General features: G+C 38.1%; 1 protein-coding gene across 9 annotated transcripts; it reads right to left on the minus strand.

Annotated features, from left to right (window-relative positions):
- Positions 1 to 273: 273 nt before the first annotated feature.
- On the minus strand, positions 274 to 117685 carry RPS6KA3 (ribosomal protein S6 kinase A3). 9 transcript variants are annotated; one of them, XM_030806623.1, is made up of 24 exons: positions 117257 to 117335; positions 91964 to 92057; positions 90943 to 90979; positions 85119 to 85175; positions 59708 to 59824; positions 54453 to 54534; positions 45494 to 45574; positions 44617 to 44696; positions 43914 to 44020; positions 38915 to 38952; positions 38253 to 38395; positions 36581 to 36651; positions 27273 to 27361; positions 26715 to 26779; positions 26532 to 26634; positions 25441 to 25565; positions 23027 to 23149; positions 19689 to 19778; positions 17865 to 18023; positions 15192 to 15353; positions 13286 to 13362; positions 12012 to 12129; positions 6466 to 6606; positions 4669 to 5877 (listed from the first exon to the last, which is right to left on the minus strand). In XM_030806623.1, the coding sequence occupies exons 4-24, from the start codon at positions 85158 to 85160 to the stop codon at positions 5755 to 5757; spliced, it is 2136 nt and encodes a 711-aa protein (XP_030662483.1). In that variant the 5' UTR covers positions 85161 to 85175; positions 90943 to 90979; positions 91964 to 92057; positions 117257 to 117335; the 3' UTR covers positions 4669 to 5754. The 9 variants fall into 9 exon arrangements, with proteins under 9 accessions (XP_030662486.1, XP_030662483.1, XP_030662479.1 ...); XM_030806619.1 differs by having other exon boundaries at positions 23027 to 23152; XM_030806618.1 differs by having other exon boundaries at positions 23027 to 23152; positions 90943 to 91043.
- Between the last annotated feature and the right edge of the window lie 26494 nt (positions 117686 to 144179).

A 144179-nucleotide genomic window follows, 5' to 3' on the forward strand; every position in this document is an offset into this window, starting at 1 on the left:
AAAAAAGAATATTTCATCGTGTCTGGTGATCGTCCCATATCCTTTGATTCATTAAAGTTTGGTATTGGGTAAGATCTATGATTTATGTGTTTGACTTGACAAACCCTTTGAATGAAACAAGATTATGCATGGAAAAATTATTTTGCACTTCTTAACTCAAATATTCCTGTTTTAAGTTCTATCAATCTAGTTTCAAAAATATACTTTGGATAGAATTTCACATTATAAAGGATTACATGATCAAAATAATCTGATAAAAGGGACAAACATGCATTGATTTGAAACTTTATTATATAAATTTTCATTTCTTTTAAAGATTACAAAACCTGTTCTATGACAGGAATACAAGCAATATTGTTCCAGGATTATTCATGGATACATCTGAAGAGCTTACACATTAATAGTATGATTTGAAAACTTCCCAGATTAGACTCTTAAGTAAAACAATTTAAAGTATTTACTGATATTTGATCCTTTACAAGCATTTTATAATTATGGCAGCAATGCCAAGCATCTGATGCGATTTAACCACCAACAAAAGGTACAATACGTAAGAATTCATGATATGGTATCTTGGGCTTCTGGCATGCCTTACTAGAGAGAAACTAGTATAAAGAAAGATCATATATAATAGTAGAAAAATATTTGTGATTTTTTTCTTTTTTAAAAACTATTTAAGTAGGCACCCACCCCATTCCCACCCATGACCAAAAATGCAAAATAAGTACATCCCTTAGGTGTATACCTTCCCTTTTGCTTAGGGCAACAGTTAAGATAAACTAATACATGTATATGATTTTAAGAGTTAAAAACTCATCACCCATAATCAGTAAGGATGCTAAGGAATGGCAATACCTTGAAGCTTTTTTTAAAATTAAAAAACAAAGCTTTAGATGGTAAACTACACTTACAGAAACACAAACCAAAATCTTTATGCCCTTGCTTTGTACGTGAAAGTTCTATTTTAAATACTTGTTTGAAAAACTCATTATACAGTTCATTCAGTACTATGGTGATAATAGGAGTAAAGATGTTCACTTCCATTAGACAATAAACTAATCTACTTAGAGAGGACTATTATAGCGACTCTCTTCTCATATACGTTTACATATACTCTACTTACGGCATGTGCTCTAAAGAGGTTTTATTGAGGTTTGTACCTCTGAACTTAAATCTCTATATTTGCCTTTCCACTAATCTCTATTCAAAATGTCATATACTTTGCTAGTTGCTCTGGGAGAAGTCATGGACATTTAAACAGCTTATCATGCAGTTCAAGATTATATGGCAAAATAATGAGAAAAGTGCCTTAAGAGGTAGGAAGTAGGCTCTCATCCCAACCCTCGGTATGCCCTGTTATGAACAGTTAAAAAACTAGAATCAAAGTGGTAAATGTGAGGCTGATAGTAATACCAGGCTTAAGAAAATTAAGTTGACTTAGTTACTAGAATTCTTTGAGAACACTCAGTCACATTGGAAGCAGTTGCAAATCACTTGATCACACAGAATACAGCAGTGTCAAAAACACATAAAGCACACTGTAGATACAAATTCTTCTTGGCCATCCATATTTGGGCATTATCATTCTGGAGATTCTTCATTGGAAAAAGTGGTTAAGTGTGGCTCTGTTGAATACCACAGTCCCAACAAAGTGAATTTCATTCCTTCATTAATTGGTCTCCACCAATGGTCACTTGGGGAGACCAGCAAAATGTAAGCAACCTGGGGTTGAAAAGAGGACTATTTTCATTAATTGAAATAAAAATACTGAGTTAAGTCAACTTATCTGTGAATTAAGTAAGGCTCAAAGTACATATCCAGTTTAAAGTTAGTTACATGGCATTGGGCCTTTCAGAGGGACACAACTCTAGGACTAGATTGAAACCTCCTGGTTTAAGCACCAAGGTCAGCCATGGAATCCATCATATTTGTTAATCTGAGAAAACAGACCTTTTCTGAACCTTTACATTCCTGAGCTATCTATCCTAATGCCTTCATGAGTCTCAATGCTCAATCAACCATAAGATAGAATTTTCTTTATAAAATATAGTAAAGCAAACTGAAAAATTATAGGTCATTTGTAAAGGCCAGGAAGTAGAGAATATCAAAGCCATGTTGAGATGGGTATTGCTGGCCTCCATGGTGATTAAGCGCATCCATAGCAAGGCCTGCAATCTTGAATGCTTTTCTGCTCTCATCCCAGGCTGGGCTTACCTGAGTCCCTTTTGTGCCGAATACATTCTGCCCTCTCTTGAAGCCTTTGCTCTGTTCAAATCTTTCCTGGGCTGAAGGTGCAGGGCACAGCTAACTGGACAGCCCCACCTCCCATGATGTCCCCTGGCCCCAATAGCAGTCACTTCTTAAAAAGAGATGGGAAATGGTTGACCCAAACCCGCTTTTCGGAGTACAGTGCATGTGAAATGTGGAAACTCTATAGCATACACACCACTGCTTCTCTCCAGACAATCATAATTGACTTTTCACACACACAAGCTTCATAGCATCTCAACTTTGGGCCTTGTCAAAATTATTACATTTTTGGACTTTTGGGGTTGTTTGTGAATAAATGCATCCATATCAAATCTGTTAAAGTTGGGGGTCTGTTGCATTAGAAATTACACACCTCTATAAACCAGAAAAAGCTGAAATGATTTATAAAAAACAAAAATTAAAAAAGGATTAAAAACTTACCTTCATTTAACATCATCACTTGAAAGGGAAGATACAAAACACATGGTAGTGTAATTCATACTTTCCAGTATGTGCTTGATAAGCTTAAACTCAATCTCTCATTTTGTAAAAGAGGCCTGATAGTTTAGTTTCTTCTTTCACAATGAAATATCTTTAAGACTGGACTGATACCTTCTGGGAGAAGCCTCAGTAACTGGCAGCACTAAGTGGTGAAAGGCGGAAGCCTTTAGGGGCCTCAATATCACAACTGTAGGGGCCTGAAGAATTGACATTGAGAAATTAATGGAAAAGTTAACCCAACACAAGCACTGTATTTAGAGCACATTGTTGGCCAAGTTTTTCCACTGTATGTCAAAAGCAATGGAAGAGAATAACAGGACCACAGATGAAATAAATTTAGGTAGAAAGCCTTCCATTTTGTGAACATATAACTTGCTTTTCTCCAATAAAATTGGCTGCTTGACTAGGCAAAGAAAGCAGTTATCTTCAAAAGAAATAAAAGTTGGCATCACATACCAGTAGAGGACTGCCCAAGAAATATGTAGTTTTTGAACGCAGCTACTGGTTGCTGATCATATGAAGGAAAGGCAGCATGGTGTTATGAGGGGGAAAAAAAACGAAATGGGGAGAAGTTAAGGATTCTAGACTTTGATATGTGTCTCAGGTTCTCTACATGCAATATGAGAAAGTTGGATCGGGTAATTTATAAGGATTTATGTGTTTACTTCTAGTTCTAAAAGACTATGATGGACAATACTCCTAAGCAATTATGGAGTAGCATCAGTGTAAAAAATCTGAAAATATATCTTTTTCTGCTCAGAATGACATTAACATTTTAAAAGTGACAATAATTTCAGATGACCATAGTTTGAAACACTGAATAGAGGAGGGAAAAAAGCTCTCTTTCCAGGCAATGGAAAGCAGCTTTTAATAGTTAGCATCCATATATTCAAGAATTTGAAAATACTTTCTCTGTCTAGACATTCTGACATCCCTCCTATACATTATTTCATTTAGAAGCTAAACTTACATTTGATTTCTATGCAATAGTCATTTTTGTGTCACTTGGGCAAAAGAAATGTTATAGATTTCCCCTTTCTCTTTAATTGCATAGAGGAGAAATTAAGGAATGACAAGTGGATTTCAGGACATTTAGATAAACCACACTCTCTTGGCTTTGTACTCTTAGGGGAAAATTTAAAGCTTCTGTGGCAGGAAAAAAGGTTTCTGACATAAATGGCTTATTACATGATGACTAACAAAAATCCGTATGAGTACATTCTTTTTTTTTTTTTTTCTTCTTGAGACAGTCTCTCACTCTGTCGCCCAGGCTGGAGTGCAATGGTGTGATCTTGGCTCACTGCAACCACCGCCTCCCAGGTTCAAGTGATTCTCCTGCCTCAGCCTCCTGAGTTGCTAGGATTACAGGCACGCGCCACCATGCCCAGCTAATTTTTGTATTTTTTAGTAGAGATGGGGTTTCACCATGTTGGCCAGGCTGGTCTCAAACTCCTGACCTCAGGTGATCCACCTGCCTTGGCCTCCCAAAATGCTGGGATTACAGGCGTGAGCCACTGCGCCCGGCCTGTATGGGTACATTCTTGATGAGGTAAGTTAAATCACTTTTTTCTTGCTCATATGTCTTTTACATTACATACTGATGTATGCTAGGCAGCTTGGCAAAGACACAGGTACTAATGGGCACTGAAGTTTCTTTCATCAAATACGATTGTGGAAACTACCAAATTAGATGCAGATAATGAATACTGCAATCTAAGCAGGCCCAGTGGCCATTATGAAAACTGATCATTCCTGAAGTCAAAGGAAGCAGTATGTGGCTATACATTATCATGAGGGATTCAGAAAATACTCAATGCTGTTCATTTAGCCTGCCCTACCTATAATTTTAGGTTAGAACAGATACTGTTTGATCAATAATGTTTTATTCCCTAAAATAAGAAAGTTTAAATCCAATTTCATACAGAGGCCTTTGGCCTTTATTTCATTTAAATTAGTGTTTAATATAGAATATCTATTTAAACATGAAATATCCAATAGGACTTCAATTACCTGTTGCTAAATTTTCCTTCACCAATCTCCTTACCATGACTCTTAAAGGGCTTTGACGTATATTGGCAAAATTCCAGATGATATGCCAAATTCTAAGTATGGATGCTATGTAAGATTAGAAGTGCAAGGACTACTTCCTTAATTAAGGAAAAAAGAACTCTAAGGAGTTGCAAAGTATATGGACTAACTTCATAGGTGTATTCTTGACTTCATGCCACACACAAATGATAACTTTCTCTACCATAACAGCTCTCTAGGTTAGTCTGACAGAGCACCTGACTTTAAGAAACAAATAAATGAACGAACCAGTGAAACAGACATGGGGAAAGATATGTACATTTTGGAAGTATTACATTCAACAGCTGTTCCACAATCTGGCCATTTTTAGGGCTGTCCAACAATACTGTTAATCCAGGTGAACTATTTAACCAGATTTAATAGTCAATTGATTAATAATAATAGATTCCAAGTTAAACAAGGCATGTATACATTAAAGAAAGCAGTACAGAAATGTACTGTATATGAACTGTTTACAAAAACATACAAAATGTTGGATGGCACAAGGGATACAGTGCTAATATAAACGGATTGTTTAAGCTAAGTGCTTAACATAAACTGTCCATCCCTATAACTAACAAAGAATATTTAAGGGACATGAAATATTTCCTATAAAAATAATGCTATATGGTGTACTTTATTCAGTGTATTTTTAGGTGGTATTCATATGTTCATTATTTTTCTCATTGATTCAGTGACTATATCTTCATCATGTTTCCATTTTCATTTCTTCTGAAGCTCCAGGAAAATCTAACTTGCTAACAATCATTTAAAGCGAGAAGAGACGAAAGCAGGAGCAGCAGCAGGAACAGCAGCATTATGGGTACCAGCTGGGACAGTGTGTGCTTGCAGGTGTCTCTCAGATATGTGCTACCTGTCGCCAGAACTTGTGCTATCAGCTTACACCATGGTACCAAATATCTCACTGAGGTCACTTCACAGGGCTGTTGAGGTGATTTTTTTAATACCTCTCCGCTGAGCAAGAGTAGAGCGGCCTACTGGTTCCAAAACTGGTGACTGATTACGGTTCAAAGCAGAGTATGTAGCTGCCATGGCACCCTGAACAAAGGAAATAAAGGTAATAACAAAAATGACAATGGATAGTCACATGTACACAAATACAAAATGAAGAGTTTTTTCATATGCAAATGTATATGGATTTTATTTGGTTCGTAATGAAAATAACCACACCGGTCAAATCCACTGACTTAACCAAAACTGTAGAGGCCAACATGGAGGTTAAAATTATGTACGAGAGAGAACAAAGATAGGCTCACAACAGGCAGTCCTCACTTCTCTCAGGACTATTCAACATTTTTTCCCTTTGCATTCCTTTAATGCATAAAGGCACTAAAGAGACAGGAAGGCATGCTCTTTAAGTTGGGAAACCCATAAGCTTAATCTGTCCTTATTGACAGTGAATACCTACTTATGTAGACTGAGAGGAATTCAAAAGTCGCTCTTAAACTAGTTTTATTACTAATATATTGATATGCCTTGAGCTTTTCTAAGTCATCCACTGTAAGAGAATCCCACAACAGAACCGGATGCAGGATGAAAGAGAAAGGTGCTGGGGGCATGGACAGGGCTTCTTGAAGTCTCTCCTGGAGGACATGTGGAAAACGGTGACTGTATGGGGCTGCTCACCTTTACTAGATGTGGTGCATCCTGTCTGTTTAGTTGGTATTGCGGCAGTTGGTCCCAGTGGACGATCCAAGGATGTCTGAGCACAAGAGCAGCAGTCAGTCTCTGATGAGGGTCTACATGAAGCATCTTTGACACCAGGTCCTGTAATGGGAATAATAAAACAAGCTTAAACCTTTTGTTTTGCTTCTTTTTCTATGGCTCTTGATACTAATAAACATTCTTCCTTAGCTTCTGTGATACTGCTTTTTCTGGTAGCAGCTCTTTGGTCAACATGGTAATTTGGGGGAAAAAAAATCAGTCTCCGTTTTTTCCCTGCTAAATAACAGTAATTTGGTGCATCACAAGGGGTCAATTTAGCACATTTTATATATCTTTAAGTACTCTGGCTCTTTTTTCCTTCAGATTTTCTGAGTTTCCTACATTTTTGCAGGTTTATTTATTTATTTATTTATTTATTGAAACAGGGTCTCATTCTGTCGCCCAGGCTGGAGTGCAGTGGCATGATCTTGGCTCATTGCAACCTCTGTCTCCTGGGCTCAAGTGATCCTCCCACCTCAGCCTCCCAAGGAGCTGGGACTACAGGCGTCCGCCACCATGCCTGGCTAACTTTTATGTTTTTAGTAGAGATGGGGTTTCATCATGTTGCCCAGGCTGGTCTCCAACTCCTGGATGCAAGTGTTACTCCCGCTTCAGCCTCTCAAGGTGCTAGGATTACAGATGCGAACCACCGTGCTCGGCCAGTTTATTTTTAAGTAATATTCAGTTACTTAAGATTTTTTTTTGTGCTGCTGGTAATACTGAAAAACAACATTAATGTCCAATCATAGGAATTTAATTGGAGGGCTCTAAATGCCCCCTGAAAAGATTATAGTATTTTTTTTTCCTACTTCAAAAGCAACTCATGGGCATTAGAGAATAATCTGAAACTACTGGAAAGTGAAAGCACGTGAGGAACAGTTCCATAATCCCACTCTTCCAGAGACAGTCACTGTTAGCACTGCATATTTATCTAAATGCCATTCCTATGCATGGAATGTAGATGCATATAATCGCTACGTGGTTTTACAGTCTTCAAAATAACACCACTGTCATTTATAAAAGCCACCATTTTTTAAATTTTTCATTCAAAATACATTTGTTAAGTATCCATTAAAGGCCAGGCATTCTGCTAGGCACTGGGTAGTTAGCAGTGAACAACACAGAAATGAAGTCTAGGCAACATAGTGAGGTCCTGTCTCTACAATTTTTTTTTTTTTTTAAAGCTGAGTGTGGTGGCATATGCCTGAGGTCCCAGCTATTTGGGAGGCTGAGGCGGAGGATCATTTGAGCCCAGGAGGTCAAGGCTGCAGTGAGCCGTGATTGAAACACTGTACTCCAGCCTGGGCAACAGAGCAAGACCTTGTCTCAAAAAAAAAAGACAAAATGAACTCTGACTTCATGAAGTTTTCAGTTTGGTGAAGGAGAGATAAAGAATCAATAATCACAAAGCAAGTAAGTTCTTTGACAGGTTGAACAAACACCAGGTGCAGCTAGAGGGACACAGAGATACCTGACTGTACTGGGCGAGGTGGCTTAAAAGGGACTTTTTAAGAGGAAGATAAGACCTGTAGGATAAGCAGGAGCTAGATTATAGAAAGGAAGGGGGAAACACTACCTCAGGTAGAGTAGAGAGAATGGAGAGTGAATTTGGAGGAACGCTCTCAGGTGGGAGAGAAGACGTCACAGTTAAGGAATTGGCAGCACTACAAAGCGGCTACAGCATAAATTTACTGTGAAGGTGAATGTGGCAGTGGATAAAGTGGGAGAGATGAGAAGGGGCCAGATCAGGAAAGTCCCTGTAAGCCATATTTGCAAATGTGGACTTATTTGATGGTAATAAAGTGTTTAAAGTTAGGGAGTGATGTGGTTAAGTAGAAAGATCACACTTACTGAGTGTGGAGGAAAATGGACTGGTGAAAGATGACAGCTTCAGGGAGGTGTATATAATGGAGAAAATTGGGCTGGGCGTGGTGGCTCATGCCTGTAATCCCAGCACTTTGGGTGGCCAAAGTGGGAGGATCACTTGAGCCCAGGAGTTCGAGACCAGCCTGGGCAACGTAGTGGGACTCCATCTCTACAAAAAATTTAAAAATTAGCTGGGAGTGGTGGTGCATGCCTGTATTCCCGGCTGTTCAGGAGGCTGAGGTGGGAGGATAGCTAGAGTCCAGAAGTTTGAGGTTGCAGTGAGCTGTGATTGCACCACTGCAACTCCAGCCTGGGCAACACAGTAAGACTCTGTCTCAAAAAAAAAACAAAAAACAAAAAGAGAAAAATGGAGGTATTTAGGATAAAGAACTGACAGAATCTGGTGGTTAACTAGATCTTGGGAATTGGGGTGATGTTGTCCCAGGTACTCCTCTGCTATGAGACACTTATGGTTTCTTACTTTTAGTTATTAACAGCTAAGAACAGGGATACGCAATTGAACAGAGCTGGAAATAAAAATAAAAAAAATTAGGAACCTCCCTTTTGCAATTCTGAAAGTAGGCAAAAGTGCTTAAAATTGCATAAAAGGTTGCAAAACTGTCCAGGAGTACAACAAAACTCAATTCTAATTTTAATCAAATCTATACGTTAATGAACTTTTGGCGAACTCACTTCAAACTACTTGTCTTACTACAGCCCCTTTAATGGCTACTCCTCCTAAGCTTTCTCTTTAAGCGGTGCTCTCCAGAATTCCTTCCTTGGCTCTCTTACCACTCTGCTCAGATAATCTCACTCATATTCATGGCTTTAGCTACTATGGATGATGACAACTCTTAAGTGTCACCCCAGACTTCTCTTTTAAGACCTATAACCATATAGACAGTTGCCTGATGGACATACATCTCTTAATTTATAATGTCCAAATCTGCAACCACCACTCCTCTCAAAACTACTTCTTTTGTATTCTACAAATCAGTGAAGGATACTACCCCTCATCCATCTGCCCAAGGTAGAAATGGGGACTACATACATTATAACTGCTTTTCTCTAATTTCTTATGTATAATAAACCATCAAGTCTATTTTGCCTCCTCAATTTCTCTTCCATTTGGCTCAAATTCCATCACAACTGCTCTAATATAGGTCCCTCATCATTCATGACCTGAAATACTGCAAAACCTTACAAGTACTGTCCCTAATATTAGGTCAGTGAGGACTGAATGAAACAACATAGGTAAAGGTGTTAGCATAGTCCTTGGCATATAAATGCTCAGTAAATGCCAACTGTAGTCTTCTTGCTCTCAAAGCCACATATGACCCACATGTCTGACAACATTCACATATGCAACTTGCTCTTGAGGGGATACACCCAGATTGATAGAGCCCTCCCTTCTATCTTGTGGCTAATCATGGAATTATATCATGCTTGTAATCACAAGTCTTAACTACATATTAGCAACAGTTACTAGTAATAACATGGAATCTATAAGATAGGCTGTGAGTTGGATGTAATTTTTTATGCTCGCTCTGTGTCTCCATTCTCACCTGCCCTTCCTCTCTCACCAAAAAAGCATACCCGGATATAAGTGAATGAAGAAAATCACAGTGATAACCTCCACTTGCTTTAACTTATTAAAAAATCAATGTGTAAGCCCTGATATTTTATTATTGGTAACATATACTTAATATACCTCACAACCTATCATGACAAAGTTTGTGATGGACTCCATAGCTAAGAATTACTGCTCCACAGAATGCACTTTAAAAAGGAAAATCGATAACTGCACTCCTTAATATGTGTTTTAACAGCTCCACAATACCCAGAGTTAAGCCCACAATCCTCGGCATGAGCCACAAAGCCTTTCACAATCTGGGTTCATCAGCTATCCTCTCCCATGCAACCCTGCACTAGTCACATGGAATGACCAGCCTGGAGGCATTCTACTATTCTCATGCTATCATCACCACCTATCTGCATGTGCTGATACCTCAGCTTAGGACTACATCTTTCTGCTCCCCAAATCTGCCTGGCAAACTCCTTCACTGCTTCTGGAAAGCTTTCCTTAAAATCCTTCTGACTAAGCATCGTCTGTGAACTTCTTTAGCACAGAAACTGTACCACTGTTACAGCACATGTGACACTGTACCGTATATTTTTGGCTGTCTCCCAACTAGACTGTGAGTAACCTGGGCTTGGGATTTCTATCTTTGTAACATCTTTTATCTCTAAGGCTTTCATTTATTAAGCACATTGTAGGCACTCAATAAGGGAACTACAAAGGAAACAAGTACCCAGAGAAATGAATTATCCGGTTTAAGACATTGTTAGAAAAAGGTAAAGGCTAACATTTCATTTTATTTATTTAGTTTTATTTATTTTTTTGAGACAGAGTCTTGCTCTGTCACCCAGGCTGGAGTGCAGGGTTGCACTCTTGGGTCACTGCAACCTCCGCCTCCCTAGTTCAAGCAATTTTCCTGCCTCAGCCTCCCGAGTAGCTGGGATTACAGGCACCTGCTACCACACCTGGCTAATTTTTTTTGTATTTTTAGTAGAGATGGGGTTTCACCATGTTGGCCAGGCTGGTTCTGAACTCCTGACCTCAAGTGATCCGCCCACCTCGGCCTCCCAAAGTGTTAGGATTACAGGCGTGAGCAACCGCGCCTGGCCAACATTTCATTTTAAATGCAGTTATAAAACCAAATATTATCTATACAGACATTAAATTGGTCAACTGAGGCTTCAGGCCCTATGCCAATAGAATCTATATACACTTTTGATGTGTTCTATTTACTTATACGATCACCTCAACTCAAGCTTTCACCCCTAAGAAAAAAGAATATGCACTTTTACCAATATGTAACCTCTTTATCTACTCTGTTTTTCTTATTTTGAAGTAAAAAACTTCATTTTTTTTTTAAAGAATTCTCTATGAAAAAAGTGAAAATAGAACAGAGTTGGAAAGCAAGTCAGTGCTATTCAGGGGATGGCAGATCTTCCAGTGAGAAGGACTCTTCAAATGATTTCATGCAGATGCTATGAAACTATACATCTGTTTATTGTGAAAAAACTGAAACCCCTTTCTTCATAATCTGAGTTAAAAATAGAACATGGTATAATTATTCTAGAGAATGAGGGCTGTGGAATCATATTTAGTTTGAAGCACCCATGTTTCCCTGGTATGTAACATGGACAAGTTCAAACTAACATTCTGGGCTCTGGTTTCCTTCTGTGAAATGGGGATACTGCCACCTATTTCACAGGGTGTTATGAGGATTACATGACATAATTTAGGTAAAGTGGCGTGTGAGGCACACAATAGACAAATCATGAAGACTACCACAGTTATTATTTATCATGTTCTTCAGTGAGAAATAGTTTTAAAAGTATAAATAATAAGGCCAAACCAATGTCAGCTGGGAAAGAAACAAAATAATGGGTCCATTTTTGAGTTCAAATTATTTGGTAACATCACTTTAACGTACTAATTTATAAACAAAGGTTTCTAACTGGTAGTATTTCTTCTCACTATGGATCATAAAAAGTTATTTTCTCAAAATCTTATAATAGGAAGCCATACTTACCTTTGCTGTGTCTGAAACAGAATTCCAGTAACCACCACTGAGTGAGAATTTTCCGCTACCTATTCGTGCCAATATTTCCTCTGGTGTATCATCAGGACCATTTGCAAATGGAGTGTAACTAATTTATAATGAAATTAAATATTAATGAATAAAATTTATTATTTGGTTGGTAATCTCAAAAGTACTCTAATTCAGTAATGTAATATTTTATTAAAATCTACCAAAGTGAAAAAAATCAACAAAATGAAGCTCCATAAGGCACCAGGTAAAGTATAGGTTATAAAATATTAATTATATTTAATATACAATAATATAAATATTTTAAGACCTGACACATTATAGAATAAAACATTAAGAAATAGTGTAGGCCAGGCACAGTGGCTCATGCCTGTAATCCCAGCACTTTGGGAGGTAAAGGTGGGCGGATCACGAGGTCAGGAGTTTGAGACCAGCCTGGCCAACATGATGAAACATTGTCTCAACTAAAAATACAAAAATTAGCCGGGCGTGATAGTGCGTGCCTGTAGTCCCAGCTACTCGGGAGGCTGAGGCAGGAGAATTGCTTGAACCTGGGAGGCGGAGGTTGCAGTGAGCCGAGATTGTGCTGCTGCACTCCAGCCTGGGTGATAGAGCAAGACTCCGTCTCAAAAAAAAAAAAAAGTCTATGTTTCTCACATGACAAGAGTACAAAAAAGTACGGAAAAAATCAATTTAGGACCTCGAGACATTAATAAATAGCACATTATAAAAAATCAGTAATGACATAGCCATAAATGTGGAATTGTTATAGAATTGTATATGTTAGATAACATGAGAAAACATGGAAAGATATGACAACATCTGAATTTAAAAAAAAAAACCCTACATAGGCCAGGTACAGTGGCTCATGCCTGTAATCCCAGCACTTTGAGAGGCCAAGACAGGAGGATCACTTGAGCCCAGGAGTTTGAAACCAGCCTGGGCAGCACAGCAAGACCCTGTTTCTACAAAAAAATAAAGAAATTAGGCAGGTGTGGTGGTGCACCCCTGTAGTCCTAGCTAGTCCTATTCGGGAGGCTGAGGTGAGAGGATTGCTTGAGCCCAGGAGTTTGGGGCTACAGTGAACTATGACTGTGTCACTGTACTCCAGCCTGGGCAACAGAGTGAGACCCTGTTTCTAAAGAAAAAGCAAACAAACAAAAAAAACCCCAAACAAAACAAAAACCTAGATAACTTAAGCAAAATATTGATGAACAAATGCTTAGGTGCTTAGAACATATGGTATATACACTCACCCGGTAAGCATTGTATAGAGTAGGACACCAAGACTCCATATATCACAAGCAGCATCATAGCCTTGTCGTTTTAAAACCTAGAAAAAGTGCAAAATTAGTATTACTATACCACCATTTTGTATATATATTTGTATAGGCTATGAGTTGAATTATATATTCCAAATCAACACCTATAAGGAAAATTTCAACAGAACATGGTACCAAATAAGGCAATACGTTAATCCTATTCTAGAACATTCTACTACTAATAATTCATATATAAATTTAATTTTGGCATTCAAATTAATATTTATTGAGTGTTTTAGGTACACAGGAATATAAAACAAACTGAAGATAACTTTCTTATTTTAATGAATTTATATTTTGTTTGGGGCTACAGAAATATTTACAAAAAACAATGCTTTTAAGAACACATACACACACATGCACACAAAGAACACACATAACCTAGCACAACTTTTATCAGGTATGAACTATGACAAATACAAAAAACCCCTGCTTTCCTCAAAAAAAGAAATCTGATGGGAAATAAACATATAAATAGTTAACAACTCAACCTGATAAATATTATAATAAACTCAAGTCTGGGTAGGGTATGGTGGCTCACGCCTGCAGTCCAGCACTTTGGGTGGCCAAGGTGGGAGGATCACTTGAAGCCAGGAGTTTGAGAGACCAACCTGGGCAACACAGCAAGACCTCTTTATTATTATCACTGAGACAGGGTCTCACTCTGTCGCCCAGACTGGAGTGCACTGGCGTGCTCTTGGCTCACTGCAGCCTCCACCTCCCGGGTTCAAGCAATTCTCCTGCCTCAGCCTCCTGAGCAGCTGGGATTACAGGCATGTGCCATCACGCTTGGCTTATTTTTGTATTTTTAGTAGAGACGGGGTTTCACCATGTTACCCAGGCTAATGTCAAACCCCTGAGTTCAAGCAATCCGCCTGCCTTGGCCTCCCAAAGTGCTGGGATTACAGGCTTCTGAAACATGGCATCTGGCCAAGATCTCATCTTTAAAAAATAAAAATAAAAAATAAGCCAGGCACAGTGGTGTTCTCCTGTGGTCCCAGCTACCTGGAAAGCTGAGGCAGGAGGATTGCTTGAGCTGAGGAGTTCAAGGCTGCAGTGAGCTATGATTGCACCACTGTACTCTGGCCTAGGCAACAGAGGGAGACCCTGTCCCTAAACAAACAAACAAAAACCCCAAATTATGTCTTAAATGTTATAAGTATGAAGATGAGGAAGCAATTTATTCCTGACATGGGGAGAGAAGGAAGGCTAGAGGGTGGCCTGCTTATATTGGACCTATAAGTAAGACAGCAGAGCAGGCTTAGTGATAGGTCAGAAGTTCAGTGTGTCTAGAACTTCAGGTAGGGAATACCAGAGAGACTGAAGGTCTTTTTTTTTTTTTTTTTGAGGGGGGTTCTTGCTTTGTGACCCAGGCTGGAGTGCGGTGGTGTGATCTTGGGTCACTGCAACCTCAAACTCCTGGGGTCAAGTGATCCTCCTACCTCAGCCTCCTGAGTAGCTGAGACTACAGGCACGCCACCATGCCCAGCTAATTTTAAAATTTTTTGTAGAGATGGGGTCTCACTATGTTGCCCAGGCTGGTCTCAAACTCCTGGCCTCAAACAGTCCTCCTGCCTTGGCCTCCCAAAGTGCTGGGATTACAGGCATGAGCCACCATGCCCTGCCTCAAGGGCTTTTATAGTATCTTAAGAAATTTAGATTCTTCTGTAGGCAATCAGATGTCAATGAAACATTAAACAGGGAAATGAAAGGCTGGCATTTTATCCTAATTATTTCTTCAGTAAGTCTTCAATTAAATTATTATTAATAATTCTGTATTAAACATAGTGAATGAGTTTTAAAACATACTAATACTGCAAGCAAACTCTCTTACAATTACCTCTGGTGCAACAAAATTTGCAGTATAACAAGGGGTCATGAGAAGACCATTTTCCGCTCTCAGCTGTTTTGCAAAGCCAAAATCACAAATTCGAATAGATTCCGGATTACCAGATTCATCCACATAAAGAATGTTGCTAGGTTTCAAGTCTCTATGAACCACCTAATTGAAATACAAATTAAAGAGTTATGTTAACAATATATTACTGAAAGTTCTTTATTCACAAACTGTCAGGCAATGCACTTAACAAGATGATGAGTGCTGACCTTTAAATTAGCCCAACATTATAAAATACTGATAATGTAAAGCATAACTCTCTAACATAGACCTGGGGCAAGGAGGAGGAGGAAGAAAGAATAGTACTTACCTCCCTCCGCTTTGTCCAATTGAGTAATTGGGTTAAGGAAAATTGCAAACAGCAATAATATATGTACCTCCAGGTTGATCACTCATTTAATACTGAGTGTCTATCATGTACCAGGGTATTATATAAGCTGCTATAGATACCGTGGTGAACAAGACCCATAAGATCCTGGCTTTTCCATGCTACGAGCTTACACAGTTCTGGGGGAAGCAGAGAATAGGTTGAGAGATGGGGCATAACTAGGGAGGTCACTTTAAATAGGGCAGTCAGGGAGAGTCTCTAGATGAGGTAACATCTGATCCAACAGCTGAAGAATAGAATGAATGAGCCATAAGAACAGTAAGGGAGAGTCATTCTAACTAGAAGGAACAGCATGTACAAGGTACATACACAACAAATATATTCTGATAGACTAAATGGAATAGACAGGGCATTGAGGAGTAAAAAGGAAAAAACCAAAACAAATCTGGACTCTATTTTTGGTATTGCCTATTGATATACAAGGTGTTACACATGCAAGAAGAAATCTCTTCTTTAGAGTTCTGTATTATTTTCCTCTTTTAATGATCTACCTGAGTACAGTAGTCCCCCCTTATCCATGGGGTGTATGTTTCAAGACCCCCAGTGGATTCCTGAAATTGAGATAATACCAAAGTCTCTTTTTTCCTAGATATATATACCTATGATATAGTTTAATTTATAAATTAGGCACAGTAAAAGATTAACAATGACTACTAATAAATTAGAACACTTGTAACGATATACTGTAATAAAAGTTATGTGAATGTGGTCTCTCAAAATACTGCAATATTTTTGACAATGGTTGACTGTGGATAACTGAAACCACAGAAAGCAAACTTGCAGATTAGTGGGGGGCTACTGTACTTTTTTATCATAAGCTTCTCTGACATTCCTTTTTAGACTTAAGTGTGCCTTCTGTCACCAAATTCTGAGTCTGTGTTCCAATCAATCAAATTAGATTTAGCTCCTCACATCCAGGATATCACTTCTCCAGACTATTTTAATAACGAATTACTGATGAGGCATTGTGAAAAGAACACAGAAGACTTTGATGACTGCAAGGTCCTAAGTTCCTCAGTGACTACTGAGTTCTACTAATTTCAAGTTACAATACTAAGCAAATCTTGTTAAGTTACAAGTCAGGAAGCTCTAGAATTAACACATTCTACTTGGCTTTCAGGGGCAAAGACAAAACAAGAAGAATGTATTGAAACTGAACTCCTTAAGAAGTAATCTTTTATATATGCATGTATCAAAACATCATGTTGCATACCATGAGCATATATAATTTGTCAACTAAAAAATTTTTAAAAAATTGTTTATTTTCCCCTTGCTTTCCATTCCTCTTCACTCGTCTGCTGTTCTCCTTTCCTTCCTCCCTTCCCTCCCCTCATTTTCTCCTTTCCTCCCAGACTTCCCTTCTTTTTTTTTTTTTTGAGATGGAGTCTCACTCTGTTGCCCAGGCTGGAGTGCAGTGGCACAATTTCAACTCACTGCAACCTCCGCCTCCCGGGATCAAGCAATTCTCCTGCCTCAGCCTTCCGAGTAGCTGGGATTACAGGCATGCGCCATGACGCCCGGCTAATTTTTGTGCTTTTAACAGAGACAGGGTTTCGCCATGTTGGCCGGGCTGATCTCAAACTCCTGACCTTAGGTGATCCACCCACCTTGGCCTCCCAAAGTGCTGGGATTACAGGCGTGAGTCACTGCACCCCGCCGCCTTGTTTTAAAAATAAGATTTTCTTGAACTCCTGACCTCAAGTGATCTGCCTGCCTCGGCCTCCCAAAGTGCTAGGATTACAGGCATAAGCCACTGTGCCCGGCCTAGAAATACAATTTTCTTTTGCTGTTTACTAAAAATCTGCATACAAGAAGAATGAAGAGCATATCCACCAGCCAGAAGCATGTGACTCCTTGGCCTCATTGTTTTAAGGATTTCCTTTTATACATGAATACAAACCAGGATTCCTTGGTTCTGCTTCTAACCTGAAGTGGGCCTGGTTTTCATGAGTACAGAGTGACCTAGCAGAAACAATGCTATGTTTTCCAGGTCAGAAGAGATCACTTACTTTTTCTTGGAAGCACAAGAGTTTAACATAAACAAGCTAGGATATCAAAGGTACACTTCAATCTCAATAATAAAAGTTTATATAGAGGAAGATCAGTAGGGTAATTCAGCTAATAGCAGTTATTTTCCATTTCATGCATAAAGTAACTTCTATCTAATTTTAGCTCAAACATAAAGGAAAAAAGTGTGTGTGTATATATATAGTGTTAAAAAGACTTACCCCTTGTGCGTGAAGATATTCAACGGTTTTGGTTATAGTGAACAGGACAGCACTGGCCTCTCGTTCAGAGAAAAATTTTTGTCTAAGAATTTTATCCAGCAATTCACCTCCTTTCATAAGTTCTGTTACTACATACACATATTTTCCATCATCATATACCTATAAATTTCAACATCAAAATGTGAATATTATTTGAAACTTTATATGTGCCCAAAACAAAGTTTAAAATATAAAAGAAAAATTAAACTCACTTCATATTCAATAAAAATTTTATTTATTTATTTATTTTGAGACAGACACTCGCTCTGTCGCCCAGGAGTGCACTGGCACAATCTTGGCTCACTGCAATATCCACTTCCTGGGCTCCAGTGATCCTCCCACTTCAGCCTCCCAAGTAGCTGGGACTACAGGCGCATGCCACCACACCTGGCTAATTTTTGCATTTTTTGTAGAGACGAGGTTTTGCTGTGTCTCCATGAGCAGTGATAATCTGAGGAAATTTGAGTTTTGACAACCCCCAGATAAGGCCTTTGGGCCTATGTGAACATCATTAGCAAGAGAAGACTTAACACTACCTGGGGAGTTCACACTGTTTGCCAACACTTTGTTATAATAAAAGTCAAGAGAGACATAGGCAACAGGGTTATCATGACAGTCCAGGGAAAGATACTCTACTTGTCCTGGGGGTGGCAATGGGCAGGGCAGGCTTCCTGGAAGGAGCAGTGCCTTAGCAAAATCTTATATGTGTGGTAGTTAGCCAGGTAAAGAAAATAGATGGTGTTAGCAACTGAGGGAACTATAAATTCAGACAGAGCAGCGTGGAAAATGAGGCATATGCAAGAAATTTACATACTAGAACACAGAGCATAAGGTGTATGAGAAAGGGTGTGTGAGAAGTCTGAAAACTACAGAGGAAGGCAGGGTCTTAAGGGGCTAGGGACTTTAGACTGTAGGCAGGGAAGTTAAATGGGTAGTTATGAGTGTTAGATCTCTTTTCTAGTAATGTGGAAGATACTTTGGGGTAGTCTGGAGAGTGAGACTAGTCAATATTGAATATGAACTAATAGTAATATTAACACTGAACATTTAGGTAAGTGTTCAAGTAAGTGCAGATATTAAAAGCAATAATATCGTAAGTACTTTTCTTCTTAAAGCAAAAGTAGAAAAAAATAACTGTACAAACATATCTTTATTGATAAATGAAATTATGCCATATACACATATACATTGTTTTCAAATCTACTTTTTAAACTTACCATGTTGAATTTGTTTTGTTTTGTTTTGTTTTTGTTTTTGAGACAGGGTCTTGCTCTGCTGCGCAGGCTGGAGTGCAGTGGTGTGATAACTGCTCACTGCGGTCTTGACCTGCTGGGCTGAAGCAATCCTCCCACCTCAGCCCCCAGAGTAGCTGTGACTATAGGCATGAGCCACTATGTCAGGCTAATTTTTAAATATACTTTAGAGACAGGGTCTCCCTATGTTGCCCAGGCTGGTCTTGAACTCCTGGGCTCAAGCAATCCTCCTGCCTCAGCCTCCCAAAGTACTGGGATTACAGGTGTGAGCCACTGTGCTCGGCCCGGCTAATTAAAAAAAAATTTTTTTGTAGAGATGGAGGTCTCACTGTGTTGACCTGGCTGGTCTTGAACTCCTGGCCTCAAGTGATCCTCCTATCTTGGCCTCCCAAACTGCTGGGATTATAGGCGTGGGCCACTGTGCCCAGCCTATGATGAGTTCTTTGTCTACCACATGATTTTTGAAAATACACTACTTCCAATGTGAGTTAGACAACTGATTCAAATGATCCATATTAAAGAATCTACTTACATCCTTTAGAGTGATAATGTTTGGATGCTGTCCATAACGAAGAAGAATTTCAATTTCTTCTGTTGGGTCTCTCTTGCTTTTATCAATAATCTAAAAGGCAAATATTTATCACAAAACCTCATGAACTATACAGTTATAAACATTAATTGTTTATAGCTACAGACCTTGGGTATTAACTCATGTAAATAGTGTATAAATAAGCCATTTATCAATCAGTTTTATTCAACTACCTGGCCAGATTGTTTAATCAGAAAGCCAGTCTTGATACAGATGGCAAGGCTGTAAATTCCAACTCATGAGTTGCATTCCCACCATGCCTCTCCAACATAAGTTTGTAGTAAGATTAGGACTTAACCAGACACTCAAAAAGCCTCGAGAAAAGGTACCAAGAACACAGTTAACATATCTTTTCTTCTATCCTTGAGGCCTTAAACATTTGGGAACTCAGTCAACTTCTAACCCCCCATCAATACAGATAATTAAGAGCTAGATATATCTATAACACCACCACTAGCATCTGCTTATTGAATAAAGTTTACTTCCTTTAATAAAATGCTTCAATTGAATATCCTGTTAGTTGTAAGCTACTTATAAAAGCTAAGAACAATCTTGTTTTTGAAGTTAGGCAAAAAGCTACATAGAAAATCACACCTAGAATTTTATTTGGTTAGAATTTGGTTTAATTATTATAATAAAGCCCTTTAAAATAGTAATGTAGCTTTCTAACCCTTTTATTTTGGCTGCTCCTTAAAAATATTTCTCTTAATGTTTTAATCTGCTAAACTAATATTATATAAAAAAGACAAATTTTGCTTTCTATTCATTCAAAGGGTAGTCTGAAACAAATTAGGTGGCCTTTGTATGTTCAATTTTAAACAGCTTAGTAATTAAGTATGCACTAAATACCCAGACACTCCAGCAACCTAGGAAACAGGTTACAATTTTCAGCATGGGTCCAATCTTCTATCTGAAATGCATTTATAGTTGACTCTTGAACAACACAGGTTTGAACTATGAGGGACCAATTACACGTGGATTTTCTTCTGCTTCTGCCATCCCTGAGACACCAAGATCAACTCCTTCTCTTCTTCCTCCCTCCTCAGCCTACTTAAGGTGAAAATGATGAGGAAAAAGACTTTTATTATGATCCACTTCCATTTAATGAATAGTAAATATATTTTCTCTTCCTTATATATTTTTTTCTTTTTTTGAGACAGGGTCTTGCTCTGTTGCCCAGGGTGGAGTGTAGTGGCGCAATCACGGCTCACTGCAACCTCGAACTCCTGGGCCTAAGTGATCCTCCCACCTCTACCTCCTGAGTAGCTGGGACCACAGGCACACACCACTACACTCAGATAATTTTAAAAATTATTTGTAGAGATGAGGTCTGGCTATGTTGCCAAGGCTAGAGTACAGTGGCACATAGCTCACTGCGGCCTGAACCTCCTGAGCTCAAGCAATCCTTCTGTCTCAGCCTCCTGAGTAGCTGGGACTACAGGCACATGTAGCCATGCCTGGCTAATTTTTAAACAATTTTTCTGTAGAGATAGGGTCTTGCTATGTTGCCCAGGCTTGTCTCAAACTCCTGGCCTCAAGCAATCCTCCCACCTCGGCCTCCCAAAGTGCTGGGATTACAAACGTGAGACACTATGCCTGGCATGACTTTCTTAATAACACTTCCTTTTCTCTAGCTTACTTTATTGTAAGAATACAGTATATAATACATATAACATACAAAATATGTGTTAATCGACTATATATGCTATCAGTAAGGCTTTCTGGTCAACAGTAGGCTATGAGTAGTTAAATTTTGGGGAGTCAAGTTATACGTGGATTTTCAACTGCTTGGGGATCAGCACTCCTAAGTCCTGTGTTATTCAAGGGTGGACTGTACTTGTAAAACAGTTCTGTATATGGAGAACAGGGAAGATAAACATATAGGTGCCCACTGTAATCAACTGCAAATGATAGTGTGGAATTAGGCAAATGGGTGATTAAGAGGAGAGGTATATGGAATAGACATGCTAATTTAAGAGATGATCTGGGACTAGTCTTTTGAAAACTAGAACACACTGGGAGGGGTTGTTTTTGGCATGGATCTGCTAATCTGAGCCCAGTTTGCATTAGATCTATACTTGTGCTTGTGGACCCCAAATGTGTGGTAATTTCAGTAGAATCCAGTTGTGTTGGGATTGGTTTTATGAATCACTTAAGTTACAAAAATCCACAAATAGCTTGGAGATATTTTTGAGGTTTTAGGCACAGTCCTCAAGGTTTCTGTAATTCAAAGGGGCCTCAGGACATTTCTGCTTTTTATGATGTATTTATGGAGGCAAGACACATCCTTAAACTGCCTACCAAATACATTATTAGTCTTTTCTCCTTTCATGTAAGCAATTTGAAAATTTCTATGTATCTTAGATTTCACTAAGAGCAATGAATAGGAAAATAGAAAATTAAATGTATTTCTTTTAAAAATTTCCTTCTTTAAAATTAGCTTTACTGTCCTCCCAATGAAGCAAATTAAATGTATTTTTATGCTTCATCCTTCTATCTGACAGAAAGCCCTATAGACACTGACAACTTTAAAGCAGTTACATCTAAGTTTAGAAGAGTGATAACAACTAATGTCACTATCTCTCTAAATATGAGCTATGCATATTTATAAACCAGTCCTAAGGTTCAAATAAGTTGAAAGCTTTAGACATCGTTTGAATTGCTTGAGATTGGAGAGCAGAGGTTACTATTCCAAGAAGTGAAAAGAGACTTGAACATAGTGCTTGTTCACTTACTACTAAAGGTTTGAAATTCAAACTTTATCGCAGAGCTAGGTTCCTTGGTTTCTGGCTTAGAAAATTCTGTCTTAGGATACTTGATGAAATTAAAACAGCCAATGATAATGAATTTTATGATAGTGGTTTTTATTCATTTATTAGTTCCCAGATCCTTTTAGATGCAAAGAAAGGTATGAACTTTTTGCCAGAGAAGATGTAAACACACAAAATTTTGCACACAATTTTGAGGAATTTGCTGACACCCTGAGCATAAAATGGGGACCTCTCAGAGTAAAAAGATACTTTAAAAATCACTTGAGGTAAAAAAAAAAAAAAAATCACTTGAGGTGTAAACTGGTACTGCTCTGGGCAAACTAGATATATAACCACCTGACCTTTAGCTCACAAGGTTCTAGATTAAGATCTCTGAAGATCACTAGCCAGATATTTAACTTTTTTAGAACAAAAGGCACTTTTAACAACAAGAGGAGTGTAATTTTTAACTGGTACTGACATGCATGAACAAGAACTGTACGATTTGCATTTTAAATTAAAAAAATTTACCTTCACTGCAAACTCCATGTTTGTAGCTTTATGTATACATCTCTTGCAAACAGAGTAGGAGCCAACTCCAATATCTTCTTTTACTTCATATCCATCAGTAAACTGAATACTGTTCCTGTGTAACTGCTACAAAAAATTATAAATTGGTGAAGAATCCCATAATGCCTTTAGTGCATTTTATAATAGGGAAGTATGTTACTCAGCATGCATTGTTGATGCCCTACATATAAATGAATAAGAATAAAAATACATCTTTATAGTACTTATTATTCTACAAACAAGTGATTTTGGAAGTGTTTACAATGAAATGTACAGCAAGAAATATGACTTAAAAAAGCTTATGTTACAAATAAAAATTGAATTTGCACGACAGAAAAAGCAGAGCTACTTGATATGGGGCCTATATCTTTGCCTGTGATTCAGCCTTATTCCAGTCCCCAATCGACTATGGGTTTTCAAGTACCTTTGCAAATGAGAAGTTTGAAACCTATGGTATAGAAGGAAAGGATTTAGGAGGATTCAGAATTAGAATATCTGAATTCTTGTCTCAGGTACACCACTTACAGGCTGTGTAACTTTGAGCCTGTATTTTCTCAGAGGGTAATGGTGAAGATTAAATAAAAATAATGTATTTGCAAGCAATACCTGTTATCGCCATTTTGGACTTTCAGTAGCCACACCCTCCTTTCTTCACCCTGAAGTCATAGCCTTACACAACTTATGCTAAAGAAGCTGGTCATGGGTTAGGGACTAATAACACACAGTAGATGATGAACAGCAACTTACTGATTCCATAAACAGGCTGAGGAAAGTTGTGCTGCCCTTAGCTATACTGGTATGAGACATCCATGCCTATGAGCTTTGTACATGTTAAAACTTGAATTTTGTAGGATATACAAGTTTGTGGTTTCTATGTTAGGTACAGAATTTATAATTTAAAAACTTGCCATACATTCATGTGCTTGCATAGTAAATGGCACAGACTATTTCAACATGAGCTCTGCTTAAAAAGCAGTGTTTTAATTGTTTTTCTACAAAATGGAAAACAGGATAACTGACTCATGAAAAAACTTTACAGCAAAAGCAACTTAATCATCAAGCAAATCCAAGTACAAATGATATCCTAAAAACAATCCAATGTTCCAAAAGATGTATCTAGTTCCCTTTGATTAGAAAGATGACTTAAGATTTGAGTTCATTTTTATTTCTTGTATCTTTCTAAGGCAAAGGTTGACAAACTATGGCCAGTGAGCCAAATCTGATTCATTGCCTGTGTGCATAAACAAAGTTTTATTGGCACACAGCCATGCCCACTTGTTTATGTATTGTCTGTGGTTGTTTTGTGCTACATAGCAGAGTTGAGTAGTTGTGACAGAGCCCATATAGCCCACAAAGCCTCAAGTATTATCTGACCCTTCACAGACAAAGTCTGCCAACTCCTGTTCTAAGGTATCAAAGAACCAGAAGACCTCAATTCATCACAGCTGACCTGAAGGAGGCAGAGGGTGAAACAAACTTGGCATGAAAAACATTTTGAGGCACAGGACAGGACATAGACAACATCGTCATGTTTATCTCAACTCTTTTAAAATTCTACTTTCTTTTCTTTTTTTTTTTTTTTCCGAGACAGAGTCTAGCTCTGTCGCCCAGGCTGGAGTACAGTGGCGGATCTCGGCTCACTGCAACCTCTGCCTCCTGGGTTCAAGTGATTCTCCCGCCTCGGCCTCCTAAGTAGCTGGGATTACAGGCATGCGCCACCACGCCCAGCTAATTTTTGTATTTTTAGTAGAGACGGGGTTTCTCTGTGTTGGACAGGCTGGTCTCGAACTCCTGACCTCGTGATCCGCCCGCCTCGGCCTCCCAAAGTGCTGGGATTACAAGCGTGAGCCACTGCGCCTGGCCTAAAACTCTACTTTCAAGTCACATAGGTATCTAGGATTTTGGTTCTTGCAACCTTTTCGATGACATATGAAAAAAATTTCTAAGAGTAAAGTTAATGATATAAAATGTATTTTATTTTTTGAGACAGAGTTTCAACTCTGTCACCCAGGCTTGAGTGTAGTGGTGCCATCTCCGCTCACTGCAACCTCTGCCTCAGAATCAAGTGATTCTTGTGCCTCGGCCTCCTGAGTACCTGGAATTACAGGCACGTGCCACCATGCCCAACTCATTTTTGTATTTTTAGTAGAGATAGAGGTTTCACTACGTTGGCCAGGCTGGTCTTGAACTTCTGACCTCAAGTGATCCACCTGCCTTGGCCTCCCAAAGTGCTGGGATTTCGAGTGTGAGCCACTGTGCCCAGTCTAAAATGTATTTTAAATTGCTTACTCGAAGTCAGTAGAAAAAAATCTATTCACAGAATGAACTATATCTTATAACATTCCAAATCTAAAATTATTTAGACATCCACTCACCTGAACAATTGAATGTACACCAACTGTCTGCATAGCTTGGCTTTCATCATCTGAGGTAATAGCAACAAAACTAAACCCCCGAAAAAGCTGATGTGCATTAGCACTAGGTGGAATGCCAGGTGAATCTGCAAAGAGTAAGAAGTGACAAAGAAGATTCATTTGAAAGGAAATTAAGGGAAAAACTGTTGACACTATGACCTTTTTCACTTATTCTGGAATTCTATTTCTCAGGTACACAGTATATACCTCTTGCTTTCTGGGATACCTGTGAGGCACTGTATCAGATCTGTTCTGATTGTGTATTGCCACTACAACACCAACATCCTAGACCCTCGGAGCCTAGAAAATAGCTAATTCGTTTGAAGAATATAATAAATAGATGAATTACAGGGTTAATGGTATTCAAAATTAATGCTGTCCCATGGAATTTCCTGAAATGATGGAAATTTTCTTTATCTTTACAGTCTAATATGATAGCCACTAGCTACATGCAGCTTTTCAACATTTGAAACATGCCTAGTGTGACTGAGAAACTACATCTTAAATTTTAATTAATTTAAATTTAATTAGCCACATGTGGCTACTGGCTACCATATTAGAAACTGCAGCCCTCAATAATAACCTAGTTGGGGTGGAACGGGGGAGATACAAGGTTGATCTACAGCAAATTTAGGAGATTTGAAGATAGCATAGAGAGTTATCCAGGAAAAGATTTTCTTTTTTTCTTTTTGAGACAGAGTGTCACTCTGTAACCCAGGCTGGAGTGCAGTGGTGCAATTTTGATGCACTGCAACCTCCACCTCCCAGGTTCAAGCGATTCTCGTGCCTCAGCTACCCAAGTAGCTGGGATTACAGGCACATGCCACCAAACCTGGCTAATTTTGGTATTTTTAGTAGAGACAGGGTTTCACTATGTTGGCCGGGCTGGTCTCGAACTCCTGGCCTCAAGCGATCTGCTCGCCTCAGCCTCCCAAAGTGCTGGGATTACAAGTGTGAGCCACCGCACCCTGAGTCTGGAAAAGATTTTCTGATGGAACAAGAAAAAAACATATTTGTTGTCTTATATTTGGGTTTTCACATTTTCTCCTTACCTTTGGGAGTTTTTGCAGTAAACTCAGGATCAAAATAGAATGTATCTTCAGGCCTGCCCGTTGCAGGTTTAAATGGTGGATGAATTTCTCTTCTATACAGTTTCTGGAGGGAAAAAAAAAAGAGACTTACACATGTTTTAATTATAAAGAAATATTTCAAGCAAGTTTTCATTCTATACTTACATTCCAGTCTATTGTTGAGAAAAATGAATGTCTTTTAATTTCTTCAACTCCATCTGGTCCTGCACCTATCAAAAATGGATTCATTGGTAATTTTATTTCAAGGAGAAATATACATATTGCTTGGCCTTTGTTTTCAATACTTGTCTAATTAATTAATTAATTAATTAATTTTGAGACAAGGGCTTGCTCTGTCACCCAGGCTGGAGCACAGTGGTGCGATCTCAGTTCACTGCAGCCTCAACCTCTCAGGCTCAAGTGATCCCCCTACCTCAACTTCCTGAGTAGCTGGGACTACAGGTGCGCACTACCATGCCTGGCTAATTTTTGTATTTTTTGTAAAGATGAGGTTTTGCCATTTTGCCCAGGCTGGTCTTGAACTCCTGGACTCAAGTAATTCTCCCGCCTTGGTCTCCCAAAGTGCTGGGATTACAGGTGTGAGCCACCAGGCCTAGTCTTGTCTAAATAGTTAATAATTCCACCACAAAACAAATACATACTCCCCCCTAAAAACAAACACCAACAAACATACAACATAAACAAATTAGTTAAAATTTTTACCTAATCTGTTTGCAGGATTTCGCTTGAAAAGCATTCGTAAAAGACTCTGGGCTTCAGGACTCAAAAACTGTGGCATTCCAAGTTTGGCTCTAAATAATAAATCCACATAATATTTTATTTTTTGGAGGCATCTTTTTTATTTTTAAAAATTCTTAAACTTTTTGAGGTACCTGTAGATTCACACTCAGTTGTAAGAAATAATACAGAGAGATCCCCTGTGCCCTTTACCCAGTTTCCCCCAATGGTAACATCTTACAAAACTACAGTACAATATCACATCCAGGATATTGACATGGAGACAATCCAATGATCTCATTCACATGGCACTGGTTTTATTTGCACTTATTTGTGTGTGTGTTTAGTTCTATGCCATTTTATTACATGTATGGCTTCTGTATGAATATGTCACAGTTTGTTTATCCATTATCTGTTGAGGGACATTTGGGTTGTGCCCAGTTTGGGGCTAATATGAATAAAGCTACAGTGAACATTTATGTACAGGTTTTCATGTGAACACATAACTGAATTTTAGTTCATAATCTAATGAGCTTTTTCATTTTTCAAAATTTTGCAAAGAGCACTGTGAAAGTAAGATCATTTGAATCCTAGTTCTGGCTCTGTTACTAAGAACTTTGGGACAGTGGGAAAGCCAATTATTCTGGGCCTGTTATCATTTCTTCATAAGCAAAGGGATTGGACTCTAGACCAATAGCTCCCAAAGTATAGCCTCAGAACTCCTCCTCAAAGGGAATTTAAGAAACTTAACATTTAAAGCTGCTAAGAGAACATGTGTTTCATATGCCACTTTTTCCTTTCTATTCCCTTTAACAGCCCCTGAAGGGAAAGGGAACTGTGGGAAAGAGGATTGTGAAATATTGAAGATACACAGTCTAAAAACTGCTGGCCTAGATGAACTTGAAGGTCTGTTTCAGCTCTAATTTTAATTCTTTTTCCAAACCTACAAATTAAAGAAACCAATGATCCTGTTAGTATGACAATAATAATAGAGCTGGGGAAAATTCCTATTTCAGAACAGATCTATTTATTATTCAGTGGGTTGTTATTGAGCTATTACATGCCAGACACTGTTTAGTGCTGAGGATACAGAGATAAAGAGAGCCCATGAAACTCATGGTCCATGGTGAAGATGGATACAGATAATGCTAGTACATTAAGAGACAAATGCAGAAGAACATATGCAAAGAGTGACAAGGGAACAGTAGGGGATATTTAATTTAACATGGGAGATTATGAAAGGTCTTGAATGCAATCTAAAGGCTAACAATTTATTCATTTGGCTAGTGTTTCCCCAAATTTTACTGAATAACATTAATCCCTCTAGATAGTTAGCAACAATAAAAAAATCATGACCCAATGAGCTTGTAGAATGCTATTATATCCCCCTATTAGAGACACAGAATTAAAATACACTGCATATAAAAAGGCTGAGAAATCTAGAGCAAACAAATCAGTTTTTTTTTTTTTTAAGACAGAGTATCCAGGCTGGAGTGCACTGGCACAATCTTGGCTCACTGCAATCTCTGCCTTCTGGGTTCAAGGGATTCTCGTGTCTCAGCCTCCCAAGTAGTTGGGATTACAGGTGTGTGCTACCACACCTGGCTTTTTTTTTTTTTTTGTAGAGATGGAGTTTTGTCATGTTGGCTAGGCTGCTCTCGAACACCTAGCCTCAAGTGATCTTCCCACTTCAGCCTCTCAAAGTGCTGGGATTATGGGCGAAATCAGTATTTTATAAGTATTTATTTCCAGCACCTCTTTTTCAAAGAATACCTATTAACATCTTGTAGAATTAATACTCTCTTGGACAAATTCGGGGAAACACTATTGTATTAGGTAACAGGGATGCAGCAGAGGTCCTGAAACTGGACTAACATGACTAGACTTATTTTCAAGAAGGTAACTCCAAGGGTAGTAGAGAACAATTTGGAGTGGGAAGAGGTCATAAGTGGTAGGCAATCAACTTAGGAATGTGGTCAGATAGTGTGGGTAAGAGGTCACTGTTTTCTGAATAAGCAGTTTAATTCAGAGGAAAGGCTCGAACAGTGAAATAATTCTGAGATCGAATTTGGAGAATACCTAATTATGCAAAAGAGAGAAGGAATAAAAAATGATTTCCAGGTTTCTGGCTTGGAAAAGAGGGTGCATGAAAATGCTGGTAACTGGGAGTATAAGAAAACAACAACAAATAAAGATACATTTAGTTCAAAGATGTGAAGTCATGCATGTAATATGTTTTGGGAGGGCCAGGTAGGTGAGTAAATAGAAACACAGGTCTAATGCCTGGTAAATTCATGTAAGAAAGAGTGATTTGAGGGTAATTAAAATGTGGAGGGTAGTTATAGGAAAGACTGAAGTCAGTCAGGAAAGAGTGCAGAGGGGGAAGAAAAGCATATCATAGATGGATCCTGGGGGATAAGACCATTTAAAAGGTAGTCAGAAAAAGAACAATTTGGGCATTAAAAATAATGAATGCAATTGGCTGAATCACATTGATTATTAAGTCCCATGAGTTTATTATAGTAAAATAAGAAAAAGCTAAGTCAAAACACAAAAACTCAACTCACTAGATACTACCCCCACTAGGAAGTGCTCTGACATTAGAAACAATTAAGAAAAGAATTAAGTATTCATTCTCTTTTTCTTGGATGAGCCATATTTCAAGTAATTAAATCATCATAGCTGATGAGAGAAAGTTTGTTGAGAAAATACCAGCTAATAAATGAGGAAGGAATAATAATAATAGAAAATCATGGCTGGTGCATAGTGGCTCATGCCTGTAATCCCAACACTTTGGGAGGCGGAGGTGGGAGGATCACTTGAGCCCAGGAGTTTGAGACCAGCCTAGCAACATGGCAAGATACCATCTGTACAAAAGATTAAAGAACTTGGCTGGGCATGGTGGTGCACCTGTAGTCCTAGCTACTCGAGAGTCTGAGGCAGGAGGATCATTTGAGCCCAGGAGTTTGATGTTGCAGTGAGCTGTGATCATGCCACTGCATTCAAGTTTGGACAACAGAGCAAGACCTCATCTCTAAAAAACCTTTTTTTTTTTTTTTTTTTTTTTTTAAAAAAAAGCAATTCATCACTTTTGAATTCCTTACATAATAACTGTTTCAAGTAATTATTATAACTGTTTCAATGATTATTAATGGATAGAACTATTAGTTAAAAGCATGACAGGGAACTTTACAACGGAGGAATCAGCTGCAACCACTGGAGCCCATCACTTAAAGTGGGGGCAACCAGGTATTGTAAGCCTCCTGATGTAATAGGCACCACACAGGGTTAGCTGTGAAATAATCTTGCTAAAACAGTTTAACCAAAAACAGGATAGAGGATCAAGTTAATAACACTGAGGGAATAAAAAAAATTTCCATACTCCTAGGAAAAGACTAATTGTTATATAACCATGGTAACAAGAGAACCACCAGAACTGGTGTTAAATCCTTTCAGTTGGTTTAAAATCCATTGAATTGATCAATGACAACTTGCCTGGTGAACACCTGCAAAGATGAGTAACTGCTCTTTGTCTCTGAAAACTAGCCAAACAGGAATGGACTCACTCCAATAAACACGCCTGAGTGCCCACTGGTCAACAACAGTCCCACCTAAATAATCACATTCTTACAGATAATGTCACTTATAGACATGAAAATCTGCCAGTTCTTGAGCTCCACCCTTCCTCAAAACCCTATATAAGATTAGTGGTCTACTATGTTTGGGGAGAGTCTAGCCTTACCATAGCAAAGAATAAAATAAGCTTTATGCTTTTTGTTTCAGATATTGAGAGGGGGTCTCATTCTTTGACAAGATAAATCCAGAAAGCAGGGTTCTATAAAACAACTGACTAGGTTTCTATGAATAAACAGCAGGGGAAAAACAGGGATAGAGTAACAGAAGTTTAAGAAGTACAACCAAATGGAATGTGCAGACTTGATTTGGATCCAACTGTAAAGACACAGTTTTGAAGAAAATCTGAAAAACTTAGTTAAGGACTGATGATACCTAAGCATTATTGCTAGTTTTATGTGGATGTGTAAGCAAACATCCATATTTTTAGCAAGGCAAAGTGAATTAAGTAGATATGTCTGGAATGCTTATAATACTTCAGTAAAGAAAAGAAAAAAAGAATAGATAAAGCGAAATGGCCAAATCTTGATAAATGTCGAATCTGGGTAACAGGTATATGTGTTCACTGAATTATTCTATTTTTGATAATTCATATTTGAAAATTTTTAAATTAAAAAAGGAAAAACAGGAAGAAAAGAAATCATGTAAGAGAGACCAAAAGGGAAATGGTTAGAGAGGTGGGAGAAGCAGATCAAAGTAGGAAAAACTATGGAGGGAGGGAGTGGCCATCAGTGTCAAACACTCAGAGATGCCTTTCTTGAGTGTCCCATCTAATATGGCTCCTGCTTTCTGCTCCTTCCCTCACACAGTAAGGAGTCACTACCATGAGTACAGAATTCTGATTTATTATCCTTATATCTCCTATTACTATCTGAAATTGTTTAGATATTAATTCCTTGTCTCTCCCACTAAAATACAAGTTCTGAAGACCACCAAAGACCTTTTCAGTCTTGTTAATACTACATCTCAAGTATGAGTAGCAAGAACTGAAACATCTGTTAAATGAATTGTGTGAATGAATGGTACAGAGTCATCCTTTTGACAACCTGCCACTGGTTTTAGCAACCAGAAGACCACTGATAGCCACAGTGAGAGCAATTTCAGTAGAGTGGTGGGGATGAATGACAAATAGGCTGTGGAATAAAAGAAGCCAAAAAAGTAGTAACAGAAAGCATAGACTACTTTTTAAAGAGGCTTTGTGTTGAAAGGATGCAGGAAGATGGTACAGTAACTTGAAAGGAAGGCCAAGTCAAAGAAGGATTTAGTTTCTTCAACACGAGAGTGTTTGTTCGCTGAAAGGGAGGGATCAAAGCAGATGAAATGATAAAGGTTCAGTGATGAAAGTTCAGTGAACATTCATTTATGTAGCATATCTTTTTAGACCTTTTATATTGTGTAGAATAATATAAAATGCCCCCAAAAACCCCGAACAAAAACACCCAAAGTACACAGCTCAATTATTTACCACAAACTGAATAGTCATCTGGCCAAGACACATAACATTGCTAGAACCCCTCATCCAGTGTAACCACTTCCCTTATTTTGCCTCAGGCTTTTAACCATCTAAATATGAACCCCAAAAACTATGCTTTAGTTTTGCCTGCTTTGTAAACTTTACAAATAGAATCATATAGTACTTTTTCTTCTGTGTCTGAAATTCCTTAGCTCCACATTCTTGTGAGATTTATCTAAGTTGTTGCATGTAACTGTGGCTTGTTCATTTTCTTTGTTGTACGGCATACTACACCCATGGGCCAAAGCTTCAGCCTGTTTTTGAATGGCTCTCAAGAATTGTTTTATATTTTTACAGGGTTGGAAAAAAAATACAAAGAATATGTGACAGAGACTGTGTGTGGCCCACAGAGCCTAAAATACATATAGTAAATACAACAACTTCTATTGTATTCGACTGTACGAATATACCATCATTTATTAATTGATCTTCTGTTAATAATCAGGTTTCCACTTTTTGGCTACTACAAATAATGTTGCTATAAACGGCTTTGTACTTGTTTTTTGATGTGTGAGTAACTAGATTCTTTTAACATGGGTGCATGTCTAGGAGTGGGGATTACTGGATGAGGGTATACATATATTTGTCTTTAGAAGACAAGGACAAAAACTGCTTTCCAAAGTGGTTATACGAGTATTGATATTCCTTCCAGCTATGTATAAAAGTTGCCACTGCTTCACATCCCACCATTTTGTACTGTCAGTCTTTTTCTTTTTATTTATTTTTATTTTTTAAAATTTTTGTATAGGGCAGCAGTCTAGGCCAAAAATGGTTCAGAATGCTCCTGTCAATCTTTTAAATTTTAGCCATTCTGGTGAGTATGCAGTGATATTTCCTTGTGATTTTAATTTGCATTTTCTGATTAACGAGGTTGAGTATCTTTTCATAAGTTTTTTGGCCATTGAATATCCTCTTCTGTCAGATCCCTAAGCCTCTTGCCCATGTTTTTATTGGGTTGTCTTTTTCTTATTGATTGGGGTTCTAGATAGATTGGTAATGATTTTTATGTATGGTGGAAGGTAGGAATTTAAAAAAAATTTTTAATTCTTTTAAAGCAAATTTTTTTTGAGACATGCTCTTGCTCTATTACCCAGGCTGGAGTGCAGTGGCATGATCATGGCTCACTGCATCCTTGACCTCTGGGCTCAAGCGATTCTCCCACCTCAGCCTCCCAAGTAGCTAGGACTACAGGTGTGCACTACCACACCTGGATAATTTTTATATTCTTGAACTCATGGCCTCAAGTGATCCTCCCACCTCAGCCTCCCAAAGTGTTTGGATTACAGGTGTGAGCCACCACTCCCTGCCTATTTTTTATATGAATATTTAACTTTTCCAGCATGATTTATTAAGAAAAGGCTATTCTTTCCCTACTGCTCTGAAATTCCCAATGGTCGCAAATTAAGTGTCCACATATATAGATCTGTTTCTGGGCTCTTTATTCTATTGCATAGATCTACTTTCCACACTTGTTTCAATGCCGTATTATCTTAGTTACTGTTATAATAAGACTTAATATGGTAAAGCAAGTCTTCCTATTTTGGTCTTCAAGAGTATTTCAGCTATTCTTGGTCCTTTGTATTAACATATTAGAATCAGTTTATCAAGATTCACATTAAAAAGTTGTTAGGATTTTAATTTTATTTGCATTGAAACTATAGTTTTGTCATCCATTATAGTAGCCACTAGCCACATATGGCTACTGAGCACCTGAAATGTGCCAATCCACATTGTAAGTGTAAAATACACACTGAATTTCAAATGAGAATGAAAAAAATTAGTTTACAACAAATACCTCAATCATTTTTTAACATTGGCTACATGCTGAAATAACATCTTGGGTACACTGGGTTAAATAAAATATTACAATTAACTTTCCTTTTACTTTTTAACTTTTTTTATTTTTTGAGATAAGTTTCATTCATCACCCAGGCTGCAGTGCAGTGGCATGATCTTAGCTCACTGCAAACTCCGCCTCCCGGGTTCAAGTGATTCTTCTGCCTCAGCCTCCCAAGTAGCTGGGATTACAGGTGTGTGCCACCACGCCCAGCTAATTTTTGTATTTTTAGTAGAGACAGGGTTTTGTCATGTTGGCCAGGCTGGTCTCGAACTCCTGACCTCAGGTGATCCACCCGCTATGGCCTCCCAAAGTGCTGGGATAAAAGGCGTGAGCCACCACGCCCTGCCTCTTTTTACTTTTTTAAATGTAGGTACTAGAAAACTTAAAATTACGTATGTGGTTCGCATTATATTTCTCTTCTTTTTTTCTTTTTTCTTTTTTTTGAGACAGGGTCTCACTCTTCACTCTGTTGCTCAGGTTGGAGTGTACTGGTGTGATCAGGGCTCACTGTAGTCTTGACCTCCCAGGCTCAAGTGATCCTTTCATCTCAGCCTCCCAAGTGGCTGGGACTACTGTCACGTGCCACCACATCTGGCTAATTTTGTTATTTTTTATTTTTGTAGAGATGGGGTTTTGCCATGTTGCCCAAGCTGGTCTCAAACTCCTTGGCTCAAGCAATCTGCCCACCTCGGCCTCCCAAAGTGCTGGGATTATAGGCATGAGCCACCATGCCTGGCTGGTTCACATTGTATTTCTAGTGGATAACACTGATCTATAGAACTGTTATCTTTACAACACTAGGTCTGTCATAACATGAACATGGTATATCCTTTCAAGTTATTTTGGTCTTTTAAAATTTCTTTAAATAAAATTTTCTGGTTTTTTTGCACAGAGGTCTTACACAACTTCTGCTAGATTTATCATTAGGTATCTGAGAATTTTTACATTGTTGTAAACACTATTCTCTTTGAAAATTCCGTTTTTTTCTTGAGATGGAATTTCACTCTTATTGCCCAGGCTGGAGTGCAGTGGCATGATCTTGGCTCACTGCAACCTCTGCCTCCCGGGTTCAAGTGATTCTCCTGCCTCAGCCTCCCGAGTAGTTGGGATTACAGGCACCTGCCACCATGCCCCGCTGATTTTTTCTGTTTTTAGTAGAGACAGGGTTTCGCCATGTTGGCCAGGCTGGTCTTGAACTCCAGACCTCAGGTGATCTGCCTGCCTCAGCCTGCCAAAGTGCTGGGATTACAGGCGTGAGCCACTGTGCCCGGATAAAAATTCCATTTTCTATTGCTAGTACAGAGACGTAGAATGGATTTTTGTTTATTGACCTTGTATCCAGTAACTTTGCTAAACTTATTAATTCTAAGAATTTATATGATCACTGTATTTTCTTTTCTTTTCTGAGACAGGGTTTTGCTCTGTTACCCAGGCTGGGGTGCAGTAGAACCATCTCAGCTCACTGTAGCCTCAAGCTCCTGGGCTCAAATGATTCTCCTGTCTTAGCCCCCATCCACCACCCCGCAAAGTAGCTGGGACTACAGGTGCTTACCACCATGCCTGGCTAATTTTTGCATTTTTTTGTGGAGATGGGATTTTGCTATGTTGTGCAGGCTGATGACTGGATCGTCTACGGATACAGTCATGTTATCTCAATAATGATAATTTTATTTCTTCTTTTTAAACCTTATACTTTACTTTTTTGCTTGACTTACCATATTGGCTAGGACTTCCAGGACAATGTAGACAGAAGTGAAATAATGGGCTTCCCTGCCATATTACAAATCCCAAAAGTAAAGCTTTCAGTATTTCACTATTAACATGAAGATAATATGAGTACTCTAAATCTATGCAGTCTGTTCATATTCAAACCACGTAATATTGATGAATTTTTAGTTATTTCTTATACTACAGCCAACACTCTAAAATCTCATTTTTTAGTGTGAAACATTTATTTTATTTTACTTTCTTGAGATAGAGTCTCGCTCTGTTGCCCAGGATGGAGTGCAATGGTGCGATATCAGCTCACTGCAACCTCCACCTCCTGGGTTCAAGGGATTCTCCTGCCTCAGCCTCCTGAGTAGCTGAGACTACAGGTGTGCACCACCATGCCCGGCTAAGTTTTGTATTTTTAGTAGAGATGGGGTTTCACCATGTTGGCCAGGCTGGTCTCGAACTCCTGATCTCAAGTGATCCATCTGCCTTGCCCTTCCAAAGTGCTGGGATTACAGGCATGAGCCACAGCGCCCAGCCTGAAGCACTTATTTTAAAATCTCATCAAAACATCTATATTAAGGGAGTACTTACTTAAGAATCATAGTCATTGTTTCTTTTCGATCTTTTCCTTGGAAAGGTAGTGTACCAGTAAGCATTTCAAACTACAGAAAGGCAAAATAATCAGAAGTATTAGTCAATAAATATAAAATCTCAAGGCCAGAAGGTAAAAAAAAAAGCATCATTTTAATTATAACCAAATATTCTAAAATTGCTACATAACAAGTGTTTTCTATTTCTACCATATTTGTTACTGAAGTTCTTGATAATTCCTAAAACGACTGAGCTATACAGTTTTTTTTTTTTTTTTTTGTAGAAATCAATCACATTTTATTTTTTTTTGAGACAGGGCCTGGCTCTGTTGCCCAGGCTGGAGCGCAGTGGCACAATCTCGGCTCACTGAAGCTTCCATCTCCTGGGCTCAAGCAATTCTCCCACCTCAGCTTCCCGAGTAGCTGGGACTACAGGCCTGTGCCACCACGACTGGCTAATTTTGTCCATATTTTTTTTTTGTAGAAACGAGGTCTCAGTACATTGCCCAGGTTGGTCTTGAACTCCTGGACTCAAGGGATTCTCCCACCTCAGCCTCTCAAAGTGCTGGGATTAGAGGCATGGGCCACCATGCTCAGCTTCATCAATCACATTTCAAATGGCAATTTTAAAGTGTAGATATGTGAACAATTTGATAGATATGCCAATTTCATATGAACTTATTTTATTTATTTATTTTTTGAGACGGAGTCTTACTCTGTCACCCAGGCTGGAGTGCAGCTGGCACGATCTTCGCTCACTGCAATCTCCGTCTCCTGGGTTCAAGTGGTTCTCCTGCCTTAGCCTCCCAAGTAGCTGGGATTACAGGTGTGTGCCACCATGCCTGGCTAATTTTTTGTAGTTGTAGTAGAGACAGGGTTTCACCATGTTGTCCAGGCTGGTCTTACAGGCATAAGCCACCACGCCCAGCCTAATTTTTGTATTTTTAGTAGAAACGGGGTTTCACCATGTTGGCCAGGCTGGTTTCGAACTCCTGACTTTAAGAGATCCACCTGCCTCGGCCTCCCAAAGTGCAGGGATTACAGGCATGAGCCACCGTGCCCGGCAGAACTTATTATATATTTTTTGAAACAGAGTCTCGCTCTGTTGCCCAGGCTGGAGTGCAGTGGCGTGATCTTGGCTCACTGCAACCTCTGCCTCCCAGGTTCTAGTGATTCTCCAGCCTCAGCCTCCTGAGGTGTGTGCCATCCTGCTCGGCTAATTTTTGTATTTTTAGTGGAGATGGGGTTTTGCCATGTTGGCCATGCTCGTCTTGAACTCCTGACGTCAGGTGATCTAACCGCCTCAGCCTCCCAAAGTGCTACGATTACAGGTGTGAGCCACTGCCCTCGGCCAAACGAACTTATTTTAAGGGTCACTTACTAACAGATTTCTGGACCAGTTTCTCCAAAAGACTAAACACCATTAATGCTTTAGATTGTTACTATTAGCAGGAAATCTATGGTAATATATTTTTTTTGCCTTTTCACATTAGGATGAGATAGACGCAGCTAACAGATTTCATAGTCCTTCTATACTGCATGCAATAATGTTTCTTGGTTATTTATTACATATGGCATAAAGACAATAAAAACACCACTTTCTTTAACATTCACTGCTGATCCTCACTTAACAACCTCCTTCCCCGCCAAAAAACCCCAAATTCAAACCTTACCATTAACACACCAAAAGACCACCAGTCAGCACTCTGAGTATGACCTCGACGATTAACTACTTCTGGAGCCATATACTCCACAGTTCCACAAAAAGAATATGCCTTCTTTTCATGGTCAATAGACTCTTTACTTAGGCCGAAATCTGCCAAAACAAATATCATAAATATCCTACATAAATTTGCACATGTAAATTTTAAACTTTGAGTTCTGACATTAATCATTTAAAATTTCTAATACAAGTTTTTTTTTTTTTTTGAGACGGAGTCTCGCTCTGTCTCCCAGGCTGGAGTACAGTGACGCCATCTTGGCTCACTGTAACCTCTGCCTCCCGGGTTCAAGTGATTCTCCTGCCTCAGCCTCCCAAGTAACTGGGATTACAGGCGTGCACCACCATGCCCAGCTCAGTTTTTTGTATTTTTAGTAGAAACAGGGTTTCACCATGTTAGCCAGGCTAGTCTTGAATTCCCGACCTCAAGTGATCCACCTGCCTCGGCCTCCCAGAATGCTGGGATTACAGGGGTGAGCCACCACGCCTGGCCCTAATACAAGTTTTTAATTTTAATACAGTGTATTACTCAATATTTGTACCACAATCAACCTTAAAGGAAAGTATATATTGTAGGAGAAAATATTTTAATAAAACGAGGATTTTTTTTTTTACCTGTTAACTTGATGTGACCTTCTTCATCAAGAAGTATGCTGAAAAAAACAAAGAAAATCTTTTAAGAACACTAAATAGAGATTTATAGAAGCTAAGACTGAAATTACATCCTTGAGCATCAGATCACCACATTTACTCTAAAATATTGCTTTAGACTGTGAATAAGATGGCAAAGGCAAAGGAGGAACAAATTATTTTTTGGACACACATTTATAACAAATCCCAAAGGCAATGCCATCAACTTGTATTAATATGCTAGGGGCACTTGAAAATTATTAGGAAAAGAATCAAATCACCTGTACTCTTCCCAGCTGCTCTTTCTAATGCCTTTCTGCAGATGTAGTTTGACTAAACCCCCTAGTGCCTGCATTAATAGACAGAGGGTCCACACATTTAATGCAAAAACATCAGACATGTCATTCTCTTGGTTATTTTATTTTGCCTTTTTTTCCTTTTTGTGGAGAATAGGGTCTCACTATGTTGCCCAGGCAGGTCTTGAACTGCTGGGCTCAAGCTATCCTCTTGCTTCTGCCTCCCTAAGTGCTGGGATTATTCCCTAAGGTGTGAGCCACTGCGTGCCCAGCTCTCTTGATCATTTTAAAGGTATCTGACTCAATCACTGTTTCCTCATTTTTTTTTTTTCCTGACACGACCTACACAATCCTCTTCTCCTTCCCCATACTCCTTGTTTTTCATTGACCCCTCCCTTCACTATACATATTCTCCAGGTTTTTCTCTCTTCCCCAATAAACTATGAGCTCCTAGAAGGGTTGACCTTATTCATCTTTATAGCTCAGTGTCTGGCAGTGTACAGTACAAATAAGAAATGTTGAATGAATAAGGCCTGTTTGCAAAGGGCCTACAGGGCATTCCAAATAGTTTGGGCTTCTTGTCAAGGACAAGGGAGACCATAATAGGTGTACATTCATGGAGGGTAGAGAAATTTACAGAGAAAATAAAGGGCATTTAGTGAGCTCACTGGGTCATGACAAAGAACAACTGGAGAATGACACTCAGGTTTCTGGCTTGAGCAGATACTTGAGTGGAGTGTAATGCTATTAATCAAGGAGCTACAGAAAGGAGAGAATACTAAGCTGTAAGCCAATAATTGTGTTAAGCTGGTGCAGAAGTAATTAAAAGTAATGGTAAAAACCGCAATTGCTTTTGCACCAACCTAATATTTCTGGATAGGTATGGGGTCAAGCAATAAACTGTTTCACTTATATTTAAAGCTATCCCACAATATAGGCATTTCCTTACTTTTATTTTAACTAAAAATGTGCAAGTCAAATTTTGTTATAAAATTTTACTATAACAAAAATATTACCAATCTTTCTATTTCATAAATGCAAACATAATTACAACAAAGTTTACCACTGAAGGTAATTCAGTAGGGACTTATTTTTCAAGTTTCTTTTATCACAAGCACTTGTTATGAAAAATATTAATATTGATTATGCTTGATTATGAAGAGATCAACACATTTAGAGAGTATAAAGGGCATTATTAGGTACTGTAGAAATCATCCTCCCTTCTAATGAATACACGAAAAACAGTTCTAAAAACAAAACTTCAAGTAATTCTCGGTAATTCTGAAAGAAAAAAGGATAATATGGCTGAAAGGGCATTAGTTTTGCCTTCTGTAGCAAATGCATTCTTTTAAGATAACCATGCTTATACTATATCTTTGAAAGAAAAAGTCAACTGTATCACTCTCAATAAACAACATTCCTTTTCAATGGTTACTAATTATTTTTAGTCATATTTATTATAACAGAGTTCTAGTTTAAAAGAATCTGAAAAACCCTTAACAGTTCATAAAATATTTGGCCTAAAAATTTAAATTTCTCCCAAGTTCTGTATGATGGTATTTACTTGTAAAATTTACCAAGTAAGTGTTATTTCAAATTAATGGCATCATCTAGACATGTATGTTTAAGATCTTAATATAAGCAATCTTATCTACATCTGATCTTATTAAAGCCTTGAGACAGGGCTCATATTTTAATATAACTTTATGACCAATGCCAATACAATGGTCTATGGTAAATATATTCAATTAAATAGTATAAAACACACATTTTTATGAATGTTTAATCTTCTGTTTATAGTAATTTTTCTAAGGACTATATGCTTGACTATTCATTCTCACCAATAATATTTTGTGTCACAATAGTTAAAAGTTGGGAAAATAATCAGGAAAACTCAGCAGTTATTTGGGGAATAAAAACAAAACCATATGAAACTTACCCCAAAACAATAAAAAACATACGTAAAATATAAAAGTACAACAATTTCTAAACGATCACTTAGAAGAGTTCCAGATGAGCATTTCCTCTCTTCCTGTGTTAATACGGAATTTAAATTTTGTACTAACATTTTTTTTTATTATGCTTTAGGTTCTAGGATACATGTGCAGAACGTGCAGGTTTGTTACATAGGTATACACATGCCGTGGTGGTTTGCTGCACCCATTAACCTGTCATTTACATTAGGCATTTCTCCTAATGCTATCCCTCTCCTAGCCCCCCAGCTCCTGACAGGCTTCAGTGTGTGATGTTCCCCTCCCTGTGTCCATGTGTTCTCATTGTTCAACTCCCACTTATGAGTGAGAACATGCAGTGTTTGATTTTTCTATTCCTGTGTTAGTTCGCTGAGAATGATGGTTTCCAGCTTCATCCATGTCCCTGCAAAGGACATGAACTCAGCCTTTTTTTATGGCTGCATAGTATTCCATGGTGTACATGTGCCACATTTTCTTTATCCAGTCTATCATTGATGGGCATTTGGGTTGGTTCCAAGTCTTTGCTATTGTGAATAGTGCTGCAATAAACATACATATGCAAGTGTCTTTATAGTAGAATGATTTATATTCCTTTGGGTATATACCCAGTAATGGGATTGCTGGGTCAAACGGTATTTCTGGTTCTAGATCCTTGAGGAATCACCACACTGTCTTCCACAATGGTTGAACTAATTAACACTCCCACCAACAGTGTAAAAGCGGTACTATTTCTCCACATCCTCTCCAGCATCTGTTGTTTCCTGACTTTTTAATGATCGCCATTCTAATTGGTGTGAGATGGTATCTCACTCTGGTTTTGATTTGCATTTCTCTAATGACCAGGGATGATGAGCTTTTTTTAATATGCTTGTTGGCCACATAAATGTCTTCTTTTGAGAAGTGTCTGTTCATATCTGTGAGTAATATTCAAAATTCTTAACATGATGGTTGTACAACTCTGTGCATATACTAAAAATCAATGAATTATACACTTTTTTTTTTTTTTTTGAGACTGAGTTTCGCTCTTGTCACCCAGGCTGGAGTGCAATGGCGCAATCTCGGCTCACTGCAACCTCCACCTCCCGGATTCAAGTGATTCTCCTGCCTCAATCTCCCAAGTAGCTGGGATTACAGGTGTGCACCTCTACGCCTGGCTAATTTTTGTATTTTTAGTAGAGACGGGGTTTCACCATGTTGGCCAGGCTGGTCTCAAACTCCTGACCTCAAGTGATCTGCCTGCCTTGGCCTCCCGAAGTGCTGGGATTATAGGTGTGATCCACTGCACCCAGGCAATGACTTGTATAATACACGAATTACAACCCAATAAAGCTGTTTAAAAATATTCCTGGTAAAGCAACGCTCGTGCTTATATGCTCATAAAAGGAAAAAAAAACTTTCTTACTCAGTGGTAGATAAACATCAACAAATTAAAACAGAAGTGTGTACAATTTAAATAATATCCGCTTCTTGATGACTGTTACTATCAAACCTGTGGGAAATTTGCTCAACTCACACTTAAAATTTGAAATTACATGGAGAAGAAAATTTTCAATAAATGGTATTTGGGGGAAAGAAAGGGTTAGCTTTATACCATCCCTCTTGCCAAAAAATTTCTAAACAATGGAGCTAAAAGAAAAAAAAAAGATACTATAAAATTAGAAGGAAAATATCTGATCATAGAACTGGGGAAAGCCTAAAAATGAGAGTCAGAATAAATCACAAAAGAAGATTGGTAGATCTGCCTGAATAAAAAAACGTGCATAAATCAAACAACATAAAATTAAAATTGAAAGACTGGAAAAAATGTAAATTTTCTTTCCTTTCCTTTTCTTTTTTTTTTTTTTGAGACAGAGTCTCACTCTGTTGCCCAGGCTGGAGATGCAATGGAGCGATCTTGGCTCATTGCAGCCTTGATGCCCCAGGCTCAAGCAATCCTCCTGCCTCAGCCTCCTGAGTAGTCGGGACTACAGGCATGTGCCACCACGCCCAGCTAATTTTTTGTAGAGATGGGGTTTTGCCATGTTGCCCACACTGGTCTACAACTCCTGGACTAATGCAATTCAGCCTCCCAAAGTGCTCGGGTTACAGGTGTGAGCCACCATGCCAGGCCAAAAATAACATTCTAAAAATAAAATGAACAAAGGCCATGAGCAGAAAATTCACACAAAAATACAAATTGCCAACAAATGCAGATTTCAACCTCATAAAAAAATCAAAGAATGGGATGGCTGTGGTGGCTCATGCCTGTAATCCCAATACTTTGGGAGGCTGAGGCAGGTGGATCACCTGACGTCAGGAGTTCGAGACCAGCCTGGCCAACATGGTGAAACCCTGTTTCTACTAAAAATACAAAAATTAGCTGGGTGTGTTGGCAGGCACCTGTAATCCCAGGTACTCGGAAGGCTAAGGCAGGAGAATTGCTTGAATCTGGGAGGTGGAGATTGCAGTGAGCTGAGATTGCGCCACTGCACTCCAGCCTGGGCAACAAGAGCAAAACTCCATCTTTAAAAAAAAAAAAAATCAAAGAATGCACACAAAAACAGTATTTTTTGATTAACTGAGATTTTTAAAGTATGAAACTACAGTGTTAGCAGAGATGTGAAGCGCAGACACGCTAGTGCAATACTGTGGGAGTTTCACGAAGCCACTTGATTTTTTATAATCTCCTAAACAATCATATTACATTGTATTCAACTTAGTAGCATGATTCCTTACTTTTCTGGTTTTAAGTCTCTATAAATTATTCCCAGGCTATGTAGATGGTCTAAAGCAAGTGCAAGTTCAGCCAAGTAGAATTTGACATCTTCTTCTGTGAACATCACCTAAAATAAAACAATAATTTTTCTAAATTTATTTTCTTTTTGTGTCTGTAATTTTTAAAGTTCCACTCTAGAGTTTAAATATCCTAAAAATTTTATAAATATGATAATTATACATAGCTTTGTTTACAATTTACTTATGAAAGGAATTTGTAAAATTATCTAATCAGTCAACCAATCACTTACTAAATATTAACTATGCACTATGGGAGAAATAATTTTACATTTTGTTGTTAAGTATATTCAGGGTGTGCCACTGTTGTCCCATGACAGTAACATTTTAGAAATGAAAAGTGATCTTTAAAATGCATGCTTAATTTCTAGTACTAATTGTTTAAGGATATCTTGTTGATACACTATTGCTTCTGGAAAAAACTATAAAAGAAGCAGGGTTAAGACAAAGACTGTTTATTTGTCAATTTAAAGTCCTGCTTTCAGAACAAATTCAAAAGGTAGGAAAAGAACTCTTTTTGGGTCTGATTCTTCAAGAATCTTGTGCCACTAGAGAAAATACAGTAAGCATAATACTGAAATATAACAAAGCTTTAGTTCAAACAGGATGCATGTAAATAGATTAAAAATAGAGATTAATTATATACCTCTTTGGATAAGCGTGTAAACAAATCTCCTCCCCTGAGAAAATCCAAAATAAGATACAACTTCCCTTCAGTTTGAAAAGCTGAATGAAGAAATGAAAATTTTCATTTAGTCCACCATAATTTTTTTAGGTTTACATTAGGTCATTCATAAATGAATATTTTAACAAATTAATTATATCAAATGTCCAAACTTACTTTTACTTAGAAGAAAACCACTGATTTATCTTAGTTTCCATGTGGAAATGTTAAATACAGTGTTTCTTCTTATGGAATCACTAGATTTTCAACAGGCAAGTCACTCAGGAATACAATAGTTGTAAACCCATGATACATAAGAAAAACTCCTAACAAAAAAAGACTTACTTAACTACGAAATAACATACAAAAACCATGCCACTAGCTACAGAAAAAAATATGGGTTGGTTAGGTTTAATTACACATAGTAAGAATCACCACACCTTTACCCAATGAGAAAAAGCATACGGCTTTGGGGAAAAGAACAGCAGTGACAATGGTTTTAGGATGTTGACATTAGGGATCTCTTTGGCCTTTAGGGTTGGCTAACACATATAGGCTATAAAAGGCTAGTATATTATTATTCATTATTATTATAATAAAAAAGCAATAATTATCATTACCTGTTCCTATGGCTACCACTCAGAAACTAACTTTATAATATTTTAAAAAAATATAAGCTAAACAATAAAAGCTTCTAAAGTTTGTCTAAGAAATAATGGTTTAATTTTCATGACTTTTTACTATATAGATCTGCTAACCACATACAAATATATATTTATTTATAGTCGTTTATCTGAATGTCCTCAGGGATTTTGAGGCATGAGGTCAAGGGATGATGTGGGAGACGGTTCATACTTACCATAATGCAACTTGACAATAAAAGGATGATTAACCTCTACTAAGATATCACGTTCCATTTTTGTCCGAACTCGGTCTCGAACTGTAAAAGATTGTATGTATGCTACGTTGTAATATCTTTCAAAGATAATCTTCAAAACAAATTCTTTTTGGTGCCCATGTTAAACAAAATTTTGCTTATGTGTACTAAAATGTGAATGTTTTACCATTCTTGAATTTACAAAATCAATAATGATATCTTTTACTACATTACATAACCAAAGGAAGTTGTGTATGTTTATAAAATCCATGCTTTTAAGTTGGAAAAAATACAGAGAAAATATCAGGTATTGGCTTTAACATCAAATGCACAAGTATTTTAATCACAGCTGTGGAAAATGGCAAAAAAGCATGCAACTTTTAAAAAACAAGGCATCCTAATGAAATAGTAAAACATAAAAAACGAATAGGTTTCAACATTCCATCAGTCCTATCAATTAAACTCAACAAACATTCATTAAGCATACCTAAAATGAGGCAGACATGGGGTAAAGGACAGTTATATCCAAAGAGGTCTATTTTGAGGGAAGAAGAAAGGAAGCAAGAGGGAGAGAGAGAACATACTGTGGTACAGCTGAAAGAGCAAATGTTTTTTGGAGTTTAGACAGAAAGATATGAATTCAGATCTGTGTAATCTTTTTTTTTGACAAAAACTTAAGCATCACAAGATCTGTACAATCACGAGCAAGATACTTATTTAAATTCTTTGAAACTCAGTTACCTTTCGGCTATACAATGGGGATAACACTACTGTAGCTTTGAGGAGCATATGACCATTTGAGATGAGGTATGTACCTAGAGCCTGGTATGTATGAGATATTCAATTAAATGGTAGCTATTGTTATTATATCCAAAGTAGCACCATGAATATGATTAAGGGATAAAACAATTTACTACCAGCAATGAGTACTGCAGGATTCAGAGAAGGGCAAGATCAGTCTTACTTCCATAGGAAGGCTAGAAGAAAGATGTAGGGTCAGGGCGCAAGCTTTAAGAGTTTTGGAGTGGAATTTAGATGGGTAGGAAGGATAGGCCCTAGAAAACAAGAGTCCAAGCATGGAGTACCCAGTGCAAGCAAAGATGTGAAGGCATGAATGACGAACAGGAAGGAACTAAATGAGATTTACTACTGAGCCAAGGTGAAATGGGGAGGATCCAGATTCTTGAGAAGTTGGAATGCCAAGATGAATTTATATTTGACCCTGTGAGCAAAGCTCTTTCTCAGCAACCAAATATTTCCTGAGCAAAGTGTATGTGCAATGCACTAGGGATATACATACAAATAAGATGATCTTCAAGAAGCTCAAGATCCAGTGGGAAGGACGGACAGGTAAATAAATGATTATAATACATTCTAAGTACTCTGAATGGTTATATGAAACATGAAAATGGAAAGAATAGGATAATCTTTGGAGGAGGGAGAAAGTTGAGTCGGTTTTATTTTCAGTTTAGGGTGACTGCAGATATTTAAAATATAGAAATAAGACCTCTGGGGAAAATAAACAAAGCAGCTAAAAAACGCCCTATTTTTTCCATTCTACCAGTTTGCTATCCCCAACTGGGAGATTTTCATACCTGACTGAAAATGGGCAAATCAGAAATAGGAATCAATTGCTCTTGATGTTTACACAGCTCTTTTAACTGACCTGTCCAGTTAGTATATCAAATTCAATAGCAATCTCTGATTTCATTACCTTGCCCGATCGCTACAACTCTGGTATCTTCCTTGTTATATCTGATATGCCCCCCTTTTTTTGAGATAGGGTATCGCTGTCGCCCTGGCTGGAGTGCAGTGGTGCGACCTCGGCTCACTGCAACCTCCCCCTCCTGGGTTCAAGTGATTCTTCTGCCTCAGCCTCCTGAGGAGCTGGGATTACAAGCTTGTGCTACCATACCTGGCTAATTTTTGTATTTGTAGTAGAGACGGGGTTTCGCCATGTTGGCCAGGCTGGTCTCAAACTTCTGACCTCAGGTGATCCGCCCGCCTCGGCCTCCCCAAGTGCTGGGATTACAGGCATGGGCCACCACGCCCAGCCTGATATGCCCTTTGTACTTTTTATGTGAGTGAAGTTCATCACCAATACCTTCTGATATTTCTGTTCTAGTCTAGCCTAAATCTGTCCTTTTCTCATTATTACCGTACAATTTTGGATTAGTTCCTATCACCTATCACCTTAAAGGTGGATTCCAAAGTCCTACCTCTTTCAATAAGTATACAAGGCTTATCACTTAAAAATACCTCCTCTGCTCAGTAAGCAGCAAAAATATCCACCAATAAATGAACTGTATATCCCTCTTCTCTTATTTTACCACAATGAAAAGAACAATTATTTGGGAGTCAAGAACTACAGTTTAGTGGCTATACTAATAACTAGATGAACTCATAACTACCTTGGTCAAATCATTTCATTGCTCAGGGATTTCCTGTTTCCTCCTCTATAAAATGAAGGATTAGAACCAAGATGATTTTCTTGTGAGATAGTTTTCTCTTCAACATTTCCTTATATGTAACATTGATGAGACCTTGTTTAACTGAAAATGAGCAGTGAGAGTCCTTCACTAAAGAATTCCTTCATTTTGTCTGAGGTAGGCCTGTGTCATAATTCTAATCTCGCTTCTTTTGCTTATGTAAAGACCTAGTGACAGTTCTAAATCATCCTATCATGAGGAATTTTGATTAGTATATACTAATTCAGAAGAAGGCATGTTTTATATAGGCCAACTTGTAATCCCAACATAGAACTGGTTAATAATGACTCATGCTGGCAAAGCAACTGGATTCCTCTGAAATATTTTTTCTTCTAGAGTAGTTATTAGATTTAAGCCCTTCTTGACTGACCATGAGAATGAAGAAGAAGAAATGTTGTTTATGTTCCTAGGACTATGCATTAAGAAACCTTTTTAAGCAGTTTACAGAACCTGTTAAACAAACAGACCACTTTAATAGGACAGAAGTCCCCATTAACTTTATCTAATGTTATTGACTTCTATTTGACCCCATTTATCGTATTAATAGGAACTTTAAAATGGGAAGAGACTTCTGGTTAAACATGGATATTTTACTCTCTACATTCTTCCAAAACCCCATGGAAATGACAATAATGGAAAAACTGCATAAACTCACAAGGACAGGAAGCAATAGTAGAAGATGGGCAAGTGGTAACTAACAAAGCAGACCAGAGAAAGCTAAAAATCTAAGCCTAAGGAAAGGAAGCCAATGAAAAATAAGCAAATTCTTGTCATTAAAATCTTTCCAATCAGCTTTCTAGCACCTGACTCTTAAGGAAAAGATAGCAAAAGATCCCCAGGCATTTGGAGAAAGGCTCTAAACATGAAAAACATCAAAATAAACAGAAAAATGGAATAAAAGGAAACAGAGACAATGTGAGGAACAGAACATAACTTAAACACAACACAACACAACTCAATCTTGTAATTTATGTCCACTGAGGGAGCAAAGATAATATGGCACCTCACCCTTTTTAAAGCTTCTTGTTCTTGTTTAAAAAGGGTGGTGGGGTGGAGGAAGGAACAAGTATCCTCAACAAATAAACTACAAGGAAAAGATAAGAAATGGAGAAAGAGTTCATAGATGAAAAGACTTAAAAACATTATCAACCAATTGCAAAATTGAGACCTTCTATGTATGAATCCTAATTTAAACAGACTGCATAAAGAAACATAAATTTTAATAGTAGGGACAACTAGCAATTCGAACAAAGACTGGATATCTTTATGCTCATTTTTAAGGTATGATAATGCAGTTGAATTATCTCTTTTAGGAGTCTATCTTTTTTTTGAGATGGAGTCTTGCCCTGTCGCCCAGGCTGGAGTGCATTGGTGTAATCTCAACTCACTGCAACCTCCGCCTCCTGGGTTCAAACGATTCTCCTGTCTCAGCCTCCCGAGTAGCTGGGATTATAGGTGCCCGCCACCACGCCCAGCTAATTTTTGTATTTTTAGTAGAGACGGGGTTTCACCATGTTGGCCAGGCTGGTCTCAAACTCCTGACCTCATGATCCACCCGCCTCGGCCTCCCAAAGTGCTGAGATTACAGGCATGAGCCACTGTACCCAGCCAGGAGTCTACCTTTTAGAGATATATACTAAAATATTTATGAAAGACATTCTACAGTGTCTGGGATTTCATTCAAAATATCAAGAGGAGAAGAAGGAGAACACTGATGAAAAGAGGCTGGCCATGAGTTGATAAATGTTGAAGCAGGGAGAAGGGTATGGGGGTTCACTATATTCTTCTGTCTCTTTCTTAAATGTTTGACACTTTACGTAATTAAAAAATGTTTTAATGAAATAATCAGAGAACAAGAAAATCTAGGAAATGAAAAGCGATGGCAGAAACAAAAAGGTCAATAGAAGAGTTGGAAGATGGTTAAAGAAATTTCACAGAAAATAGAAAAAATGGAAGATAGAAGGTGGAAAAATAAAGAAAATTAAGGAGCAATTCAGGAGGTTTAACTAACATATTCCAAAGAGTAGCACTTACAAATGTAGAATAAATGACAAAAACTTTCCCAAGACTGAAGAAAGCAGTTTTTAGGTTGAAAGAGACCACACCTCATATATGATATGATATAGTTTTAGAAACCCACACTCAAGAATACCACTATATAAATTTCAGAACACCAGGAATAAAGAGTAGATTCTAAAGACTTCCAAAGAGGAAAAGCAGCTTACACACAAAGGACTGGGAGTGAGACCAGCAATTAACTTCACCACTGTAACACAGGAAACTAGAAGACAATGGAAGCAATACCTTCAAATATCTGGTGGAAAATTCTTTCTGATCTAGAATTTTATACTCAGCCAAATTATAAACTAAGTGAGAGGTGGTAGAATAAAGCCATTTCCAGACACGGAGGGTCACAAAAAATTTAGTATCCATTTACTCATTCTGAGGTAGCTATGAGAAGATGAGTTCCATCAAAACTAAAAAGTAAACTGAGAAAAACGTAGGTACAGAATTTATGAAAAGAGACTGAATACAGAAAAGAAGTGAAGGAAATGTGACTCTAGTATACTATTTCGTTCAGCTAGGAACAAGTCTTATAAAGCTGTAACAATGAAAACATTATTGGGAAGATGTGAAAAGGGAAACTGTGAGTGGGTGGCAGCATGAGAGAACTGAATCTTAGTCTTCCATGTCAGAAAGGCAATAGATTATGTCTCCAAATGAAAACAAAGAATTGCAATATAACAGTGTTGAATATAAATGTAAATGGCAGCAGCTAAAGAGATGAAAGTCATTGTCTCTGGGGTTCAAGAATTAGGATAGGCAGGAGGGTGGGCAAAGCATAGCTACGTTATAAGACTCTACAGATAATTCTTTTGATAAATATAAAAATTTAAGAACACACTCAGAATTATTCAGCAGTTTAAAATTCCAATAAGTCAAATATTTTCACTTTTCTATGATCTTTTATAGCTATTATCTATACAATTTTACATACTTGTAGCTCAATTTGTTCTAATTTTCACTACATTCATTTTTGTAATTACATTTAAGATACTTTATTTTAATAATATCCTATTAAGTGGTAAACCATAATTTTATAACATTCCTCTATTTTTCCTTATTAAAAAAATTTTTTTTTAGGGACAGGATCTCCCTCTACCCAGGGTGGAGTACAGTGGTGTAATCAAAGCTCACTGTAACCTTGAAGATTCAAGCGATCCTCCTGCTTCAGCCCCCGCAGTCAGCTGGGACTAGAGGCACATGCCACCAAGCCTGGCTAATTGTTCTATTTTTTGTAGAGATGAGGTCTCACTATGCTGCCCAGGCTGGTCTTGAACTCCTGGGCTCAGGCAATCCTCCCACCTCAGCCTCCCAAAGTGCTGAAATTATAGGAATGAGCCACTATGCCTGGTCACAATTCCTCTAGTTTTCCAGTGTGTATGTGATTTCTAACTTCTTGCTATTGTAAATAATGTTGCAACAAGAATTTTCAAGCCTATGAATCCTTTTTTTGAAGCTATTTCCTCAGGTTAATGTAGCAGCAATAGTGGCTTTCCAATTTATGCTGCCATCATATGAAATAACATGCATTCATCTCACTCTGTCACCCAGGCTGGAGTACAGTGGTGTGATCACAGCTCACTGCAACCTCAAACTCCTGGGCTCAAGAGATCCTCTTGCCTCAGCCTCCAGAGTAGCTAGAATCACAGGCTTGCACCACTACAATCACCTGATTTTATTTTTATTTTTTGTAGAGACAGGGTCTTGCTATATTGCCCTAGCTAGTCTTGAATTCCTGGCCTTAAGCCATCCTCCCGCCTCAGCCTCCCAAAGTGCTAGGATTACAAGTGTGAGCCACTGAGCCCAGCAAACTTTATTATTTTAATATGCATCTTTGACTTTCACCAAAACTGAACATTTCCCCAAAGATTATTTACCTCCTTGTGTAAACTTTATTCAAAATCCTCCAGATGGAGGATATAATGGTATTTCTTATCAATTCCTAACTCCTTCATTCTTTTTACGTTTATTAGTTGGAATTATATTGCAAGAAAGAGTTTTCCCTTTTCCCCCATTAATTAGTTTATAAATTAACCTATGGCTTACTTTATTCAACTGGGTTGTAATCTATCACTAACATTTATTATTGCAATGTTTAAGTTGCCCCAGATTTGGCCAGTAGAAGCCCCTTAGCCAACTCCTTATATTAATATATATATTTATACTATTTTTCATTGTATGAAATGTTAACAATTTTTGTATTACTAATTTGTTTGTAATTTGCTCAGTATTTCCTCACAAGTTTCCTAGATGTGTTAAGTTGTAAAATTCAGTTAGGGTGGAGTTTGTTATGGTGTTATTTTCCAGGTTGCTCAGGGGTATTTCTTTTTTCTTTCTTTTTTTTTTGAGACGGAGTTTTGCTCTTGTTGCCTAGGCTGGTGTACAGTAGTGCGATCCCGGCTCACTGCAACCTCCGCCTCCTGGGTTCAAGCGATTTTCCTGCCTCAGCCTCATGAGTAGCTGGGATTACAGACACCCACCACCATGCCCAGCTAATTTTTTTTTGTATTTTTAGTAGAGACGGGGTTTTGCCACGTTGGGCAGGCTGGTCTGGAACTCCTGACCTCAGGTGATCTGCCTGCCTCGGCCTCCCAAAGTGCTGGGATTACAGGTGTGAGCCACCATGCCCGGCTGGGCTCAGGGGTATTTCAAACAAAATTTATGAAATCATTACTTAATTTCCCACTGTTCTGTATGCCTGTTTTGTCATACAGCATGGCAGGTACTCAATATTTTTGTAACAAATACACTAAAATTTGATATATATATTTTGTACTATTTTGTTCCACTGATTCTATGCCTGTATTACTCCCCCCAATAACACACTAAGTTAGTGCTACTTGAAGCATTAGGATCTGAGAGAGCTTGTTCCCTTATTATTCTTCTTTTCCAAAATATTCTGGATTTGGAAATAAAATTCTGAATTATTTTGTTAAGTTTTAAGGAAAATGCAGCTGGAATCTTAATGATATTGAGGTAACTGAATGGCTAGAGGAGTAGTGAGATTCTTAACAGTTAGCCTTCTCTAATAGGGATTGGGCATTTATTTCTTTTCCTGGTATCTTTTAGGTTTCTCAGAGTTTTGTAGTTTCCTTTACATACACTATGCACAATACAAATCCTGTTAAATATATAAAATCAAACTACTTTTGTTGCTTTTGTGAATGAACTCTCTGAGTTTCTCTATGCAGCTTTGTAACATGGGATTCATGAGTATAAAGTCACAAATGCAGTGACAGAAAGGCAGGGGATTGAGGATATAATTTAATTCCCTGGTCCTAGCAGGAATCAAGTAAGTGGTAATGCCATGGGGTAGGACTGAATAGGAAAGAAAATATGTTCAGGAAGGGAGTAACAGAATGGAAGCAAACGACAGTGTTTATAGAGAGAAGTGAAATTTCTTGGGATGTCCATGGTGGGTGACTAATTGGGAATAACAGAAATCATAAATGATCATTGCAAATATTAGAGAATATTTTCAAAGCCTTATAAATTACATGTAAATTGAAGAGGAAAAAATGGACCTTTAGTAATCAATACACAAAACATCTAGAGGTCATGAGGTTAAAATAAGTGATACCACTAAATTAAAGGAAGAATTGAGTATTTTTAAATCTATATTTCTTCTTAACACTTTTTTTTTTTTGAGACGGAGTTTCACACTTGTTGCCCAGGCTGGAGTGCAATGGCACGATCTTGGCTCACCGCAACCTCCGCCTCCCGGGTTCAAGCGATTCTCTTGCCTCAGCCTCCGAGTAGCTGGAATTACAGGCATGTGCCACCATGCCCAGCTAATTTTTTGTATTTTTAGTAGAGATGGGGTTTCCCCATGTTGGTCAGGCTGATCTCGAACTCCTAACCTCAGGTGATCCGCCTGCCTTGGCCTCCCAAAGTGCTGGGATTACAGGTGTGAGCCACCACGCCCGGCCTCTTCTTAACTACTTTTTACCTAGGAGAGCCAAATCCTGCATTAGGGTTTTCAAATCACAGGCTCAGAATAAAAACTTATTTGGAGACCAGAAGTCATAAAGTCCTTTAGAATAAAAGCTATTTTGCATCCAGTAAATCAGTACATTTTTAAAAACATTAAAATAAATATATAAATTTGAAAATGAATCAAACCCAGTTTTAATTTTCTAAATGTTTACTTGTATAAAACCCAATATGAATTTATAATACTTCTTTTATAACGTGGCAACTCTGGTTCTCACTAGTTATATGATTCCTAGCCTAGCAGGAAAAATTCACTAAAAGTCAGCCTAAATTTAAAGCTGGTAACAGGAACCTATTCAGAATGTAAATAACATGCCAAGGAGTCCCATGAGCTCTATTGAGACCTTTCAGTTTGTTTAGACTACATGAACATTACAAATAGCAGCAGCACTTACCTTTCAGTGTGGCCTTCTTCAATACCTTCATGGCATAAAGCTGCCTAGCATCAGAGCCTGAGATTTTTTTAACTAAGAAAACCTGCATTTAAATGAGAAAATAAATATTACAAAGTAGTATAAACTATATCTTTGTTAAAATAAGACCCTGCTATAATACAGTTTATTATTATAATATAGATTCAGATATACTATAGATTATTTCCCCTAAAATGTATCAATTATAAATACTAGTTATAAACATTGGTTATAACTTGGGGTGTCAACATAAGTGAATACATTTTTTTCATTTTGTTGTTTGCCAGTTCCCAAAGAGCATGTAACACACTAAGACAGAAAAAAAAAATCTTTAAACTACATATGTATGAATTAGATGGAAAAAATCCCAAAATGTTTAAAGTATAACACAGGTGGTATGATGGCCCTGCTTTTAACAAAACAGAAATTCTACTGAGCCCATCAAAATTGTTATACGGGGGTTCTTCTTGACCACAATTTCCTGTTGATACAAGTATTCACTGACGGAGGGTCTTTTCTGTATACAAAAGCTGCATATAAATCTCACTGCTCAGTGGAACAATTTAAAACACTTACATTGGGCTGGGAGCCGTGGTGCACCCCTATAATCCCAGCACTTTGGGAGGCCAAGGCAGGTGGATCACCTGAGGTCAGGAGTTCGAGACCAGCCTGACCAACATGGTGAAACCCCATGTCTACTAAAAATATAAAATGAGCCAGATGTGATAGCTGGTACCTGTAATCCCAGCTACTTGGGAGGCTGAGGCAGGAGAATCACTTGAACCTGGGAGGTGGAGGGTGCAATGAGCTGAGATCGCACCATTGCACTCCAGCCTGGGCAACAAGAGCCAGACTCCGTCTCAAAACAACAACAAAATGAAAAGCAAAAACAAAAACAAACAAAAAAAACTTACATTGAAGAATCCTGTGCACAAATATTTAATGTGACTTAAGTTAGAACCCACCTCCCCACCTTTTTATGGTCAAATTATCACATACACCTAAATATGAAGAACACAATTCTCAGGTATGTTATTGGGCATCCTGGCTTTCCAAATATTTGTGCAAAATGAATAAAGCCTGTTCTAAGTAACTCATGGTCATTCTATAACATGGCTAATACAAGACTACCAATACATCTCTTCTACTCATTTTGACCATTAGGTTCATGATCATTTCCATTGAACCTTTAAATAGATATGCCAAATAGATTTGAATTTCAACTCCTCTTCCCTATCCATTCTTTTGTAGCAGTGGTCTTATGCTTTCACAGGTGGGAAGAAGAGAAGCAATCACACTCAAGAATTAAGTTTAGGATCAGCTTTCATTCATCTGAATTAGCACATCAGGCTATTAGCACAAAATTAAAAAAGGATTCATTCAACTGATTCTAGGACAAGGCAGAGTTTCTCACTTTGAGAAATTGTGCCAAGTCAATGGGCAATGACCCCAAATTAAGTGAAGAGCACCACAACTTGCGGAGAAACCCTGATACAGGGTGTGTTGCTCTCCAATAATCACCACCCCCTTCACCATGCACCACGCTTTAGCTCCTTTCAGCCAGTTAGTGGGGAGCCAACCTAGGGAGAGAAAAGCATCCTTAATCAGGGTGGATCTCAGCTCTGGAATGATGGTTAAGTATTAAAGGTAATCAGAGATTATTAGTATTTTTGATGGAAATAAAATCTGATGAGGTAGAGATAATTAGGATTTATTTGATATTTAATCTTCCTTAAGAGTCCCTAACCATTCTGTAAGAAAAATTCTCCTGGTGAATTCCAAACTTTCGACTGTTCTTTGAATGCATCTTCTTAACACTCCAGCACTTCTTAGTTTGCAAAGTACTTTCACAGCCATTTGTAATAAATCATCGTGTCAATTTTGGGAGGCAGACCTACTAGGCAATGCCTATTTTATAGCTGTCCAAACTAGGGCTTAGGGGGTTAAGTAATTTGCCCAGTGTCACAGTGGAGGTACTGGGACAGAGTCCGTGTCAGTCACCCAGTATTCTGCTTCTGCTCAGGGTGCTGTTTATCTGTTCCCTTTGGCCAGTAACCAGGCAAGCCCAGCAGGAGCAGCAGCGGTCCCAGCTGCCATCTCTTCCTCCACCAGAGCATTTCTGACCTTTCCTCACTCCCCCATGAAGCTATTCTAGTCTCTGACAGGTCATCCCTGTTTCCTTGGCTTACTGTGGCCTTTCAGAATGAGTAAGAAAGGAGACAACCTATTTTGAATGTTTGGTATTTATAGTATGATATTTAAATTACTTTTAAAGACGTAAAGGGAGAAGCACGTTAATTCCAAGAACTTAAATATTGTGTTCCCTGAAAATCTAATTTATAAAAATTACCCATCTATTTGGGTTTGAGTGGTGTGATAATTTAATACCAGATATTATGTGCTTGGCCTTTTATCATTTAATTCTCACTACTCTCCTATGGGGTCAGAACTATTACACACCCACTAATTCTTTCCAGAATTATATGCCAGGCACTGTGCTACTGGTTCAATGCTGAGACTTGATAAAAGGCATGACCCTTCACTCATGGAACATTTAGTCTAGTGGGGGAGACAGCCACTAAACAAATAATTAAACAACTGAAAAACTGCAATTGTGGCAAGTGCCATGAAGATGAGGTATGTAACATTCTGAGAGGGTATAACCAGGCAACATAACCTGGGAAGGATGCAGGGAAAGCTTCCTTGAGATCACAGGTGCAAGAGGAGCTAACCAGCTGAGGAAGAGGCAAGGGTAGAGCAGAGTGTTTCAGGCAGAAGGAATAAAATATGGAAAGGCTTTCCAGCAGGATGGAACTTAAGGACTTGGTCGAACTTAAGGACCAACAAAGGCAGCCAATGTGACCAGAACACAGAGCGTGAAAAGTATGTAAACTGATGCTGGAGAGGTAGCCAGAGACCAGACTGAGGGGCTCCTCAGCCATCTTAAGAATTCGTCTTTATTGTAAAAGCAAAGAGAGGCCACTGAAAGGTTATGGGGGGCGGGTAGAGTAAAAGATTAGTTCATGCTGGCTATCATGTAAATAATGGATCAAGGCAAGAATACATTTGGAAAGACCCAGTTAGGAGACTCCTTCAATAGACCAGGAAGAAAGGTGGTCGCATATTCTCGAGGGGTGGCAGGCAGGCTTTGAGAAATCTTTACTGAATCTACAGTACTTGGTGACAGATAAGATTGGCCAGGTCAGAGTGGGACAGGGGAGGTAGGGACTAGAAATATACATCAAGAATGCTTCCCAAGTTTCTAAATTGCTTAATGAGAGAAAAATGAAATAGAACAGTTTGAGGCTTAGGGAAAGATCATGAGTTTGGTCTCAGACATGTTGACTTTAAAGTGCTTTTAAGACAGAAAAAGAGTAAGCAGCTGTGCATAAGAATTCAGAGCTTGGAGGAGCAATCTAGATTGGAGATATAAATCTGTTATGTCAGCTGTATGTGAGTTACAATTAAGATAGCGGGCACAGAGAAAATCAATTAGTAGAGTATTAGTAACAGAGAAGAAGGCAGCCTAGAATCGAACCTTGAAGAACTTCAAAATTTAATGACTGGCTAGAGGAAGGAAATGGGGATCCAAGAGGTTAAGTAACTTTCTCAAGCACACACAGTGAATAAATAGAAGAAAAAAATTGAATCGAAGTCTGGCTGACCTAGAGCCCAAACTTACAACCATTACGCTCTGCTGGCTACTTACTCTATATTTGGATTAAAAGCATCCTTTTGGGTTCGAAAGAGGTTAACAACTGTAACAAATTACCTGTGTTAGCCAAGAATTGCTAAATACCCCTACTAAAATACACAAGAGAGCTAAACTGGTGCTGTTCTGAAACTTGCAAAGCATGATATATTCAAATATTTCCTTACAGAGAAGTGGTAAGGAATCACTGCATTGTGAAAGTTGAATACAATCTCCAAATTTTCCTCTTGCCAAGAAACAACCTAGACCAGTGATCCCCAACCTTTTTTAGCACCAGGGACTGGTTTCATGGAAGAGAGTTTTTTCACAGACTGGTGCGGTGGGAGGGGGAGACGATTTTGGGATGAAACTGTTCCACCTCAGATCATCAGGCATTAGATTCTCATAAGGAGTGCACAACCTAGATCCCTCCCATGTGCAGTTCACATCAGGGTTCGTGCTCCTATGAGAATCGAATGCTGCCACTGATCTGACAGGAGGTGGTGCTCAAACGGCAATGCTTACCCTGGGGGTTGGGGACCCCTGGTCTAAACAGATCAAGCAGTAGTAATTATGATGCTGTACTTCTCTAAATGGAGTACAGAAGTGCCCCTGAGGTGTGCAGTGTGTATGTATGTGGTGGGAGATGAGCACTACATGAAAAACACTGATAAAGATGTTGCATCTTCGACCGGGCGTGGTTGCTCACGCATGTAATCCCAGCATTTTGGGAGGCCGAGGCAAGTGGATCGCTTTGAGCTCAAGAGTTTGAGACCAGCCTGAGCAACATGGCGAAACCCCATCTCTACAAAAAAACATAAAAATTAGCCGGGCGTGGTGGTGTGTGCCTTGGTCCCAGCTACTCAGGAGGCTGAGGCTGGAGAATTGCTTGAACCTGGGAGGCAGAGGTTGTAGTGAGCTGAGATCACGCCACTGTACTCCAGCCTGGGTGACAGAGGCAGACCCTGCCTTCTGGGGGAATTTTACTTGGTGGCTTTGGGAAACATTTTTTGATATTAAAAACAAACACGATGTTACTAGATAAAATGCAAACTTTGCATTCATTTTAAAGACAAGCCAGGAGTCAAGAAAACTTCAAAATTGTAGCGGTAGCCCCCAACCCTACTTCTTTGGGAGCATCACTCACTTTATGTATTAGAGTACACTGGAAGAGAGGCTGAGATGCGCTGTTATACTGTATTGTAAGATCACCTTCCAACCCTACCCAAGGACTCAAAAAGAGGCCAGTGTATCAAAGGAATATCTTGTGATTTTTAACCATTCAAGAATCACAACTGGAGAGGTCATGTGGTCTTGAAGATAAAATAGGAAGCAAATACTACCAATTTATTAAAGTCTCCAATGTACTTTTGAACAACTTTATTCACTTTCCCACACTTACTGATAGTGAGAAACGTAAAAAAACAGAAAACATTGCTGGTAGGAAGACTGGTAGCATTTCATAAAACATTTGTTTCCTCATGTGTATGAAATACATATGAATTGAAAAGACAACTTTTAAAAAAAGTACACACTCATGACTTACCTTTCCAAATGATCCCTGCCCCAATACTTTTAAAAGTTCAAACTGGGAAGGATCTGCCTTTTCATGTCCTTCCTTTACATGATGTGTGATTGCAATTTCTTTGATACTGACTTCTTCCTGTTGAGATAAACATAAGAGGAGCAAACAGGGTTAGCCAGAGCTATTTTCTCCCGCTAAAAATCAAACAATATTAATTTAATCACAAATCAATCTAATTTCTAAGCATATTAGAAATCCTCAAATTAACATACAAAAACCACCTTTTACCAGCCCATCAAGTGAATATGCCACACACATATACTTTCAGGTTAAATGTCAGAGATAGTTGTACCAGCCTACTACATATGTAGGCCAATTTAACCTCTACATGACATTTAGTACTAAGTATTTCCAAGTCTTCATTCTCTCTACTGGAGATAATTAGAATAGTTTTATTGGGTGGGGGCAGAGGGTGTAAAGAAGTCTGAAAATAACAGATTGGAATAATCTGCTGTGCTCTGGTGTGTGGTTATGCTACGCAGAACTAATGCTATTTAAAAAAAGTGTTTATTGAGGAGAGGGGTTGAAAAATATTCCAGGGTAAACATGGAAATTTCTAACCTCAATGTGGCTGTTTAAGTACACTGAAGTTTTATCCCTTTGAAATGTCTAAGTTACTTTCTGTTTCTAGAATAATCTGGGATCTGAGAGGGGAGAAAGGAGTAACTCTAAAACACAAAAGGAGAAAAGATTTAACATTTGGATGGATAATCAGACATGGAAAAAAATGACTATTCAGCATGATGGAACAGTGAGAGGTATCTGGGTTTAAGAGAGGGATTTTAAAAGACAGTGAACATTTTAATATATTTGAGGAAAAGTGTCAGAACAAAGAGAAAATGTATGAAATACACACAGGATTTCAATTACTTATGTGAGATCAGCAGATTAGGTTATCTTATTTAATCAAGACACATACTGTATGTTATAGTCAAAAATTACAACAAAACCAAACCTGACAAAATTAGAAACATAAGCCTGTCAAATAAAGACTAGCATTTCTATTTTGTTGACTATGATGTTATTTTTTTCTAGGTGCATAAGTACTGTTAGTAGAATCTCAATGTGTTATGTAAACATAAATAATCCATTGTTTTTGTTATTATCATATCCCATACAAACATTTGCATTCAATTAACGTTTTCTGAGATGTCCTTAGAATGCTGGCAATATAAGGAATTACAAAGATTTCTCAAAAGGACATACCAGAATATCGTAACGTGGTAGCTTTTGAAAATGAGTAGTAAAAGGAAAAAAGCTCCCAGAAGAGGAGAAAAAGGAATCCAGGCCCACTACTTTATTTTGAAGACAGAGGCTGTAATTTGTAGGTTATCCTACTATTTAGGCAGTTCAATCATATTGGACTCTCCTGGGACTTCGGAAACAATAATCAAAATCATTTCCTAACATCAGTTTAGCTCTTTATTTCACAATTTCCCGTGCGTTATCTCCTTTAATTCTCATAACGATCCTGTGCAGTAGGTATTAGCGTAGAACTACGTATTAGCTGACTCTTAAAACGCTACCTCTTTCCTCTAAATAAGACCAAGGTACAAGGGTTTCAGACACCCTTTTCTCCAAATGAGACCAAGGGCTTCAGAGTGATAGCTGTTAGTAGCCATTAGTACAACACGGAAGGCCGGAAGCAAATTACCAATTTAAAAAAAAAAAAAAAAAAAAAAACCTTTCAAAGAACAAAGTATATGTGGGATTAAGATTTAGACAGAAATCCAGCAAATACTATTATTGAGCACCTACTACATATCAACTCTGTGTTAGGTGTTTTTTCATGTTTTATATTCATGCTTCACAACAAATCTCTGACCACATATTAATGTTAGAGAGGACTGGTACAACATAAACGAGTAAACCTTAAAACAAGCATAAACGTTTCAGAGTTTTCTATGTACTCTCCCATTTACCACTAGAAATTTGACACATCCTCTAAAAACAAACTGGTTTGAATATTCTATAGTCTGAAATTTAAACAGATTAATTGAAGGCTTAAGATCACAAGCCAGTAAGTGGTAGACTTAGGGCTCAATTCTAGGTCTCCTGACTTTGAAAACAAGGCCCTTACCATTACACCACACTGAGATCAATGACAGGAAACCTATAGGCTTATGACCCTGGTCTTTGTCACCGGTCTGTTAGCTCCGTTGATTAGGGCAGTGTTCTTTGAACTTTTTGGTAGCACATCCTTAGCAGGAAAAAAAACAACAACAAAAAAACAAAACAACAAACAAAACAAAACAAAACCTACATACACAATATTTGTATCCTTAAAATTATATACACGTAAAGAAGTTCTCTTCTTTTCTTTTTCTATACCCCAAAGTGCTGTCACATCACACTCTGAAGACTAACCAAGTTAATGGGCTGGATTCCAGCATGTGTCAGTTAGCCTCGTATTAAAAAACAAAACAAAAAAAACAAAACAACAACAACAAAAACAAAAAACAAAAAAACTATCTGTTCAAGAGCCTAATTGGAATCTGGCGGCCATTTATGCCTTTAAACCATGAGGTCATGAAGAACTCTATTTTGTAATGTTATATATTTTTTACGTTTTTCTTTTTTAGGTAAGTGGGATGTGATTTATCAGGTTACAGTATTTCTTCACCTTATATTTCATAGCAAATCCTACAAAAGCTGTTGGTCACAAATAAAGACGCAACACAAGCAGGGAAGAACAATCACTGAATTATAAACACATTCCATTTTGTAGCAGGCATACAGGATCAACCCTTACCCTTAAATAGTGTGAGCTACAATCAGGCCATGAATTTCAAAATAAACAATTACTACTCTCATCTTTGATGACTACCCTTCCTTTCATCTCATGTCAAATAAGTTACTAAAAAATGCAGAGTCTGGCTGGACACAGTGGCTCATGCCTGTAATGCCAGCACTTTGGGAGGCTGAGGTGGGTGGATCACTTGAGGTCAGGAGTTCGAGACCAGCCTGGCCAACAGGGTGAGATGCTGTCTCTAGTAAAAATACCAAAATTAGCCGGGCATGGTGGTGGGCGCCTGTAATCCCAGCTACTTGGGAGGTTGAGGCAGGAGAATCACTTGAATCCAGGAGGCAGAGGTTGCAGTGAGCCAAGATCGCGCCACTGCACTCCAGCCTTCTGGGTGATGAGAGTGAGACACCGTCTTAAAACAACAACAACAACAAAAAGTAGAGTCTAGCCTGGGCAATGTAGTGAGACTTTGTCTCTACCAAAAAATTTTACAAAATTAGCCAGGTGTGGTGTTTGGTGCGAGCCTGTAGTCCCAGCTACTCAGGAAGCTGAGATGTGAGGATCGCTTGAGCCCAGGAGGTCGAGGCTACAGTGAGCCATGATCATGCCACTGTACTCCAGCCTGGGCAACAGAGCAAAACCCTGTCTCAAAAGAAAAAGGAAGTAGTGTCTCGCTTTGGTCCCTTCAGTATAACAACCATATAGTGAAACACTTACTATATATCAAGCACGGTGTTGAGAACACTTTTCATTCTTTCTTTTTCTATTTCCAGTGGTATCATCAAGGTATAAGCCTTTATTACCTTTCAGCTAGAAAACTGAAACTAGATTGGTTACTCATAATATCCCTTTCTGCCTGCGTCCACTCCAGTTCATCTTTTTGACAAGTTCATTTTCTGAAATTATACAGCTCCAGTCACATGACCAGGCTGTTCAAAAACTCCTCCAAGTTTTCTCAAATTAAATGCACTGCTTCACCTTGGCATTCGAGGTCCTCTACAATATGGCCTCAGCCTACTTTTGTGATATTATCTCCCAACATTCTCTTACACATAGCCTTTTGTCAACCCAGGTTATTTCTTATTCCTTAAACTTTTTGTTTTTAAAATCAAAGTAATACATGCACATTGGTAATAAACAGTGGCAGAATAGCTTATGGTGAAAAGCAAGTCTCTTCCCACCCTCATGCCTAGACTTGAAAAAAAATTAGTTCTGCATCTACTTTGATAATTTCTTAATTTATTAACCTGAAGACAATGTCTACTGACTTAAGAAAGGTGAGGGACTTACTTATATTATGCCCCTTCACTTCATCATCTTCCTCTCTACTGTTTGGTAATTATATTACCTTTACATACACTTTTTATCTTTTCTCTGCTTTGGACAGAATCCTAACTTTTCCCTTTGAAAAAGGAGACTAATAGTACCCATATATTCTTCCTCTTAAACTTCTTCCCATTTGCTGCTAGCTGTATGTAATTTTATTAATATTAAGGCTATTAATTTTAAGAAAATTAACATTTCCTGAGTTAATGGGTGCAGCACACCAACATGGCACATGTATACATATGTAACAAACCTGCACCTTGTGCACATGTACCCGAAAACTTAAAGTATAATAATAATAAAATTAAAAAAAAAAGAAAATTAACATATCCTCCTGCAACCACAACCAAATCCTTCATGCTCTCTCTATAGCCTGATTCTAAAGTTGAAAGCCTAAAGACAACAGCATCCATATTATCATGACAATATATGGTTCAAATGAAGGCTAGGTAATATATTAAATTTCCTTTTATATGGGCCCATAACAACGACTCCCAGGCCAATGTAAGGGGACTTAAAAAAAAAAACTTCATTAAATGTTTAAATTCATGATAAATTTTACTTTGATTCCCATTTGGATCATGAATTTATCATGCACTTTTCTATTTTTTTCCTATTTTTAACAGCCTTCCACCATTCTTGGGGAAAGGGAAAAGTAATTTGACCACTATTCTTAATGTTTTCTTAGCCCTTAGCAATATTTTCCTTTCTTCTGAGAGCTCCTTTCTATCCTGGAGACCTCTCTTAACCTCCTATCGGGATTGGTGGTTCTGTAGGCCCACTGCACAGCTATCATCTTGGGATAGCTCTTCAGTGATTTTCTGGTTGAATTCACTGTTCTCAGTTTCCTATGTCTCTTTCTTAGATTACCCCCTTGTAACTTCCAAAGAAAGGTGATGTGGAAGAAAACTTTCTGAACCTCACACATCTGTAAATGTTGTTATTTTGTCTTCCCATTTGTATAGTTTGGCTTAGTGCCAAATTCCAGAAGAAAAATAATCTTGCCTCAGAACTTTGACACCATAGATCCATTGCCTTCTAGCATCCAGTTCTGCTGATGAGATGGGTGATGCTAGTCTAGTAACACTTTTTGGTAGGTCTGGTTTTTCTTTCTGGAAGCTTTACAGATTTTCTCTGTCCTTGTGTCCTTCTCTGAAATTCCCCGACAGTGAGATAAATAGGGTCTTCTTTCCTTCAGAATGCTAGATGCTTGGTGAACCTTTATAATCTAAAGACCTGAATTCTTTAACTTTGTGGGGAATTCTAACATTTCTTTGATAATTTCCTTCCACCCATTTTTCAGGGCTTCTCTTTTTGCGACTCTTCTACTAGTTGAATATTGTACGTCTGAAATGGAATCCTTTATGTCATTTTTTTCTCCTGTTTTCTGTTTCCACTTTTTTTTTTTTTTGAGACAGTGTCTCACTCTGTCACCCAGGCTGGAGTGCAATGGTGCGATCTCAGCTCACTGCAGCCTCAACCTCCTGGGCTCCAGTGATCCTCCCACCTCAGCCTCCCCAGTAGCTGGAACTACAGGCATGTGCCACAACACCTGGCTAATTTTTTGATTTGTTTGTAGAGACAGGGTCTCAACATGTTGCCCAGGCTGGTCTGAAACTCCTGAGCTCAAGCAATCCGCCTGCCCTGGCCTCCCAAAGTGCTGGGATTACAGGAATGAGCCATCATGTCCAGCACTGTTTCTACTTTCTAAGAGACTTTCTTGACTTTATCTTCCCACTTTCATACTAAATTTTTTATCCTAGCAAATCTTAAATTTTCAAGTGTTCCTTTTCTTAGTGTGTATGTGCGTGCGTGTGTGTGTGTGTGTGTGTGTGTGTGTGTGTGTTTTAAAAAGCATCTTCCTCCACTCCCTACTACTCTCTTCTCCCCAAAACAGATGCAATCATTTCAAACCTCTTTAGGGATACAAACAGGGATTTATAAAATATTTTTCTAAATCAGGGCTCAGAGAGTATGGAAAATACTCTTGAGGGTGGAGAGAAAAGATCAATTCCTGTGGCAAGTTTGACATTGGCTCAAGTTTCAAAAACCTGCCACTGTTTTATCCTGAACACGCTTTTCTGTTCCTTCTAAGTTTAAATTTCGTAAGACTTAAATTTTTACTAATCACACCAGCAAACTATTTTCTATCTACTTTACATATATATGCAAAATTACAGTAGTATAATAGGCAAAATATCCTGGGTTGAGATCTCAATGCCCAGATTGTACTTAATGTCACCAGGTCATGGGACCATGACTATTTTAGAAATGAATCTAAGGTTCAACCAGGACATAATACTAATGCTTGGGCCATCTTGGACAACAGGTAGGAAAGAAACAATGTACTTTTCTAGCTCATACTTGGAATCTAATGAGATGGATGCAGAAAGGAGTATCAGATTTCCAAGGGCAGTGATAAGCCAAGAACAGACTGACATGTGCATGTGACAAACATATCTTATGGCACTAAATCACCTGTTACTGAAATAAAACTGTCACATGAAAACATAAAATTATAGTTTGACTTGACATTTTGTAAAACTGTATTTTTGCCTATAAGTACATGGTAAAGCAGCTATATTAATAGTTTTATGGAAAAAAATTATGTTAATAAACTGGAACATAGATATAAATTATATACATTCTAATTATTCTGTGAGGCTCACATATTTTTACATTCTCTGGCACAACTGTTTTTTAAATGATAAATGGATATCTGTCCATTCATTACCACAAAAAACTTACTTTGTGCATTTAAAAACAGTAATAATAAATTCCACGCTATTATTTTTACAAAGACTGTTGATTTGATAAGCAAAAGTCTGACTGTAGGCAAAATTTTGAGGATGGCAGCAGATCCACATCACGCCCTGTTTCATTCTTCCTACATTTCCACCCCTTTCAGACATTTGTCACCTCCCTCAGCCTAGGTGTTCAATACCCTTAAGCTATGTATGGGAATTCACTAATTCATTCATCCATCCATTTAAACATTTATTTTTGAGTACCTGATACATGCTAGGTACTCTTCTAGGCGCTGGGATATACAATAAGTCAAATGGACCAAAAACTTTGCCGTTTTGACAACAGACCAAATACTAATAATAGGTAAATAAAGGTTAGAACATGATAAATACTATGAAGAAAAGATATTGAGTTGAGTAAAGAGATGAGAATAGCAGATATGGAAAGGGGGGATTGTAATTTTCAATAAAGAAGTCAGGGCAGGCTTTATTAAGAAGATGCTATTTGAGAAAGACCTGAGGGAGGTGAGAAAGTCAGTCAAGCACCTGGGGGAAAAGCATTCCTGGGAGAGGGACAAGCCAGTACAAAGGCCAGAGCGGGAGCATACCTGGACACTAGAGTTTAAATCAGAGAGTATGAAAGAGAGGTAGAGAAGAATGATGTCAGAGAGAGAACTAAAACTCAGGTGGCTCTCCTGCTTTTGCTTTTTCCTGAATGCCTGGTCCCAGTGAAAATGTTTCTGATCTATGACATACTCTGTTAGGACCATTCCTTTTTGTTGGAAGGCCATTCAAATTATGGGCCAGGTATTGTACTAGGTGTTAGAGATACTAAGACAATTTACCTGGATCTCAAAGATTTATTATTAGATAAATATCTGTTGAGATATGACCCCTGATGGATAAAACAAAGTCAGTTCAGTTCAAACATATACTTTTAGAAATTCTGCAAAGAGTGTTATTTTGGACATCATGGAAAAATGAGAAAATTTATGGGCAGGTGGATCTTTTGGTGTACCTCAGTCACACAAAAAGCCAACCAGTTTGTTTCCCAGGACCAACAAAAGGTCCTTAGGTTTATACCTCAATGGTCTTTAATGTCCACTCTTTAGTGGGGAAAAAAATAATCTAATGTTTCCTTTTCAACTTGTGAGAGAAAAGTATCATTTTGATCTTAAAATGTAAAAAGGATTAAAGAAAAGAAACTGAAATTAATGCTGTCTATTTGAATTATCGAAAACCTAATATTGTAACATGCTAACTAAGAAAACAAACTGAGAGATATTAACTGATTTCAAAGAATGATTCAACATTTGGCATTATGCCCTGCCTTGTATACATAATTTCCTTTTTCCTCCCCTCCCTTGAGTCAGGAAGTGTGTTCTTGAGGCATTTGTATTTTCTAAATTGTTTTGAATGCCAGAAAATATTACTGAAGCTTGAAGTAAAATATTTAAATGTTCCTTGGTAAACGTCAGTAAGTATTTTCTAACTATGGATGTGTAACCATTTTTTGTTGTACCATAAAAAAGACCTTACAAATGAAAAATGCATACTTTATTTGCCCCTTAAATGTCATTCTAAATTAAACTATCACCCTTTATATAGATACCTATAGTTCTATAACGTAGTTTTATTTTAAAAAGATATGTTAACCTCTTTGTAGATGATCAAGATACATAAAAATTATTTTGCTGTGACACAGAATTAGGTTGGTTATTCAAGCCATGGCGTGAAACTATGTATTAATATATTCTAGATTACAATCTGACTGAATTCAATTTACTTCATTTGCTAATGGAATGATAAATAAGCTCAACATTTTTCATTTAACCAAATTCTTTAAGAGAGCTTTAAGCTCTTATAAGTCAGCTCCTTTTATCTATGTTTGAGAAAACAGCAAGCTGGTTCTCCAGATTAACATTTCTAATCACCGCCACAAAGAGCAGAGTTTTCTCCCAATCTGGAATCCCGATCAGCAAATTTAATTCTCTTTAAAGAGCTGCTAGATAGCACAATTCTCATGGCAAAATATCAAGTTGATTTTGGCAGGATTGTAGATTAAATATATTGCAAATTAACATCCACTAAGCCCATTTTAACAGAATAATTCTTTGAAAATTGTTCCTACTCTAAGTCAGATAAAATTACTTGCTTAAAGTTACTTACATATGGAGTTGCTTAAAAACTTCCAAGTTTTTACAGGAACCAATTTCCACCAAAATGTGATTTTAAGTTATTGACTGCTTAAAATAACATACTCTCCTACCCACTAAAGTTGTTCTCATTATAGTAATCTCCTAAATATTAGCAATTTTGCAATTCTGTTTATGCCTGGTTTAATTTTGAGAGTTACAGTCATTTGTTTTACTATACAAAATTACAAACACTAGCAAGATAAAAATTACTCTAGCACTAAAAAAAAAAAAAAAACCAATGTAAAAGTCAGTTGACAAAATGTACAGAGTTGAAATGTATAATACACATAACTGGCTTTTAGTAAACAGAGATATTATCCTTTAAAAGTTCTATCAAAACTGGTTTTGAATTTTGAAAAGCTGCTTTAAAGAACATATAAAACGAAATAACTAATTACTATAATTATAGTTAGCTCCAACTAAAACATTTTATTCTTTAAAAGAAGCTGAACAGAGCTTACCTGTATAGAGCGAACACGAAAAGACAAAAATTTAAACATGGCTACGAAACCATGATGGTGATAAAATAATTTCTGACGGTAAAACTTAAGTTAGAAAGGGAAGGCCAAGCCCCTGCAAAGTTTTCTCCTACCAGCTGTTCCGGCAATTAGAAAATTTCCTGTCAGGCGGGTCCTGAAAATGCTAGAAAAGGAGGCCGGACAATTTTCCTGTGGTAAAAGAAAGAAGAAACCTGCCGGCAGGGGCACTAATGTAGCTGGATAGGTAGGGAGGCCAGAACAGGAAACCAAAACAGATTTGCTGATAGCCAAATCCTGTTGAAATGTTCTTTTCTCCTAGTTCCCAGCAATCCAGACAATTTTCACAACCAGTGAAACAAATGTTATTATTTTAGAACCCTGAGAAATGCCAGAATTTCTTAACTATATGACCCTTTAAAACAACTGAAACTAGTTGCCACTACTAAAAGTTGCTAAACTGATGCACAAGTGGAATTTGACCCTTTGCAGTGTGTTTATACACACACTCAAGCCGTGGTCTCAAGATAATTTTAAGGTTATACACAGGCATGTCATGGGTGTTCCCTGTCAATGAGGAAGAGTTTCATAACTATAGGTAGAAAGTGAAGACCACAGGCAAGAAACTTTTAAAACTGTGATGTAAGGACAAATGCTACCTGTCTTAAATGAAAGTAAATTACTTTTGAATTTATGTTAGTCATAAGCATTAATTATCAACCAGGTTAAAGACTTAAAGGCCCATAGTTAAAAACTCACATTCCTAGTTGATAAAATCTAAGTAAAAAAAAAAGAAGCCTAATCCTTGGGTTATTAGCAAAATGAACACTTAAGAAGCCATCTTGGAAAAGAAGGAGGGGTCAAGCTACCATAGAATCCCTTAGTCCATTTCATTTCATCCTCTAATACGTTATAGAAGTTTTTCTAAGGTATTTTTGCTTTGGAAAATGACAAGTATGCCAATATTCAGAACATAATCACTGTAATAGTGGCATTTAAAACAACCAAAGGACAACAGCTTCAAGAGTTGTGGGATAATGCTCTACTTAATGAACATTTAATCTATGTGGAACAAACAAAAACCTCAAGTGTTAATCTACACAGCCTGTAAGAATTTAATAAAAGCATGGAATTTCCAAAATCTAAAGACACTCTAGAAAATACCAAGAATAATCGGCTCACTTTCTGGATGAAGAAACTGTGGTCAAGGTAGGCCCATATTTGGTGATAGAGCTATCTATAATGGGAGTTCAGTTTAGTACCCATTTATTGAGCAAACATTAGAGAGACCATTATGTGCTACAGATCCTACATGAAAAGCCAGGGCTCTACCTCCTCTATCAAATTTTTATGAAAATGTTCTATAAATGACCTAATGGAAGTTGAAGAGTAACTAAAAAAAAACCTTGCTCAATTTAAAAAATTATCTTATATAATCAAATACATTAGCAGCAACAGGGATCCAAATAAATATCTAAGATAGAACTTTGAATTCCGCCTGGAAAACTGCACTCCTCTTGTTTAAAAACGCATGCTTCAGTTTTTCAGCAAGGCAGGCACTTAGGAACTCTCCCATCTCCCAAAAGGAATTACTTAAGACTCCTTACAATGGAGCTCCAAAAGGGCAGCAAGGCTAGGATAACCACCTAACACAGAATGGCAGTCTGAACATGAGGTGGCTCTTGAGACTATGTCAGGAAAAAGCATCATGTTTACCGCACAACTCATGAAGTAGGATATTTCTGCAAGTAGCAGTCATTGACTTTATTCAAGTAATATTTTTAAACACGAGCAACCTAATACCCTTTTTTAAACTTAAAGGGTAGTGAAAATTGGCTTTAATTACTACTAGTGCTCAGGTTAATAATTCACATTTTGCGTGTGTTATGGTTTTTAATAATTAGCACTAAGAAATGAAGCAATATTTCAGACACCAAAATCTGAAATAAGTCTCCAAGTTGAAATGATACCTTAATTAAAACAGTGTGGTACTGCTGTAAAACACAAATAGAGTGACAGAAAACAATGTGGCACTGTACATCAGAGGGAGATGTTAGGATATATGGCTACCTGTTTGGAGAATGCAGACACCATAAGGGAAAGTATTAATACAGATTTGATTATAAAATTTTAAAAGGTCTTTACATCAAAAAGTTAAAAGACTAGCTCATGTGATTGGAATTCCTTATAATCACATTACAACTCATCAATGAGCAATTGCTTTATTCAGGTGTTATCTATCTCCTAACCAGAATGTGAGCTCTTGAAGTCCTTTGGTACATCTCTTATGGTATTTATTAGTGTTTAAGCACATCCCATTGCCCAGATTAATCTTGAGATTAATACCAAATATCACACATAAGACCTCAAATAAATGGCTGCATTAATAAATATCATATGCTGAAATCTGAAATGGATGCTACTTGTGTGGTTGTGCACATGAAACTAGATACTGTTCTTTTTTTCCATCTCTAACTTTAAAATTTCTTAAAATTTATCTTACTAAAGTTTTGTTTTAAACATTTTATTGATTTAATCATTTACCTTATTATTTAAAAAGTAACTACTATTATAAAAATAATGGATGCCCATTATAGAAAACTTAGATAATAAACAAAAAGGGAAAAATTTAAAAAAAATCACTATTTTGGTGATTTTCTTTCCAGTCTTTTCTATGCACATATATGGACCATACTACACATAGTACCACTTTTTCTGTAAAGGGACAGATAGTAAATATTTTCAGCTTTGCAGGACATACGGTTTCTGTCAACTCTGCCAGTGCAGTGAGAAAACGAATGGGTAAGGCTGTGTTCCAATAAAAAATCTTTTACAGAAACAGGTGACAGGCCCATGAGTGTAGTTTGCTGACCCCTGTTCTCTATTCTTCAATGCATTATTAATAGCTGTTGAAAATTCGACTATACAAATCTCCTATTGTTGGGTCTTTGCTCTACACCATGGTCTGTCCCATCCTTTGTACACATTCACATTTAGAAAAAATTTCTAGAAGTAGAACTGTATCTTCAAGAGTATGAAGCATTAAGGTTTTTGATCCTAACTTATTTGGTACGTTGTCCTCCAGGAAGAATCTGAATAATAAGGAGGGAACCACATCAAGACCTTGGGCAAGGGCAAACTACAGCCAGGCCTGGCCAGCCTAAGGGTCAAATCTGCCCATGTCCATCTCTGTTTAAATATTATCTTCAACTGTGTTTGTCCTACAATGGCTACCGCTGAGTTGAGTATTTGCAAGAGAGATCATATGGCCTACAAAGTCTAAGATATTTATTTACTATCTGGCCCGTTATACACAAAGTTTGCTGACTCATGGGGTAGAGTCCTCAAACAGAATGAACAGCAAATGCCAAAGCACAGAGATAGGAATTAGCTTAATGAATTCAAGACACAAAGGAAAGGCCACAGTGGCCAAAATGCGATGAACATCAAGGAAAGAGGAAGGAAATGAAGAGGTAGCTTAGGGCCATATTAAGTGAGGCCTTAGACCCAACAAATTTGGGTTTGGATTTTATTTCAAGTGTAATGGGAAACTAATCTTGCTCATTTTAGGCAATGATATTATTACCTATCTCAAAAACCTATGAATCCTTTTTGGTCTTTCCTTTCTTATCTAATTTCCTTCCTTTCATATTTAACCCCTCAATAAATTCTACTCATTTTATCTCAAAAATAAACCTCAAATCTGTCTATTTCTATTTCCTCTGCCATTCCCAGTACAAACTATCATCTATTGCCATAAAACTGGTTTCTCTGCTTCTAAAATTTCCCTGTGCAATCCTTTATCTTCACAGCAGCCAGAATAATCTTTTTTTTGGTCAGAAATTTTTATTTATTTAAAGAAATAACATTGGTTATTGATTAGACATGTATCATTATGGTTTAGGGTATGAGATATAGTGTCCAATGCCGTATCGTTAGTTTAATAACAGCAGCCAGAATAATCTTAAAACAGAAATCAGACTAATTTATGCCCCTACCTCAAATTCTTCAATGGCTTCCCATCACAGAACAAACTCCAAACTTCCCATAGTCTACAGAGCTTAAAGTAAGCAGTAGTAAATGCTACCTTGATCCTGACTTGGAGATATACTCATTAATTCATTCAGACATAATGTGAATATTTGGTTTTAGATATATAATGTTAAAGTCTATTTCCTCTTTACTAAAAGAGGAATGAGTGCTAAGTTTTGTGTAATGTCTTTTTATCTATTAATATTGTCACTTAATTTTTCCTCCTTTGATCTACTGATAACTTAGACAAATAAATTTCTTAATATTGACCTATGCTTGTATTTCCGGGAAAAATCCATTGTTTTAGTATAATTCTATACTTAATTTGTAAATATTTTATTTAGGATTTTTGCATTTAAATTCATAAATTAAACTGGCACATGGTTTCCTTTTCTATGCTAACCCATTTTTGGGGCTATGCTAATTCTATAAAACAAACTAGAAGGCAAGGCAGATTTTTTCCTATGTTTTGGGACAACTTAAAGACCACAGAGTGATCTATTTCTTGAAAGTTTAGAAGATTTTTCTCTTAAGAAATCACTGAACTTGGCATTATAATGGTGGACGGAAAGTGTGGTAGTGCTAATTTTTTAAGATTTCAACTTCTCCCAAGGCTACTGGTATACTGTTTCTCCCTTCCCAAATTTAGATTTTCCTAAAAAAGCATACATTTCACCAACTTTCATATTGGTATACTGTTACACTTAGTATTCTATTAAGTTTTTGAAATTAAACCTAAGGAAAATTTCAACCATATGCAAAAGTAGACAGAATAGTATAACCTTCATGTGCTCATCACCTAAGTTTAATAATCTTCAACTCACAGCCAATCTTGTTTCATATGCTCACTTCCCCAACTCCTGCAGTTAATTATTTTGAAGCAAATCTCAGACATTATATCATTTTATCTGTAAATATTTGGGTTGTTATGGCGTTTTAATCTCCTTCCTATCTGTGCTTATATCCTGTTTTGCTTTCCTAATGTTGTAGATTTGCTTTTGTGTGTTTTCCCTTGTTTTCTAATTCGCTGATTTTTGAAATTATATTTAATTCCTTCCTCTTGCTTTTTATAGGTTTACTTTGTAGTTCTTTTTTTCTAGTTTCCTTCACTGAGTCCTTAGCTGCTTTGAGTTCTCTTATTTATTAATAAAGTTTTCTTTCAAGTATAACAATAACATTTAAGATATTACTATATTCTAGGCACTGTGCTTTACATGAAATTATCTCAGCTGATTCTCACCAATGAGGTAGGAACTATTATCCACACTGGATGAACAGACTAAGGCTTAAAGAGAAGTTAAATAATCTGCTGCCCAAGTTCTTACAGTTTGGATGAGGAAATGGTCATGATGTTGGTGGACGCATAACCAGGTAATTTGGTTTGGGGAAGGAGAGTGCACATGAATGGTTGGTGACTGACTTAGGTAAAAAAACAGGACGTGCTGAACCTTTTCATCAGACCCCGAAGGAAGAGGGCTGAGTATGGGGACCGTGACAGAGTTCCTGAAAACTTTTCTACACCATACATAACACCTGTCTGGCAAAACCCCAGCCATGATTAAACCCAATTATTAACCATCCTCATGACCCCATGATGACTGAACCCTGTTGAAAAAAAAATCGACCCATATGACAAAAACTTAAAATTAACATATTCTTAATTGATTCCACTGGATACTTTTTTGTGTGGATCATTCCTTTTTTCAGACACTAAAAGATTTAATTTATAAGGATTTCCATCTAAGCGCAGGACAGTTAATTTTTTTAAGCACACATCCATCAATAGACAGTGTTATAAAGTGGTAAAAGCCTAAGGTTTTAAACCAGAAATGGGAAATAAGTTTCATGAAGATGATCAACTTGAAACAAATGGTAGTGACTTCCTAGAGCACTTTCAAAGTCATGTCTAAATGGAAAGCATGCTATGTTTCACTCACAGAATCTCCCGTGGGCATGAAGAGAGGGTGAGAGGCAGCAGCACCATAGCCCCAGGGCTGAATTCTGCAGTAAGTCACAATATACCCTAGGGGTGGTATCACTTCTCTCCCTGTCCACACATTTTTTTTCTTGCTTAGCCTGAAGTTCTTTTTACTTAGTCATGCTTGTCTAAAATAGTTAAATTAAAATACTCATTTAGGTAAAGGGGTTACAACTTTCCATATGCCAGTATTTCAGGTTGACTCAACCAACCAACCATTCATACTTGAACATAATTAAGTCACTTTGCTTTCTTTCAAAATATGGATGAGATCACTGAAACTGAAGGAATGGGTATTGTGATGAATATACTAGAACAGAAGAGAAGCAATTTTGGGTCAGAGGCACCATATGAGGGAGGCAAGCCATGATAAAAAGGGGAGGTTTTTTTTTTTTTTTTTTTTTTAAGCTCTTAGGGGTGGAGGAACAGGACACTAGGAAGTGAAAAAATAGCCCTGAAAGACAGCCAAAAATGTAGCAAAGGGAAACCTTTGCTTGTGCTTGGAAATTTTCCTGGTATATACACTCTATTTAATTCCACCATGCAGTACTAATTATACTATTTATCTCAGAAATATTTTCCTAAGTGGTATATACTTAAATCTACTAGGGTATTTTCCCCCAAGCTCTGAGTGCTCAAATACACTCTCAACCAATGAGAGTTAGAACAGCAGACAATACACAATCAGTCAGTAAGTGTTATTAATATACCATGGTACAAATTTTCCCTGCCAATGAGCACTCTATTGTATTTTCCTGTGTTGAGTGAGTAATTCACTGCCTATTGTCTACTCTGCTAGGGCTTCTCTTTCCACAGTTTGGGTTTGAACCACGATGGCTGTAATACATGTGCAATGGTGTGCTGTTAACATGGCTGTTAAGGATCATTTTGGATGCTGAAATGCAAGTTTTAAGGCAGCTTTGTGTGAAGTAAAAGTTTTTACTTCAGTTAAGACAGGAAAGAGCTGAACCTTTAGAAAGCCAGAAGAAAGGATAACAGCATTAAAATGCCAGAAGATGGAAAAGAAGTGGGGCCGAGTATGGTGGCTCATGCTTGTAATCCCAGCACTTTGGGAGGCTGAGGCAGGTGGATCACTTGAGGTCAGGAGTTCGAGACCAGCCTGACCAACACAGTAAAACCCCACCTCTAAAATACAAAAATTAGCTGAGTGTGATGGCATGTGCCTGTGATCCCAGCTACTCGGGAGGCTGAGGCAGGAGAACTGCTTGAACCTGGGAGGCGGAGGTTGCAGTAAGCCACTGCACTCCAGCCTGGGTGACAGAGTGAGACCCTGTTTCCAAAATAAATAAATAAATATATAAATAAGAAGTAGATCTAAGATATGGGAGACAGGCAGATAGCAGGGCAAAGAACAAAGGGCAAGAGAAGAGATTAAGTGTGTGAAGAACAGAAAAATCCAGCCGGAACAGAATGGCTCTATCACAAATAGAAACCTAGGGGATATGTTCAAGAGACATCACAGGATTAACTCCATACACTAAGTAGGTCTGAGTGACGGTATTTAATGTTCAGGAGAAACTGGGCTCTCCTTTATGACTATCCTTTTAGTTAAACTGATTTAGCTATCTCCAGCACATCTCACTTTTCCTCCCTTTGACTTTTGTTTACACCATTTTCCCATAAAAGTGCATTTACCCAAATGTTGACATTTACTTCTCAAAAATCCTGTACCTATTTTTTTAAGAATCAGGTTAAATTTCATGCCTTCTGTGAATTTTTGCCTGATCACACCAGTTACAACTACTTTTTAAATTCACTTAAATTTTTATTAAAGGCTTTATAAAGGGTCAAAAAGCATTTCAAGGCTTGTAATGAGAAAGCAGCAGTACTCTATGCTCTTGGTACCCTTTCAGTTCTTTTCATTGTTCCCTCTGGTATTTGCCTTTATATGATAAATAATAACCTTATAATACTTTCTCTTGATTCGTCAATTTCAGATATTACCTTTAGACATCCTATTACAGATGACTTGGCACTCATATCACAGATTTTGGTTAAATCAATATTTAGTCTTTACAATTATTATGACTATGTAAACACTGCTCACTGCCGAGGTAAAGAGTACACTTTAGTTACATCTCTTGTGTACAATTTTTGTTTTTCCTTAAGTTTACAGTTGCTTTGTTTTTTAATTTGCTTTTACTTTCTTTGTACCTATTTCAAATTCTTCCTACTCTGCAACAGCCTCTCAAGTGAATTTTCAATACTCAAGCCTATTTAGATTCATCACTTCTATTCCCCCACCTCTTCCCCCAATCCTATTCCTGGAGGCAGCATTCTTGAAATTATCTGTCTACTTCAATCTGGACTGAGTACTCCCTAAGCTTACTGAATGAACTAGTCTTCTGAAGCTTCCTTTAATCATCATAATGGGAAAAAACTTTGCTTGTAGTACTGGATCTTTTGTTGCCGAATCCCATGTCTCTCTTACTTAGTTAATAACCCTCTAGTGTTGGCAGAGCCCATTTTCCAGCAACTTCCTAAAATAGGTCCATATCTGAAAATATCTTGGCTGAAAATCATTTTCACTAAGCATTTTAAAGGCGTTGCTCCTTGTTTTCTAACTTCCAATGCTGAAAAGTCTAATATTCTTCTATCCAATCTTTTATATAGGATTAAAAATATCTCTAAAAGCTTTTAGGGTCTTCCCTTTATCCCTAGTGTTTTGATATTTCAGAAATGAGCCTTCTTGTGAGTAGGGCTTTTTAAAATTTCTCTCATTAATAGGCTTTCAGAGGGATGTTGTAATCTGGAGCCTCATGGTCCTCATTTTGGAAAATTTTTTTTTTAATTTGTTATTTTAGTATTCCACTTAATCTAAACGCATGATTATCACTATACCATTATGAAAGAAAAGATGCTGTCAATTAATATATGTCATACTATAGATTATAACAACCATTCTGATTTCAGAGATATTACAATGTAAAAAAAATGTGTCTTATGGTATTTCTTTCCTGCTTTCTTCCCCTTCATTTCCTCTATTGTCTCTTTCTGGAATTCCTACTAGTTAGATGTTAGATTGCTCTTCTTTCTTTTTCCCTCCTACTTTCTACATCTTATTGTTCTACTTTCTGAGAGCTTTCCTCAATTTTAGTTTGTAAATGTTCTACTAAAATACAAAACATTCCTATTATATTTTTAACTTCTAAGAGTTTCTTCTTTTATGATTTCTTTTTTATGGCAAGTTACTTTTTCTTAGGGAATCAATTTTGTCTCAACACTCAGAGGACACTAATTAAACTTGCTTTTTCCCTGCATTGTTTGTTCCTCCAAGATCTCATTTTTTCATACTGGAAGACTTCCTCAAATAACTGGTGATATTTGGCTTTCCATAAATATTTGAGAGTGAGGCACTAAGAAGTGGCCTGGAAGTTATGTGGCTTGTCAACTGGGAGGCTTTCTTATAGGTTAACTGGCCAACTAGGCAGCCTTTACACTAAAGGTCTCCCAAAGGACAGTATCTGACATTTCTTCAGTCACAACGCCCATCCTCCTTCCTGGAGGATATGGTCCTAGTGGTTGGAATGGGACCAGGTCACCATTCAGTAAAAGGTTTTCACTTGACCTCCCTGTTTCCAGCCCAGGGCCTTACCCTACTTCTTCCTGTGTCCAAGGTGCCCAAGTATATAGCTTCTCTGGTTTTCTCTGTGAAATACCATCCGTCTCCAGAGGAGACAGGATCTAGAAATTCTTTATATCGATATTCAACCAATCTCTGTTTTCAGCCCCATGCCATATTTCCATGTTCCACAGTACCTGGCGACCCCATTTTTGAGCTCTTCTGAGGCTCTGGGGGCCTTGAATAAGACTTGCTCACCATTAGGATATTCCTCTAAAATCACTTATGTTCTGTTAATTTCATCTTGTTACCACTCTTCTATCTGCTTTTCATATTTATATCTTGTGGTTCAAGTTACAGATATCTTCTGATTTCAAAGACCAAAGTTCTGATTTCTTATTCTCCTTGTTGTTTTGGGTGGTCATTTCCCAGAGAGGAAGAGGACAAAAACAACTTTATTTTGTCATTTTTAAAGCTGCAAGTTTCCCTTATATGCTTCTGTAACAACGAATGTAGCAGAGTACTTGGCACCTAACAGACATTCATTAACTAGTTAATGAATGACTAGATTTAGTTAGCATATGGACTAAGCTACTATAAGAAAAAGATCCCCAAATGCGACAACTCAAACAAAGTAGGTGCCATTTTTTTTTCCCTCACAGAGCAGTCCATAGGTTAAGAGCATACTTTTGGGTGAAGAGGTGTCACTAGACCATTAGGTCATTAAGGGACCCAGATTTCTTATTATCCATCTTCTCTACTGTCTTGTCCTAGTCAAAAGTGGCTTATCATTACATTCTGCATTCTAGAACTTGGAAAATGGGCCAATGAACCTGCAAGAAAGCCTACCAGCTGATGACCTCCATACATAAATTTATTATCTCACAGTTTTGGTGGACCAGGAATCTGGGTCAGCAACCATGTGAGCTTAGAAGCAGATCCTTCCCTAGTCAAGTTTCAGATGAAACTCTACCCCTGGTCCACACCTTAATTTCAAGTCTGAGAGAGCCTCTGAACCAAAAGATGCGGCTAAGCTCTGCCCAAATTGCTGGTCCACAGAAACTGGGCGATAATAAATGTGTGTAGTTCTAAGCCACTAAGTTTGGAGTAATTTGTAACACATCAAATAGATAATACAACATCTCAACGTTCCCTATGTAAATTATTAGTAGTTGACAAAAGGAAAACTTTTAATTATATATAAAAGGCAAATACAATTTTAAATTGTAAGGTTAATAAATATTTTGACAATCTTTTGTATTTAATATCATTAAATAAATATTAAATACCAGGCTTTTATCTGACACTTAAGCCTTATTTGTATAATCTGGAATGATCTGCTCAATAGTCTCATCTGCATTGCTGGTAGTATCTTAGTCCTGCATCTTTCTGACCTGTCTCTAGAATGCAGGTTCTTGCAGATGTAAATGCTACTAAAGCCATGAGTAGGAGAAAGTACAAACCATTTAACATCACAATGGAAAATGCTTTTAGACTACAGAGAATAAAAAATTTGGAGGTTTTCCTTCTGATTGTTTTTATATTAGCTTACATGTAAATATATATACTATAGACTAATGAAGTAAACTGCCTCAAAGGGTTTTGGAGAGGGTAGGAATCTGAAGGTAGCTCAGGGCACTAGGCCCCATGCCTGGGTCCCTACGCTAGCTAAAACTTAATCCATTCATTCATTTAATTAACAAATACTTATTGAACACCAACTGGGTACTGGGCACAGACATAAAACAAGGAATAAGTCAAACTTGGTCACTGCCTCATTCAACTCACAGTTTAGTAGGGAATATAGACCAAGTAAATAAGCAATGGAATCTGGCATGGTGTTGCCATTTAAGGTATGCATAGGCTCCTGTGGCAGCAAAAAGGAAAAACACTTAACTCAAGGTGAAAGTGGAAGTGGTAGTTGTATTGGGAAGACATCTCAGTTGAAATGACATCTAAACAGATCTGAAAGATGACCAGGAATTAAGTAGTGGGGATGGCGGTAAGGGAAAAGAATTCTGGGAGAAGGAACATTGCCTTTGAAAGCCCGTAAGCAAAAGAGAAGCTGATACATTTGAGTGACTGGACTTTCAGTAGAGGGTAGAGGTGTGTGGCTAGAGAGGATGTGGAGAGAAGTATGCAAAGCCTTATTATGCAGGGCCTGGTAGGTCATGTTATGGAGGTTGGGTTTTTATTTAAAGGAACCATAAAACTATGGAGGTGTTTTAAGCAGAAGGTTAAACTGATCTTATTCTTCCACAACTGACATAATGTTCATGACAATTTGTTTGATTTCTGAAAAGTTAACACTCCTAAGATGCTAAAAAACATATAGAAACACCTAACATTTTAAATATATATATGCAATAACCAGATGGAAAACATAGCAGAAAAAAAATCCCACTTACGACATAACAAAGACTATAAAACTATAAAATACCCATAACTTATCTTAACAAATGCACAAGAACTGTATGTAAAAAACTATAACTTTTTTTTTTCAGACAGGGTCTCACTCTGTTGCCCAGGCTGGAGTGCAGTGGCATGATCATAGCTCACGGCAGCCTCAAACTTCTGGGTTCAAGTGATTCTCTGCCTCAGCCTCCCAAGTAGCTGGGACCACAGCATATACCACCATGCTTGGCTTATTTTTAAATCTGTAGTAGAGACAGGGACTTACTATGCTGCCCAGGGTGGTCTTGAACTCCTGGGTTCAAGTGAACCTCTTGCCTCAGCCTCCCAAAGTGCTGGGATTACAGGCATAAGCCACCACGCCCAGCCAAGAAACCATAAAATTTTGATAAAGTAAAAGAAAATCAGAAAAAATGAATGTTCCTGAATGTGAAGACTCAATATTGTTAAAATAATTTTTCATGTTAATCTGTAAATTTAAGGCAATTCTCATAAAAATCCCAATAAATTTTTCAGAAGTACTTGATGAACTGATTGTAAAGTTTATCTGGAAGATTAAATGTGTCGGACTACATTTATAAGACTACATATAAGACTTTTTACAAGAGTAAAAAGGTGGGAAGGCTTGCTTTACCACACTAAAAAAACATATAATAAAATGACAGTAATTGAAAAAGTATGTAAAGTCAAAATATTCAGGGGGATTGTGGGTTGAATTGTGCCCTCCAAAAAGGTATGTTCAAGCAATCTCCAGTAACGGTGAATGTGACCTTATTTGAAACCAGTGTCTTTGCAGATGTAATTAAGATGAAGTCACATTGGAGTGGGATGGTCCCAATCCAATGACTAGTGCTCTCATGAGAAGAGGGAAATTTGGACACAGACACAAACAGAGAGATCATCTGACGCCTGAGGCAGAGAGTGGATGATGTATCTACAAGCCATGGAATGCCAAGGATTGCTGGCAAACACCAGAAGCTGGAATAGGCAACGAAGGAACCTCCCCGAGAGCCATCTGTTGTTTTAAACCACCCAGTTTGTGGTAATTTGTTATGGCAAAGCAGGAAACTGATACAAGGGGTACAAGGCAATTTTATACATGATAAAAGAGGTATCTCAAATGTGTAGGGAAATAATAGATTTTATTTATTCAATAAATAGAGGTTAGGATAACAGGCTATCTATTTAGAAAGAAAAGTTAGATTTCTACCTCATACCAGGTACTAAATTCCAAGTGGATCACAGATCTAAATGTAAAACAAAACAAAAAACACCAAAAAACTATAAAAGATCAAAATGTAAAAGTATTATTTTTATAACCTTAGTGTAGGGAAGGATTTTCTAACCAAAGCATGAAACCCGGAAGCCAGATGTGACCATTTAAAAATGAAAACTTCTGGCCGGGCGTGGTGGCTCACGCCTGTAATCCCAGCACTTTGGGAGGCCGAGGCGAACAGATCACGAGATCAGGAGTTTGAGACCAGCCTGACTGATATGGTGAAACCCCATCTCTACCACAAATACAAAAATTAGCCAGGCGTGGTGGCGCGTGCCTGTAATCCCAGCTACTCAGGAGGCTGAGGCAGGAGAATCGCTTGAACCCGGGAGGCAGAGGCTGCAGTGAGCCGAGGTAGTGCCACTGTACTCCAGCCTGGATGACAGAGCAAGACTCCATCTCAAAAAACAAACAAACAAGCAAACAAAACAAAAAACAAAAACAAAAAAACTTCCCTACATACTACAATGAAAGGCACATAATCAATGTTTAAAAAAACATATTACAAGATATATAATAGACATGGAGTTAATATCCAGAATATATACAGAGATTGTACAGACCAGTAAGGAGACAACAAGTAACCCCAAAGAAAACTGAGCAAAACATAAAATAACAAATGCCAATAATGATGGATACTCAACCTCACTAGTAATCAAATGAGATGCAAATTAAAATGGGAAAGTCAGCCAGGTATGGTGGCTCACGCCTGTAATCCCAGCACTTTGGGAGGCCAAGATGGGTGGATCACTTGAGGTCAGGAGTTCGAGGTCAGCTTGGCCAACATCGTGCAACCCCATCTCTACTAAAATTGCAAAAATCAGTCAGGCGTGGTGACGGTTGCCTGTAATCCCAGCTACTCGGGAGGCTGAGGCAGGAGAATGGCTTGAACCTGGGAGTCGGAAGTTGCAGTGAGCTGAGATCACGCCACTGCACTCCAGCCTGAGCAGCAGAGCAAGACTCTGTCTCAAAAAAGAAAAAAAGAAGAAGAAAAAAAGGGAAAGTATTATTTATCCAGAGTCATTCAAATTAAAAATATTTTCTGATAATACCTAGTGTTGAGTAGGCAATACTCAAACAGGTATTCTCATATACTGAAATTCTGATGGAAAATTTGATAAATGTCTATTGATTTAAATGTTTATACCCATGGTTTCAGTACATCCTTTTCTAAGGCTATATCCTACTGAAACACAAATTCATAAAAATAAATGGGAAAATTACATTAAATATAGGATATTCATAAAATAGAATACTGTAACTGTGTAACCACTTTAAAAAGAGGTAGATCTGGCTGGGCATGGCGGCTAACACCTGTAATCCCAATGCTTTGGGAGGCTGAGGCAGGAGGACTGCCTGAGGCCAGGAGTTCAAGACCAGCCTGGGCAACATAGCAAGACCCCATCTGTACAAAAAACACAAACATTAAAAAAAAATTAGCTGGGTGTCATGGCATGTGCCTGTAGTCCTAGCTACTAAGAAGGCTGAGGTGGGAAGGTTGCTTGAGCCCAGGAGTTTGAGGTTAGTGAGTCATGACTCTACCACTGCACTCTAGCCTGGGTGACAGGGAGAGAGACCTTGTCTCAAAAACCCCCCGAAACAAAAAAACAAAACAAAGAAGAGGTAGTTCTATATGTACTGTCATACAAAGATGTTCAAGACATGTTAAGTAAAAAGAACAAGTTGCAGAATATGTATTTTGTAAACGTAAATAATAATTACTTTATGTACAAAATATCAAGACGACTATAACTTAGCTGCTGACAATGGTTATTCTGTGTGTGGTGGTAGGGAACAATTTATTAATTCATTTATGTAATATTTAATGAGTGTCCATTATGTGCCAGGCACATTGGTTTAGTTACTGGGGATTCAGGAGTGAACAACAACAAAAAAAATAGATGAGGAAATGGTGAATGTCCACTTTCTATGTTAAACATATCTGTAAAGTATAACCTTTATATTTTTGTCTTTAACAAATTTACGTTCAATTTGGTTATTTAAAAACATAAGCTTAAGGCCAGGCGCGGTGGCTCACGCCTGTAATCACAGCACTTTGGGAGGCTGAGGTGGGCAGATCACCTGAGGTCAGGAGTTCAAGACCAGCCTGGCCAACTTGGTGAAACCCCATCTCTACTAAAATTACAAAAATTCAAAAATTAGCCAGGTGTGGTGGTGAGCGCCTGTAATCCCAGCTACTCAGGAGGCTGAGGCAGGAGAATCCTGTGAACCCAGGAGGCTGAGGTTGCAGGGAGCCAAGATCGCGCCATTGCACTCCAGCCTGGGCGACGAGAACAAAACTCCATCTCAAAAAAATCCCCAAGAAACAAAAAAAAAACATAAGCTTTAGGCACTGATGAAAAACTTTCAACAATATAAAGCAATTTGTTTTATCATTCTCTTAAAATCACTCTTGATTATCAAACAGTTTTTAGAAAGGTCCCTGGCATACTCAATAATGTAGTCTGGTAAAGTTAATGTGAAAGGATCGACAAGTTTCTAATACCGTAAAATGATTTCTCTGCTCAGTTGAAAAATAAGAATAATTTTACAGTATTTCATTTATCTATACCCTTTGTGATAAAATATTTTACTTACAGTTTGTGGGTTAATCTCCTCCTCTCCCATAGGTTCATCCATAATTTGCTGTCCATTCTGTGAAAAGCACAGCAAGCAGAAAGTTACCAAAACAGACCTCACATCAGTTAAAGTTAAATGAAGGCAGGCAAAAAAAAAAAAAAAATTGAGGAAGATTTTCACCCCTAAAGGGCTCCAATGAAGTAGAACCACCATATGAGTATGCAGTTGCTAAATTTGCAACAGGATGTGCTTCAAAAGTTAATTATTTGAAACTATAAAAACATTTTTTCATGGAAAAATATAATAAATGATTATTACCTTTCCACGTGAGCTCTTGAGTTTAATAGTTAAATGCATTACAAATGGTCTAATTTAAGCCTCACCGAACATCATTTACAGCAGTGTATGGCAAAACACATTCTAAATTCCAACTCCATTCATAATTAATCAAGGGAATTGATTAATTATTTCAGAGAAAATTAAGCCCAATCTCTACATCAAAATAAATTCCAGATGGATTAAACATTTAGATGTGAAAAAATAAAATTATACAAGTATTAGAATATAGGTGAACAATACTCATTGGGTAACAAGCGTTGAAATCATAAAGAAAAAAATGACATTTGAATCTATAAGAGTTTAAAACTTCTGCCAGACACAAAAAAAGATAAAAGACAAACTGATTACAAAAAAAAGGCAACATATAACAAAGGGTTGGTATCCTCAATACATAAAGAGCTTTGTTTTACAAACCTGTAAGAAAAAACGATGAACCTCAACAGAAATGAGCAATAAGGGAAAAAAGAGTTCAGCCTTAGTACTCATCAAAGAAATGCATTTAACCCAAAGACACCTTTTGCCTTTCAAATTGGTAATGATTTACAAAACAAAAACAAAAACAAAAACAAAAAACCATTCAGTGTTAACAAGGGTATGGGGAGAGAGCACTCTGAACATACTGCTGGAGAAAGTGTGAATCAGCACAAACTTTCAGGACGGCAATCTGAGTCTGTATTTTAAAAAAACCAAAATACCACACATAAAATTTTGAAATGTCTCATTGATTCTACTTCTTTTTTAAAAAAAGTAGACAAGTGTACAAAGATGTACATACAAGAATGCTCACCATAACTTTTATTCCAAAAAGAACTTCAAATTGGAAACCTAAATTCCTAACAATAGAGAACTAGTTAAATATATTATGGTACATCCTTATAATGGAATACTATGCAGTCATTAAAATGATGATAAAGATGTAAATTCATTGACATAGAAAGACAGTCACATGTAAGAAGTGAAAAAGCAGTTTACAAAACAATATGGATTGTAATGATCCCATTCTAAATAAATATATACATGTTTCAATGTATATATTTTTATGGGAAAAACTCTGGAAGGATATACACCAAAATGTTAACAGTGGTTATCTCTGGGTGGTAGAATTTTAGACAATTTAAATTGTTTATTTTTGATTATTTGAATATTCTAATGTGTCTACAATGTCTACAATGAATATGTATTATTTGTGTAATTTTTAAAAACCACAAAAACGGAAGTCAGGAACACATAGTTTCTTCTCTCATTCCCTTACTGGAAAAAGGAGTAGTCCCGACTATTAATTCAACAAGTATACAAGGATCTAAGCTAACCATCTTTGGAGCATTATCACCTGCGAAATAAAAGGCAGCACACCTATCACCTCATACTTCACATGAGGCAGCTGCTCTAAATATGAACTCCCCTCTTTGTTCTTCTCATCCCTATTTACCATCCATTCATTCATTCATTTCATTTCATTCAAGCTATGTTCTAGGCACTGAGCTGGAGATAAAAGTTAATAAAACATAGCCCCTATCTTAGAAGGTCTACTGACCTTATACAAAGGGCACCTTTCATTTTCACCACTCATAGAAGATGTTCCTAGATTAGGGAATGCCTATATAATACTATGAAGCACAGAAACAGTGCCAAAATTCAGGAAAAGGTAGGGAGGCAAGTATAAAATCTTTATTTTCCTAAGGTACGTTCAAAGGCTATAACACTGCCCATTTCTTTGGTATAAAGATACTCATGTTATCTCCAGAATATTTCTTTTTCCTCAAAGTGACAACCATTTATTCAACTGATTGACTACTGGTTGTTCTTAACCAAATGTCCCAAAGAACTAGCTCCTAACAACCGTGGCTCTGTTGCCAGACATAGAGATTCAAATTCCTATTCTTACTCTATTAATTATGAAGCCCTGGACAGGTTCTTTCAACAATCTAAGCTTTTCAGTTTCTTCATATGGAAAATGAAGATTGAAAAGTCTTATCTTCAGAGGGTTGTAGCAAAGACTAAATGAGTTAAATGATATAAAACCCTAACCATAGTGTCTGGCACTTAGTAAACAATCAATGTCAGTTAGTTTTCTTATGTCCAAAATTCAATTACCTCACCTCTGGCCCACCAATCTGCTCCCTCTCCTATATTTGTCATCTTAATGAATGGCACCATCATTCATCTAGCAGCCCAAACCAGATTTTTTCATTAATTGTAAACAGTTATCTTTCTGTAACACAGACTTGCCCCCATGACTCCCCATTGTTTGGCGTTTAGAACCCTCAGTCTAACTTGAGCTACACGTATGTTTTTCATAGGAATAAAATTTAAGAACCATCTGTTCCTTGCAATTTTTAATGTATGCAAAGCAAGTGTCACAACTTATAACTTACTTTTAAAGAAAACTGGTACAGGAGAAACAGCACTAAACTTGGAATTCGCAGACCAAGGATAGAGCCCTAGGCTGCTGCTTATAAGCTTTATGATTTGAGGCAATTCAGACTTTCTCTTAGCCTATTACTTTACCTGTTCAAAATAAGGATACTTGTCCTATCTATCCAAAGGATTATTACCAGGCTCAAAAACGAGATAATTCAGAAGAAAGAACTTTATAAATGTTAAAGAGCTGTACCAATGCACATTATTACTAAGGTGAGGTAGCTTCATGAGGATAAACTACTCTGTAAAGTCCTTTTGATCTTGGAATTTAAAAAATCTTTGAATTGATAAGGCATCTCAAAAGTCTTCTGTTCCTACTACACATAATATGTTTCAATTCTTTCTATTCCATTCTTACTTATGCTTAAATACTACCAGGACAAGAATGTACTACCTCACTAGGCACTATAATATCTCTGAAAAAGTACTGCCTGCTACATGAAATTTTTCATTATATACCAACTTTCCTCAGCTGTGAATTCTCTTTAAGAGGATTACTAATAAATGACGACTAACTTGCCTGTACTCTATCTGCAAAGTCACAGGAAGTAAATCTACATCTATGACTCTAATCCACCCTGAGTCTTGTCTTTTCTAGATAACTTAAGTTCCTTCAAACATTTCTTTAAGACAGATAAGACTCATCACCATCTTCTTCTCTGAACACACTCCAAATCATCTTAAAGGGTGGTATATGGAATTGCATGTAATTACCATTTCAACCCTCAAACGACCAATGCAGAGTAAAGGTCATATTACCTCCCTTGTCCTAGAAAATAAACTTATGCTAATGCAGTTCACATATGCATTATTTTTGGAATGCCCTCAACACAATGCTGACATATCAAGTTTTCTGATTAAATCCTTGTCTTCTTGCACTGCAACCACACCCTGCATCCTCTATCCATACCTGTTGTTACTCTTAGTTCCATGAATAAAACTTTATTTAAAATTTTTGATTCATCTTTTTCCAGCTCTCATCCATTGCTACAGTCTCTATACATCAGATTCAAAATCTGTCAATCAGCCTCTTCACTATTTTCAGCTTCACGTCATCTCAAATTTTACAATAAACTTTCTTTTGTCAAATACTCACCCAGCTAATAGTATAGTATATACTAACAAAGCAACCTAAGAAAAAAATTGAGTGAAACATAATCTGAAGGGTATTTTGTGCTCTACTTTTTGTAAAAATATCTACCCCCTGAGTTTGGCAAAAATTTAAAATGTTGAACAATTTAATTTTTAAAGCAGCGAGCCAACGTTATCCTACATACCAGTGAAGCTTTACAAAGCTTTTTCTACCAAAAAAAGCACCTTTATTTAAATGAAACTTTTCTATCACTTCATCAAAACAAGGATTCAAATGTTATCTATTAGAAATGAGCATAGAGTTACTTCTGCAGTTAAGTTTCCCATTTGGAAAATGACCGTTGGTTTTATTAGAGATTAGGTTACATGGATTATGAGTCTTACTCAGTATTTTACTTTCTATTGTTTCCTAAGTTTAAGGAATAGTAGTTGTTAAACAAGAAAATATATTTCTCTAATTTTAAAAAAACAAGTGGGAAAAAATGTGCTCTAAAGCTGGTCAGTATCACGTTTAAACCCCAACTCTGTCACTTACTGGTGTAGTTACCTGAACTTGGGTAAGTTATTTAACATTTTGAACCTCAGTTTCTTCACTCACAAAATGCACATAATATCTACCTCACAGGGATGTTGTAATTAAAAAGATCCACCAAGAGACAGAGACAGTGTATGTTCAGTAAATGTTACTTCTTTTCCTCTCTTTTGCCTCAATTGACTGTGTAACATTACATTTCTACAGGTAACTTCTAAAGATGTAATGCAATGAAGAAGTACAGGAGAGTGTTGAAACACCTGTTCCATCATTCACTACAGTCAATTTTCCACTAAGCAGGGTGGAAGAGATCATTTATGTATGTGCTATATTTTTATACAATGCAGCTAGAGAATGAGTATGGACAAAAAATAGTTTAAAAGTGAGGCAAATGTATTTATCCTCTCTCATCCCACCATAATGCCTTCCAGCCAAAAAATTTCAGAGCCTGGCAGATTGTATATATGCAAATATGATGTGAAATACTGGAAAAGGTTAGGAAATGCTAATCATGCTTTACTTTGTTAGCCTGAAATGTGTATAAAGTCACACATTAGATAACCTACAATATGGGTCTCATCAGAATAAATCAGATAAAGGAAACTGTTCCCTTGACTTTCAGCAGGAATTGTTTTCAATGTTGTAAAAAATTATCACCTAAGATCATCTTCCAGGCTTAAAGAGGAAGAACAATTCCAATCAGTATTTCTGAATCAAGGTTTCAGGAACTCTAGAGTATTCCTAAATATTTTATGGAAAAATCTGAGGTTAAAAATATTTTATTAATTTAAAAACTTTCATTTTAAGCAACTTTATTAAGCAGATTGCTTTGTTGTAATGGCATGATACAACAATGTACTTTTCCAGGCTGCCGTTTGATACCTCTGAAAATATATAATTAGTTAAAAAATACTTTGATTTCAGCAGGAGATCATCATGTGTAAGTATGCTAGGACCAAAAGATGATCTGGGACTGATAAAATGCTACCTTGAACTCAGCAGGGTATATCATCTACTGACATTCTCCTATCTAGAAATGAAATGGACGTACGGACATTAAGAGAAGAATCTTCAGAGAGAGTAACAGTCTGAAATAACAGGAAGGGAAGAGGAAAAGAAAAGATCCAGAGCCCTAGTATATTAATATGGAGACCCAGGTTGCAGGAATGAGCAAGGACCATAATTTTTTTTTTTTTTTTTTTTTACCACCCTCAGGTTTCCACAAGTATATCTACCTTCCAACTCCCTGTTATCAGCAGTGGTTTTCCTGTCCAAAAGCTTACACAGTAGGAATTCCATCATGAAGGTGCTGAGCATGAGGCACTAGAAACCTCTCTCAAACTTTGGTTAAGATACCATCAAATTGTTCAGAATCCAAAGAATCTTCTATGCAATCACATTGAAACAATAAGAAACAAGCACTTTATATTCTTAATAAGGAATGTATATAATCCTTACCAATGTGACAGGATTAAGAATCAGCTCCTCATTTATCCTAAGGAAATATCAGAGATGTGCATAAAGACTTATGTACAGTGATATTCATCATACTCATTATACTGAAAAATAGAAAACAATCTAAATGACCAACAAGGGACTGGTTAAATAAATCATAATACATCTATTCATATGTAGGAATACTATGCAATGGTTAAAATCAGGGCCTCAAAGAAAATTTAATGATGCAAAAAATATGCTTGCAATATATTAAATTAAAAAGGATACAAAACTATATAGTATGACCCAATTTTTTTTTTGCATCCCCTCCTCCCAACATGTGTGCATGTAACTGGCAAAACATATATAAAATCTTATCAGTCGTTACCTGGGTCATAGGATTTTCTTCTTTGTAATGTATTTTCAAAGTTATATGCACTTATTATGTATTAATTTTATAAAGAGAAAAACAATACATGTAATTAGAAAAATCAGTTTATTTCTAGTTAAGGTGCCCTTATGCCTGCTTTACTATTCCTCTAGCTACTTAAGGTCTGTTAGTACCCAACACTGTTCTATTTTCTAGATGAGGGTAGGAATGACCTCTGGTTATATTTACATTTTTATGTTTAAGAGGACCCTTTCAGAAACTTTTTTTTTTCCTGGTCCTGTGGTTGTGGCCAAGTTTCAGGCCGGGATCCACCTCATGTTTTTTGAAGTGTTACCGTCTAAGGGGGAATCTGCTTATGAAACAAGAGTACGTTGAGATAAGAATAAAGAAATGAAAACATAGTAGCCAAAATTAAATCTGCATTGTGAATAGTAAGTATTAGAATTGACACTACAGAAAACGGAATCCATGCCACAGAGGACAAACTTGAGTAAATGAGAAAAAAAAGAAAGAAAGAAAAGATTTAAAAAAACTATGGAAGACAGACATAGAAATAATCTATGAATAACATGTTCCTAAAGAAAAAAAAAAAACAGGCAGTTTAATCAATCAAAAGTATAAGAAAACTTTCCAGTTCTGAAAAAAAAATACCTGAGACTGGAGACTGAGAAGGTTCAACAGAGATCATCAACACCAAGACATGTCCTGGCAAATGTTTTTAAATTTCAAGGATAAAGATATAATCCTACAAGCATACAAGCAGAAAAAAATAGGTTATTTCAAAGGAACTGAAATCAGACTGACCTCAGATTTCTCCTCTGCAACAATAAAATGCCAGAAGACAATGAAGTAATCACTTACAGAGAATTGAAAAGGAAAAGTTATGATCTAAGAATTTTATACCTCATCCTAATTTTTCGTGTTCAAAGGTCACAGGAAATTATTCTTAGATCTGCAAAGTCAAATTTTCACCATCCTGGTAGTTTTTTTAAAAAATAAATTGTTCAAAGGTACATCCTAGACCATCAAAAGAGAATAAGAGATAAAGAATATTGAGGTAGGAAAGAACTGGTGAAGTATACTGACACCAACCTAATATCCAGAAATAACTGAGTAAAATAGTTAATCCCACTAAAAGAAAAGGGTTCAATAGTGAAGAATAATTGATATAAGTATATAAACAATATAAAAGAAAAAACACTTCAGAAAGTTAAAAGTAGGATTTGTAACGTCAGGTTAAATTAATGTGAACTCAAAATAAAAGAGGTAGTGGGAGAAGCCAAGATTCTAAATTCTCTTTCCTAGAAGGATATTTTAAAACCATTATTTTTAGTAGTTATCCAGTAAATATAAATTTTGGAATGTTTTGAAAAACCATACAGTAACCAAGAATAGATATTACAGTTCGAATCACTAAAGATAATAACTGACAGAGACTATTAATAATACTTTATGCAGGCATCACATTCAACCCTAAGAACATGAGTCAGGTATAATTATTCCTATTTTATAGTCGAGGAAACCAAGGCTCAGCAAAGTTAATTACTGAATGGCAGAAGCAGGATTCAAACCCAGATTTTTTACCCTCCATAATTCATTCTTCTATATTTCATAAGCTCCTCAAACAAAACAATTTATATGGAAGAAGAAAAAAACCTCACAAGAATAAAAAATGTAAAATAATATGACGGAAACCATTCCAAAAGTAATAATGTAAGAAATGTAAAGTTTAAAGTGTTTAATTATACAAGGAAGTGGCTTACTGGATATTAGATGTTATTAAAGAATTACTGATGTTTTATGAGTGATGACAGTAAGGTCCTTATGAATTTTAAAAGTCTATCTTTTAAGGAGTATAAATGCAAATGTTTATCGGAGGGTGGTTGGGGGAATGAGAAGAGGTAGCAGAAATGGAACGAGATTGGCCATGAGTTTGATAATCCTTGAGGCTGGGTTATGGGAATATGTTGGTTCATTACACTACTCTCTCCAGTCTGGTATGTGTTTGAAATGTTTGATAATCATAACTTTAATAATCAGGTTATATTTTTAAAAAAGTAAACCAATAACTACTACTTTAAAGAGAAAACCAAACCAAACAGATAAGTAAAAAAAAAAAAAAAAAAAAAACAAGTGTTTATAACATTAATACCAAAAATAAAATGTAAGGCAAAAACCTTAAGCTGAGTAAAAAAGTCGTTTTATTTAAAGATATAATCAATATTGAATACACACAGTAAAAATGATTGCTGTCATTTACTGAGCTCTTACCACATACCAGGCAAATGCTAAGGACTGTTATCTTTGATGCTTCTTAACAACTCTGTGAGGTATTATCACCAGTTTACAAACGAGGAAATTAAGCCAAGATAGGTATGTCAATCTTTCTAAGCACTGGATCCCCAGTCCCCTAGCAAAATGCCTGGCACACACAGTAGGTGTTCAATAAATATTTGTTGAATACATGAGAAAGTCTAATATACTGCCTAAGGCTAATAAGTAGAGCCGAAATTCAAACCCAAATCTAATTCTAAAACCCCTACTCTTTTGTTTTTTGTTTTGAGATGGAATCTGGATCTGTCACCCAGGTTGGAGTGCAGTGGCACAATCTCGGCTCACTGCAACCTCCGCCTCCCAGGTTCAAGGGATTCTCCTGTCTCAGTCTCCTGAGTAACTGGGACTACTGGTGCGTGCCACCACATCCAGCTAATTTTTGTATTTTTTTTTTAGTAGAGACTGGGTTTCACCATGTTGGTCAGGCTGGTCTCAAACTCCTGACCTCAAGTGATCCACCCGTCTCGGCCTCCCAAAGTGTTGGGATTACAAGCGTGAGCCACCACGCCTGGCCCTAAAACCCCTACTCTTAATCACATAAAAATCTTTTAATAATATTCCATAGTAAGAGTGCAGAGGTTTATTTCCTTCTGTGTATTTTCTACAATTAGCATGTATCACTTTTTAAGCAAAAAAGTCATTAAAAACAGTAAATGCATAATAGTATTGAACATTTAACCATGACTAAACCAACCACAAAACACGAAAACAGATGCTTTGGAGAACATAACATAAAATAAATGGAAAGAAAATGGATGGGAAAATTTTAGTGCACTAATATCAACAAGCATAATAAATAAGGACAAAGCATTTGAAATAATTTATATTAGAACAGGTAGATACTGAATTTTATAATGTAAAAAGAAAATGGGTTGTTTTCACCTTTTAAGTTTCTATGAAAAGTTATAAAAACTGACCATGTCACCTAGGATGGAGTGCAGTGGTGCAATCTTGGCTCACTGCAGCTTCAAACTCCTGGCCTCACGCAATCCTCCCACCTCAGCCTCCGAAAGTGCTAGGATTACAGGCCAGTTTAAAATTCTTAAAGGCAGGAATTACACAGATCACATTTTCTGATTACAATAAAATATTGAATAAGGAAATAAAGCACTCACTCAGAAATTAATATTCTTCTAAATAACTACTGGGTCAAGGAAGTAAGTAACAGCTATCATTTATTCATTGCCTATTTTGTTCAAACTACATTGCTACCTGTGTTACACATATTCTCTCACTGAATCCCAATTAATAATTAAAAACCATCCATGAGGTAAGTTATTACGTAGAGAAGAAAAAAAGTTAGGTTGAGATTTTAATAACTTGTCCAAGATCATAGAGCTATTAAATTTGCAGATAAGATAATTAAATTCAAGTTCAAATACAAAGCTCCTACTACTTACATAGAAATGCTGTTATATTGCTGTTAGAATTCACGTACAAGCGTCTAGCTATGCTCATTTTTCTCCATTCATAAAATAGTTTTGTAACAAAAGTGGAGAAAACTAGAGTTCTTTAGCACAACATGTTCTGAAAGTATTTATTTGTTAAATACACTATTCTAGGAAGGTTATGGTTCATTTTTCTATCATTGATCAGATAAAATACTTCAAATTACATAATCTCCTAAAAGGGATTCCTTTAAATATATTCATTTTTATTAGGACAATGAAAAATGAAAGAAAACATAAAAATTAGGTAAACAAAATAGGGAATATAAGGAAAACATGACTTGCCACTACATTTCTTTTTTTTTTTTTTTTTTTTGAGACAGAGTCTCGCTCTGTCGCCCAGGCTGGAGTGCAGTGGCGCGATCTCGGCTCACTGCAAACTCCGCCTCTCAGGTTCACGCCATTCTCCTGCCTCAGCCTCCCGAGTAGCTGAGACTACGGGCGCCCGCCACCACGCCCGGCTAATTTTTTGTATTTTTAGTAGAGACGGGGTTTCTCAGTGTTAGCCAGGATGGTCTCGATCTCCTGACCTTGTGATCCACCCGCCTCAGCCTCCCAAAGTGCTGGGATTACAGGCGTGAGCCACTGCGCCCGGCCTACACTACATTTATTTCTAAAAACTGGTGTATCCTTGGAAAAGTTGCTTTTTTCTGGTACTTATCTGTAATCCATAAGAGTTCTATGGAATCTTGGCCAGCACGGATTTGAAAGTCTGCCACTAACTGTGGGCAAGCCCCCAAGCCTCTCTAAGTTGTGGTTGCTTCATCCATAAATATGTGACTATCCAGGAGCTCTCCCAGCTTGAAAGTTTTACGATCTTCCACAAAACTTTAAGGATTAAAGTTTTAGATTAAAGTTATTTAAAATTTTGGGGGGTTTTCATACCCAAGGAAGTTACTGATTCTATGTTTAAAGCTGTTTTTAACGTTACTTCTAAGTATAACTTTTTCTTCCACTTCTGCATTCAGAATAGTTTTATCTATACCTGTCAATGGTGCTTTTGTTCCCCAATGTAAACACAGATAATGCCAAAGAACTCACTGTACGAATGTTGTCAACTAAAAGAAAAAAATGCAATATTGGTTTTTGTGCAGATTAAGGGAACTTAAAGCAATTTTATAATTTCCACAATCTGATCTATTATTTTACTAGAGAAAATTAGTAAAGTATCAATTAAAAAAATTGGGATCTACTCCGAATCCTATTCCTGCTTCTCCAATACCTTCAAACCCTCTTAGTACACAATGGCATTGGTAATATTTTCCAATCTGCCTGATGATCAAAATTACCTATGGTTCCTGTTAAAAATATATTACCTGGACCTATCTCAGCCCGACACTGAATCAGAATTCCCAGAAGCCCCATTGTTAAGTATATTATTTTTTAAACAGGCACCTTAGTGGATGCCTGTGATTACACAAGACTGGGAGGCCAGGCGCGGTGGCTCACACCTGTAATCCCAGCACCTTGGGAGGCCGAGGCAGGCAGATCATGAGGTCAGGAGTTCGAGATCAGCCTAGCCAACATAGAGAAACCCCGTCTCTACTAAAAACACAAAAATTAGCCAGGCGTGCTGGTACACACTTGTAATCCCAGCTACTCAGGAGGCTGAGGCAGAAGAATCACCTTAACCTGGGAGGCAGAGGCTGCAGTGAGCCGAGATTGCGTCATTGCACTCCAGCATGGGCAATGGCACGGCTCCATCTCGGAAAAGAAAAAAAAAAAAAAGGGAAATCCCAGTGTAAAGATCATGAGCTCTGGAGCCTGATACATCAAGTTTCAAAGCCTGGCTTTGTTCTTTATTACAGGTGTACTTTGGGTAAGTGACTTAACATGAATCTCAGTTTTCTAATCCATAAAATTTGGATCCTAACTATGCTGGAGGTTGTGGTACAGTTCAGTATGCCCAGCCACACTGGGTGTTTAGGAGTGTCAGCTTCTCTTTCCTCCTGCTCATCTTGTCAGGGGAAACGACAATTACTATTATTTGAGGGGATTTTGAAGAGCCCTTTGCCCTAATGGGTCCATTTCCATTTCTAGGGCTAAAAATCTGAGTTCTGGATAACCCTTTAATATATTACTTGGGTTGGCTAATTCAGGAGTCCTACAAACAAGTTAAATGATTTATTCTGGTTTCCAGAGGTTTAATGAAGCCCTCCTACCCAAAATAGATACACCATTATGCTGGGCTTCAAAGTCCAAGCTTTTACTTGCTGTGACTGTGGCAAAAATCATTTAAACCTCTGTTTCCCCATCTGTAAGACAAGTGATGCTAAATGTCTACTGAACTAATAAACATTATTGATAACATAACTATTAATTAACACTTAAACATATATATTCTTGCAAACATCTTTATGTACAAAAAGATAGCATTAATAAGTTACAAGGAAAATGATACAATGGTACTTGCTTAAATACACAATAAATCAGAACCTGCTTAACAGAATTCTTGTTTGTGTAATATCAACTGTATCTCAATACAAAGTGTTTTAGGCATGTTTTTAGGTGAATTGACTTAGGAAGAAACAATCCAAATGATCCACTCTAATTAAAATATGTATACATATATTTAAAACTCACCCTAGGTTTAAACATAACCTAGTAGCAAAGCCATCAAAACTAATTTCTGAAAAGATAACCACAAATGTAGTTTCTAATTAGAATTTCCATGATTAATTCTACATGCATATTTATTAAGCATAAATAAATAGTATTAATAGGAATGCTTTACTAGGCTGGGCGCAGTGGCTCATGCCTGAAATCCCAGCACTTTGGACAGGTGGATCACTTGAGGCCAGGAGTTCAAGACCAGCCTGGCCAACATGGTGAAACTCTGTCTCTACCAAAAAATACAAAAATTAGCTGGGCGTGGTGGCACATGTACTTGAGTAGTCCCAGGTACTCGAAGGATTAGGCAGGAAAATCACTTGAGCCCGGGAGGCAGAGGTTGCAGTGAGCTGAGATTGTGCCTCTATCTCAAAAAAAAACAAGAGAACACTTTACTAAAAATTGTTAAGTTTTAACTGCTCACATAAGCTGTAACTTAGAGAAACCTAAGGAAATTTTTAAAAACGAAAAATCTGAGACTGGGTGCGGTGGCTCACGCCTGTAATCCCAGCACTTTGGGAGGCCGAGGCAGGTGGATTGTGAGGTCAGGAGATCGAAACCATCCTGGCTAACACAGTGAAACCCTGTCTCTACTAAAAACACAAAAAAATTAGCCAGGCGTGGCAGCGGGTGCCTGTAGTCCCAGCTACTTGGGAGGCTGAGGCAGGAGAATGGCATGAACCTGGGAGGTGGAGCTTGCAGTGAGCCGAGATTGTGCCACTGTACTCCAGCATGGGCGACAGAGCGAGACTCCATCTCAAAAGAAAAAAAAAAAAAGAAAAGAAAAATCTGAGAATATTTATACAAAACAAAGGAAAAGTTACCCTCAAATCTTAAAAAAAAAAACAAAAAACCTTCAAATCCTATTGAAAGTAATTTAAATTACATTAAAGAACCATAGCTTTTTTTCTCATTTTTTCAAACTGTTCTTTAATGCAATTCAGTAATTTTCTTCATTTAGGTCTTGTCCTTTGCTTGTTATGTTTATTTCTAGGCATTCAACATTTCTGTTGCTATTATGAATGAGATCTTTTTTCCATTATAGTTTCTGTTTATGGCTCATAAACAGGAAAGCTGTTTGTTGATTTCTGAATACATTTTGTGTAATATCACCTTAGTAGACTATCATTTGTTTTAATAAACCTTTTTAGTGGATTTCCTTAGATTATCTAAGTGGATAATTATATCATATATGAATAATCTTTTATCTTTTTGAATACTCTTTGATTTTCTTATTTAATTGCATTAGCAAGCTCTTCTAGAAGGTAAAATAGAAGTGAAAATAGCAAGCATAGTTTTAATGAGAATGCCTACAATATGTCCCTACGAAACATGATGCTGGTTATTGGTTTGAGATGATTTTTTTAAGTATTAAGGACATATCCTTTTATTCCTATTAGTAAAATTACTGGGAATAAGTTTTTAATTGAGAATAGACACTTCAATGCTTTTTAGATTTTTTTTTTTTTTTATTTTTTGAGACAGATTCTTGCTCTGTCACCCAGGCTGGAGTGCAGTGGCATGATCTCTGCTCACTGCAAGCTCCGCCTCCCGGGTTCACACCATTCTCCTGCCTCAGCCTCCTCCCAAGTAGCTGGGACTACAGGCGCCCTCCACCACGCCCAGCTAATTTTCTGTATAAACTTTTTTCTTACATTTTATTTAGAAATGATCAAATGATCATTAAGTCACAGGAAGTTGCAAAAATAATACAGAGAGGTCCCATACACTTTAAACCTACTTCACCCCAGTGGTAACATCTTATATCACTTCCTGTCAAAGCCAGGACATTGCAACTGCTACAATGCACAGATCCTACTCAGATTTCACTGGCTTTACAGGTATGTAGCTGTGTTTTCTAGGCCATTTGATCACATGTGTGGGTCTCTATATCCACCACTACAGTAAAGATACTGAACAGTTTATTGCCACCGGGATCCCTCATGTGGCCCCTTTATGACCACACTTCCCTCCCCTTTTCCTAATTCCTGGCAATCAGTAATCTTTTCTCCATTGAGATAATTCTGTCATTTTAAGAATGTCATATAAATCACACAGCATGTAACTTTTTTTTCACTCAGCATAAATCCCTTGAGATTCATCCAGGCTGTTGTATCGACAAGTCGTTCCTTTTTAGTTAGCGAGTAGTATTATTCCATGATGTGGATGTGCTAGATTATTTGACCATTTACCCATTCAAGGACATTTGGTTTCTAATTTTTGGATAGTACAAATAAAGCTGCTATGAACATCCGTGCACAGACTTTTATGTGGACCTAAGTTTTCATTTCTCTGTGGTGAATGTCCAGGAGTACAACTGCTGGATCACATAGCAAGTATATGTTTATTAATAAATGGCCAAACTATTTTCCCGAGGGGCTGTATCATTTTATGCCCTCACCAGCAATATATGATCTAGTTTGTTTGCATCCTCGCCATTTATTATTGTCACTATTTTTTATTTTGGCTGTTCCAATAGGTATGTAGTGATATCTCATCATGTTTTTTCACTTCCCTGATAGTTAACCATGCCGAACATCTTTTCATATGCTTATCTGCCATTCATCTTTGGTGAAGTGTCTGTTCACTTCTTTTGTCTATTTTTTGCCTGGATTGCTTGTCTTTGTTATTGCTGAGTTTTGAGAGTTCTTTGAATATTGTAGATACAAGTCCGGTCTCAGTTACAGGTTCATACCCTTCACAGAGTCTTTTTCATAGATAAAAGGTTTTGAATTTTCAGAAGTTCAATTTATTGTTTTCTTCTTTTATAGAATTTGCTTTTGGTCTCAGGTTTAAATGCTTCATTTAGCCCACAGTCCTGAAGATCTTCTCCTATGTCTAAATTCTAAAAGTTTTCTAGTTTTACATTCAAATCCACGATCCATTTTAAACTAACTTTTACACAGTATGAGATTTGGGTTGAGACTTACTGTTTTACCTATAGATGTGCAATAGCTCCATGCACCATTGTTGAAAAGGTTATTTATCCTTCCTCTATCAAACTGCTTTTGTAACTTTGACAAAAATCAGTTGGCTGTACTTACGTGGGTCTATTTCTTGTTCTCCATTTTATTCCACCGATCTGTGTGTATATCCCCTTGCCAATACTACAGTATTTTGAGTACTGGAGCTATATAATAAGTCTTAAAATCATTTGGAATGATTCCTCCCATTTTATTTTTAGAGACAGGGTCTTGCTCTGTCACCCAGGCTGGAGTGCAGTGGTATGATCACAGCTAACTGCAGCCTTGAACTCCTGGGCTCAAGGGTTCCTCCTGCCTCAGTCTCCCAAGTACCTAGGACTATAAGTGTGTGCCATTATTCTTTGCTAAATTTTTAGAAATTGTTTTTCTAGAGATAGGGCCTTGCTATATTGCCCAGGCTGGACTTGAACTCCTGGCCTCAAGTGATCCTCCACCTCAGCCTCCCAAGGTGCTGGGACTACACCATTAAGTTTTATGTTAGCTGTGGGTTCATTATCAAGTGGAGCAAGTCCCCCTCTATTAGGTGGCTGAGTTTTTATTATGAATGAATGTTTAACTTAGCTAAATTTTTCTCTTTCCTATAAGCCATTTTATGATCAAGAAAAAATATGTTTTCTCCATTAATATCATGTGACTTGTCTTCTTTAACCTTTCAATATTGTAGGCTACCTTGAATGATTTTTGAATACTGTGTCTGATGTGGAATAAAGCCCACTTGGTCATGGCATACAATTCTTATATGTTGTTGGATTTGTTTTGCTAGTTTTTGTTGAGGATTCTGTGTCTATGTGCTTCAGGGATATTGACCTGTAGTTTTCTATACTATCTTTAGGTTTTGCTATCAGGATAATACTGGCCTCATAAAATGAGTTGTAAAGTGTTTTCTATTTTCTGGAAGAGACTATGCAGAATTTATGTTATTTCTTTATTCCTGACAGTCCAAGTTTCCTTCTTTTATCATTCTCTTTCAGGGTCTGCTACTCACAAATTCTCTTAGTTTTCCTGCGTCCGAGACCACTCTGATTTTACCTTCATTCCTGAAGGATATTTTCACTTGGCATAGAAATCTGGGTTGACAGTATCTTCTTTCAGCACTTGAAAAATGGTGTGCCATATCCTTCTGGCATCCATAGATGTTTTGAGATGAGGTCTCACTGTGTCGCCCAGACTGGAGTGCAGTGGTGTGAAGATGGCTCACTGGGGCCTTGACTGTCTGGGCACAAGTGATCCTCCAGCTTCAGCCTCCCCAGTCGCTGGAATTACAGGCACGTGCCACCATGCCTGGCTATCTATTTTTATTATTGTTATTATTTGTAGAAATGGGGTTTTGCCATGTTGCCCAAGCTGATCTCGAACTCCTGGGCTCAAGCAATCCTCCTGGCTTGGCCTCCCAAAGTGCTGGGATTATAGGCATAAGCCCCCCAGAGTGCTGGGATTACAGGCGTTAAGTCTTCCAAACTGCTGGGATTATAGGCGTAAGCCACTGTGCCTGGCAGGCATCCATAGATTCTGATGGAAAATCTGCTGTTGCATAAATTGTTCCTTGTAGGTAACAATTCATTTCTCTCTAACTGCTTTAAAGATTCTTTAATTTTGAAAAGTTTGATATTTTACTTTTTCAATTGTCATAAAACATAAAATTCACTACCTCAACTATTTTAAGTGTATGGTTTAGTAGTACTAAGTATATTCACATTATGCAACTAATCTTCAGATCTTGCAAAATTGAAACTCCGTATCTATTAGACAATAACTACTCATTTCCAAAAGTTTGATTTTGATTTTGTCTAGGAGTGGATTACTTTGGGTTTATCTTATTTGGGATTCAGTCAGCTTCCTGAATCTGTAAGATTATGTCTTTTGCAAAATTTGGGGAAATTTCAGCCATTATTTCTTCAGGTCCACTTTCTTTTTCCCCTTTCTGGGACTCTGATGACATAAATGTTAAATCTTTTGTTAATGTTCACCAGGCTCTTGAGGCTCTGTTCACTTTCCAGTTTATTTTTTCTCTATTGTTCATTTCTATTGCTTTATCTCCAATGTTATTCTTTCCTGTCATCTCCATTCTTCTGTCTAGCCCATGTAGTAAGTTTATTTCACTTACTGTATTTTTCAGTTCTAAAATTTCTATTTGGTTCTTCCTTATAGCTTCCATTTCTTTTCTGAGACTAATTTTTCATTTGTTTCAAGTGTGTTTGTGATTGCTCCCTGAGGCATTTTTGTGATGGCTGCTTTAAAATTCTGGTCTGATAATTACAACATCTGAATTATCACAGTGCTGATGTCTGTTGACTGTCTTTTCTCATTCATGTTGCGATTTTCCTGGTTTTTGGTATAAGTGATTTTCTACTGTCTAATGGATATTTGGAGATTATAGGACTCTTTTCTATTTAATCTTTCTTTTTTTCCCAAAGCAGGCAATCTTCCTGTTGAGGTAGAGTGTGTATGTTCAACTTCCCTCTGGGCCGCACCAACATCACCCAGGCAAAAGTGGAGCAATGACTCACACTGTTTTGTTGCAGATGGGTGGGATGAAGTTTAGCTCCACTCTTAGTCCCAATAAAAGTAGGGCACCAACCTGTATCACCTCATTGCCTCTGAGTAGGGGTGTAAGCTCACCTCCCTGCTGGGCCCCACTGATGACAGGGAGGAGGAAAGCAGAGGGCTGACTCATACTTCTTTGTTGCTGCACTATAAAGCCAAAAGCTCGGCTCCCCAAAGGACCCAGCTAACAACAGGGGAGGGTAGAGGAGGAAGCAGAATGCCAACTAGCCCTGCCACCCATCACTTGCCAGATGGGAGTGAAGGCTCAGTTCTCCACTGGGCCCCACTGACATTAGTGGAGGTAAGATGTGTTGAGAATCCTACCTCCAACCATCTTGTTCTGCCTTGTTGATGTCAGGTGAGGGTAGAGTACGGATTAACCCTGGCTCACGTCACCTCGTTAAGTGTCATTGCTTCTGGGTTGGGGTGGAGGTTCAATCTGCTGCTAGACCCCACTGCTGCTAGACACCACCCTGGCAAGAGCATAACTTCCTTCTGCTCGAAGTGGAATGAGGGAAAACGCTTCCTGCCTGGTCTGCCAAAACCACCCAGCAGGGGGAACCAAAGTGCTGTCTGCTTTTGCTGGGCAAAGAAATGGGTGCTTAGGTCTCTGATCTCCCCAGCCCACACCACTGGGTTGGGGAGTGAGAGCACTGTTATTTGCTTCTTTGGGGTGGGGTGGGGTGGGGTTTTTCTGATGGTATTTGGCCAGGGTAGGGTGAGTATTGTCAAAAAGGTTCAGACTTACTTGGCTACCTTTCCCCTAGTTGTTTGTCTAAAGGAAACAGGCTTTTTCTCAGAGCTCTTTTTGTCTGTGACTGTTGGCAGTTCTAGTTTGGAGGCTTTCATAGCACCCTGTCTAGGATATATGGGAGGTGACAGGAAGAACACAAATAGCGAATTCCCTGGGTTTTCTTGAGTCCCAAGGTCTGCAGGCTGTTTGCCTTCTTTTACCACCTTTAGAGTGTTCCTGTGCTTGTTTGTTATGTCTAAGGTGTTTTAGCTGTAAGGGAGATCAAGGAGGAATAGGGGTCCTCTATCTTGGCAGAACCAGATGTATCCTCCAAGTGATTAATTTTTATGTTGAAAATAACATTTATTTTCTAATTTTCCACATTATGGTTGAAAATGTACTACAGAAAACTGCTGTAACATTATAGGTCATAACTTCCTCCTAAAGATCCAATTACATCTGCTTATATTATTCTTTCCTAATTTACCTTGTTTCATGCTATTAAACTTCCTGCCCACCCCAGTACTTCTAGACTTTAATGTTCCAAAAGAAAATAATTCCATTTAATTCATTTTCACCTGGTAGTATACTATACATACTCAGAAGAGCTGGCAGGGGAGGGGAGGTGGTGAGCAGGAGATAGCTTTAAAACTCATTTATGAGCTCTTCTTTTTATTAATCCAAGGCAAAACTTATTTTTAATTTGCCTATGACATTTCTCTAAGGATTACTTAATATGAACATCCATTTTGATAGCTATTACTCTTGAATTATACCAAAAGCCAGCAGGAACTTGAAAGAAAAGAGGCAAATAAGGTTTTGTTTTATTTGCATTTTTACTTCTTCAAATAACATACCTGTATATGTTACTTCACTTGAGATGGATTCCTGAATTCATTTATCTGTTGACTTATATTTAATTTCAGAGATTCTAGGAGTATTGTTTTTCTGTTATTAAGATTAATAATTAATCTTCAATTAACTCTTGCACTTTTGCTTTAAATAAGAAACTATGGACTAGTTTAGGCCGAGGAGACTCTAAGGAAAAATATCACTGCCCCAATCTTTGTTTTCTTTCTGTAACTTTCTTTTTTAAGTTCTATAACCAATATTTAACTCTTTGTTGTGTTCCTCTAGGAATTCCACTCTGGCTGAGAGAAAGGGTGCCCTAGATGAGAGGTATCCTAAGGCACTCTCATAGAACCTAGAGCTCTATTAACCCATTTGGAAAACCACTATTTTAGGAAAAGCCTTGTATTTATCAAATCTAAAAAGAAAGAAAATATCTTAAAAGCACGTATTGAAACTAAGTTTTCTGAGAAGAAATATATATACAAGGAACTTCCCTATCAGCATTGGAACAAAAGCCAACTTAAGTCCCTCAAACAGTAAAATAAGCACGTGAATTATGTATACAAATGGACAAGAAGCACATGAAAAGATCCTTAACATCAGTAGTCATTAGAGAAATGCAAATCAAAACCACAATGAGATACCACTTCACACCCAGTAGGATGGTTATAGTAAAAAAGACAATAATAAGTGACGGCAAGGATATGGAAAAGCTGAACTCTCATACACTGCTGATGGGAATGTAAAATGGTACAGGCCAGTTGGAAAAGTTTGGCAGTACCTCAAAAAGCTAAACATAGATATACCATATGACTCAGCAATTCTACTCCTAGGTATATATCCAAGACAACTGGAAACATATGTTCACATAAAAACTTAATACGAATGTTCACAGCAGCATTATTCATAATAGCCAAAAGGTAGAAACAATTTCCAACGTCCATCAACTGATAAATGGATAAACAAACTGTGGTATATCCACACAATAGATTATTCAGCCACTTAAAAGAATGAAGTCTTGCTACATGCTACAACATGTATGAACCTTGAAACATGTAAGAACCTTGAAAACAGACACAAAGGCCACATATTGTAGGATTACATTAATATGACATATCCAGAATAGGTTAATCTAGAGACAGAAAATAGATTAGTGATTGCCAGGGACTGGGGGAATGGAGGAAATGGGGAGTGACTGCTAACACGTATGAAATTTCTTTTTGGGGTGATGAAAATGTTCTAGGAAACAGATAGTGGTGATGGCTGCACAACCTTGGGAATTTAATAAAAGCCACGAATTATATACAAGGGTGAATTTTATAGTATGTAAATATCTCAATTAAAAAAGGAATTAGGCTGGATATGGCGGCTCATGCCTGTAATCCCAGAATTTTGGGAGGCCAAGGCGGGCAGATCACCTGAGGCCAGAAGTTCGAGACTAACCTGGCCAACATGGCAAAACCCTGTCTCTACTAAAAATACAAAAAATTAGCTGGGCGTGGTGGTGGGCACCTGTAATCCCAGCTACTTGGGAGGCAGAGGCAGGAGAATCACTTGAACCCGGGAGGCAGAGGCTGCAGTGAGCTGAGATTGCACCACTGTGCACTCCAGCCTGGGCAATAGAGCAAAATGTCGTCTCAAAAAAGAAAAAAAAAGGAATTAGGCCGGATGTGCGGGCTCACGCCTGTAATCTCATCACTTTGGGAGGCAAAGGTGGATGGATCACCTGAGGTCAGGAGTTTGAGACCGGCCTGGCCAACATGGAGAAACCCCATTTCTACCAAAAATACAAAAATTAGCCAGGCGTGGTGGTGGGCACCTGTAGTCCCAGCTACTCGGGAGGCTGAGGCAGGAGAATAACTTGAAACCAGGAGGCAGAGGTTGCAGTGAGCCGAGATTGCACCACTGCACTGCAGCCTGGGTGACAGAGAAGAAATACATATACAAGGAACTTTCATATCAGCATTAGAGCAAAATGCTCTGGGTGACAGAGTGAGACACTGTCTCAAAAAAAAAAAAAAAAAAGAAAAATAAAAGGAATTAATTAGGGCTATTTGACCTGACAGTCTAAGAAAAAAAAAAAAAAAGATTGCATAACTTTCCTTTTAAATTTCCTTTTCTTATACGGTAGCAAGATAATTGTTAACATTTTTGGGTTGAGCCAAATTCTGTTTTCTGGCACTTTGAGGGAACATCAAGTAGATTTTTCTGAAAAGAGGATGCAAAGATAGAGAGGTAATGATTTAATAAGCTGCAATCAAAGAACAGAGCACATTTACTCAGGCATACACCTAGAGGCTTCTGTAAAGAGAGCTGTTAAGTAATGTCTAGGCAGGCCCCCCTTTTTCCAAGTACTGTAATTTTTGTTTCAAACGTTAGACATTTTATTTGTAAGACAGCTGGTTAGAAATCTCAAATAATCTTCCCATACAATGTCATAAATGCTGTTTTTCAGGCCAACTCACAAAAGCCTATTTAACCCACCGTATTTGGAAACTAACATCAACTTCACTCAGTTTTACTAACTTTTTAAACTTTATTGACTACTTAAGCACTGTCTCTATTGTGAACAGCATTCCTAGTTCATGCCAGGATCACATCATCTCTACAGGCCTCCTTGGTGAGAAGGCGGCTTTATGCTACATACATACATATATTTATATATATGAGAAGTCACCTATCTCTCTAGGTTATTCTCTACATCTCCACAATAGCTACTCATGTAAACTACCTGGAACCTTTTTCCCCTGTAGCAGATTTCATTTAGACTGAGTCACTCACCTGGATGTTCTCAACTCAAACAGGGCTGTGTAGTGAAAAGTCAACAGAATTTGCAATCTGTGAGACTTGGGTTTGAATTCTGGCTCCTTCAGTTACTAGCTGTGCAACCATGAGCACGTTATTTAACCCTTCTAGGCTTCAGTTTCCTCACCTGTAAGTTGAGGATAATTCTGTATACTTCATTCAAGTTGATATACACAAAGTGACTTGTCAAGGGGGGCATTCAATAGACGTGAGCTTCCTTCCATCTTCACTTGGGAAAGAAAGAGCAGTGATCTCAACGTACCCCTCACCCTTCGTCTGTAGGCAGGAACATTCTGAAGTTGTTTTTGTAAACTAAGGACTGTATTTTCCAGACTTATAAATTAAGGCTAAGGCAAGACTGTATATTATTTTGGGTTTGAGTACTCTGACACAGCAAACGAGTTAAAATTAGCAGAGGGTAGAGAAAAAGTAATATTTGAACTTTTGTGCATTGTGGCTCTTTCAGAATTTATATTTAAAATAGTTTTGATAAAATTAAAAAGTTGTATTGATATTATGTGGATGACAAAATGAATTTTAGTGAAATGAATGTGCTGCACACCCCAACTCTGACTTTGTTAACATATCACCTGGCGCAGGTCTGCCTGAACAGGTCTCAATTTTCTTACATAAATAGGGTAGGGCTAAATTGTTCTCTAAAATTCTATGCTAAAAAAATTTAAATGCTTTCATATTTCAAGATGCACCAATCCACTTTTTCAGTTTTAACTAGCACAGTACAGTGAATGCAACACAATATTTAAACAAATTACCATACAGTAATTTATCCATCCAATAATATAGAAGATAATTGTATATTTTTCTACCCAGAGACATTAGTCTTACTGTTTATGTCTCGGTCTGTAAGCTCGGTGCACAAGAGGAAACTTATAATTACAACATTTTTTGATATTTAAATTTCCCCCAATGTTTTAGTGTTATCACTTGAATGAGATGTCACAGTAAAACTATTAAAGTTGTAGGAAGAGTAGAATGGTGATTTGTGGGGTATGTACCACCCTAGAGGGTTTATCAGAATCTTCAAGGTAGAAAAGGACAAAACTAACCTGATTAAACATAATTTGAAAAAGCATGTTAAATATGTTTTTAGAAAAGGTTTAGCCTATTAATTTCAAGATACAAATCATACAAGGTAGAAATGAAAAAACACTGGTGTAAAAAATGCATTCAATTTGTACTAATCCTGTAATCTGGAATTGTACTGTTCAACATGGTAGCCAATAGCCACTAGTGACTATTAGTTAAAACTTAAAAATTGATTTCCATACTAGCCACATTTCAAGTGCTCAACAGCCACATATGGGCAACAGCTACTGTACTAAACAGTGCTGATCTAGAAATTTTTTGTGATTTTAAGTAAATCTTTATTATTTTATATTATTTTCAGATAGATGCCTCTGTTCCTAAATGTGAAGAAATGAAGTAACATTCTAGGTAGCTGAGATTTTTGCTACAGGTTTTACAAGATTTCTGGAGTGAAGATTTATCCCAAACCACTGCACTTGAGATGCATTTCAATCTATTAATGTCAAAATGATCTTTTGCTTCAGGCTATCATTTGACATCTGCTTCTAACACATATCAAATGACTGAACCAAGTTTCCTATGACAAGCTTTGTGGCCCAAAGAATTAGAGAGAAACTCACAGAAATCTAAATGACAAGGTCAGATTTGAAGATGAGATTATTACCATATGTAAGATTATAAAAATCAATTTATATGGTGGGCAAAACAAAACTAGTTTTTAAGTTATATAAGAGACCACGGACATATTAGTTAAGATGGGAAAATTCGATTTAACTTATGCTATGGTTGTAATTCTATTATGACAAGAAATCTAAAAGTGCTTTTAGATTTACACCTACGTGTAGAGTAACAAATATTTAGGAAACTAGCACTATTTTATGAGAACAACAGAAAAGGACTCACAATATGGAGACCTGACTCCAGGCAGGGCAGTAGGCTAGCTTTCAATTTAAAGCTGCCTGTTTTTTAGTTCATTTATGTTCTACTTTCTAGTTGACATCTTCAAGAGAGGAAGGTAAATATGCAGGGCAGGTAATGCCAGCAATTGAGCCATTCTGTTATGGTATGTAAAACATAAAATCACTATTCATTATTTGGTAATATGCCCAGCAAACACCCCTGACCCCAGAGGTATTTGTACATGATGAGCAGAGACCAGAAAAAGGGTGAGGATGCTATTTTACATTATTTGGAAACTGTAACTTTTTTATATTACTAATCCTAGCTATCTATTCTCTAGTAAGTGAAAACAAGAAGCAATTAATTTAAACAGGAAAATGGGAGAGAAAAGCAGATTAACAGTGGCATAAAGTGGCATATAAGAGAATTTTCCAACTACAAATATTAGACATAAGTTACAGAAACAGTCAATATACAGGTCATTTAGTAGGGGCAATTAGCTTGATATTAAGTAGAATATGACCATTAATTTTCAGAACATCGAATCAAAAGTGTAAATTATTTTTAACTTTTATTTAAATTATTATTAAATTTATATTCACTATTAAGACGGAACATTTTTATACAATTTAGAAAGATTTCAATTCAAAATGAAACAAAACTCTTGACAGTTAAAGAAAACACTTCAATATAGTCAATTAAACATAACAGCTCATTTCCAGGCAATACTGGATCGCGTTACTGTAGTTATCAGACTTTCCAAAACTGTGTTGTGCAAAGCACTTTGTGTCCGCTGAGACTTCAATAGATGGTTCACAAAAAAGGGGTTCTGACATCAAGTCTCAAATGCTGTGGGCCATATCCGTTTTGCAGATTCATTGTATACAACATCTTAAAAGTTCTAAATTATACAGTAAAGACAGGTTAAATCTTATTTAATGCTACATTTCCCCAACTTACTTGATTATGCCACACTACCTTGTTTTTTGGAGGGGGGTGATTCTTGAGGCATGGATACACCTTTTAACATCATATCTCCACAGACTTTACAGCTTGAAAAATACTATACATACTATTTAGAGTTCTGTAAGAACCAACACCACTTTACAGACAAAATCTGAAGGATTACATTTCTAGACAGGAAAACCCAGTTACCCTATGGCATTTCCAAATAACTAAAACAAATGTATTTATAGTAATGGGAAGGAGGTGTGATATATTAATTTCCTTCCCTAAAAATTAAGAGAATGGATTCATCCTAAAAATATAAAAAGGTGTGCACATTTTGTGTTGGTATGTTTTAGAAAGAAAGTTAAAATTCTACCTATTGATGCTATAAACTGACTTTAACCATTTCTTCAGGGACACATTACCTTCAAGAGGTAGACATACAGAATACACTATATTTCATTGATTAATAAAAGATACAATCAAGTGTAAGATACGCTATCATTTTATATATTGTTAAGGAAAAACATGCTGCTAATTAAACTATGACATCCCATGGATTGTGAGACATCTTCCAATTTGAGCAATGTTAAAAATGTGAACAAACTTTCCTTTCTTCCTTCTTCCACATATATTCTTCACAATGTTTTTTCCCTTTAAAGACAATATTGAGGAAGGGATCAATGCAAAAAGGACAACATTCAAGAGATTTCTGTTCCCCTTGCCCTTTCAATTACATTCAGATATTACCATGACTATTTAAACTGATCAATCAAATAAATCACTTTTAATTGCTTTGCTGGATTCTAAAAAAATACCCCAGAGGAAAAACAAAGAACTGAGATAGTTCTTTAAGAGGGATGATTCATTGTAACTGTTGTTTATTAAAAACTTAAACCATGTACTGAACCAAGTACTTTACATATATTATTATTTCACTTAATTATCACCAAAACTCTATGAGGTAGACATTATTTTCATCCCTATTTTACAAATTAGGATGTTGAAGTATAGAGATATTAAATATAACTTGCATAAGGTTACAAAGTTATTAAGTGGCAGAGCCAGGACTCAAACACAGGTCTTTATGGCTCCAGAGCTTATGTTCTTTAATACTTTGCTATTAATCCAAATAACCCCACAAAGTCCCTTCTAAGTTTTAAGAATGAGCAAAACCCAAAATACTTAATTACTAGTACCTAATGTATTTGCTTAAAACAGGTCACACGACAAAAAGACAAATACTGCATGTTCTTACTCACACGTGGGGCTCGTAGGTAGGGAGTTTCTACTCAGAATGAGAGTTACTAGAGGATAGGACGGGTGTGGGGGTTACAGAGGGGGTGGGGGTGAAGAAAGGTTGGTTAATGGGCACAGTACATACAGTTGGACAGAAGGAATAAGTTCTAACAATGGATAGCAGAGTAGGGTGACTATAGTTCATAACAATGTTTTATATATTTCAGAATAGTTAGAAGAGAGGATTTGAAATGTTCCCAACACACAGAAATGATTAATGGATACCCCAAATACCCTGATGTGATCATTACACATTCTATGCATGGAACAAAATATCACATGACCCCATAAAAATGTATAAATATTATTTATCAATTGAAAAGTAAAAATTTTGGTGTGCCAAAGTTTATCTTTCAACAGTTTGTTTAACCAAAGAGACAACTTCCTCCTATGTTTCTGTACATTAGGGATTAATAAATATTGGCTTTTAAATTGTACAACTTGATAAACTGTCAAAAAATAAATAGGCCAAATGTATTAAAATAATCATAATGTGCTATATGGATACATTTTATCCTGAACCTGTTTTATAAAACACATACACACACACACACACACACACATTTGTGTTTGTTTTGCTAAATCATGACAAAACTTAATGATTAAATATGGTAGTTTTTACTGAATGATTAAATAGGGTAGTTTTTCTTGGCTTTAATGCTTTTTGGTGTTAAACTGATAAACTAGAATATCTGAGATCTGATATCTCCAGGTTAATGATACAGGTCACTGTATTAATTCCAAAAGAACACACTGATGGGAGTGGGGTGGAAGGAAGACATTGAATGCTAGGTATTACAATTTAGATACTTGTTTTTTTCTATTTATGTGAATTGGGGAACGGGATGTATAATATATGTACTTGCACAGCTGCATTCCAATGCTTTAAAATGTGTTATCCACCAAAGCACATAAACAACTGAGCACTATCACAGGCAGGCATTACCAGTGAGACCACCAACATGTCAGTGTGTCATTCATTATAATCTGAACCGTTGGGTCTAAAGCACCCATTCTGCACTGGGTCAACCAGGCAACTGTGACCTTACCCATCATTCACAGCCTGGCAGATCACATGTCCCTGAGCATTGAACTGTAGAGCAAATCTTGTTAATTATCACAGTGGTATGAATTTCTTAGTAATAAAAATTTTTAAAAACTTTAGGACAATTGTTCTGCAACTCAGACTTCTAGATAAGTGATCTGTATTTTTGGTCATTCTATAATTTAGCAAATGTCAAATCCTTGGTCAGGAGTACACAGTCCAATTATGCCACCTGTCTTATTAAAAATAAGATATACTTATTGTGGTTTCCAGAAATGTACACTAAAGAGAAGACAAAGTCTGCCTATATTTGTTCCTGTAATTAGATAAAAGTTTTATTAATAAAATTTAAATGCATCCAGCAAGTTTCACATTTTGAATCTACCCCATTACTACAGGATCAAGCTGCCAAAATAAAGCAAAGTTTTCTAGATTTCACAAAACTGACATCCTCTATTGTAATCACTGAAAACAATGAAGTGTTCAGTAATGTGTCACAGTTACTTGACAGTTGACATGTAACAATACCTGTCCTCTCCTCAGATCTTCACTTAGGGGAAAGAAAAAAACCTGAAAGGTGGTAAAAATAAAACAGGAAAAGGAAAAGAAACAATAAAACATTTTTTTCAAAATCAATTATACTTTAATAGAGCATTTTCCCTATAGATGAAATAAGAAATCTATATAATATTTATATAGTAGAAATACTATAAAATCTATGTACTATACTATAGAATACTATATAATCTTTGAGGTTAAAAATGGCTGCACATTCACTAAACATGATCTCCCACACAAAGGCCTCATTTTCTATAATAAAATACTTATATACTTGATTTTTAAAATATTTTTCAGTGCATCATGGGTACCTGTTATTTAAAGAAGTCGAGGTAGCTATTTTCATACAACACATTGTATAATACACATTGTATACAACACATTATATTGTGGCTATTTTATATAACATATTTCTATAAAACAAAAATAACCTCCATAATTTTATTATTTTGAAAACTTCATATTTAGATTTACTATCATTTATACCTACTCTATTGCAACGGAGAAAAAAGTATCACTCTAGGTCAGGCTTATGATCCAGTAAATGCTGTCTCTGACAGCAGTGGCAAGAAATTTGTAGAACAGAAGAGCCATAATTCCTACCTATCCATCCTCTAAACAGTCAAATATTCAAAAGCATATTAGCATCTTTAAGTAACTCACTAAAGAGTTCACCTAGACCAGTTAGGAAGCTAGTTTGTTTTTTATCTTGTACCAATCCTTACTTTGCTTACATAGTACTTCCTTTATTATCCTAAATTTGCTTCTTTAAACATTTGGCCTAGTTCTAGCCTATCATGTTCTGACCCACGTTTGAGTTTAACCACAAGGGTTTTTTTGTTTTGAACACCATGAGATTCGTGTGAGGTCTTAAAGCAGGAAGGCCAGTGTAAAGAAACTGAAGAAACTGCCTGTGTTTTTACTGAGGCACTGAGGTCTTTTTAAATTGTTCATATTTTAATGAGATTAAAATGATAAAAAAGAGATAAGATTCATAGTCATCCTATTCCTGACTTTCATGATTCATTCAGCAGATATTTATTAAGTCCACAATATGTAAGTGCCAGGCATTGTGTTGAATGCTGAGGATTCGGGGGGGGCGGGGGGGAAATGTCTGCTTTCAAGAATTCACAGTGTACTAGGGATGAGACCATAAATGTAAACTCCTACACAGACCAATCCTGAAATCTTTTAACCTGGAGAGAAATATTTTGATGTATTTACTCAAGTAAATGACTCTTTAAAAAAAACGATGTTACTCTGGTAAAATACAATTATCTGATAAGAACCTACTGGGGAGGAAACGGTATAATAGTGAAAATATTAGACCTCTGAGTGGAACTTTTCAACCTTACCCTCACGGTCTTCAATATTTCCAAATTGTATCAGAAGTAATTTACTTGAAATAGCTGAACAAGCAAAGGAAATTAAATATCTAAAGGCAATTTGTTAGAATTTAGTTTTAATAAATCTTGGCAACACTGGCTCTGTTTGACATACCTTATGCCATAATAGCAAGAAAATTCTTTGAAAACAGCAAATTGTGGAACCCTATCTGCCAAGTTCTGGAAAACATGATAGTAACTGAAATAACAAGGCTTTACCAAATGAGACCTCTTATAATACTCTGTTTCTGGAAAATAGATGACCTCTAACTACTTGCTTATTTATACCCCGAATTTTTCCACAAAAGATTTGGAACATCTACACTGATATAAAACGAAGCACATGAATTGTATCCACCTGGCTTTGAATTATGGCTCTGCCATTTACTATTTATAATCTTTGTACCTTTTAAATTCTGAGATTTGGTTTCCTAATCTATAACAATGGGGACCATAATCCTACCCTGCTGGGTCACAGGAAGGATAAAATGAAATAGTAATGTAGCACAGTACCTGGCATATAGTTGGTGCTAAATAAATATGTTTTGTGCTTCCTTATCCAAATGCATTCTAGATAGAAAAAGGATAAGGTGGAGTTTTAAATGATATTGTTTTCCTATCACATCGATACATGCCAAGCAGAAATGTGGACTGATCTTGAGTTGCAATTGTTAATGTTTGTATGTAAAAGTCAGGCTCAAAGCAAATTTAATTTCTTTCCACAAGTTCAGTACTTTGAGAACATTTTATTAACCTTTTAGTTATATTATTTAATGCAAAAAAATTTCTGGGGAAAAATATGACAAGAGCTCTTGCATATTGTTTTTTACACTACTCATCTAAAGGATTATTAAACATCATAAATTTGGCTTTTTTATAAAATATTTATAGTATTAGTCTGGTTAACAATTTTAAATAAAGTTCTTGTGATTCTGCCAGTCTTAAAAACATGATTTCCTTTCTTTCTTTCCTTTTCTTTCAACATATATCAATGTCTTTTCCATTGAAGAGCAGCATTTAGTTCAGGTTTTACAAGTATGATCCAAGTCGCAAAATACTAAGCACCAATCATAAGCACTATTACAACTCTGCGTGCGTTAAGGAGAACAAGCAAAATTTTTATACAGCAGTGGAGGTGACTGGGGGAAAAAAGTGAAAAGCGATTTGAACTGATCCCCCGCCCTCTCCATTATACCGGAGAATGCAAGTGTCCCGCATCTCAGATTAAACTGAGCCTCGGTTTTACTGACGTAACCAGTAACCCTATCTACCTCTCACACTGCGGAGGCCGGCAGGGCAGCGGCTGCCGCCAAGCACACCACTCATCACAGCCTGCCCCGTTCCACCCCCGCGTTTCAGTCATGCTTTCCAGAAATGGGGTCACTCACTCAGTAACTATTACACACACGCAGCCTATCATCCTGTAATCCCCCAAAGTCCGCTGCGGGGAGAGAAGGCAGCAAAAAGTCAAGAAGGAAGAATTACAGACGCGCCACCATCAGGAATTGATTTTCCACTCCGGAGAGGAGCGGTGATACCTTGGAATGGGTCTTGTCTGGATTATTTTCGCAGACCTCGAGTTATTCTGGGACAGGGGCGGTTCAGAAAAGCTCGGTGTAGTGATGCGCCCGGGGAAATTCTGTTTTGCCCTGTTTGGGTATATTGTTTGGGTTTTGGGCACTAGGGTGGGTGTCTCAGGGACGGTCACCAGATCCTGGGCAAGGAAAACCAGAAAGCCCTTTACGGCGGCCGCTGATCTCCTTGAATATCACCCTCTCACCTCCATGGACAGGAAACTCAAGTTAAACTCACAGGGACGGGGGTCCAGCTCTGCGACCTCAGAAACGGAGGGGGTAGGGGACCTTAGGCTTCCACTTTCTTCTTTGCAGCAGCAGAAACCGCTGCGGCAGACGGGGGGGAGGCAAAACCCTGCACCCCCTACCCGAAACCCCCACAGGTCGCCGCCGCCCGTGCCCAGCGCGCCGGTCTCCCCGCAGCAGCCCCTCCCTCGGCCGGACTCGAGAGTCCCTGCTCCCCGGTGAACCCGATCCCTACCCCTCCCTCATCTCCCAAAGTCGCCAAGGTCCGGGAAAGCCCCCGACCCGGCTGGGCCAAACTTCCCAACTCCCCGCCGGCCCCCGCTCCGCCTCCCGCTTCCCCCACGCAAAGTTGATAAAAATTGGCTTCTTGCGAAGCCCCAGCGCCCACTCCAAACCCCACGCGCCACCACACTGGCAGTCCCCCGAGCGAGGGAAGGAGGTGAGGGTGCGGGTGGGAGGAATAGACAGACCGGCAAACAGACCCACCCCAACAACCCAAACCAAAACCCTGAGCCTGGGGGAAGACGCGACCGCGATCAGAACGGGCCGAGTGGCCAGCTCCGGGGAGCGAAGCGAGCCGGCGGGGGCGCGGGGAGGAGATGCGCCGGCCCCGGCCGCCCTGCTGCACTCACCTCAGCGCTGTCGGACGGGCTCTCCACAGCCATCTTCTGCCACGGGTCCGCCAGCTGCGCCAGCGGCATCTTCCCCCCCGGCCCGCCGCCTTCACCGCCTCCTCCCTCCCCGCCCGCCCCACGGCCGGCCCCGCTCCGTCGCCGCCCGAGCCCCACGGCAGCGGCAGCGGCGGCGGCGGCGGCGGCAGCGGCAGCAGCAGCAGCAGCAGCAGCAGCAGCGGCGGCGGCCCCAGAGAGGGCTCGACGCCGACGCCGACCGCCCGAAAGCCGCGCGCCTGGCCAGAGACGCCCGCGCGCTGAGCAAGAGCCTCGCGCCTCCGCTGGGCACCGGGTCTCGCCCCTTTCTTCCTCTCCTCCTTCCGCCGCCGGGACTACGGCTCCGCCCCCCCCGCCGGTTCCCGCGCCCGCTCCCAGCAGAACAGCGACCGCCGCGCGCTCCCCCACTTCCGCTCACAACATGGCGCCTAAGCGATACCTGTCTCTCAAAGCGAGGCTCGGCCGCCGCCACCACCGCCGCGCGCACCCAGGGGCTGGGCTAGTGGAGGACACGCCCCCGGCCGCTGCGCTCCGCTCCTCCCTCTTCCCACCCCCCTCCTTCTGCGCCCCAACCTCAGCTTCTGGGCCTCGCCTACTTTCAGGAAGGGCGAGCCCAAGAGATCTGGGGGCGTCGGCGGGAGGCGGGGGAAAGAAATGGGAAAGGCAGGAGGGGCGAAGGCTGGGAGCCTTTCACCGTCAAGGGTCCAGGCAGGTCGGAGGCTCCTTGGGAATGAGGGAGAACAGTGGTCCCCGCCCAGCTGGGGAGGGAGGTGGGTAAAGTACCGGGGGCGCAGTCCCGAGCCAAGGACCTGGGGAGGGGTGCGGAGTGTCTTTTCGGCCTGTTTCCTCCGGGGGTGCGTGCGTGCGGGCGCGCCTCGTCTCTGGGCGCATCCCGTAATGGCCCAAGACCCTCCCTCTTCAGGGTCACATGCTGGGAAATCACCTGCCCCCCATCTCCCCCGACGGAGGCAAGGGAGGCTTCGTGCCTGGGAGCCTCCTGGAGGCTCGGCTCCAGGTTTGATTCAAGTCTCTTCAAGTTGACGCTCTTTTGTTAAATTGTGGCTATTTGGGATTAATTTGTCTTATGTTAGTCGCTTCCCCCGCACCGCCCCCAGCCCAAATTCTCCTCCCCAAGTGCGCAGAGCTCTCGGCCTTCAGCTGTGACCCTCGAACCGCTGCCCCCCGCCCCACGTCTGCTACCTAAATCTTCAAGAGGGGAAAACAGGGAGGTTCCTTAAGGCTGTCCCTCTCGGCAGAGGTTGGAGAATTATTTAAAAATATCTTGTAGGCAGGAGCGCGGGGTTCCTGCTCCTCTGTTGACTTTAAATAAGAGATTAGATTTAAAAATCAGGCTGGACGTGGGCGGAGGAGGAGGAGGAGGGGGACAGAGGGAGGGGAGGGGTTCTGACTCCTCCTCCTGCCCAAGATGGGGAAGCCCTGGATTAAGGAAACCCAACGCCCCGACGGCGACGGAGCCCCACAGGACGGCCAGAGCTTGGGGGGGAAGGCCTGAGCGTCCAGGGTGCGTCCCAAGAGGACTCGACCCTGTGTTCACTGCGCCAGGAGCCGCTGCGCGCTAAGTGCGCCCGGGCAGAAATGTGTAAAAGTCGCAGGGCTGAGTGGAAAGCTACTGCAGCCCCTGGCTAGTCGCCCAGCGAGGGGAAGAGAAAAAGCAAAGGGAAATCTCCGAGCCGGCCTGTCCCTTCAGTCCCTCAGGCCGCGGCCCAGGCATCCCGGTCTTCCCATGCCCAGCGACCACGGCGCGTCCCCTGCTGCGCTCCCAGCGCACGCCTATTAACAGCTTCCTTTCATCCTCCCGGGACCCAGACACCTGGAGAACCCTCGCCTGCCTCCCTAAGCAGGTGTGAGGATGAGATTAGAGCCCCACATCCAGCCAGCCAGGTCTGCGCGGGCGGTGCGAGGTTTCTCGCTGGGCCTGCGAGAGGCAGGTGTTGGGCTCTTTCTGCTGCCTTCGCCAGCGCGCCCCTTGGCACAGGCTAGAGGCCGGGGAACCTCGTGGCCATTTAGGGAGGCTCCAACTGTTTAGGGAGCCTGAGAAGGCGGCAGGAAGTCCTCGTTGCGCGCCTTCTCCCGAAGCTCTGGACTCAGGGGGACCGCTCAGGTTGGACAATATCTGGGCAGACTCAGCGTGGTCTGGGGAAGAAGGCGAATGGGGCCACTTGGCTCATGTTTTGTCACTTCCCTCCACATGCTATATTCAGGTGTTGCAAATCCAACCTGGGCCCAAACTCAGCTAATTTGGCAGCACATTCTCTATGTAATTCCCGACGATAAAACGTGCTTTCAGAAGTTTGGAAGATAAGGAGTTGTGTACTATTTTGCATTTGTGTACAAAATGCTTAATTTTTTCATTTACATTGCAGAGTCACATGACCACTCCTTATAGAGAAAAGAAGTTCGTTAATTCGGTTGGCTTAAAGTTAATTAGCTCCCCCTACCCTTTGATCAATTATTTCAGTTAACATTCTTGCATTAGTAAAAACATACATAGTTGAAGAGAGACCGTTATGTGGCTAACACTGTTCAGTGCTAATTACCCCTACGCAAAGAATGAATATTTTAAAATAAAGCAAATTGTATGCCATTTTCAGTATCAACTTTTATTCATCTCTGTTAACCTTGAGAACCAGAGGAATAACTTTTAAAACAGAGCTACCTGATCTGTAAAAGTAATGTGAGCGGTGGTCACGTTTCAGTGAATTAAGCATCACATGAACTGTTAATAATGGGTTAAAGTGGCCGGGCGCGGTGGCTCACCCCTGTAATCCCAGCACTTTGGGAGGCCCAGGTGGGCGGATTACCTGAGCTCAGGAGTTCCAGACTAGCCTGGTCAACATGGTGAAACCCGGTCTCTACTAAAAATACAAAATTAGCCGGGCGTGCACACCCGTAATGCCAGCTACTCGGAAGACTGAGGCAGGAGAATCGCTTGAACCCGGGAGTCGGAGGTTGCAGTGAGCCGAGATCCTGCCATTGCACTCCAGCCTGGGCAACAAGATCAAAAGTCTGTCTCAAAAAACAAACAAACAAACAAAAGCAAAAAAAACAGTTAAAGTACCACTACCACAGATGTCTTGCACAGAGGATCAGTTTGATAAGTATTCATGAATTGATTGAATTTATTTAGAAGAACATTATTCTTCCTTTTGCCCCAAAAGCAAAGAAAATGATTTTTTGTTGTTAACAATAAACTTTTTCTCTTTTATTTCTTCTATTAAACCCAAGAGCAGTGCAACCACTCTCTTTGGTTAGGAGAATTTGGAAAAATCAAATGAGGCTAGAAGATTTTTCTTGCAGGTGGCAGCAAAAAGAGTTATTTGAACATAGAAGCTGATATTGCCCTGAGCAGGATTACTTTTCCCCTCTGTTTAACAAAGGAGAACTCTAAGTGTAGCTGTTCAAAGAATAGCTGCCTCAGATCGCCAGACCTGCATGGGTTAATATGGTGGTTAGTAGCCACACATGGCTACTGAGCACTTCAAATGAGGTTGGCTGGTCAAAGTTGAGATGTGCTGTAAATGTAAAGTTCATACCAGATTTCAGACTTAGTAAAAAAAAAAAAGAATATAAAGTATCTGATTAATAATTTTTTATATTCACAGCATGTTGAAATGATATTTTTGATATATTGGGTTAAATAAAATATTTCATTAAAATTAATTTCACCTTTTAAAAACTTTTTAATGTGGCTACTATAAATGTATACTTACATATGTGGCTTTTGAGCCTTTTATGTATTCCTACAAGTCATATAATGTTAAGTGATATCTTCAGATTCCAATGTCTTTTTGGCTTCCTTAGTGCAGAATCAGCAGAAAGGGCTGATTCAGTTACCTACTGATCCCCACCCTCCCCAACAAATCTCGCAGTCAGAACCAAAATATTGGAAAGTTATTACTTGAAACTACAGTAGAGGGAAACAGCAAACCTCAGTAGAAAATCTGAAGGAGGTTTCCAAGAAATCATTCCTAATGTATGACGGGACAACTAGATTTAACCTCCTCTGCCCCCAACAATTTCCTTCTATAATTATAACCTTTGTATACAAGTTTAAATGGACATTTATTTAACAAAATAACATTTGTTCAAAAAATGGAGTTACATCAGTCTGGAAAAGTTGCAAGATGACTATGGCTCATGGCGCAATCTCTACCTCATATACATCCAAAGTTCACAGCTCTGTACATACAGATTTGTCACTACTGCAGAAAATCCCAAAAGTGTAATCATCATCACCTCTAGGAAAAAGTTTTTTCCTTTCATCCAGATTATCCAAATTATATTATCCAAAGCATATTTATTTCGATCCATATTTATCCAAAGCCTATTTATTTTTTCACAAAAAAAGGAAAGGTAATAGCCAGAGACTATTTAACTATTTCTTTTCAGAGAGAAAGAAAGATAAGATTTAGCCTCAAATCTTATCTCATGTAAGACAATAGTTTAACAAAACACATGGTTACATATGTTTCATGTGTGTGAATTTTGTTTTTTCCTTGAAATGTCTCAAATAAAAATTATTAAGGCTATTTTCCTGATTGACACAGATCTTAAAGAACAGGCATTTCTACATCAATTTGAACATTTTATTTGAGAAAATTCAAATTTTGGAAAATGTAGGTTTCTAGGTTCCCTTCCAGATACAAAGTTCAAAGATTTGAGAGTTGCATATGATGAAAGACAATAAAATCTATAAAGGTGAAGACAATCTATAATACAAATACATGAAATGTTTAACATTCTTTCCAGTTAGGCAGGATGGGGTCACGATAAGAGCAGAGACAGGCCTGTGTCCAAATTTCAGGATTCTTTATCTTAGCTTCAACTTTGCTTAGACCGGCATGTAGTTGCTGTTCAACAAATATTTGCAGAATAAACTTTGTTTTTCTCATCTGAAAATAGGAATAATAATACTTGCCTTGTATGATTGGTGGGAAGATTAAATGGAGGTAATGTCTGTAAAGCATTAAGCATGGTGCCTGCCACATAGGAAACATTCAATAAATGGAGGTATTGTTATCAGCTTCAGAAAGGGAGTACTCCTGCATACATAATGTAATTCAAATATCTCACTCTTGAAAGTTACCTCGTTCCATTTGCTGTGTGAGCATTTTATTGTAGTGTGATCTGTTTCTTTAGGGCACTCTTGTATCACAAAAAATGATACTGTAAGTAACCTGTGAAATGCAAATAAAAGAATGTAGAGCAACTTACTCTTCTGTTTTTTGAGCTACACATGTTGAAATGCAAATGATTACAGGTCAATTGCCTCATAGGCTATGATCAAAATCTAGTTTATGTAATGCTCAAAATAAACTAACAAATATATGATTCAAAGTGAACATTACCTGACTCATACTTATGTAGGGAGAATGAGAGGAACAGGGAACTATGAAGGAGAGGCCTGTGTCAGACATGCTTTAATGTCTTCTTCTTTTATTGGTTTCCAAAATGTTTAATCCTTAGAGGTGTCATTTTGTTCCAAGAGTCATTTGAAGGGAAAGAATTATGGGGCTTTGATACTTGACAAGGAACTGAGAAGCCATTCTGGAAGCTTTAATAAGCTGCTGTTTTACTTTAGTTTTCATTTTGCTAGAACTGAAAAGACCCTCTAAATTTTCTTGTTTATAAACACTAATTCATAAGAAGGAGATAATACATTAAAATTTCGTTTCAAACTGATACTGAAAACGGCTGCTTTGACATTAAGCAAAAATCTCAGTATAAAGTATTCCTTCAGAGAATAAACATTCCTATTTTGTAACTATCAATTTACTTTGGTTGGTTTGAACAGTGGTTCTCACTTTTTTTTTTCAGTCCACAAACCATTTTGAAGCAAAAACCCAAGGACCACCGGTTCCTACTCATCATCATGAAAAAAAAAATTCAAACTTTATTGAACTCTTGCTTTAAAACATGGCTGTTATTGTGGTTATGTTTTTTAAAACTTTATATTTGTGCTTTTGAATGCAAATTTGAGTCTGCAGCTGGAAAAGATACTTTTTTTAAAAAATTCTTTTTTAGTGACTTGTATTTAAGACCAGCCCATAGCCAGACCTCAACTGGAAGTGTCTTTGCAGAACACTATGGAATTAAATGGAACTCTATTCTTTGACCACCAGCTGAATCCCAAATCTCTATGTTTGGAAACTCTGCAGCTTTAATCACAAAAATTGTGTGAGTGAGGCACTATCAAATCAGGTCCATTGCTGGAAAAACTGCTCATGGATTAATAATGCCATATTTGTAAGTAAAGTACATTTTCATTAAGCAACAGATCAATTATATTTCAGTAGCTTATTTTCAAGTCATGTTCTTGGTAACTAATAAAACAAGAATAAAAACCTGGGAAGGGGTTAAACATTAAGGAATTCCTTTTTTAAATAAGAAACCTGAATTGAAATAACTTATAACTGCCTAGAAAATAAGAGATGAATTCTATAGATTAAATGGCTTTATTAAAAATTTTAAGACTAATAAGACTGTATGCAAATAGTTCACGTTTCAGCAAGAATAAGCCAATTGGAAGTAGTATTGGCAGTTTTGGACATTTTACCAAAAGTTTTGAACACTTTTTATAATGATGGTGATGATGATAATAATAGCTTACTGAGTACTTACTATGGGTCAGGCATTGATGTGTTTCACATGTAATTTAATCATCATTGCAATGCTAAGAGTACTAAATATGTATTAATAGCAGCTAACAGGGCTGGGTGCAGTGGCTTACTCCTGTAATCCTAGCACTTAGGGAGGCCGAGGTGGGAGGATCACCTGAGGTCAGGAGTTCGAGACCAGCCTGGCCAACATGGAGAAACCCTGTCTCTATTAAAAATACAAAAATTAGCCGGGTGTGGTGGCATGTGCCTGTAGTCCCAGCTACTCAGGAGGCTGAGGCAAGAGAATCAGTTGAACCCAAGAGGTGAATGTTGCAGTGAGCTGAGATTGTGCCACTGCACTCCAGCACGGGCAACAGAATGAGACTCTGTCTCAAAAACAAAAAACAAAACAAAACAAAACAAAACAAAAAACCAAAAAACAAAAAAGCAGCTAATAGCTGTTGAGTACTTGCAAACTGTTAAATGATTTACATATATTATCTCATTTTATTTAAACAGTAGGTACTGTTAGCAAAGGTTAGTGTTTCATTCTGATAAATAATGAGTATTTCTTACTATAATGAGTTCTCCCAAAGATTTCAGGAAAATGCTTAGGAAAATGTACCACAAAATACAATTAAGTATTTAAAAGACTATGTTTATTAAATATATTCATATGCTGTATTGCTCTCTTAGTCTTTATTTTATTTTGCCTTGGTGGGCACTGTAAGATTCTATGAAATTTCATTTTGAAAAAAAAAGAAAATAAGTTTCAGCTTCTCCAAAGAGCAATATAAAGCTTTTGAAAGGGTGTTAAAATAGATAATTTTCAAATGAAAGTTTTTGTTTTCATAGTTTACCGTGGGTCTTTAGACCACAGTTATGGATTCAATTATGATTCCCCCAAAAAAGATATGTTGAAGATCTAATCCCCAGTACTTCAGAATGTGACCTTATTTGGAAATAGGAGTGTTGCAGATGTAATTAGTTAAAATGAGGTCATACTTGAGTAGGGTGGGCCCCTAATCCATTAGGACTGATCTCCTTATAAGAAGATAGCCATGTGAAGATAGAGACACAGGGAGAATGCCAGGTAATGACAGAAGATTGGAATGATGCATCTACAAGCCAATGATTGCCACAGATTGCTGACAAACCACCAGAAGCTAGGAAGTGGCAAGGAGCTAGGAAGAGGCAAGGAAGGATTCTACACAGAGTCTCTGAGAGAACATGGCCCTGACAACATCTTGATTTTAGACTTCTGGCCTCCAGAACTCTGAGACAATAAATTTCTCTTGTTTTCAGCCACCCAGTCTGTGGTACTTTGTTATGGCAGCCCTTGGAAACTACTACAAGGACTGGGAAGATTTTTGCTTATACACTTGCAAAGCATTTTTCACTTCTGAAAACACTACATCCACTATTAAGGATTTCCTAAAATAGTAGGCATATCTCTGTAAGCAATAGGGAAAAAAATAACAACAGAGAGGAATTTGGAATGTGTTTACAAATGGATTAGGAATAGAGCCTAGAATTTAATTTCTTCAGGTTAAACATTTAATGCTAACAAAATAATCCCTGATTCTTCTTTATAGATCTCCAGAATCCAGACAACTCTATATATGAGTAATTTTCCCCTAATATATACTCACTATTATTTATTAGACTGAAGTGAAAAAAATTATACTGTAGCTTCTTAAATCTTTCCTTCTGTCTGGGAAGTCCATATTTGAGCATACTTCGTTTTTCATTTAGGAGCTAACTCCTCTGTACTTCTCTTCCTGTATTTCTCAAGGAGTTTTGTGGCATCACCATTTATTTAATTGATCATATCAGAAATACAGGGTTCATTATGTCATCCTGCCCTCCTCCATCTCCCCTTCTTCTCGCACCTCCCACACTATTTTACTAGACTTTTGGATTCTCCTTTCTAATCTGGATTCTGTCAAACTCTCTCTCACTCCACTACCCCCACCCCAGTTTGGGCCCCCCCCATTTCGGCCTGAATTATTACAGCTCCCTTCAGAGCCTTCCTGACTTTCACCCATTCTCTACATAAGGGATAAAGGGTGCATCCTAAAACGAAAATGTTATCTTGTTCATCCTATGTGCTTAAAACCCACAATGGCTTTCCATAGCTCAGGATAAAATCCTGGCACCTTTGCCTAGATGCAAGATGCCTACCTTTCTTTGTTTCTTTTTTGCCAGCCATTAATGGCAACATAAAAAAAATTAAGAGTTTATCATGCTTTTTCGTATACAAACTGTATTTCAGGTGAACCGTATAGCATTAGTTGATGAAAGAATGGTCTTTACAGAATTCTGGCTTATAAATGTAGAAGGAATGCTAGACTTAGAAAAGCACCATTTTGAGACCATTAACACTATGAAGAAACTGCATCAACTAATGGGCAAAATAACCAGCTAGCATCATAATGACAGGATCAAATTCACACATAACAATATTAACCTTAAATGTAAATGGGCTGAATGCCCCAATTAAAAGGCACAGACTGGCAAATTAGATAGAGTCAAGACCCACTGGTGTGCTGCATTCAGGAGACCCACCTCACGTGCAAAGACACACGTAGGCTCAAAATAAAGGGATGGAGGAAGATTTACCAAGCAAATGGAAAGCAAAAAAAAGCAGAGGTTGCAATCCTAGTCTCTGATAAAATAGACTTCAAACCAACAAAGATCAAAAAAGACAAAGAAGGGCATTACATAATGGTAAAGGGATCACTGTAACAAGAAGAGCTAACTATCCTAAATATATATGCACTCAATATAGGAGAACCTAGATTCATAAAGCAAGTTCTTAGAGACGTACAAAGAGACTTAGACTCCCACACAATAATAGTGCAAGATTTTATCACTGCACTCTCAATATTAGACAGATCAATGAGACAAAATTAACAATGATATTCAGGACTTGAACTCAGCTCTGAACCAAGCAGACCTAATAGACATCTACAGAACTCTCCACCCCGAATCAACAGAATACGCATTCTTCTCAGCACCACATAGCACTTATTCTAAAATCGACCACATAATTGGAAGTAAAACAGTCCTCAGCAAATGCAAAATAACGGAAGTCATGACAGCCTCTCAGACCAAATTAGAACTCGGATTAGAACTCGGGATTAAGAAACTCGGGATTAAGAATCAATCAAATTAGAACTCGGGATTAAGAAACTCACTCAGAACTGCACAACTACATGGAAACTGAACAACCTGCTCCTGAGTGACTACTGGGTACATAACAAAATTAAGGCAGAAATAAATAAGTTCTTTGAAACCAATGAGGACAAAGACACAACGTACCAGAATCTCTGGGACACAGCTAAAGCAGTATTTAGAGGGAAATTTGTAACACTAAATGCCCACAGGAGAAAGGAGGAAAGATCTAAAATTGACACCCTTACGTCACGATTAAAAGAACTAGAGAAGCGAGAGCAAACAAATTCAAAAGCTAGCAGAAGACAAGAAATAACTAAGATCAGAGCAGAACTGAAGGAGATAGAGACATGAAAAATCCTTCAAAAAATCAATGAATCTAAGAGCTGGTTTTTTGAAAAGATTAACAAAATTGATAGACCACTAGCCAGATTAATAAAGAAGAAACGAGAAGATTCAAATAGACACAATAAAAAATGATAAATGGGAGGTTATCATTGATCCCACAGAAATACCAGCTACCATCAGAGACTACTATAATCACCTCTATGCAAATAAACTAGAAAATCTAGAAGAAATAGATAAATTCCTGGACACATACACCCTCCCAAGACTAAACCAGGAATAAGTCGAATCTCTGAATAGACCAATAACAAGTTCTGAAATTGAGGCAGTAATTAATAGCCTACCAACCAAAAAAAGTCCAGGACCAGACGGATTCACAGCCGAATGCTACCAGAGGTAGAAAGAGAAGCTGGTACCATTCCTTCTGAAACCATTCCAAACAACAGAAAAAGAGGGACTCCTCCCTTTTATGAGGCCAGCATCATCCTGATACCAAAACTTGGCAGAGGCACAACAAAAAAAGAAAATTTCAGGGCAATATCCCTGATGAACATGGATGTGAAAATCCTCAATAATATACTTGCAAACCAAATCCAGCAGCACATTAAAAAGCTTATCCAGCACAATCAAGTCAGCTTTATCCCTGGGATGCAAGGCTGGTTCAACATACGCAAATCGATAAACATAATCCATCACACAAACAGAACCAATGACAGAAAACACATGATTATCTCAATAGATGCAGAAAAGGCCTTCGACAAAATTCAACACCCCTTCATGCTAAAAACACTCAATAAACTAGGTATTGATTGAACATGTCTCAAAATAACGAGAGCTATTTATGACAAACCCACAGCCAATATCATACTGAATGGGCAAAAGCTGTAAGCATTCCCTTTGAAAACTGGCACAAGACAAGGTTGCCCTCTCTGACCACTCCTATTCAACATAGTATTGGAAGTCCTGGCCAGGGCAATGAGGCGAGAGACAGAAATAAAGCATATTCAAATAGGAAGAAAGGAAGTCAAGTTATCTCTGTTTGCAGATGACATGATTGTATATTTAGAAAACCCCATCGTCTCAGCCCCAAAACTCCTTAAGCTGATAAGCAACTTCAGCGAAGTCTCAGGATACAAAACAAATGTGCAAAAATCACAAGCATTCCTATACACCAATAATAGACAAACAGAGAGCCAAATCGTGAGCAAACCTCCCATTCACAATTGCTACAAAGAGAATAAAATACCTAGGAATACAACTTACAATGGATGTGAAGGACCTCTTCAAGGAGAACTACAAACCACTGCTCAAGGAACTAAGAGAAGACACAAACAAATGAAAAAACATTCCATGCTCATGGATAGGAATAATCAATATCATGAAAATAGCCATACTGCCCAAAGTAATTTATAGATTCAATGCTATTCCCATCAAGCTACCATTGACTTTCTTCACAGAACTAGAAAAAACTACTTTAAATTTCATATGGAACCAAAAAAGAGCCCATATAACCAAGACAATCCTAAGCAAAAAGAACAAACATGGAGGCATCACGCTACTTGACTTCAGACTATACTACAAGGCTACAGTAACCAAAACAGCATGGTACTGGTACCAAAACAGATATATAGACAATGGAACAGAAAAGAGGCCTCAGAAATAACACCACACATCTACAACCATCTCATCTTTGACAAACCTGACACAAACAAGCAATGGGGAAAGGATTCCCTATTTAATAAATGGTGTTGGGAAAACTGGCTAGCCATATGCAGAAAACTGAAACTGGATCCCTTACTTACACCTTATACAAAAATTAACTCAAGATGTTTTAAAGATTTAAATGTAAGACCTAAATCCATAAAAAACCCTAGAAGAAAACCTAGGCAATACCATTCAGAACATAGGCACGGACAAAGTCTTCGTGGCTAAAACACCAAAAGCAATGGCAACAAAAGCCAAAATTGAAAAATGGGATCTAATTAAACTAAAGAACTTCTGCACAGCAAAAGAAACTATCATCAGAGTGAACAGGCAATCTGCAGAATGGGAGAAAATTTTTGCAATCTATCCATCTGAGAAAGGGCTAATATCCAGAATCTACAAGGAACTTAAACAAATTTACAAGAAAAAAACAAACAACCCCATCAAAAAGTGGGCAAAGGATATGAACAGACACTTTTTGAAAGAAGACATTTATGCGGCCAACAAACATGAAAAAAAGCTCATCATCACTGGTCATTAGAGAAATGCAAATCAAAACCACAATGAGATACCATCTCACACCAGTTAGAATGGCGATCATTTAAAAAGTCAGGAAACAACACATATTGGAGAGGATGTGGAGAAATAGGAATGCTTTTACACTATTGGTGGGAGTGTAAATTAGAACCAACCCAAATGCCCATCAATAATAGACTGGATAAAGAAAATATGGCACATATACACTGTGGAATACTATGCAGCCACAAAAAGGATTAGTTCATGTCCTTTGCAGGGACATGGATGAAGCTGGAAACCATCATTCTCTGCAAACTAACATGGGAACAGAAAACTAAACACCACATGTTCTCACTCATAAGTGGGAGTTGAACAATGAGAACATATTGGCACAGGGAGGGGAGCATCACACACTCGGGCCCGTTGGGGGGTGGGGGGCAAGGGGAGGGATAGCATTAGGAGAAATATCTAATGTAGATTATGGATTGATGGGTGCAGCAAACCTCCATGGCACATGTATACCTACGTAACAAACCTGCATGTTCTGCACATGTATCTCAGAACTTAAAGTATAATAATAAAAAAAGAAAAGCACCACTTTGAAAACCATAATGGAATAATTGATTCAGGCAACAATCATAAATGAATAAAGCCATTAGATGAAAGATGGATGGGGAACTTGAAATGGGAAGGATCAGGCTATCACCACCTGAACCCACTGATTAATCTTAGCATTAGTAAAGGTGAACAACCAGTCACTATAAGCCTCTTATGTCATGCAATAAGAAATACTTAGTACTACCTATGAAGTATTGTTTTCAAAAACCTGAAGCTGAATTCAGTTAAGCCTCTATAGCTTCACTGTCCAATATGGTTGCTGTGACATGTGGCTATTTAAATTCAAATTAATTAAAATAAAATAAATTAAAAAAATTCAGTTCCTTGGTACCATTCCTTCTGAAACTATTCCAATCGATAGAAAAAGAGGGAATCCTCCCTAACACATTTTATGAGGCCAGCATCGTCCTGATACCAAAACCTGGCAGAGACATAACCAAAAAAGAGAATTTCAGACCAATATCCTTGATGAACATTGATGCAAAAATCCTCAATAAAATACTGGCAAACCGAATCCAGCAGCACATCAAAAAGCTTATCCACCATGATCAAGTGGGCTTCATCGCTGGGATGCAAGGCTGGTTCAACATACGCAAATCAATAAATGTAATCCAACATATAAACAGAACCAAAGACAAAAACCACATGATTATCTCAATAGATGCAGAAAAGGCCTTTGACAAAATTCAAAAACCCTTCATGCTAAAAACTCTCAATAAATTAGGTATTGATGGGACGTATCTCAAAATAATAAGAGCTATCTACGACAAACCCACAGCCAATATCATACTGAATGGGCAAAAACTGGAAGCATTCCCTCTGAAATCTGGCACAAGACAGGGATGCCCTCTCTCACCGCTCCTGTTCAACATAGTGCTGGAAGTTCTGGCCAGAGCAATCAGGCAGGAGAAGGAAATAAAAGGTATTCAATTAGGAAAAGAGGAAGTCAAATTGTCCCTGTTTGCAGATGACATGATTGTATATCTAGAAAACCCCATTGTCTCAGCCCAAAATCTCCTTAAGCTGATTAGCAACTTCAGCGAAGTCTCAGGATACAAAATTAATGTACAAAAATCACAAGCATTCTTGTACACCAATAACAGACAAACAGAGAGCCAAATCATGAGTGAACTCCCATTCACAATTGCTTCAAAGAGAATAAAATACCTAGGAATCCAACTACAAGGGATGTGAAGGACCTCTTCAAGGAGAACTACAAACACTGCTCAATGAAATAAAAGAGGATACAAACAAATGGAAGAACATTCCATGCTCATGGGTTGGAAGAATCAATATCGTGAAAATGGCCATACTGCCCAAGGTAATTTATAGATTCAATGCCATCCCCATCAAGCTACCAATGACTTTCTTCACAGAATTGGAAAAAACTACTTTAAAGTTCATATGGAACCAAAAAAGAGCCCGCATCGCCAAGTCAATCCTAAGCCAAAAGAACAAAGCTGGAGGCATCACGCTACCTGACTTTAAACTATACTACAAGGCTACAGTAACCAAAACAGCATGGTACTGGTACCACAACAGAGACATAGATCAATGGAACAGAACAGAGCCCTCAGAAATGATGCCGCATAGCTACAACTATCTGATCTTTGACAAACCTGACAAAAACAAGAAATGGGGAAAGGATTCCCTATTTAATAAATGGTGCTGGGAAAACTGGCTAGCCATATGTAGAAAGCTGCAACTGGATCCCTTCCTTACACCTTATACAAAAATTAATTCAAGATGGATTAAAGACTTATATGTTAGACCTAAAACCATTAAAATCCTACAAGAAAACCTAGGCAATACCATTCAGGACATAGGCGTGGGCAAGGACTTCATGTCTAAAACACCAAAAGCAATGGCAACAAAAGCCAAAATGACAAATGGGATCTCATTAAACTAAAGAGCTTCTGCACAGCAAAAAAACTATCATCAGAATGAACAGGCAACCTACAGAATGGGAGAAAATTTTTGCAACCTACTCATCTGACAAAGGGCTAATATCCAGAATCTACAATGAACTCAAACAAATTTACAAGAAAAAAACAAACAACCCCATCAAAAAGTGGGCAAAGGACATGAACAGACACTTCTCAAAAGAAGACATTTATGCAGCCAGAAAACACATGAAGAAATGCTCATCATCACTGGCCATCAGAGAAATGCAAATCAAAACCACAGTGAGATACCATCTCACACCAGTTAGAATGGCCATCATTAAAAAATCAGGAAACAACAGGTGCTGGAGAGGATGTGGAGAAATAGGAACACTTTTACACTGTTGGTGGGACTGTAAACTAGTTCAACCATTGTGGAAGTCAGTGTGGCGATTCCTCAGGGATCTCGAACTAGAAATACCATTTGACCCAGCCATCCCATTACTGGGTATATACCCAAAGGACTATAAATCATGCTGCTATAAAGACACATGCACACGTATGTTTATTGCGGCACTATTCACAATAGCAAAGAGTTGGAACCAACCCAAATGTCCAACAACGATAGACTGGATTAAGAAAATGTGGCACATATACACCATGGAATACTATGCAGCCATAAAAAATGATGAGTTCGTGTCCTTTGTAGGGACATGGATGAAACTGGAAAACATCATTCTCAGTAAATTATCGCAAGGACAAAAAACCAAACACCGCATGTTCTCACTCAGAGGTGGGAATTGAACAATGAGAACTCATGGACACAGGAAGGGGAACATCACACTCCGGGGACTGTTGTGGGGTGGGGGGAGGGGGGAGGGACAGCATTAGGAGATACACCTAATGCTAAATGACGAGTTAATGGGTGCAGGAAATCAACATGGCACATGGATACATATGTAACAAACCTGCACATTGTGCACATGTACCCTAAAACCCCAAAGTATAATAAAAAAAAAAAAAAAAAAAAAAAGATTTCAGGGCCGAGTGCGGTGGCTCACGCCTGTGGTCCCAGCGCTTTGGGAGGCCAAGGCGGGCGGATCACGAGGTCAGGAGATCAGGACCATCCTGGCTAATATGGTGAAACCCCGTCTCTACTAAAAAATACAAAAAAAATTGGCCGGGCGTGGTGGCGGGCGCGTGTGGTCCCGGCTGCTCCGGAGGCTGAGGCAGGAGAATGGCGTGAACCCGGGAGGTGGAGCTTGCAGTGAGCCAAGATCCCGCCTCTGCACTCCAGCCTGGGCGACAGAGAGAGACTGTCTCAAAAAAAAAAAAAAAAAAAAAAAGATTTCAGAAAATGAAAACCTTTACTCTTTGATAGAGAGGAGACTCAATTTTTTAAACAAAAGACCTAACACAGACAGCATGAGGCAAACACTTCCCTCTTCTGTTTTTGCGGTTTACTCAAAAGGTGAACCTAACTTTTTTATTATCTCTTATTAATATTATATATATATATAAATCTTGTTCAAAAGAAGAACCTAATTTTAGCTTTTTATCAGTATATTATTAATATTAAACCTAATTTTAATAAAACCTTACAAACAAATTCATCTAGTCTTTTGTTTTAGTTTTTTGGTTTTTTTTTCTTGAGACAGGGTCTCACTCTGTCACCCAGGCTGGAGTGTAGTGGCACAATAAGGGCTCACTGCAGCCTCGACTTCCCCTCAAGAAATCCTCTCACCTCAGCCTGCCGAGTAGCTGGAACTACAAGCGTGTACCACCATGCCTGGCTTGGGTTTTTTTTTTTTTTTTTTTTTGAGACAGATTCTCACTCTTGTCACCCAGGATGGAGTGCAACGGTGCAGTCTCTGCTCACTGCAGACTCTGCCTCCCGGGTGAAAGCAGTTCTCCTGCCTCAGCCTCCCGAGTGGCTGGGATTGCAGATGCCCGCCACCATGCCCGGCTAATTTTTGTATTTTTAGTGGAGATAGGGTTTCACCATGTTGGCCAGGCTGGTCTCAAACTCCTGGGCTCAGTCTGCCCGCCTTGGCCTCCCAAGGTGCTGGGATTGTAGGCGTGAGCCACCACACCCAACCAATCCAATTTTAATTGACATTGACCAGAAAAAAAAAAAAAAAAAATTCAGTTCCTTATTCACACTAACCACATTTCACGTGTCAATCTTCACCTGTGGCTATGGTATCAGATGGCACACATTATAGAACATTCCCACCACGGCAGCGAGTTCTGTTGGAAGGTACTGCTCTAGAGCTTTCATTTTTGTGGGGAGACAAGAGGACTAGAGAAATAAATTAAATGACACACAAGGAAGCAAATAGACAAATACAGAATGTGATATATTCTCTAGGTTTGGTTAACTTACTTTCTGCAACAAGTCAATGGAATGAATGAAAAAGAGGAGGGGTAATTCTTTGCACTGAGAGAGGCAACCAGAGGTAATGTGTGGCCCTTGTTTGGATCTTGATTTGAACAAACCGATTGTAACTACATTTTTGAGACCATCATGAAAATATGATTATGGACAGAATTTTGGTTGTTTTTAAATGTCGCTGCAAATTGGTATCCCATTCGTCTCTTGGAATCTGCCCATTTCCCCAACTTTAACATCTGTGGTAGCTTCAAGTGAGTTTTCCAGGTCTGATCACAAAACATCTTGGATATAATGAATGAGCAAGCAGGGAGCAAGGCTGAACCAGGCAAATGTGGGCATCTGGGATGGCAGAAGGGCTGTCCTTTCCCTGGCAGCAAAAGAACAGCCCACGGTAAACAAATCCCTGAGTGTGGCAGAACTTTAGAACCACTCTAGGCATGTATCACTCTTCTAGAGCTGTCTGCTCTCTGGGAGCAAGACGGGGCTGTGGTTCTGTGAAGGCTTGGAGGCTGACCATATAATTAATAGCGGATAGTCATTCTGATGTGAAGCCAAGGCTAGAACTGAGGTCCAGGATCAGGAGATGGGACTGGCAAAAATAAGAAAAGAAGGTAGGTCCAGGGCTGGAACTTCCACAAGGATATTATCAGCCTGGAAAATAGGATAAATCATGTGAACTCTAGAATCCTGGAGAGATGAGGGCCAGATGAGCAGATGGCTCTCCTCTTCCCTCCAGTGAGGAAAGGCTAAATTCTGGAGCCCCTTATCTGAAAGTGGTAGAGAAGAACAAAGAGAAGAGAACCATTTTCAAACTCCACTTGGTAGATTGGTTTCCATTAGTTCCAGATTGGGCAACATTTGTTTCCTTTTGTTCCCTTTTTCCTGTTCACCCCTAAATATGGATCATGTCTAAGGTTCTATTTTTATATTTTATTTTTAATTGTGGTAACAAATACATAACATAAAATTTGCCATCTTACCAATTTTGAAATGTGTAGTTCAGTAGTGCTCAGTACATTCATATTATTGTGCAACCAATCTCCAGAACGTTTTCATCTTACAAAACTGAAACTCTGCACCCACTAAATAGCAACTCTCATTTTTTCCTCTATCCTCAGCCCCTGGCAACCACCATACTACTTTCCGTCTCTGTGAGTTTGACTATTCTAGATATATAAGTGAAATCATACAGTATTTGTCTTTTTGCGACTGACTTATTTCACTTAGCATAATGTCCTCAAACTTCATTCATGTTGTAGCATGTGACAGGATTTCTTTCTTTTTTTTTTGTGACAAAGTCTTGCTCTGTTGCCTGGACTGGAGACTGGAGTGCAGTGGTGCAGTCATAGCTCACTGCAGCCTCAAACTCCTGGGCTCAAGCCATCCTCCCACCTCAGCCTCCTGAGTAGCTGGGACTACAGGCACATGCCACCACTCTTAGCTTATTTTTTATGTTTAGTAGAGGTGGGGAGTTTATGTTGCCTGGGCTGGTCTCGAACTCCTGGGCTCAAGCAATCCTTCTGCCTCAATCTTCCAAAGTGCTGGGCTTACAGGTATGACCCACCATGCCCATACCCTTTTTAAGGCTGAAAAATATTAAATTGCATGTTGTGACATAATAAGAAATATGCATTAGGCCTCTTTCTCCAGTTCCTGAAAGAGAGCATCCAAAGCCATTATAATTTCCTGAGTGATAGGAGTGCCTTTTGCTCTAATGAGGTGACTCTTGGTGGGCTTCTGGATGAGGGCTACTCACTGGAAACACTGAGCATGATTAGAAACTTGGAACTTTCAAGCCCCCTACTCCACATCCTCCCAGGAAGAGAGAGAGACTGGAGATTGAGTTAATAATTGATCATGCCCAGGTGATGAAGCCTCCATAAAAAATCCCTGAACTATGGGGTTTGGAGAGCTTCCAGGCTGGCAAACACATCCATATGTTAGGAAAGTGGTGCATCCCAGCTCCATGAGGACAGAAGCACCTTTGCTTAGGACCCTTCTGGACTTCACTCTATATACCTGTTCCTCTGGCTGTTCATCCGTATCCTTTGTAATATCCTGTATAATAAACAGAATGTTTATGCCACATTTTGTTTATCCATTCATGGTCAGTGGACATCTGGGTTGCTTCCACCTCTTGGATATTGTAAATAATTCCACTATGAATATGGGTGTGCAAATCCAAAGTTCTATCCTTGGCTATGTGGTAGATTGCAAAATGACCACAAAGTATTCCCCTTCCTGTATCCATGCTCGTTTGCAATGTGACTTTGCAGTCTCCCATCAAACTATAAAGTTTATTTTCCTACTATTTGAATCTAGGACAGCCTGATGACTAGCTTTGGCCAACAGAATGTAATGGAAGCAATGTGGTACTGGGTCCAAGTCTGAGCCTCAAGAAGTCTTGCACACTTCGGTTTGCTCTCTTGGAATTTGTGTGAACAAACCCAGGTTAGACTATTAAAGGATGAGAGGGCACATAGAGCAAAGACGAGCCATCTTAGCTAAGGCTTGAAAGATGGGAGGGTGTCTGACCAAGATCAGCAAAGCTGACCTGACAGCTGACTGCAAATGCATGAGTGAACCCACAAGAGACAAGTACAAATGTCCAGCTGAACCCAGTTCAAATTGCCAGCCTGTGGAATTATAAACCAATCAATGGTTGTTGCCTTAAGCATTTGTGATTTGCTACATGGCAATAGGTAACTAATACATATTACTTCTCTCTTAATTATGTACATTCTTCGTTGGAAATCTAATATAATTTCATACTTCAATGATCACTTGAAAGACTCGAAATTATTCTCCCCAGCCTTGACCCTGCCTTTCTTACAGCTCCATCTTGAATTTGCAACTCCACGTTGAATACTACAACTGGATATCATGTTAACATTTCAAACTCAATATTTCCAAAATGGAATTTGTCATCCTATATCCAAGCCTTATGTTCTCCATTGATGTTTCTGTTTCTGCTGGTGGTATTACCACTGTTTCAACCACACTTGAAACCTTAGTGTCATCTGATTCCTCTTTCTTCTTTCCATAATTAAATGACATCTTTCAAAGTATCTTTATGTCAACTTTACTCTCTTTGTGTCTATAGAACTACTGGCCTATCAATAGCTTCCCTACCTTTTTCCCACCTCTGGCATCTGCATCCTCAAATTAATTTTTTTTTTTTTTTGAGACAGAGTCTGGCTCTGTCGCTCAGGCTGGAGTGCAGTGGCGCCATCTCGGCTCACTGCAAGCCCCGCCTCCTGGGTTCACGCCATTATCCTGCCTCATCCTCCCGAGTAGCTGGGACTATAGGCGCCCGCCACCACGCCTGGCTAATTTTTTTTTTTTTTGTATTTTTAGTAGAGACGGGGTTTCACCGTGTTAGTCAGGATGGTCTCGATCTCCTCACCTCGTGATCCACCTGCCTCGGCCTCCCAAAGTGCTGGGATTACAGGCATGAGCCACTGCGCCCGCCCAAATTAATCTTATTTACCAGTTAAAGATTCTTCTGAGATACAGAATAATAAATTTACTCCTCAACTTTATTCACTACAGGCATATTTTCCTTTTGTCTGCTAATTCTAACATCTGGGTCATCTCCATTGATTCTCTCCATTGATTACCTTTTCTTCTGAGCATGGGTCTTGTTTTTCTATTTCTTCATATGTCTAACAATTTTGAATTATATCCTGGATATTGTAAATGACACATTTTAGGGATTCGGGATTCTGTTCTGTACCTTCAAAGGTCTTTTTGTTCATTTTTGCAGGCAGCAAACTTGGTTGAGCTCAAATTCCAAACTCTGTCTCCCTTGTGGTAGGCAGCAGCTGAAATCTTGGTCCAATTTTTTTAGCCTTAGCTAGGCTTCTTGGAGTCTACCCTATACGTGTGTACTTCCAGGATCAGCCAGAGATTTAGACAAAGTTTAAACTTAAGTACCCCCCTTTCAAGTTCTCTCCTTTCAGAAATTTCCACCCCCTTTCCAAACTCTGTCCTCTGGTTCTTCAAGCCAATAAGACTGCTGGTTTTAGCTACCAGGCTCAGTGAAAACTGGGATGTGCTCTTCGGGCAAAAAGGGGTAAAATCAATATGGGAAACTCACAAAGATCTGGTGCTTTTCTTCAAGTATTGACCCCCTCTAGTATCTGCCTGCTTTTGTTTTTTCTCTGTGCCTTTAGGTAGGGTTTAAAAAATATTATTGTCCAATGTTTGTAGTTGTTATCTAGAGAAGGGTGATCACATATAGGAACTACTCATATATTATCAGAAGCAGAACCACTTTGTTAAGTTTAAAACCTTCCATGATTCTCCATTGAAGTCTGTGGACCAAATCTAGGCCTTGGTATCTGTTATGAGCTCTCCCTAAATGGATTACCCATGCTTCCCCACTTATGCTAAGTACTTTCCTGTCTTTGAGCTTTTCCTTCCTGTTCAATGCCCTTTCCATCTCTGGCTATTAAAATAGTATCCATCTTTCAAGTGTCCCAGGGCTGGGTCCCGGGTCCCTGTCCTACTCTATTAACACTTTATCCCTATTGATCCTGTCCAGGCCCATGGCTTTAAATACTGTCTATTTGCCAATGACTCACAATACATCTTCAGCCCTTATTCCTCCACTGAGTTCCAATTTTGTATATGTAATTGTCAACTTGATGTCCCCACTTGGATGTCCAACAGACATCTCAACTTAACATGGTCAAATTAGAATTCTTGTTTATCTCTCCCCTCAAATTCACTCTCTCTGTAGCCTTCTCAATTCTAGTAAATGCCACCACCATTCACAAGCCAAAAGTCTGAGAGTCATCTACATTCTTGTACTTCCCTTACACTGCACATACAGTCCATCAGGAAGTCCTTTTGGCTCTGACTTCACAATAGATCCACTTTTCTGTAGCCCCTTGGCTACCATTAGAATTTAAGTCATCATGATCTTTCACTGGGACTCTTTCAGTAGCTTCCTGAGAGATGTTCCTGCTCCTGCTCTTACCTCCCTATAATGCATTCTTCACCCAGCAGCTACAGTGATCTTTAATGAAAACCAGATCATGTTATCCTCCTTCCCAACCTGTCAGTGGTTTTCCAAAGCATTTAGACTAAAATCCAAATTCCTTTCTATGGCTTACATGGTCTTACATGATCTGAACCCTTTGACCTCATCTCTGATCACTCTCCCTTTTTCTCATTACACTCTGCCCACAATGGCCCTATTTCTGTTTCTTGATTTTACCAAGCTCTTTACATTTCCCTGCAACACTCCACTCCTAAATCTTTATCTGCCCATTGTCTGTCTTCCCTATCAGGTTGCATTTTCTGTGAAAGTAGGGGCATTTCCAGTAAATTTTTCTTGAAAGAAGGAATGAATTCAACATCAATACACTTTCTTCATAAAGCCTTTCTTATACCTCTCTGATGGCAATATACTCTATGCTCCTTAAATTTTATGTCTGTGTCTCTTTTAGCATTTACTACCTCTTATATAATGTTATGGTGTTTTTTGTATGTGTTTTATCGTCCTTAAGTCATTAACTATGACATCAGAATGGGCAGAGTCCCTGCCTGATTCATCTGAGCATTCCCCATGTGTCATACTACAGGGCTTTGCACAGAGCAATGCTGATGAATGTTGAGTAAATGAATGAATAACAAAGTCAATATTCATTTCTATTGAAAGGGAGTATTATTAATATTAAAAACAGTGCCAACAACAGTCTTAGGTTATTGCTAAATTTCTTTGGAATTAATGAAACATAATTTTTAGGTTATTGCTAAATTTCTTTGGAATTAATGAAACATAATTTACTCAAGTCTATGTTATGAAGTTTTTTTATATCATTAATTGTTTCATATCATTAATGGTTCTTAATGTTTTAGTGCTTCATTAGAAATAGTAGAGACTACTAAAGTATTCTGACTGAGGCACATTTGAACAACACTTCCTGAAATGTTCATGCAACTAATATATCTAAATGTTTTAAAAACATGCCAATGAGTCATGGCTAATTTGGCCAGCAGAATTCCATGGGTATATTCAATATAATGGATAGGTAGCAATTATAGGGTTTTACTTGAAAAGTTTGAATAGCGAGTTTTATCAAAATCCATTTAAACATAATTCCAGTCCCTGAAATGGAAAAGTTTTCACTTTAATTACACAAATATCAGACTTGAACCTTAAGTAGACTGTTTTTTATGATCTCATCTTCCTCCTTGGCTTCATTTTACTTATTCTTTCTAGTTTTCCAGCCCTTGCTGCCGAACTATGCTTTTATTCTAGTACTGTTTCAAGCTTCTACTCAGCATCTAAACTCATTCACCAAACCCATTAATGTCATAAGAGCTTCACCTCAGAGAGACATACTTTTTTTTTTTTCTTTGAGACAGAGTCTTGCTCTGTCACCAGGCTGGAGTGCAATGGCCCGATCTCGGCTCACTGCAACCTCTGCCTCCCAGGTTCAAGCGATTCTCCTGCCTCAGCCTCCCGAGTAGCTGGGATTACAGGCACCTGCCACCAGGCCCGGCAAATTTTTGTATTTTTAGTAGAGATGGGGTTTCACCATGTTGGACAGGATGGTCTCGATCTCTTGACATCTTGATCTGCCCACCTCGGCCTCCCAAAGTGCTGGCATTACAGGCGTGAGCCACCGTGCCCAGCCGAGACATACTTTTTAATATTTTTTAATCCAATAGAACTATTCACAAGTTTTATTGCCATAGTTTGCTGGTTATTTATAGTTCTTTTTACTTGCTGTGTTAACTCTTTGTATAACAAGAACAATGTTTTAGATTGTGAATTATTTGGGGTGATTGTTTCCTTATTCCCATTTTCCCTGTTTTTGTATTTTGCATGTATTCTGTTGTGTTTTGCACAGGTTCAACCCAGAAGATTTCAATAAATTGAAAAGAGAAATTGAAGCATAGCCAACATGGAAAAATATATGATCGAAGACTATGTGACCAAGGTAAATTAAATGCAGTTAAGATGCTTCTAATCTTGAACTGCAAAAGACATTGCTCATAAGTGACAGTGTGGAACAAGGTATTAAATAATTGAAGACCATTGATGTCATTGTTATCTGTACAAACGTATTTGACTGAAGATGAATAATCTTTTCTCCTTCAAGTTATTTTGTAGAAGAGATTTTCCCCTTTTCACACAAAATTTTTATTCTATTCATCTTTTTATCTCGGTGGTTAAGCTTTTAGAGTGGTGCACAAAAGCCAATGTAAAATGTAGTTGAAGTGTTGTACTTTGTATTTACACCAAGGAAGGTTTCTCATTTGAAATTTTTTTGACTGCAAAGAAGTGAATACTTAAAGTAACTTAAGGAATAAGGATATTCATTTCCTTATATAACAAGAGGACTAGTCGTTGGGTGATTGTGAGGTTAGTTAATTCAGTGGCTTGAAAATGCAGTTCGAGCCCAGGCTTTTTCCATATTTTTGGTCCCAGAATTCTCAGATAATTTGTTTGGTCCTCTGGCTTGTCCCGTCATGGTTGCCAGATGTGCCCAGCAGTTCTAGCTGTCGTATGTAGACAATATAGTAGTCTAAGGAACAGTAAGTTCTCCTCATAGGTCTCTCTCTCTCTTTCTCTTTATTCAGAAGAAAATACCTTTTATAAATCCGACAACCTGCATATCTCCCCTCATGTCCCAGTGGCCAGGATTTGTTACACGCCCATACACTAGCTGCAAGGGAGGCTGGGAAAGCAGTTATCTGTCAGTTGCAGCCTTCAAAGCCTACAGCTCCTTCAAGGCCCAATACAGTCCTCCTTCTGTGTAGCTTTATCTCATACCACTCTCTCCCTTGCTGTCTCTGCTTCAGCCACACTTTCAGCCTTGTTGTTCTCTTAACAGGGCATGTATACATGAAGGCTTTGCACATACTATTCTCAGTGTTTAGACAGCTCTTCCTCCCGGTATCTGCATGACTTAATCCCTCATTTCCTTCAGGCAACATAAGAACAGAGACCACTCTATCTAAAATAGCAGCCTTTACCTCCATTGTTCTCTATCCTTCTTCCCTGTTTTAATTTTTGATAGCTCTTAATGAGAGACAGAGAGAGAGAGAGAGGTCGAGTAAGCGAGAGAGAGAGCTCGAGTAAGCGAGAGAGAGAGATAGAAATAATGTTTTTCTGGCTAGATTGTAAGTTCTACTGGAACAAGGTGGTAGGTTTTGTTCACCACTGTGCCTCCAGAGCATACAACAGTGCCAGCTACATGGCAGGTACATCAAGAAATATTTGTTGATCAATGAATTAATGAAGTTGTATTCTCTGAGCAAGGAAGAAGGTAGGGACAGGCAATTCCTTGCTGGTGGACAATCAATAGTGTTAACCATAGGAGGAGATGCCAATAAGAGCTCCTATGCTGAACACAGATCAGCTGGTAAGAGAAGGAAAATGGAGTGTTTGTGGGGTGAGTGGGGAAAAGATAAAGCTACAGGGCCATGACCCAGCTCTACCAGGTGGCAACTTCCTGCAGGGGTTGGCAACCTCCCACAGTGTCTAGCACAATCTCAGGCACTAAGTAGATCATCATTGCACAGAATCAGTTATTGTATTTGGCTTTGTGAATGGTCCCCTCAGAAGCTCTAGAAAATGGTGACATCAGAATGTACTTCCTATTGACTACCCTATCTTGGAGACTATTCCATCCTTCAGACATATAGACTCAGCAATTCCTGATAATCCTTTCTACTTGCATGATGGCTGTATTAGTTTCCTAGGGTTGGCATAACAAAGTACCACAAACTGAGTGGCTTAAAACAATGGAAATGTATTCTCTTATAGTTCTGTTAACTAGAAGTCCAAAATCAGGTGTCAGCAGGGTGGTTTCTTCTGGAAGTTCTAAGGGAGAATTCCTTCCATACCCCTCTCCTAGCTTCTGGTGGTTGCTGGCAATCTGCGGCATTCCTTTGCTTATACCAAATAAGGTCACATTCTGAGGGTCTGGGTAGACATGAATTTTGGGGGACACTATTTAACCAAATATGGTAGTTAAATGCTTTCTAGAGCTCTTTGACCTTTGGCAACTTAATGGGAAAGAAATAATTGTCTTAAAGGAAAGTCAATTGCCTGTTTGAAGGCAAGTGAAGAACATTGAAATGAACTTCCTTCATTATTAAAAAAATTATACTCCCATACATAAGTGTTTAACACATTCCTCTACATACAATTCTGTTAAACCTGTTTTATTTCTGAAGGGCTCCTTTTAAAATCTCTGAATACATTATAGGCATCGAGCAATTCTCTGTATAATGCTCATGCACTATATGTATACATGTATGAAACTCTACATGAATACTGTAGATGGAAGACAACTTGCTTCACAGTGAATGATTAATGGCAAATATGCATTTGAAAAGTTTCAAGAAAATTATATTAAAAGAAAGCAAAAACAGAAACAGCAAATCCTTATTGAACAGTAATTAACAAAGAAGGATTCTTAATACAATTTCCCCAAGTGTGTCCAGTCAGTTATAAAGTTCTTCATTCAATCTCTCTCAGGGATTCTTCCTCCCATGAATATAAACTCAAGGAAACCCATTCATAAATTTCTCTGGTGCTTTTCTCCCACTACTTCTTAGATGTTCAGATGAACACAGATTTTAACATGCTGGACTCTCAGAGT

This window comes from Nomascus leucogenys, chromosome X (genome assembly GCF_006542625.1).
Source record: "Nomascus leucogenys isolate Asia chromosome X, Asia_NLE_v1, whole genome shotgun sequence".
In the NCBI taxonomy this organism is placed as follows: Eukaryota; Metazoa; Chordata; class Mammalia; order Primates; family Hylobatidae; genus Nomascus; species Nomascus leucogenys.

Bases quoted from the DNA above. Each gene is read 5' to 3' on its own strand.
- RPS6KA3 (XM_030806626.1), bottom strand. From the start codon at position 117,325: ATGCCGCTGGCGCAGCTGGCGGACCCGTGGCAGAAGATGGCTGTGGAG. The intron at 85,176-117,256 runs GTGAGTGCAGCA...TGCTTTTCACAG, and splicing joins GCCCGTCCGACAGCGCTGAG to AATGGACAGCAAATTATGGA. The intron at 5,878-6,465 runs GTGAGCAGCCCC...TCCTTTGTTCAG, and splicing joins ATGCACCACATCTAGTAAAG to GGTGCCATGGCAGCTACATA.